This window comes from Topomyia yanbarensis, chromosome 2, assembly GCF_030247195.1.
Source record: "Topomyia yanbarensis strain Yona2022 chromosome 2, ASM3024719v1, whole genome shotgun sequence".
Lineage (NCBI taxonomy): Eukaryota > Metazoa > Arthropoda > Insecta > Diptera > Culicidae > Topomyia > Topomyia yanbarensis.
The window spans coordinates 362,713,989-362,858,167 of NC_080671.1; the positions used below are offsets into that span (position 1 = coordinate 362,713,989).

Consider the following 144,179-nt stretch of genomic DNA (forward strand, 5'->3'; position numbering starts at 1 on the left):
TATTTGTATAAGTGCGAATAATTCAAGTATACTGGATGAGTTCCTATATAACCAGTTTCATACGACCAGCTCTCTAGCAAAATATTCAATACCCTCTCATCTGATTCGAGGTATCAAACAATGATACATTCCTTCGGTTTATGCTGAAAAGGAAAACTGTTCAATATAAACATACAATTCCAAAAGTACTTTCTTCCTCTCGTCTAACATACGGGCGAACGGAATAGTTGGCTATCATCGATCGCTGCATAACCGCTTTCATCCTTCAATAAAGGATACTTTCTGAAAATATACGGGAATATAGGGAAAAAACGGAAACGCCCAACAATCTGTGCTGATTTTGCCTTACGATACGAATGAATGCATTCCTCCAGGGACGTGATTAACTAGTAAAGTACCTTTCCGTATGGCTGGGGTTGGATGAAATTGAATCGTACATGAAATGTACGGTGTGTGCTGAAATGACTTGACGGGATATCCGAAGCCGATACAGTAAAGCCACTGGAATGGATATTGAGTGACATGCGGGTTTCGGCGGTGTTATCTTATATGTGGCAAACGTCGACCCCTAGGTAAAGTGAAGCTATTCAGTGTACTGAACATTGTTGAATTTGTATACATTTTGTCAAATTTATTCCATTTGAACAAACGTATGGCGTTGCAAGTACATATATGATATATCAATGCGCACTTACATACGTTACCTATATTGCTGCAATTGGCCAGATTAAGGTCAGTTCTAGTTTTTCAATGATAATTACTCAAGAGTTTTATCGCCATAGTATTTGAGTGATCGTGCATTATGATTAAGATTTTAATGTTCAATACTTGAGTTTGACTTCCAAGACAGTAATTGAGCTAGATCAGCTAATATATTACAGTGAATCGATAGATGATACTAATCCACTGTAGCAAATCATTCTTAACCCGCCGATGCACTGTGGTCCTAATCGGTGAAAATGGGCATCGCAAATTTTAAATTTTAGCTTTTAAGAAAGTTACAGGTCAAGAAAGGCCTCTGTCTTTGGGGTTGATATATAAAATCACCTAGCAGTGACATCAAAAATTAACATTTTCAAAAAAAATTATATTCGAAAACGGAATCTTCGGTCAAGTTTAAGAAAATATCATTTTTTGCTGATGATAATAGGTGCTTTTCCTTCCTTTTATCGAAATATGAAAAATTATCGATGAAAAATCCTGAGAAATGTTACCTATTCAATAATTTTGTGAAAATTTCTACTGGTTTGAAATGTTCTACAAACATTAATACCCATATTAATACCCAGAACAGGGTATATGTAAATTATGATTGTGTATACGGCCGAAAAAAAATTTGATGATTGAGTACGATTTTCTACAATTTACATCAATCAAATTAACTACATTAGAACTAGAATAGTGATTCATTCAAAACATTCAAAAAGGGACATCAATTCGGTCCTTTTATAGCAATTTCAATCGTTTCTAGAAGTATTGCTACGCCAATTGAAATCTTAAGATGTCTTGAAACATTTTTTTACGATTTGTGTAACTTTAGAGAGCTTTGGGACCGAAATATCTCACCCGGATACTTTTATGGATAAACAACGTCTACAGCAAAATTGCTCAAAATAAGCTGTTGGATAAGATTGCAAAAGAATTTGTTTTACTAAATGTTACTAAAACTTTTTTTAATGGGAGTTAGGCATTAAGCATGAGAGAATGAACTATCCCCAATTAGAAATGAGCAAATCAAACCACTCCAATTACTCGGCTGAAGGTACTTGGTTTATCACTACAATCGTGATCCAGGCAGTAAGGATAAAAGCGCAGAGGCGGTGTGCTTATCGCAGTCTCCAATCGGCTATCGTACAAACTTAAAGCTGGCAGTCGCGATTCCAAGCAACTATGTGTACTAGAATGACAGGAAAAAAATGACCCCTATCGGCCCACCCCTGAGTCGATTTCTAGTCCCACCAGGAGTACTTGTTCCAAATTTGAAGCAAACCGGACCAATGTGCCTGAAGTTCGTATGAGATTTTTTGACAATTTACATGGAGAAAACCCACTAACTCGCATTTTTTGCCGCTTGGTGGCACTGTATGCTTCGTATTATCACTGTAGGTGAAAATAAGAAAGATAATTTAATTGTCTACAACTTTGTCGAAGACTGCTAGTGAATCTGAAAAAAACATTTTTGTGAAATAACCGTTAGATTTAGCTCAATAGTATGTTCAGAAGAATTGTAGTAAATAATAGGAGTCATGTTTTGGTTAAAAATTTTTCGTTTCACTTTGTACCGCATAGAGGGCGCCAACACTAACTTTTCAACGGAGAGAGATAGAAATTAGGTGTCTTTCACAAAGTTGTAGAACAGGCATTTTGCAATAATTCTCCCGAACATCTCGATATTCTATCTCTCTCCGTTGACAAGTTAGTATAGGCGCCCTCTATGCGGTTACAGTTGGAACTAAAATTTTCCAGCCAAAAACCCGTATGATGTGGTATAATTCTTCTGAACATACTATTGAGCTAAACCTAACGGTTATTTCACAAAAATTTATAGTTCGTGGGAATCGAGTACTGATACACAACCATGCACTGCTAGGCCCCATGGAAAACTGACTCAGACATCACTTCGTTAAAATTTTAATAACTTCTTTTAACAAAGCCGGATTGACTAACAGTCTTCGACAAAGTTGTAGACAATTAAATTATCTTTCTTATTTTCACTTACCGTTATAATACGATGCATACAGTGCCATCTAGCGGCAAAAATGCGAGTTAGTTCGTTTTCTCCATGTAAATTGTCGAAAAATCCCATACAAACTTCAGGCATGTTGGTCCGGTAGGTAGACTTGTCCGATTTGCTTCAAATTTGGTGCAAGAACTCCTGGTGGGACTAGGAATCGAATCAGGGGTGGGCCGATTGAGTTTTCAAAAATTCATTATTTTTCTGGGCAGTCTAATGTGTACATATTTGTGGTCGTGATACTTTGGGCATAGGCATACCCCTTCCGCAAGTGATATAGATACCATACAGAAGCACTTAGACTCGGCACTTTACATCGCAACTTCAATTCAACACGGTTCATCTACTGTTTGGTGATAATAATCAAACTGGACTTCTTTAAAAAAGTGCCCCCTCCGACTATGCCTTTCCAGATCCATCGGAATCAATCTCTTCTAGTAACACCTGTTTGTCCCCAGCTGATTATATATGACGAAGTGATTGATGCCATTGAATTGAATTTTTAGACTAATTTCTCTAAGCTTCTAAACTCACTGCAAGAAATCGAAGGGTAGACTTTGTTCAATCTCGCAATTGAGTAGATGTGGCAGTAGAAAATTTATATAGTACTGAAACATATTTTCAGAATACATGTTCTCTCAGCCCGTCCGCAGCCAATGCCAACATGGTCCTATCGTGGTAACGTAAACTGTAAAGATTGCGAGTAATTGCGCTTTGGCATTACACTTACCGAAGAAAACCATTACAAAACGAGCGTTCACTCAAGTTATCCACAGTAACAAAACATATACTCAGTTTCCTTATTCAAGACACGTTGCAAAAAAACCCAATCGAACCTGAAACAGTTTTGATCTTTTGTTAATGGGAAACGCAAAAATGGGCCTCCTTCCACTATGTTCCTAGCAAATGAAGCATCAAGCACTCCAAGCGGCATCTATGACATATTCTCAAAACATTTCTCGAGTGTATTTAAAAGAGATTCGGCTTACTCAACTAAGCTGGATTATGGTCTTCAGGATGTCCCTCTTGATATAATTAATTTTTGGAAATATTCGGTTCACTGACGAAGACATTCTAGTTACCATAAAACGCTAAAGTCTTCAACATCAGCAGGACTAAATGGTTTCCTTTTATTATACTGTAGGGGAGAGTGGGTACACTTGAATCCACTTTTGTTTTTTTCTTATAGCTTTTCAATGAAATAAAAATTTAAATTGCAAAATTCCCTGTCAGTAACATGAACAATTTTGAAAATTTTGTCAAAACGAGGTTTTTATAAAAACGTGTGGTAACTTGATCCCCTGCCTACTAGGGCTAAAGAAACAAAGCGCACTATGACTAATAGACACGAATGTTCAGCTAATCACCTGTCCTGACAAACTAATTAATTAGACTACCTTTTTAGATGTACGACAAACTTTAATCACAGTAGAAAGTCAACACAAGTAATTGCGGTAAATCAGTTCTGTTTAACTGGCTTTTCCAACCTTCGGTAACTTATACCATAATTTGTTCACAAAAAAAAACATTTTAGAGCAATTAATAGTGCCAAGCGCTTTATGAAAATGATGTTCTCTACTTCTCTACATTTCGAAGTGCTCTCTCAGCTAATGATAGGGATCAAATGTACCCAGTGTTATAGTCCAATCCACGATTTCAACTTCCCGGCCGTTTTGACGTTTGCTGCGGGTGGAATGACAGCTGTTGTTTTTGCTTGTTGGGCACATTTTGCACTGCAACCAACGTTTTGTTCGATTGTTTACATTTGGTTAATACGATTTGTAGTAATTCTTCGTAATTTAATAAAATTTTGTAATCTTATTAAATGCGACAATCTGCTAGTTTGCACTGAATATCAAGTCAACGAAGAGTAACTTTGGTTAGAGTTTTTATTTAGAGCATTTTGTTATTTGTGGGTGAAATCAATATTACGGTTCTTGGTACCTCTTTGTCCTCCGATGTGTAAAATCTAACAATAGCTAACCAGAAGTTTATTTATCGATTGATACATCATGGTACATCAATAAAACAAAAGTTATTAGAAACATTGATCCATGCTATGTTGTATTTCGACTATGCGAGCTATCAACATCCGTGACGACTGACTTGTTGTTGACTTTTTAACGAACTTTCGTCGTATACTGGCAATATAATAAAAAAACCGTAGTTTGGATAGCTACAATAAAAATTAAACTGGTTTGTACATACAGTCGAAGACATGATAGTAGAGGAAAATAGGTGGTTGTGAGAAAAGTAAGTTTAACCAATAAAATAGTTTCACTTGCTAGTTCTATAGTTATAGAAAACATTCGAAAATTCTTTGTTCAAGCGATCTATTCAATGCGGATGAACGAGAAAATGTCCCGACCTCACACTGCCATGGTGTTGCTTGCTCCCATTTGAATGCCATAATCTGCTCCTTGGCAAATTTGCATGCACAGTCGACGGACAGACGGATTTGAAAAAAAAATAGTTATAAATATCACTTATCGTTCAATGGATTCAAAGTTCAATGGCACCCGGTGATCGGAATCCTGAGTGGGTCCTGTATGGTTTTCAGCTACATTGCAACAATCTAAACCTTACGGGTTAAAATGATTTGACTTGATGCGAGACATTTTGGAAGATAGTGTCTCCGGAAAGTTGTGTCCAGTAAGTCAAGGTTTTCTGGATAGTGAAAAGAGAACCTCTGAATTGCCCTACCAGCTGGCAATAAACATTTCATGTACTTTCTTGACGATTTATCCCAGTTTCAAAGTTGATTGTTGCATTTGAGCTGGATGCAATACTGCATCGATTTAGGATTCCGAATCAAATTCCGAATGGTTTGATCTGGAGCTTCATAGTATTTCCCAGTAATTTATACCGAAAAATGAACCTGGTTCTAAATAGTATTCCGACACTAGGGACACTGGAGCCGGAGTGCGAGTTAGAAACAGGTAGGATTCCGGCTAAACTTTACTGGGTTGTTATCGAAACGCACTTGCTACACTTATGGGATTTTCGATTGATTGACACTGGTGTAATGGAGTGCACTGGTTTTGCACCATTTTTGCACTTTCTAGCAGAAGTGTAGAAAACTGAGTATGTTCCATTGACACTTCTGCTAGAAAGTGCAAAACCAGTGCACTCCACTACACCGGTTCACATCAACCAAAAATCCCATTAAAAGTCTTCGACGCTTTATTGCGATGGCAATGTTCAAGGAATAAAAAAATACCTAAAATACAAGCCAAACATACAATCAAATCAACGGCATTAATTCCATTTCCAAGAGTCGACTTGAATTGTTCCTTTAAGAGAAGTAAATTTGAATTTCAGAACACCAATTATTCATGTTTTCATTTACCTCTATCAATATTTAACTGATTTAATTTAGTCCCTTTATTAAGGAAGTAGTTTCTTTAGATGTGATTATATTGGGGATATCAAATCCTTTGTCAGCAAGAACTATATCAGCTGCATTCGAGAATATCGAGAAATTCGGACTTTTTTGATGGTGAACTGATCAGAGCATCGTCCCGTATAAGCAACAGATAAACACAAGCATTCCATTTGCTGCCGGGCCGATTAGAAATTTTGTAGTTTGCATAAGTTTGTAAGCGCTTTGATGATCTTTGGCTTTAGGATTCGACCGTCTCTCTGTACTAATTTCGAAAATGCCAATAATAAATAACTTTCTATCCCCATACTGTTATTTGAACGATCGAGGCGTATGCTTATCGATTGTATCTTTTGATACGATTTCGATTGCATACTTTAAGCACTCGTACATTGCGAGTACTGTTCGGTAAAAATACTTCGAAATTGTTGTAGCACACACGGAGTAATAATAATAATCAAATGAAACGTTACTTAGAAGATTTTGCAATATCATTACGAAGACTTCATTCTTTGTCATTACACAGTAAGGTTTGGCTACTTTCTACAAAATTGTAAATACGTTGAATATTTGCTAATACCAGTCATTTTTCAGCCAATAAACTGTCGTTTTAATTATCGTAGTATCGTTTCTAGAAAGTCAGCATGTTGTTGCAACCGTGCCAATTGCAAACGATATCGTTGTTTTAATAATCGACACTCGCGATTTTCATCGGAATGGACTCGGAATGATCCGTTTTTGAATTCTCTACATTTGGTGTTTCATCTGAAATGAAAACAAATCTTGTTAAACATACTCAGATTCTTGCCAGAAAATAATTACTCAAAAATAGTGACTAAATAAACTAAGGTCCGATTTCTTTACCCACGCATTATTTTTAAAAGTTCAGTGTGGATGAAGAAATCGGCACTAAATCAGTTACTTTTCATATTTCCACTGTAAGGATAAACTAGAAATTTTCATACAGGTACCACTATTTACATGAAGAAGAAAAGCGCCCGGATGCAGTTGACCGCATTGGGAATCTGTCTAAACAAATTTTTTGATAATATGGTGGAGAGTTGCGATTTTCATGCATCACGATGTACCTTTTTTCTAGTTCGATGATTTTTTCAGATCTTCGAAAAAGCCCCTAGCAGAATAATAATGTGTACTGCTCTTAGAGCTGGCATGTATTGCATTATCATGAAATCCGCTTTTTTCTATCGCTACAATCTTTTACACGAAGATTGTACATTTTCATGTTTTCAGGGACATTGTTGCTCTCAGAATCTAAACAGCTTATGTGAGAGTACCCAATCGATGTGCATCACAGTTCCGCTGCTTTACCTACAGCAGGAATTGACACAAACGAACTTCCAACGTCTTTTCAGTCGACTTACAGTTATCTACTAAACAGTCATGAGTCTTTTTAAATAAAAATCACAACTATCCAAATACAGTTTGGTAAACAAAAACAGTGATTGTCAATTTTCAAACAAAAATAAACACAACACAAGAAGAAAAACATCGAACACAGTTCCACCCGCAGCTACTGTCAAAGTTAAAACTGATGACGTCATCGTGGATTAGACTATAGGGTTCAAAGATACCTATTGTACGAGGTGACCAAAACTAATTTTTTTTGTACGTGTTGTGAAACTTTTTATCCGAAAAACTTTTTTTTTCTGGACAAAAACCCTTAGAAAGTAATCGTACTTGAAAATATTAATATATAATTAGTTCTCTGATCTCATACAATCGTTTAAAAAACTTTTAAAAAGATCTTCGAGATGGATATTAGCAAATATTTTCTAAAATATTGTACAACTTTTCCAAACCAAATGTTATACATTAGATTTGTTTTTAAAACATCATAAACTACCAAATATTTCATTTTCTTTTTATTGTGGTAACTTTTGATGTATAGATTATGAAATATGGCCAGGGAATCAAATATCCCCAAGAATCAAGTGTCCTCACTCTCCCCTAAAGATACACAAGCGTCTAATTTTCAACCAATCGCTGTCGCAATCAGTGTCCCCCGTGTTTAGAAATCATTACTCTCACGTCATAGCACAGGCAAATGGAAATCTCGTCTTCATAATAAGAATCACCAAAGAGTTTACTGATCCATATTGTGTGCGGGAACTGTATTTTTCACTTATTAGATCTATCCTGGAAGCTTCAGTAATTCTTTGGTGTTTTTATAGAAGCATTTGGAATTATTTATGGAATTTGCGTTTCGACTTCGTCGCATCAGAATCCGACACTGACTCAGTGACAGGACTAAACTAGTTCCAAAAAACAAAAATACGATTTGTATGTAGCGAAAATACGATTTGTATTAGCGAACTCATAGTCTTGCAAGATGTCTGACTAGAAAATTAGCTCTGATTAAGCTGATGAGAGTGAATGAAGTCGAAACTGGGTTTGGTTTAGCAAGCCAATGTGATATGCACTATGCTATATTTCTCTTTAGTGGAGAAAACTAAGATAAAAACTATTTTTTCTCCACAGAGGAGAAAATTATTTCAAACCACTTTTGCGAGTTAAGAATATAAAACCTATAACTAAATTAGTTATGAAATTTGCGTTTCAATTTCATCTCATTAATTTTCTCCTCAGTGGAGAAAAAATTGGTTTTATCTAAGTTTTCTCCACTAAACAGAAATATAACATACTGTATATTGAATTCGCTTGCTAAGCCAAACCATGTTTTAACTTCATTCATTTTTATCAGCATATCAGAACTTCTTCTCTTACGGGACATCACGCAGGACTGAGAGTTTGCTCAGAAACACAAATAGTTTTCGTTTTTTTGGAGCTAGCGTCAATCCGGCGCTAGCTTAGTCATGTCACTAAGTTGGCGTCGGATTCTGATGAGATGAAGTTGAAACGCAAATTCCATTACTAATTGAAATACTGGTTATACTACTATTGATACGCTTTCGTCCCCTGCCCCATAACGAATTTACACTACACTAAAATGATCGAAGTAATATCTACGGGATTATTAACCTGATAGCAACAACTGGAACACAAAATTAGTACAAAACCCGACTTTCATCCATCCAAATATTTTTTGAGACATAAATTCGTGTAAGGAGGTGCAACTGTACATGGTGAGCAACTGTTGTCAAATAAATCCTATAGTTGAACCTTTTCCCACGTATCACACCATTGATTCCCGCATATAAAACCGGAGCGAACCTTTCAATACCCACTTGAAATACATCTCAAAGCAAAGAACGCTGCTCTCATTTGCAACCCGTGGAAGTGTGATATCATTTTCCAAAGATCTTTTCTCGGTACAATTCCAACCTACTTCAGTGCCATTGTTTCACACACAAAAATCGTCGTTGATCCCTGAGGCGGTAATTGTACTATGCTGCTAATTTCGATACTTTTGACCAACCTGGAGGTATAGAGGTATTCTTGAGAATGTAATAAACTGTATCAAAATCCCAACCGAGAACATCATGGTGGCACAACGAGTGCCAATTTTCGCTGCGTGTTAGACTATTCACCACAAACTGGTAACGACGATGGAAACCTTTTGATTAATCGCATCTTGGCCCCTGCTGTGTTCTGCCAATGTTCCGAGTCCGAGACGACTAATCAGAGAAAAACAAGAAATTAATCAAGATCTCAAGCATGAGGTGCTCGATTGTACCTCAGATATAAATGGCACTTGAAAGTGTTTCTCATTGTTGTTCAGACTTTTCTTTTAATTGCAGTAGGTATAGTGTACACGCATATAATCTTGATAATTTCTGTAAAATCATTTTGTTTCCTTTATGCGTTCTGAATTGCCAGCAAGGGTGTAAGACGCGATGTAATGACGAGGATCGAGGGTTCCCACCATACAAGTGCGGTTGCGGGATAGGATAACCCCTATTTATTCCATATCCCTTCTATGGAAATACAAGGAACATTTGATGTAAGCTGCCTCGATACGTACATTTATGACGACTCAAAAGCGTATTATGAAAAACAAATGAGCATATATCCATTTGCAGTGGTCTATGAATTCGCGATTGTGTAGTTAATTGTGAATTGTGATATCACCGGCTTCAATTTTTTTGCACCCGGGTTGCGTCTGGCATTTAGCGAAACAAGGATGAAGTGCCAGGACAGCGGCATTAAGTTTTATGGTCCAACGGTTTTGGCAGTGTAACGCATCGCACTTTTATGTTTAGATTGACGCCCTAGATACTCTATATGAAGTGTTTTTTGTAAATTTTGTTTTCTGGATGTGAATTGTTTATTGTGAGCCCTTTACTCACCTCGCAGAATTAATCGAAAATATGCAGTGAATGGTGAATCATAATTCCAATTCTATGAGTGCACGTTCAGTTTTGCACTCTGCATTGACACCTTCACAGAGTTATATTCATTAAGTACAGAAGTTAATTTGATTAAAGCTCATACATGACAGTACAGTAGAACACGCAGTAGTGATTTGCCACCCTTTGTGTGCAGTCATTTTTCAGTATCGGACTTCGCAACGAATATCGTTGACGCTGAGTACCTGGCATTTCTGTCGCCAGAGAGTTGACGTCAAACAATTTTCGAATAATAGCTTATAAGTAATAGTTATGCTACCCGTGCATCAGAGGAAATTAATTCACTCCCCAGCACACGATTTGCGTGATGTGTGTTGTGGACTAGGGACAAGGTACAAGTTTATCACAAAATGCACGGTCAATGTGACGGAGGTTCGTCCCACCGTACGGACTGTTTATCAAGATATTATGTGACCACAAGCTGGCGACGCTTCTCGTACAATGAAAAATGGCGACAATCGGACTAGACATTAGCTACTCATGTATTCACAATACCTGGCAAAAGGTTCATGGAACGCCACGGACTGTCCAACGGGAGGTGTAATTATGGTTCTTTTAGCGTATTTGTTACCTCTCTCCCTACAAACGGTCGACAATTCAATGTTGGAAGTAAAATGGAAACTATGCCGCCGCGAACACTGGGGTCCGTGAAATAATGCATAACTATGAAATCCACCCGATAACGGCGAATAGCGGGAGTATGCCACCATTCGTTTGAAATTCACCCTTGTTCTTGGTCCGCTAACCCTTTTCTTTGGAATTGTTATATTTTTGCTGTATTACTCATCGGCTTTACCTTATTTTTTACTCTTTCCTATCAAACAAAACGTAATGGGCCTACATGGCTCGAAAGCTTAAAAGCATGTCAAGCTCTACTGCTCCAATCTCAGGAACGTCTCATGTGTCGGATTCAACCAGTATGTATTGTGAAGGTGCAGTATGACCATGACCATCCACTTAAAGTGCCGGCCGTCTATAATCCCAAACTCTCTGCGCAACTAATGCACAATCCAGTACTTTTTCAATTTTACTGAAGTATTTAATTTGGGGGTGGGCATAGCGTAGTTGGTAAATCGATTGCCTTGTAAGCAGATTACCTGGGTTCGATTCCCAACCCCGCACATAGGGTTAGAGATTTTTCCAAAAGAGATTTCTCTAACCCGAAAAGAGGCGAATCAGCCTAAGGTTCAAACCTCTAAAATCAAAATTTTAAAAACTTGTTTTAATCCACCTAGTGGTGCAATTGTGCCTTTCTCATTTATTTAAACTATGATTTAATGGCTGGTTATATTCAATATAACATTGTGGAAATGTGGTAGGTTGGGAGGTAAGAGGTGGAGGGGTAGATGGAGGGTTCAACACCGAACTTCATATTATACCTTCCATTTGAGACTAGGTTAGTGAAATTTGGCTCAGTCGTCACCGAAGTGGCTTTAGATCTGGAATTTGCCCGGAGCCCCGGGACTTTCGGAATTATCGATTGTGAAAAATACATTCCAATAATTTTTGATTCGCCATCAGTAATCTAGGCCTGCGAATCGAAGTAATTTGATGTTCATTTCAATAGATTTTAAGCCTATGAGTTAATTACGATTGTGCCGGTATTATATCTTTCATTTGAAATCAAGTTTGTAAACATCGGTTATGGGTTTGCTGGAAAATAGGTGTGACATTAGCTCGGGAACTTGGCGAGTTCCCAGGGGGCATCAAGATCCGTCATAGGTGACCAATGTGGTCAAAACTACTTTAATTAGTCATTAGTGATCTAGACAAATCCAAGTAATGTTGAACTTATTTGAATATGTATTACATCATTCAGATATCATAGGGTTACTAGTTTATATGGGAATTTGCTGTGTGACCACACTCATCAATCCGTAACTCCGGAACCGGAAATCCGATCAACTAAAAATTCAATTGCGTCTTATATGAGCGTTATACCGTTCATTTGAAACTGAGTTTGTGCAAATCGGTTCAGCCATCTCTGAGAAAATTGAGTGACATTATTTGACACACACACATACATACACACAGACATTTTGCGATCTCGACGAACTGAATCGAATGGGATATGACACTCGGCCCTCCGGGCCTCGGTTGGAAAATCTATTTTTGGAGTGATTGCATAGCCTTTCTTTATATGATAAAGGCAAAAAGTATTAAATTAGAATTGTGATGCGTTGATTGCTTTTACCTATACCGGGTAAATGTTCAGTGCATGCTAAGTGAAAAACTTTAAGGACAAATTGCTAATGACTAGGGTAAGAGAGTATAAGACGCCCTACCGGGGCGAAATGCCCCCTTCTATTCCCCGAACTCCTGAATTATCTGGAAAGTAAAAATGAATGATAACTGTATCATTTCATGAAATCAACATACAAAGTTGGTTTGGTATTTTTGTTATGCTACAAAACAACAATATACACAAAAGTTTCAAAAGAGCTATTTCGATGTAGTTTCCCACTATTTACATTTCTAAGAAAAGAAATGTATAGAATTCGCTCAAACTTCTAAGATTGTTTTCCGAGTCCCGGAGGGCCGAGTCTTATATACCAATCGACTCAGCTCGACGATTTGGGAAAATGTATGTGTGTGTCTCTGTGTATGTGTGTGTATGTAACGGACAAACTCTCATTCGTGTTTCTCAGCAATGGCTGAACCGATCTTATCCAAACTAATTTCAAATGAAAGGACTATCACCCAGACAGAACGCTATTAAATGGTTTTTGATTCTGGTGTTTAGTTTCCAAGATATGAATGTTTGAAGGTGCAAAAATCGCGTTTTTTGCAATTTGCTGCCGAAAATGACGACGTAACAAAACGATTTATATATTTTTGAAAAACTTATACGAATATCTTTCGAATTAACTATAGATTGTTGAAATCGGACAATTATCAAGAGAAATATTTAACATTAAATGCGAACGAAAGATTTTTATCATTTCCCATAGCCAGAAATAAGACCAAAAACATTCAATGTATTATTAGCGTCAAAACGGATAATTTTAGGTCAAAAGTATCTTCAGAGAATTGAATGCATACAATATGCCCTTTCTTTTGGTATTGTGATTTTACTGATTAATCCCCTTACGATTGAAATATTTTCATAAATTTTCTTGGAAGTGATTGTATTGAAATAATGCCTTCAGCAAATTTGTAGCTCTCACGTTTGCGAATAACTTTAACGAAGACATCAAATACATATTTCGAATCTTTTAAAAGTTATGGCTTGTTGTTTATAGATTACCCTTTGTCGCCTATTTATTGTTCAATATAATAATAATCCACTTAAATAAGCCAAATATTATTTCGATAAAACGAATTTCGTATTTCATTTTTCTATCTACAACCGCTAGAATAACCAGAGAACAATTCCAAGTTATCTAGATGGAACTTGATCACTTATCGGTGAAAAAAATTCTTTTGCGCGAACCTTCTGACTTATAACCATCGGATCGATCTGAAACATATCTCGGAAAATGAAAAGCGAAATGAATAACTCCATGCAGTGGTGTAGCCAAGAGGATGCTTTGGGGTTTAACCACACCCCCCCCCCCTCCCTCACCCAAAACAAAATAATTCGATTGAAGTTAAAAATTTATTGATGCTGACTGATTTAATTCAATATTACAATAGGAATTATCTGATCTGTACATTGATAACCTGTTGTTAACATCATGAGGACTTTTGAAAAATTGTCGGAATAGAATCCTGATATGTAACTGATCTTTTGGTCTTGATTTCACAATTGTCTAATAACATCAATATAAAATACCTGCCTGAAAACATTCCACTAGAAAATTCCAGAGTTCTGAAATCAATCATAATCCTCAGATTTCCTTTCATATTGAGCTCGCGTTTGAAGAGATGTACTGTAATAAGAGTCTTTATTTAATAGAAAGCGAAGCCGGAATTGATGCCTATGAAACATACAACTGCTCAGCAAAAAATTGCATAATTTTCAACATTTGATAAAAATGTTTTTTTATTTTGGGAATGCGTCGAGTTGAGATGAAAACGTAATATGATTAAAAACGAGGATAATAATATATAAGGTCAAGATAACATCATTTTGAAACCGCCAATTTCGGAGTTTTAGTATCTGCGATGAGTTTTACAAATGTTTAACAGCACATCATTTGATAAAATAATTTTGACGCTATATCCTCCAAGAAGTATTTATGGAGAACCTATTCACGTTAATAATCATGTCTACAATAAAGTCTTTTTTAAATGTTAGTCTCAACGAAATTCGCTAAAGACACGAACTCTACTATTTTTTGAAAATTTACTACTCTGTTACTAAAATTATTACTCTGTCACTATTTTTTGAAAAAATAATTCTGTTTAATTTAAAAACATCAAAAATTACAGTTTCGGAATCATGCCGTTTGGAAAGTAAGTTTGATTTTCACCAAACCCCCACCAAACCGAATTTCTGGCTACACGGCTGAGAAAGTTCAGTTTTCCCACCAAAATGCATTGATTGAGGAATTTAGATATTTTATTAACAGAGTATTAGCAATAATTCTTTTGTAAGTCTATTTTATGGGCAATTTTTTGGTTTTCCGTTGATTTGGTTTTGCTAGCACTGATGTTGTCCTATGCTGATTTGAGCGATTCTCTGAGTCCTGCCACTATCCCATGTAGTATGTGTTATCAAAAACATCGCGGAACATCAAGTTCTAAATATTCTCAATCGATATAATATCCGAAGAGAGTCATATGAGTTATAAGAAATGTCTCATCACACTGTTAGGTGGATTAAAAACGTTTTATGTCGGTAAAATCAAACCACTATTACTAAACTGATCAATTTTTTTAAAAACCGTGATAATTTACCAAAGATCAGGGACTGTCACAACTGAAAGAAAAAAAAAGAAAAAGAAACACAAATGTAAATAATTTTTGTGAGTGAAATTCGCCTAAACGAATAGTTTTAATTGTTTCTAGGCGATGAAGTTCATAAACAATTTGTGCACAAAGGGCCAGGTTATATTAAATATTGAAACAGACAGTAGTAAGCGCTTATGGACTAATGACATATCGTCGCTGTTGTGCTATCTTATGACAAGCGCCATTTAGCACATTTCGAGAAAAACGATTTTTAAAGTTTGAGATTGAATATCTTGAAACTTATAAATGGTAAAAACAATTCAAAGAAGACAATTAATGCTTCAATCTATTCTGCATTAAACTCTCAAATATCACGAAGTTCGGTTGACTATGTTGCAAGTTTTCACTATAAATGTAAACAAAAGTCGCACTCACACGTGTCGTAGGCGTGTATTGATGGCAAAATTTGTATGGCGTGTCATAATTGTGCATGGAAAATTTTCCATAGAAAAAAAGCATCAATTATTAACTTTTATTAATATCTTCGGCTTTATTCGGCCTAGAAACAATCGATGAGATGCATTTTGAAGGAAATTGAGCAAGCAATCTAGAAAAAATAGTAATTTTTAATTACAGTGTTGCCAAACATGAAATATTCCCAATTTAAAAGTAAAACTGCATATTTCTCGCAATACATGTATTTTTATTTTAAAAATTATTATGCCATTGTGTTCCTCAGACATTTTTACATATAACAACATCTAAAACTTCTACATTACTTAAGTGAATCCCAAGATACAGTGATTTAAAGCAAAAAACTGACAATTTCTCATCACTTTTTTCGCTATACCTCAGTAACCAAGCAAAATTTCAAAATTCTGAAAACGCCATTTTGTAGAGAATTTTCAGTTTAGTAATGTTGCATATCCCCAAAATGGCGTTTGTCATAAGATAGCACAACAGCGACGATATGGGGTTCTATATGCTTTTGCAGCAAGTCTATGTTACATCGGTTGCAATATTCATTTCTCAGATTTCCCTTCTGATTAGCATAAAATTGAAAATTTGTTGAGCTGCGAGCCACATGGCATCCGGTTTTTCTCCTCGGTTATTTACTCTGAGGGTTCTAATTGAAAGTCTGAATCTGTGAGATTGGTTTGTTGAATTTGAATTGCAAATGAAAGCATTAATATTGGAAAAATTGAAAAGCAATGGTCTTCAATGAAACATTCTTTTGATTCATTTTAACGGACTGCAAAAACGTTTCAAACATTTTCGCCCTTATATTGCGTGCGGTTAAATATATTCCCCAATACCACAATGTTGTGAATGGCCATTTCTCATGCGATCGCCGATGTACGAAAGGTGAAGTGCTATGCTTCAACTTGGCCACGGTACATCAATTATCTAAATAGTTCGGGAAAATAGACATATTCGACATAATTGATGAGCCACTGATGAAGGGTGCTACACTATTCAAGCAGCATTCCGCTGCTCGATACCGAAGCACATCTAAATGGTCCTTTCACATTAGATGGGATACCAACACATGCTGTTGTGTGATTTTGAGAATAAATTCCCTGCTTGGGTAAATTTGTAGTACTTGGGGTAACCATTGCATGAGCATTTGGTTTTACAGGACGAGACTATATTCAAAAACTCTCATTCGAAACACTGATTGCTTGGGAAAAGTGGGTGCATGCATCTTTCATAGCATTACATTCATCGGAATACTGGTAATTGAAAAATGCCACATTAATTTTCCTAATAAATCCGGTAGCCCACCTTTATTGTTAATAACTTTTGAAAGGTTTTATTGTATGTTGCTCAATACGAAATTTACAGAATCATCTTTCTGTTTTTCGTCATACACCGAATTATAATTTAAATGCAAAGTATTCGTACATCTTTCAAGATTTATAATTCGTAATGCGTAGTCATTTTAGCCTACTGCCACCACGAAAAAAAACTCTTATCCCATCCGCATTATAGCCATTACAGTGCATCCCTTAGGACAGATGTATAAACAGAGCAAAAGGGGGCACCATATCCGGAATAAAGGTGAGAGCAATTACAGTTTCGGTTTTGTGGCTCATCAAACACCACGGTCTGGAGTTGTTGAGGGTCTGCTGACCTGAACCGGCATCGGTGAAGTTCAATACACACGATGGCCGTTACGATTAAATACCGTTTTACCGCATAAGGTTCCACGTTTTATTTGGTTCGTTTATCTTTTTCACGTAGCGATACTCTTACAATCAATGGGTTCCGGTGTCCCGACTGGCTCGATTTTTAGTTATTACACACCCCACGTGGGATGTATCGGCGGGGCGTTTAATAATCGATTAATATTTTTTCTTCGGCTTCATGTTTTTTTCCGTAGGGTAATAGCTAGAATGCTACTGGACAACAGTTTTAAACAGCTGCAGCTTCACCCCGAAGAGTAGACATAAAACAAAAAGCGTTAGATCATTGCTGCCTTCCTCGGTAACCAGGGCTATTCGCAGCTGAAATAGTTCCGCGTACGTTGAACCAAATTAATTTGATGTAATTCAATATTTCTCTTCAAACACAGCCGTATAAACGGTTCCTTCCACGCATAGCAGGACTTGATAGGTTTTTCATCTGCCAGTAACGGTCCACCCTCCCTTTTATTGTGAGCCCATTTTCGTTCGGGAGCGTTGAACACACTGCACTGGAAAAGGATTACTTTGCTGCTGATCCCATGCTGACTTTTTGGATGTCACAGGAACAGTCGGATACCGACAGCTTTTAGGGCGATACCGATGCTGGTGGATGTGTATTAAAACGCTACAGGACCATTGTCATCTCGGGCTAACGGAAAAGCGTGTAAATAGGACTAATGGTTGAATTTTTATACAGACCCCGATCTACAGCTATCAAAGTTGCTGTGAAAGAAATTGTTGGCATGGTATGGTGGAGAAGAACACAAAGCACATCACCGTCCTTTTTATTCATGTTTGAAAGAATGAATGTAGGAAGTAGTTCTTTCCAAAAATGTAAGTCTTAAAACTACCCTTCGTAATTCGAGTTACTATGGACAACAAAGTTTTCTTCGTTGACTTCATACCCGAATATTTTCAGTATCGTGTTCCACTCGTGATGCAACTGAATGCGAGTGATTTTCATGTTAACAATCCGTATTATCCATATCATTCACAGATAAAAAAAATCATGTAAAATTATGCTAACTGCACATAAAGGGAACGCAACCAATAGTGTAAAATTATGTGCGTGAATAATTTTACGTTGGCCACAAATCGTGCTACACCACAAATTCGTTAGTTGGGGGTTTGCTAGTTGAGCTGTTCGTTGGTTGGGTGTTTGCTAGTTGGAACATGCCCCAACTAAAAGACACTCTTATGTCAAAACTGAAAGTCAAAAACTGATTGACGTTAGAAAGTCATCGATTTCAAGGGGCTTATTGGTTGATTTATGTGGGGACCAAGAAAAAGAGTACATTGAAATTCAATGGAATTTAATTTTATTGAATTCATATTCCGGAATGTTTATAGTGAAATAAATGTGTTTCGTCAATCTTATGTAGACTACATAGAATGGTTTTATAATATTTACTTATATACTATATATTATTTCTACGGTTTAGTTCAGATTTGATTTGTTTGCTAGACATGGAAAGGTCAATTATTACACAGTTGTCATTATAATGACGCATCATTCTATTAATGGGGCTATTTTTAGCATAGTTTGTCCTAAAAGATTTTTCTTGGAATAAATTACGAGTTCTTAGTTGTCGGCTAGGTACACAAAAATTTTATTTGCGAAAGTAATTATGCGGATTGTACACGTTGAGAAATAATGTCGTTGATAATGCAAAGCATGGCAAATTCGCGGCGTTCTGTGAGTGTTTGTATATTAATGAGCATGCAACTTGCTTTATACGATGGAAGAGGAAGTGTCGTCCAGTTTAGTTTACGAAGTGCGTACAAAATAAATTGTTTTGGACTGATTCGATGCGTTCTTTGTACAGGACAGTGTATGGGTTCCATACTGCAATATTCCAAAATTGGCCTGATGTATTGTATAAAGATTTTATTGTGTAAGGGTCTTCAAAATTGTAGGTGAAACGTTTAATAAAGCCCAGCATACTATTTGCTTTATTTATTAATGTATTATAATTTTCAACAAATGTGAGCTAGGAGTCTAAGATTACGCCTAAATCTCGCACAATTTTGCATTTTTCTACAAGTTGGTTGCCTAAGTGTATGTCTATGGGAACATTTGAAATTTTTCTGCTGAAGATTATTGAGTTGCATTTCTTTACATTAAGTTGGAGTAGATTTTTGCTACACCACGTGTAGAATATATTAATTTCGTTTTGGAATATTTCAGTGTCTTTGACATTTCTTATTTCCATGAAAAGTTTCATGTCATCTGCATATATAAGCACTTTAAGATGTTTGAGTATAAAGGTAATGTCATTTACGTACAACATAAAAAGAAGAGGCCCTAAGTGGGAACCCTGGGGTACGCCAGAGGTGACAGAAATTGGTTCCGAGAGTATATTCTGAAAGCGAACTGTTTGTTGACGTTTCGTTAAATAGGATTCGAGCCATTTCAATAGTTTATTTTCTATGCCATATTTTTGCAGTTTGAAGAGTAATAAAGGTATGTCGATACGGTCGAATGCTGTACTAAAGTCTGTGTAGAGTGTTTCCACATGGTTACCATTTTCATCAGTTATTTCTAATTATATCTGCTAGATAAACTATTTTTATTTTGATTATATCAGGTACTATTTTTATTTGATTTGTTGAAAAATTCTTCAACAAATTATAGCCTACATCAATTGCAAGCGACTGATGAATAAAAAGGTACATGCTGAATAAGTGAAATTTCTGAAATACCAATCAATTGAAATTACTATAGGCTGAAGCTCTACGTATTTGATTGATTTTTGCCTTTCTCATATACAAAGCATATACAATCACTCTGAAAAGCATTGACCTAATATCGGCCCGGAGGGCTGAGCGTCATATCCCATTCGACTCAGTTCAACGAGATCAGCAAATGTCTGTATGTGTATGCATGTGTTATCTAAACTCACTCACTTTCCTCACTTGGCTGAACCAAATTGCTCAAACTTAGTTTCAAATTAACGGTATAACGCTCACATAAGCTACTATTGAATTTTTAGTTGATCCTACTTTCGGTTCCGGAGTTACGGGTTTAAGAGTGCGACCATACAGAAATTTTTTTGCCTTTCTCATATAGAAAGGATATGCAATCACTCTAAAAATCATCAACCTAATCCCGGCATCAGACCACCACTCCATCCATCACATTTGTTACCCCCCTCTCTTAACCCCATCATTTTTATACCACCGCTATCTCACAAGGCATCCCAAATTAAGCTGGGGAGTGGTTCGTTCGATGGTTTTTCACCCTCCTCACACATCCACCCACGCATGACAAAATTAGTTAGCAGGAAGGCAACATTGGTCTAATGCTGATTAAGCTAATTAAGTATGATATTTTTTGTTTCAAGTGTTTCACTGTCGACATATAGCATCTCCAGTTCGTGGCTGGCGAGCCATTGTGTGTAGGTGCAAAGTGTTCTAAGAATGTACTAAACATTTCCACGATTAAAACGAACATAACCAGCCATGAAATCATACTTTGAAGAAATGAGAAAGGCATAATTGCACCACTAGATGGATTAAAACAGGTTTCTTTTTAGAGTTATCAATGATTATTTAAAATTGCGTCAGCCTGTGGATGTACTAAAATGCTCTCTACAAAGACTTGTTCAAATATTGACAATGAACCTATGTTTATGGTAGTTATGCCTCTGTTCAAAACTCCCCACCGTTCCGCAATGAAATATTATTACCTTAGACATGTATTCATATTTTCAAACTAATATGCTCTAGACTCCGAGGAAGAACATTTCAAAATTTGTCTGGTATAACAATGGAGAATCCGCTTCTGTTTGAGTATTTCATTGAGACAGTAGCGTAGTCTCCTCAAAACCCCCTCCAAACCAAAATTAGCTGGATTGAAGAAAAACCTTATTGATACCGACTTATTTAATTAAATTTAATGATAATAATTGTCTGTTCAATCCCACATTTGTCAAATCATATAAAAACCGGCATGAGAACTTGATTCCGGCGCTTTGAAACTAATCAAAACTGTCAAATTTCCAATAATGTTGAAGGGATGTCTCGAAATATGGACAAATGATTTCTTTCAAATGGGTAGCGAAGATGGAATAGGTCGAATTCGTATGAAATTGCATAAATTTCAGCATTTGCTGAAAATGTTATTTTTAAGAATGCGTAGAGTTGAAACGAAAACTTAATATGACTAATAACGAAAAGAATACTTTCTGAAAGTAGGAAGAAAATTATGATAGGTGGCGATTTTCGTTTACCTGTAGTAGGTCAAGTTCGATTTTCATGAGTATTTGATTTTTGGAATATTATCAACGATAAGAATATTTAAGTTCTAGGCACGGTGTCTTTGTCGAACAACTTTATTAAAAAAAAATAAAATCGGCATCTGTAAAACTTCGGGATATGAAAGAATCGACTTTTCCTTTTCATTTGAAAGTAAAATTAAAATATTCTGTAATGGGGTCTAGAACAATTTTTTATTTTAAAGTTTTTTTTATTGAAAACTTCAGTTTTTAATGAAATTAATTCGCATTTTTGGCAATTATTTGGCACTATAGACATTCAAAAAATACTAAAAGTGAAATAAGTCGGTGTAAAGTCACCCGAGAAAGTTATTAAAATTATATCAGTTTTTAGGTGTGCGCGGCATGGGATTAAGAAGTTGATTAAAAATGACAAAAAAAATGTTGGGTTTAAATGAATAGTAAATTCAAATAAATTTCAATGTATAAATAGTCCCATTCTCAGCAGAAAAATATATGTTTTCAGATTCCCCCGATCTTGGGCGAAAATGACACTTTATGAACAAGAAGGTGTGGAAAGGTGTTGACCAAATTTATTCGGTAATCTTATACCTTCTCAGGATATTAATTAATGTAGTAACGGATTTTATCATGCCTCTTTCATTTCTTTTCTCACTATAGGAGATAGCTGATATAAACTAGAATGACCCTTCTTCCTTATCCTATCCTGCCTGGTAAAATGCAATTGGCTTAAATTCAATGCTTTATATTTGTATGAACTAAAGCAGACAGTTCGAGTCATTGTAATAAACGACCGATTTTATTGCAATTTTGGGTTGAGAATCCTGTTTGTCTTTATCAACATTAAAAGAAAGATGATTGAAAGAGAAAAAAGCTTTTCGAGTTTTGGATCTATGTTTGTTATCTTTTGGGGTAGATTCATTTTATCAGAATTTCTAGATGCAGATTTTTGCTTGTCCTCAAATTTTATTTCCGAATCACTTCACATAATCTTAGAAAAAAGAACAAAACCAAGTTTCATGATTCCGGAGTCGTTACTCGTTGAACACGGATCACAACAGAATACGAACAAGAAAATATCAGGCTGAACCATACATTCAGTAAATTCTCAAAGTAATGTTAGTCTGTTTATAGAAGATTTCCCTCATAACATGGGATAAGAGCAAAGACAACATATCAAAAAGACAGAGTTGCCAGTGCAGTTCAAAATCTGGAGACATTAACAGCAACACGTCTATCGGGTAAAGGTGATATTTTCTATATCTACTTTTATAGTGAGATCGCTATCTTCGTACACTAGACAAAACCTTTATTGCTCATTTACTATTGCGATTTCTGTTTAATGTACAGCGATTCCCAAAAGTTAACAAACTTGAACATAAATCTCATCGAATTATTTTTCTATCCTTCATGAAACTGTTAAACAAGATTCTCAATCGAAATCAAATCAAATGACTGAATATCTAATCGAGTTTGATCAAATATAAAGTTAAAATTTAGGCCAAATGTATCCCACAAGATGCTAACGAGCAAAAAGGTTGATTCAAGATTACATCAAGCATGGAGTATGAATGAGTGAAGAAATAAAAAAGAAGAAACAAATATATCTTCATTAGTGCGCATAAAACGGTAGAATCTGGAATTATGTTTTTCCGCTTAAAGGTGGGACTTTGCTAGCATTCAGATTCCTCTAAGCACACTGTTAAAACAAGGCAATCCATTTTTTTAAAATGAAAATGTTTTTGGAATAAAGCTTCTTAACCAATAGGTCCCGTGCGAATCTAGAAACTTTGATGAAAATTTAATATCTTTCTCTGGCGGTTTTAGATCACAATGTAGTTTTCTACGAAGCTGTACACAATTAAATTGTAAATTGTAATATTTGAATGTCTAAAGTACTACTTAGAAGCAAAAATGTGAACCAGTTTCATTGAAAACGCATGACAAAATTAGTTAGCAGGAAGGCAACATTGGTCTAATGCTGATTAAGCTAATTAAGTATGATATTTTTTGTTTCAAGTGTTTCACTGTCGACATATAGCATCTCCAGTTCGTGGCTGGCGAGCCATTGTGTGTAGGTGCAAAGTGTTCTAAGAATGTACTAAACATTTCCACGATTAAAACGAACATAACCAGCCATGAAATCATACTTTGAAGAAATGAGAAAGGCATAATTGCACCACTAGATGGATTAAAACAGGTTTCTTTTTAGAGTTATCAATGATTATTTAAAATTGCGTCAGCCTGTGGATGTACTAAAATGCTCTCTACAAAGACTTGTTCAAATATTGACAATGAACCTATGTTTATGGTAGTTATGCCTCTGTTCAAAACTCCCCACCGTTCCGCAATGAAATATTATTACCTTAGACATGTATTCATATTTTCAAACTAATATGCTCTAGACTCCGAGGAAGAACATTTCAAAATTTGTCTGGTATAACAATGGAGAATCCGCTTCTGTTTGAGTATTTCATTGAGACAGTAGCGTAGTCTCCTCAAAACCCCCTCCAAACCAAAATTAGCTGGATTGAAGAAAAACCTTATTGATACCGACTTATTTAATTAAATTTAATGATAATAATTGTCTGTTCAATCCCACATTTGTCAAATCATATAAAAACCGGCATGAGAACTTGATTCCGGCGCTTTGAAACTAATCAAAACTGTCAAATTTCCAATAATGTTGAAGGGATGTCTCGAAATATGGACAAATGATTTCTTTCAAATGGGTAGCGAAGATGGAATAGGTCGAATTCGTATGAAATTGCATAAATTTCAGCATTTGCTGAAAATGTTATTTTTAAGAATGCGTAGAGTTGAAACGAAAACTTAATATGACTAATAACGAAAAGAATACTTTCTGAAAGTAGGAAGAAAATTATGATAGGTGGCGATTTTCGTTTACCTGTAGTAGGTCAAGTTCGATTTTCATGAGTATTTGATTTTTGGAATATTATCAACGATAAGAATATTTAAGTTCTAGGCACGGTGTCTTTGTCGAACAACTTTATTAAAAAAAAATAAAATCGGCATCTGTAAAACTTCGGGATATGAAAGAATCGACTTTTCCTTTTCATTTGAAAGTAAAATTAAAATATTCTGTAATGGGGTCTAGAACAATTTTTTATTTTAAAGTTTTTTTTATTGAAAACTTCAGTTTTTAATGAAATTAATTCGCATTTTTGGCAATTATTTGGCACTATAGACATTCAAAAAATACTAAAAGTGAAATAAGTCGGTGTAAAGTCACCCGAGAAAGTTATTAAAATTATATCAGTTTTTAGGTGTGCGCGGCATGGGATTAAGAAGTTGATTAAAAATGACAAAAAAAATGTTGGGTTTAAATGAATAGTAAATTCAAATAAATTTCAATGTATAAATAGTCCCATTCTCAGCAGAAAAATATATGTTTTCAGATTCCCCCGATCTTGGGCGAAAATGACACTTTATGAACAAGAAGGTGTGGAAAGGTGTTGACCAAATTTATTCGGTAATCTTATACCTTCTCAGGATATTAATTAATGTAGTAACGGATTTTATCATGCCTCTTTCATTTCTTTTCTCACTATAGGAGATAGCTGATATAAACTAGAATGACCCTTCTTCCTTATCCTATCCTGCCTGGTAAAATGCAATTGGCTTAAATTCAATGCTTTATATTTGTATGAACTAAAGCAGACAGTTCGAGTCATTGTAATAAACGACCGATTTTATTGCAATTTTGGGTTGAGAATCCTGTTTGTCTTTATCAACATTAAAAGAAAGATGATTGAAAGAGAAAAAAGCTTTTCGAGTTTTGGATCTATGTTTGTTATCTTTTGGGGTAGATTCATTTTATCAGAATTTCTAGATGCAGATTTTTGCTTGTCCTCAAATTTTATTTCCGAATCACTTCACATAATCTTAGAAAAAAGAACAAAACCAAGTTTCATGATTCCGGAGTCGTTACTCGTTGAACACGGATCACAACAGAATACGAACAAGAAAATATCAGGCTGAACCATACATTCAGTAAATTCTCAAAGTAATGTTAGTCTGTTTATAGAAGATTTCCCTCATAACATGGGATAAGAGCAAAGACAACATATCAAAAAGACAGAGTTGCCAGTGCAGTTCAAAATCTGGAGACATTAACAGCAACACGTCTATCGGGTAAAGGTGATATTTTCTATATCTACTTTTATAGTGAGATCGCTATCTTCGTACACTAGACAAAACCTTTATTGCTCATTTACTATTGCGATTTCTGTTTAATGTACAGCGATTCCCAAAAGTTAACAAACTTGAACATAAATCTCATCGAATTATTTTTCTATCCTTCATGAAACTGTTAAACAAGATTCTCAATCGAAATCAAATCAAATGACTGAATATCTAATCGAGTTTGATCAAATATAAAGTTAAAATTTAGGCCAAATGTATCCCACAAGATGCTAACGAGCAAAAAGGTTGATTCAAGATTACATCAAGCATGGAGTATGAATGAGTGAAGAAATAAAAAAGAAGAAACAAATATATCTTCATTAGTGCGCATAAAACGGTAGAATCTGGAATTATGTTTTTCCGCTTAAAGGTGGGACTTTGCTAGCATTCAGATTCCTCTAAGCACACTGTTAAAACAAGGCAATCCATTTTTTTAAAATGAAAATGTTTTTGGAATAAAGCTTCTTAACCAATAGGTCCCGTGCGAATCTAGAAACTTTGATGAAAATTTAATATCTTTCTCTGGCGGTTTTAGATCACAATGTAGTTTTCTACGAAGCTGTACACAATTAAATTGTAAATTGTAATATTTGAATGTCTAAAGTACTACTTAGAAGCAAAAATGTGAACCAGTTTCATTGAAAAAATCTAAGTTTCAAACAAAAATACTTTAAAAAAAAGTTTTTCTAGAGCCCCCGACAGAATATTTTATTTTACTTTCAAATGTAAGGGAAAAGCCCATTCTGTCACATGCTGAAGTTTTAGCGATGCCGATTTTTTTTCGAATTTTTATTCGAAATTTGTTCTACCAAACACACCGTGTAGGCCACACAATTTTGAAACCGTCAACTTTGGAGACTAAGCATCTTCAAAAAATTTACAACGTAGAATAATACAGCTACTGACACAAAAAATTGGCTTATATCCTCCTAGAAGAAGTCATGGAGAACTTACATTTCAAACAAATTTTGTTCGAGATTTTGTCTCAACTAAAGTTTTTGCGAGTGCTATTACAAACAACTTTATTGAAGACATGAAGGCTCCATGTATTTAGGGTACGGCAATACATTAGGATATTATTGTGCAAGAAAACCTGTAAAATAAGCTATTCTGATATTACTGTATATAAAATTCACGTTGTCGAAGGCATGAATTACTGAATTTTGAAATAAAAAGTTGTTTTTAAGAATTCAATACTAAAATTATAATATCAGAATACGCGATGTTGTATGTTATAAAACTTCTTCGAAATGTTTAAACCTTCAAATATAAGAGTTTCGGAATTATGTCATTTTAGCTGTAAGAAAAATTTTCTAACATTTATTCCACTTTAAAACGGTATATTCTTCATCTTTTAGAACAAATTATAAACCATAGTTATCTATGGTGGTTTTAAAGCCGTTCTATATTGATTCTTGTTGTTTGTAGATTATTTTACATCAAATTATAGCATTTTCAAAAGTTCATCGATTTTGAGATTTCAAAAAATATTTCATTTTGCGAATTTCAAGACGTTAAGTAGTTTTTCTGTAATTCTACGAATTTTTTACTGTTTTTGGAGTATGAAAAGTTTTCTAGGAAGGTATACCTTTCTAACAATGTAAAAATATATGAAATCAGTGAACCCCTGATAAAGATATAACTAGTTAAAGTAAAAATCGCGCAACAAAGAATCCAGGCGTTTGTGTGTGCCGTAAAAATACAATTTTAAAGGTACCTATTTAAACAAGTGATAATAGTAACCAATCGCTCAAAAAGTTATGTACTCGCTAATTCGGATCATTTTTTTATTTCTCGCGCAACCACCAAACCAAACATGCTCATATATATCAAGGTAAATAAATCTACTAAATTACTTTTGACTAGCTAGCGATTTATCGGATACCCTTCAAGCAATTTCGACTCACGAAATCGGCCAATTTTCACATTTTTGTTGCCATAATGCATTTCTCTTTATTATCTGTCAAGGATCGCCAGAATATTTCGAACAATTTCTGTATAACACGGAAAATCTATCAGAATTCAAAATGTTACGGAAGGGACCTTCATCAGGTGGCAACTAAATCATCCCCATGTATGTGAAAATGCTGTAATTATATTGTTTTGCTGACAATAACAGGAAATGGGCGTAATAGAGATTTGGAGAAGACTCATACACTCCTGCAATAGAGGGTGGTTTTTGTGGTGCTTGATAAGCGGAAATACACTTAATTGTGAACGACGCAACGTTGCGATGGAGATGCTTTTACTGTAATCATGTTTGAGGAAATGCACCGTTCTCGAAGGGGGTAATGTTCATGTCAAAAACGTTAAAATGATTTCACTCAACCGTGACCCTCTTTGGTTGTCATATTTGTATTTATATGCAAGTGCCAGGAAATCCTGAAAGGCATTGGTCCAAAGTTCAGTGCACTAAAACGTATAAAATCGAAAATCATTAAGCACAGTAGTACTAAGTGATATTACTTGTCTCGGAAATATAGAGCAAATCAGCTATCAGTTAGGATATTGTGCACATTTTAGCCAACTGCCTAGTAAATCTTAAACATCGAACCAGAGAATATACTCGCATGTTCGTGGATTCTTCGACTGTGTATGATTCGGTTAATTGTAACTGCCTTACCTGTCGTCAAAAACATTATAGTAGGACACTTATTGTTAGAATTACAGCTGACGTATTCGGATTGTGTGAAATCTAAAATAATCCCAGTGTACGTTAGTCAGTTCATACTCACTGCATTTCCCTCCGTCATCTCCCCCAAACAACACCACCCTCGATAATTTTCTATCCCAGTGCGGTGCACTTTTAGTTCCGACTAATAAATTCATTGTCTGTATAGAAAGCGAGAGGGTGGTGAATGGTTTGCCAGGAAAAAATCACTCATCCCATACCAACGTTATGCTATGGTCGTTTTTATTCTGGCAGTTTTTTACTACTCCAAAGCACACTTCAAATAAACAGTTTCACAATTTTTCTTTGGAACTGGATAATTCTAGTTCAGATACCGGCGCTGCAAGTAAACTCGGGGTAGGTCCTCGCTAAACAATAGGGAAAATAATTACATACAGTGAAACATGATGAGAGAGCGTGCTTAGATATTGGACGCCATGCTGAGATATTTTTCGTCAGTGTGCTACGGAATAGGGCACACATATAAATTGTATTATCGTGATGGAAGCTCAATTCGCTAGATTTTCCCCCGGGCACAAATCACACAATCCAGAGAGTGGGAAGCCATGGACCGGGGTGACTAAAGTTGCGTGTTTTAATTTAAACTACTCGCTGACAGTGAGTAAAAATAGAAGGGTGGGAGAGTGAATTCCACCCCGGAATCAAACGACGAAACAGACTTGTTTATAGTAGGTTGAAAATCAGTGTGTACGAGCAAAACTGCTTTCATGTCCAGAATAACTTATTGGATCGATTGTCTATCAATTTTGCTTAATTAATCTAAAACAATTTAATTTTCAATAATTCTAATAATATATCCATTGTTGTTTGTTCAATCGAGCATCCTATGGCTAACACTTGGTAAGAAAACAGATGAAGGATGTTTAGATGGAACATTGACATAAACATAAAACCTCGCAAACTCAATTGACAACACATATAATGAAGGATAAAATGATCTTTATATTGCCTGTTGAGTTTAAGACGTACAATGATGTAGCTAAAAATGGTGCATATAGAAAATTCAAGTATTTTTGACCTTAAAATGAAGAATTTCTTATCAGTTCGACTAATATTATAACGCACAAAATAACGGTATATTCCCAATTTCCCACTCACCCCAATCAGAACCACGTCCCGTCCATTTTATCCGCTGATAAACGAATAGCATCTTCACTGGAGTACATTTTGATTGATTCTCTCTAATTCATAGATGTCACTCAGGGATTCTTAGGGATTGAGCCTTGAAAGCCGAAATCCAATTTACTCGTCTGCTCATTTCGCACATTCCCTGGTAAAACTCCTACATTCCCACAGATATTTTATACGTCCTTTTCTATTTCTGCTAGGGTAAGTTGTTTCCGCAGGCAACGGAATTGTGGGTGGCAATGTAAAGCTTCTGAAAGTAGTACAGGGAAAGTAGATTTCATTGAAAAAATATGCAGGGGTATTTACTCTCAGTACTACAAAAATAGGATGGCGTGGTGCTGGAAGCGAAGCTATCAGTTAGCCCATTCCCGAAATATTTCAACAGTTTTTGTTAGCCATAATATATTATATTGAATTATATTGTATTGTATTAATATTATAATATATTATATTATATTATATTATATTATATTATATTATATTATATTATATTATATTATATTATATTATATTATATTATATTATATTATATTATATTATATTATATTATATTATATTATATTATATTATATTATATTATATTATATTATATTATATTATATTATATTATATTATATTATATTATATTATATTATATTATATTATATTATATTATATTATATTATATTATATTATATTATATTATATTATATTATATTATATTATATTATATTATATTATATTATATTATATTATATTATATTATATTATATTATATTATATTATATTATATTATATTATATTATATTATATTATATTATATTATATTATATTATATTATATTATATTATATTATATTATATTATATTATATTATATTATATTATATTATATTATATTATATTATATTATATGCATATGATTTACAGGGTGAAGAGGGTACATCAGGGCACCATTGAAGTTACAACTGGACAATGAAGTGGATTGGCAATCGGAGTGAAGGAGGAAAAGTGTTCATCGTTAAATAAACGACGGATAAATTTCTCTCCAACAGTTTAAACAATTTTACGCGCTCTTCTTCATACAAACCATCCCGTGGAAAGCGCGAAATTCGTTATTAAAACTGTTGATTCATATCGTTGGAAGTAGACTCTTTGATGCACACGGATATTGAGTAGGTGTAATTGCCTACGGTCACCAATGAGATCCCTACATACAGCAGTATGCTGAATTCAGAATGATAACGAAATTTGAGCGTACTTTATTGATTGAAGAACTCGACTGTAACTTACTCAAACAAGTCTTAATTTCGGCTAAGGAGTCTCATATGGATTAAAACTAATTATGTTATGATTACTCCGACGTTTGGATGCGAACCTTGCATCGAAACGTACTGTTAAATGGAGCCGCATGCAGAACAAGACTCAAGCTAGGATGGTGGCTATCTACATACATACATACAGTATCGTTAGCCAGAATAATCGAAGAACAACCCGTAACAGGTAGAGTGTATCGTCTAGAAAACGCTTTTAAAGCGTTTTTGTTTTGATACAGTCCTACGCCGGTGGAAATAGACTGATTATACTGCCCATAAAAGCATAAGAATACCATATTGAAAAACAGCAAACCGAGAAAAACGCTGTTCAAGATTTACATTTTCATTGAGCCAAATGGATGAGACAGCCACGTTTTGGAATGTTTTTTCGATATTTTCTAAACAAACCTGGTAATCTTATTTGTGCATTGTGACTCAGTTTTGATACAGAATACAATCCAACAGATAACTCATTTTCAACAAAAATCCATATGGAACTCTCATGCTTTTATGGGCAGTATACCTAAGCCTAAATATGAGTATAGCACCGACTAGTCAGGTGTATTTAGTGCCATTAGACACCAAGACTATGGCTCTACGGTCAAGAAGTATAATTGATCTATGTTTATGAACACTATTATCTTTTAGGTTGTTCGATCTCACTGTCATTAGAGGTATGACTATCTGTAGCATCCATTTTGCACGAAAGAATATTCGGAAGCATACCTGAAGATACCAGAACTAAGTCAAAAATAGAGTAAGCGCTCCTTAATGCGTCTAAGTCCTCTATTTGTGCTAACTTAACTGTAAACAAGGAACCCAAAAACTCCATTTCAGCCTGCCTCCATCCACCGACGACACCGGTCACGCAAAACGTTCAAAGCGTTGCGTTTGGTTCGTGTGCACTAAATTATAGAAATCTTGAGTTAACCTTGAAGCATTGTTTCACAAACTTCAAAACTACGTGTTGTGAGCCAGGATAAGCGCGTTCCTATTAGATTTCCCGCGGCACAGGAAACACAAGTGTTTATTAAATTAGGTACTATTTTATTGCGCTAGAGAAACACTTTATTAGTGACCTATTCGGTTGAGGGTTAACACTAGACCACTTGACTATATTTTCTAATCAGTTGTTCGCAAATACACATAAACATTTAAAAAATGGGACAATATAAAACTAAACTTCCTGAATTAAAACTTATCGTTTTTCAGCCGTGCTACGTTGTGCGCTTCGCTGGCAGCCCTAGCTGCTACCAAGTAACTGTTCCGACCTGCAACACTACGTTTTTAGTGATTCAAATTCTTTTAATCTGTAACTAGCACTAATTTGGGGCCAGTTAGATGACATGTTCAGCACTAAATTGGCGTCAGTTAAATACCAGATCCATCAAGTTACACCTCTTGCGCGAACGCCCAAGCATCCTGCTGGTTCCGAGGGATGCCGCGGGTGGCAAGCACAGATGTTCTGGTTTACGGACGAGGAAGAGGAATCCGTAATCTTGTCTTTTAGTTTGAGAACTTAACGCCCCATGCGATTTTTTTATCTAAAGGGACTTTGGAAGGATTTTTTTAAATTTTTTTTATTATAGAGGCTTTAACTTTAGGGTCATTCGCCTCTGAGGAATTTCTTCCAGGCAATACTAACAGTTTTCGGGTGGTAAGAATGCGGCTTAACCGCTTTATTCCTTTTTATGAAACGTTTCATCTCATCTGCATATATAAACACTTTAAGATCTTTGAGTTTATTTACGTACAAAATGAAAAGTACGCTAGAGGTGACACGTATTGGCTCAGAAAGTATATTTTGAAGGCGAACTATTGTTTTTTTTTAAATTAAATTTATTGCAATCAATTCAAATAACTTTTAACACAGCTCATGGCTTTAGCTTAACGGAGCCGTGAATCTTTGATATGTTCACAATATGTAGAAAATATAAATAAAAAACCTGTTTTAATCCACCTGGTGGTGCAATTGTGCCTTTCTCATTTGTCCAAACTACGATTCCATGGCTGGTTATGTTTAATACAGTGATGGAAATGTATATTACATATTCAGTACGATTTGCACATACATACAATGGATCGACAGGCAAGATCTTGAGATACTATGTGTCGACACTGTTAAAGTGTGAAAAAAAACACTTTTTTCGCGATTTTTTAGAACTTTGCGTGAAGCAAATTGATCAAAATTTTCATACATTATAGTGTATCAATTCAAAAACATTCTGTAATTTTTCTATACCAAAATATCGACAAACGACTCGGTGACAGAGCTTTTTCATAGAACTTCTCTTTCAAACTTTGCATACACATTCTATGTAAAAAAATATCTAACCCCTACGTTGAGTTTTTTAAATACTTCAATAAGTTAAGGTTTAAACTCATTTTAAATAAAAAAAAAAATTCTTCCAAAAAATTCCGCCTTCTTATGAGTAAACACCCCCTTAATTGGAAAATTATTTAAAAAACTCAACGTAGGGGTTAGGTATTTTTTTACATAAAATGTGTATGCAAAGTTTGAAAGAAATCGGTTAAGTAGTTTCTGAACGGCAGATAACACCGCAAATCATGTTTTTTCCTAAGACGTTCTACAAAAAGCTTCATCACCGAGTCATTTGTCGATATTTTTGCATAGAAAGATTACACATGTAAATCAATACGAATGTAAATATACAAAGATTGAATCAAAACTTTGATTGAAAATTGCGTTAAAATCAATGCACTCAGTTGGAGCATCAGAGAGTATACAATTTTACACTTTCATTCGTGTAATATTACATGTCATTCATTTTACAGCAATATGCGTGTAAAAAATACATTGAAGTGCATTGGTTTTTCGATTGAAGAAACTGTAATTTTCAATCCACATGTAGAATTATAATAAAATTTGTTCAAGAAAGCACGACAAGTCGTGTGGATTTTTGGTGGAACTTAATTTTACATTTATATTCCTGCTCCAAATATGTGCATGAAAATAAACTTAAAATTACAAAATATTTTTTTCTGTGTACTTGGAAATGTATTTCTAACGAACTGGAGTGCCTAATATATTTCACATTACGTTCAGTTTATTTTGACAAGGTATAAATATTCGGAAACCTTACACCTCAAGAAACAATTGTCCAAATAATTCCGCATCAATTGTACTTGTTTACTGTTCAGGCGTTTAACCCACGATTGTTTTAATTAAAAGTGAAATTTCTAGAAATTGAATTTCCTTAGCAACAGTTTCCTCAACGACTGAATCAAAACACTCCGCTCACAACGCCCCTTCTGTCAGAGCCAAGCTGTCACGATTTCACATTGATGTTTCACCAAGCACTACCACCCTCTTTTGGTCTGGGCTTAGCTTCGGTGTGCCCTTCACCAACCTACACCCCACCCCAACGGTGTCACATACCCTTACATTAGGCGAACACCCTTAGCACTGGTTTCCAGGAACACACTTCCCATCATCCAACGCTATGCTTCTTACTAGCAAGTATAGACACAGGGAGCACACCGCACCGCGCGGCGGCAAGTAAACCACCACGCCGCCGCCACAATGCTCTACCACCAACACTTTTCCCGTTCGTCGCTTGTCCATGATTTCGTTCGCCGGGCGTTTGTTTCGGGCGACGACTGCTTATTTATTCAATCTAAGCACCCTCTCGCTGCTGTTTCGTAGCGACCGGCAGACGGGAATTTGTTGAATGTGTACCGTAAAATGGTGCCCGCTAGAACAAATTTCGTGAAACAAAATCAACTCGTGACGGTTTTGTCGTGACTAACGACTTACCTTTTAATATACGGGCCCCCCTTTCAAAATTTACGAAGAAATGTCGTATAAGTTTTGCAACGTTAAAATCTTTTGTTGTACTGCATGAAATCAATCAATTACTTCGCCATTTTGTCGAAATTATGTTCAGAGATGTTGTATTAAAATTTGGAATATGTATAACATGCATTAATAATGAACAAAAAAATTGTTTTGAAAAATCTGTCGAAAACTACTCGGAAAAGGTGAAGTTTTCTAGCTCATTCCGGTCAGAGCCATCAATATGGTGCACCGACCGAACACTTAAATGATGAAAAGTTTTAAATATATGTTCGCTACAGATATGTTTCTATTATCATTCATATTTTGGTGCTTGTGGTGAACGAAGCATTTAATGTTCAATAACGAGATGAAAATATTTGTGAGCTATACACGGCAGGCGGATGAATCAGTTTGGTGAGTTACTTGCTACTAGCAGAGGCCACCATTTGCATTTCCCACATACGCACATTAGCTTTTATTGCGTTGCAATACGCTTCGTTATCCGAGAGGTGTTTTTGTTATGTTTATTGTATTTTTTTTTGACTTACAACAATTTTGAACACTGTGCTGGCATTCTACGCATAATTGTTCCATGTTGCTTTTTGGTCATTTTCATCAAATAGTCCTTTTGTATGTATATTTTCATTTTTTCCTTTTTTTATTTCGACTATGTTAGTCACATTTTCTTTTTTACGTTTTAACGACATTCAATTAGCTAGAGATTACTGGGTAGGGAAAGTTATGAAACTTAGAGCCATAGTACTCAAGTGAGAGCAAGGATGTGAAGTAAACAGATCGGAAAACTAGAAGTGGCAGGGTCATTAGAACAGGCTTAATAATATCGTACGGGCTTATTTTTGCCTTCTGTTAATGAGGGTCGAGCTTAGGCAGAATAACAACAGCCGGTTGTCACGGTAAAGACACATGTTAGTGAACTCGGGTGATTCGTAGTTATTCTGCCTAAGCTCGACTCTCATTAACAGAAGACAAAAATTAAGCACGTACGATATTATTAAGCCTGTTCTAATGACCCTGCCACTTCTAGTTTTCCGATCTTTTTACTTCACATCCTTGCTCTCACTTGAGTACTATGGCTCTAAGTTTCATAACTTTCCCTACCCAGTAATCTCTAGCTAATTGAATGTCTTTAAAACGTAAAAAATGCATATTTTCAGAAAACACATCCAAATCATACAGTTTGTGAGATAAATTCGTGAAAATAAACCAAGTCTGTTTGTCCCATTGCAATTTGTCCCACTAGCAAAAATCCCAAAATGGTGCACAATAAAAAAAATAATTACGTAGCGTTTAGTTAAGAAGTACATTATGCTAGATGTCGGGTACTGAAAAAATTGATGGAAAAATACAGGTTCATTAAAAAAGAGATGGCAGTGGCAATATCATTCACAGCAGTGAGAACAATCCTGTAAAGCTCTTCATCACTATCGTCTCTTGCATAACATGGCGAACGCATCTAGGATAATGAGCCTATTTTCGCAATGTTTCTATTATCACGCTCCCCATTTGAAGCCGTTGGTTAGTACAGCGTTTGCTATCTTCGCTCAACAAATTGGGTCAAATGGTAGGGCGACAATTTGGGGCACTCGATTGGAGCTTTAGTTGCGATCAAACACTAGCATTTTATCGTTTTTAGGCCATTTGTGTTATTAGATTGGTTCTTAAGAACGAAGCAAGGCTGTGGATGCCAAATTATATGCACTACATCGAGTGTAGGCAGAATAATTAATGATTTTGTGAGGTACCCTTCCAAATTCAGTAGAAATAGATACTTTACCCTATTTCCAATTTAGATGAAGCAAAAAATCTCGCGAGTAACAGAAAAACTCACGACATACACTTTTGTAAAAAAATGAGTTATGAGCATCGATTACATAGATCGTTATGGGACTGATATGCGTAGAATTTTCCGGTTTCCGTTCGATTTCTCGGCATAACAGTCCCACTTAACATTTTTCGTAAAAACTAACGTTAATTGGATCTCTATAATGAAAAACTGAACTGATTATATTGAAAACGATTGCTATGAACGAAATTCTAGACAATAAAGCTTTGTTTGTTACCCCGTTTCCTTCCAGACTGCTAATACAATTTTCATCTTCAATCGCGTTTTTCTCAGTTGACAGTTTTGCAACATGGGACAATTGGGCGTAGAACGGCAGTGTATGTTATACCGCTTTTCAGATTTCTCTGGTTCCGCTGTATCTTTGTATTCGGGTATGCTTTAATTTGGTAGTTGAATAAACGTTGTTTTACGTTAATTGAGCACTTTATTTCTTTCACTTCCTTCCCTGGTGGATAAAAGAATCAGAACAGCAAAGGAGAAAATGCTCTTCGTAATATATGTAACGTTTGACTCCAAAACCAGCAATTATTTTTTTATATAAACAGTTACAGAAAATAAACTGTATGAATCACTAAGGTGGTTCAAAGTTATGAAAGTAGTAGTAATATGATTCAAATATAATATATACTTTTAATACACTGAACCCATTTTTAAAATACAAGTTGGGAGAGTTGATTTACTTCTTCAATATATTCAAAAATATAAAAACTTTATTCAACATAGTCAGAAGGGAAATGATATAAGAAAACGAACTTTACTGAGTTATTCCAAATAATAGTCATGAGAAAAATTGTTTATAAGAATAGAGAAATTTTTCTGTTTAATGTTTTATGTTGAGAGGAGTTGTTTCAAATAAATCATTGACGTTCATGGATCTCTTTTTTAAAGGAAATTTCGGTAAGCTAATACATCCCAAGTTTAAACCTAAATACGAATAAAAGAAATTCCGATTGATAGATACAGGGCTTAACAAGCTTGCCTATAGTAGCCTATAATATCAAAAAACGATTCTACTAAAATAAATAGTTGCCTAAGATTAATTAATATTAACGAGATTAATATTTTTTTCCCATTATGTCTAATTAATGAGTACATTATTTAAGAGTAGTTTTACTCAAAAGTGAGCTAAATTATATATAATAGTAAATGTACTTATAGATTAGAAGAGAAAAATAGGTGCACATTCAGTTTTGTTTATTAAATTATATAGTTAATTCAACTGACGAAATCTTGTAGGAAACAGAATAAAATATACCTTTTGGTTGGAATTTGAACTAAATTTATTTAACTGAAATGTAGCTCTTTCATTATTCTCAACCGACTCGCCGATTTCTTGCACTAGTATACTGCCGTTATAAGCTTAATTGTCCCATGTTCTACGGGATTCCCTATATACATGGGACAATTATGCGTAGAACGGCAATATAGTTCTCAACGGTATTTAATAGCAGAGCATGACATTTTAACATGCCAACTAAAATGTAATTAAAAAGATCAACAAATATCTCCATCGTCAGTTTATTTTAATTTGATTGCTTATCGCAAGCTTTTCAGTAAACCAATCAAGCTCATTTGAAAGGAAAGTTAAAAGGTTTCAAATAAATGCAATACGATCGCTTGCATTTGAAGACGTCGTGGTTATTCTGACATTAGAAGTTCGCGTTTAATGAACGAGAAAAGGCATTCCAAACAATAGTCCAATTAATGCTATTTCTGTTAATATTGTGTTTTTACAGATTAATCAGATATTTGAGATATTTTCATTAATTTCTTTTAAGTAATTAAATTGAGATGACGTCTTCAGCAAATTTGTAGCTCTTTCTTTTGCGAATAACTTTGCTGAAGGCACGAAGCGTCTATCTTGTATGCTTTAAAAGTTATAGTATGTTATTTATTGTTCAAAATACTATTCATCCGTTATAGTATACCAGCCGAATAAAACGGAAAAGGATAATATAAGGACATATTTTGTACTTCATTTTCTATCTACCAACGCTAGAATTAACAACCAAACAATTTCAAGTGTCCTGTTTGTGTCTTGATCACAGGTTGCAAACGTTCATTGGCCAATGCATTCTGATACTTAATTTTCTAACAAAGGATGCTCGGATCGATCTGGAACATATCTCGGAAAACGAGAAGTCAAAAAAAAATAACTCCAAGTAAGTAGAAACAAAGTCATTATAAACTCGTCCACAACAAACTTCTTCAAATACTGTCTACTTGAGGATTATTTGTGAGCATATATTTTTTCTGTTGCATCAAACTACACCAAATTTTTGGTAGCTTATTGATGGATTAATTTAATGGTTTCTTCCAAGATTTGGCAAACCTTCTCCCATTCGTTCGCTTGTTTGGGTAGTTTAGGTTAAAAGGTATCCTAAAATAATAGGTAGGGGAACGTGGTCGGTTGTCGGCAGCCTTTTATCGCTGGCTCATAACATTTCTCCAACTGCATAATATAGGGACAAAAGCATACCAATGGAAAGCTATAGGCCTTAGCTAATAACTGGTGAAGGAATTTAATTTGTTCCGTTAATAGGAAAAATGTTACTGACAATTTAGTGAAATGATAATTTTTTACAAAAATGTGGTCGGTTGCCGGCACCCCAACAAAATTTAGTAAACATGGCAGAATATGAATAAAAATCACCAACTTTCAAAGAGAAAATGAAACTTACTTTACTTTTAACATTATTCCTTATCTATATTGTAACGACATATAATTAGCAAGGGACTGGAAGGTGAAGTATTTTTCAAATATTAAGAGCCATAGTATTCAAGGGAGAGCAAGGATTTGAAGTAAGAAAGTTTAGAAAAGCGTGGAGTAGGGTCAATGAACATCTGCACTAGGTACGGTGGGCCCGGACCGAAGAAGCGACTGGTACGACGGCGAATGCGAGCAGTTAGTCGAAGAGAAGAATGCAGCATGGGCGAGAATGCTGCAACACCGCACGAGGGGGAACGAGGCGCGATATAAACAGGCACGGAACAGGCAGAACTCGGTTTTCCGGACCAAAAAGCGCCAGCAGGAAGACCGAGATCGCGAAGCGATGGAGCAGCTGTACCGCGCTAAAGACACACGGAAATTCTACGAGAAGTTGAACCGCTCGCGCAGGGGCCACGTACCACAGGCCGACATGTGCAGAGATACAAACGGGAATCTTCTCACGGACCAGTGTGAGGTGATCCAGAGGTCGCGGCAGCACTACGAAGAACACCTGAACCGCGATGCAGCAGACGACGAGGATGGCACGGTAACGCACCTGGGAGCTCGCGCGGAAGACATTACCCTACCGGCTCCGGATCTCCAAGAAATCCAGGAAGAGATCAGCCGGCTCAAAAATAATAAAGCCGCTGGGGTTGACCAAATACCAAGCGAGCTACTAAAACACGGTGGCAAGCCACTGGCTAAAGCGCTGCACTGGGTGATTACCAAGATTTGGGAGGAGGAGATTTTACCGGAGGAGTGGATGGAAGGTGTCGTGTGTCCTATCTACAAAAAGGGCGACAAGCTGGATTGCTGTAATTACCGAGCAATCACCCTGCTGAACGCCGCCTACAAGGTACTCTCCCAAATACTATGCCGTCGACTATCACCAATTGCAAGAGAGTTCGTGGGGCAGTACCAGGCGGGTTTCATGAGCGAACGATCTACCACGGACCAGGTGTTCGCTCTTCGTCAAGTACTGCAGAAATGCCGCGAGTACAATGTGCCCACACATCATTTGTTCATCGACTTCAAAGCCGCATACGACACTATCGATCGAGATCAGCTATGGCAGATTATGCACGAGTACGAATTCCCGGACAAACTGACGCGATTAGTGAAGGCGACGATGGATCGGGTGATGTGCGTAGTACGTGTCTCAGGGACGCTCTCGAGTCCCTTCGAATCACGCAGAGGGTTACGACAAGGTGATGGTCTCTCGTGTCTGTTATTCAACATCGCGCTGGAAGGTGTAATAAGAAGAGCAGGGATCGACACGAGTGGTACGGTTTTCACAAAGTCCGTTCAGCTACTTGGCTTCGCCGATGAAGTTGATATTATTGCACGAAATTTTGAGAAGATGGAGGAAACCTACATCAGACTGAAAAGAGAAGCCAAGCGCGTCGGACTTGCCATCAACACGTCGAAGACAAAGTACATGATAGGAAGAGGTTCACGAGAAGAGAATGAGAACCGCCCGCTTCGAGTTTGCATCGGTGGCGACGAAATCGAGGTGGTTGAAGAGTTCGTGTACTTGGGCTCACTGGTGACCGCCGACAATGATACCAGCAGAGAGATTCGTAGACGCATCGTGGCAGGAAATCGTGCTTACTTTGGCCTCCGTAAGACACTTCGGTCGAACAGAATTCGCCGTCGTACGTCGTAGTTGCATCAGCTGCTGGGGGAGCCGCCCATCTGTCATACCGCGAAAATCGGACGACTACAGTGGGCCGGGCACGTAGCCAGAATGTCGAACAATAGCCCGGTGAAAACGGTTCTCAATTGCAATCCGACCGGTACAAGAAGACGTGGCGCGCAGCGAGCACGATGGATCGACCAGGTGGAAGACGATTTGCGGACCCTTCGCAGACTGCGTGGCTGGCGACGCGCGGCCATGGACCGAGTGGAATGGAGGAATCTTTTGTATACGGCACAGGCCACTTCGGCCTTAATCTGTTAATAAATAAATAAAAGGGTCAATGAACTTAGCTTAGAGTTTCCCGGCTACTTAGCTTTTTGTCTTCTGCAGCGCAGGAGTCAGGATCTTTTGGCATTAAATGCGAATCACCTGAGTCTGCGGCATGTCCGGACAAGCGTAAAGTCAATTTAATGACTTATGCTGTCGGAGCCGACAAAAAGTTAAGTCACGGAAAACTTCCACCCTAAGCATTGTGCGACGATGAAACTCATTGAATGAGTTAGTTTTTGCCCTCACTAATTGCCATGCCGGGGCAAAAAATTTGAAGACAAAGTTGTTTGCTAATTCAATGAAATTTTTCTTTTCCTATAAACATTATTTTTCTCAGAATTTTTTTTTCTTCCTAATATTTTAGCAAGGCATAAAGTGCAATTGATTGTTTTCTTAAAATATATAAGTCATTGCTTTGAATCCGAATTTACCTGCTAAATGAGGCAAATTTCTGTACTGCATAGATTTTCTTAAGTATTTTTTAGCAAACAAAACACTTTTTCCTGATTCCATTATCACTCATTCGTTTCATTTGAAACGCTCAGGAAGTATGCACAGCTTAGAAAAAAAATCCTCTTATCAAACTGTACATTCATTTTATAACTAGTTTTTCAATGCACCAACCAGTTACGGTACAGCAACCCTCAAATCCAAAGTTACCACCCCATCAAGTTCAGTTCCAGCAACAACGCAGTGAAAATGGACGTAAAAAGAGCTTCATCGAAGCAAGTAACACACCAACAAAAGTGTGGAAAAACAACTGCAAGTAAACTTTGATATCCCATCGATTCAGCATAGTTCCGGAGGACTTGTTCGATGCACACACCACACACTACCCCCTTGTTCGGAGTTTCATATCGTTTCACAATGCACATGCACACCCTAAACGAAACAGAATTTAGAGAACGGGAAATCAAATGTGAAGGGACGAGAATATGTACGTCGATAGGCGATCTTCATCATCCATATACGACCCGAGCCCGAACCATCATCGTCATCCAACGCGTCCCTTTTGAAGATAATGTTGGTAGCGCCAATTTAGCGAAAAGGGAGAAATCTACCGTTTGCTGGAGTTTGAATGTGATCGGGCGCACCTGGTCGAGTTTTAACGATACCCGGCCCTACGAGCAGATGGAACTGGAAATCTGGTTCACTGGTTTTCTAGAATGATGGCACGTAGCAGTAAACAGGCTTTTAAACGGATTTTGATGCACATTGGGCTTTTCGTTTGCTGTATTTTGCCTGCATTTCTTATATGGTTGGTATAATAGTCTTATGCATCCTTGTACTTAAGATCAGTTAACAAATTTGTTTTTCAAATCAGTGAACAGATCATTTCATCATTCTGAGCTCTGACTTTAGTAGATGGTTTTGCACAAAGGAAATATCCTTTAAAATATGTAATGATCTTATGTTGCTACAATAAAATTCACAATCATTCAAAATCATTATTTCAATTGCTTCATTTAGAAAAACAGATTTGCAAATAATATAGCGATGACAACAAAACGCACGGATGAAAACTTGACTAAATCATCAAAAGACCGACATAAGCAAATTAAACTGTTCCAATGTCAAGGTTATCATAAAATAGACAAACAACAAAAGCACACTTGTTACGATACGCCAAGGCAATCATTACTATTCCCCTAAATGTAAGGAACAAGGTGTAAGGTGCGTCTTTGTATATTCCCCTCCTTGTTAAACTCCTGAAGAAGTGGAAATTTCTTTACGCCAAATAGAAGAAAACCAACACCGTAAACTCGTAAAAATGGGCCCTCCCGTCCCATCTGTTGCCGGCAGGCAAACAGCTGTGATTTTAGCCTTTTAAATGCTTCGTCTTCGTTCTGAGGAGAAGTAATCGCCAACATAACTTGAGGAGGAGGTGAATACTTTTTGTATATATGTACAGCAGTGATGTATATTATGCTCCTCGAAGAAGAGCAGCTGTTTATGGTATGAAAAGGAATACAAGGTGTTGGTTGCTATTAGTTGTTGTCACAGTCTTTGGCACGTGGAGTGAAGGAATGCGCGCAATTTTGTACGAAAGGTATCAATAACCTTAGATGATACTTTTTTGTTGGAATGCATAAAGAAGTTTCTGGTGACAAATCGCATGAGCTTGACGATAGATGCGAGCACGCGCCCGAACGAGGCTAGAAGAATTTTGCTCATTTACGTAATCCCATGTGCTATCCTTAGGAGAACTGGTTTACTTATATTCGTCATAATAAATTAAAGGGACTATGGGTAAGATGGACAAGGAGGACATTTTAAGACAGACTCCTGGTTATTTTGGGTAGGTAACCTTTAAAATTCAAATGAATTTACTGTGCACACTACCATTATGAATAACCATGTTTTATGAATCTCAGTAGGTCTTGAAAACTGGACTAATTGTGAACAAAGTAATAGTTAGAGAGTACAGTACCGATTTTCTCCGGAGTACAAACCTAATATTTTCTCAAAATTCTTCTCGTATGTCGGTTATCTACTCTGTAGTGATAGGTAAGGAGCCTATGTTGGCACTATTGAGGAGAGGTCCACATTAATTTTTGAACAACTTTTAAATGAAGCAATATTATCTATAACCTTTCTCAGAATAAATTATAATTGTACTGTTTCTTAAATATTTATATATGTACTTAGAAATGTCTCTATTTTCGCCTCCTGGGCTTATCAATTTTCACCTCATCGGAAAACAATTTGGTTGAAACGCAATGCCAAATACAGGTATACCACGATTTAACATACTCACGATTTAACATACCCTCGATTTAACATATTTCGATTTAACGTAATTTTTGCCTCGTTTTAACATACATGCAAACAAATTTAATTTTTTTTCATTATCAATGTTACTAAAACGAAATGTTTAGAATCAATTTCAATTTTATACTATGATCCACTTCCAATGCTTAAAGAAACATAATTTATTTTCGTTTTTTCGCTAGATTATGTTTAAGATTCTGAGATAAAAAACATTCTTATTTTGATACCGCACAACAAAATGAATACACGAATTTGTGGTTCAAGTTATTTCCTGATAATAGTTTTATGGGTTTTTATGTGTAAGATAGATAACTGGAAAGATATGGTTGATGGAATGTATAGGGCGGTGACGAGATATTGGCGGACGGTGAGTCCCACTAATAGGCATTGGGGCTGTAGCGGTTATTACGAAACTGTTGGAAATTTGTAATGAAGTCATTACAGTTCCTCGTTGGTGGAGTGGTTAACGCACCCAACTAGAGCTTGAAAGGACGTAAGCTCAATTCATGCTTAAGATAATATCTTTTCTCAGGCTGTATTGAACAGGTGAATTTCTCAGTGCATGTGGACATTTTTCAAAAAAAAACTTCGTTATGGATCGACTCCTCTTGCAAAAAAAAATGCAAAACACGATAATTAGGAAGATTCAATGTAGGACTCCTGGTAAGCCCACGGTGTTTATTTATCAATACCGGTGCTGGTCATAACTTAATGTAAACAGAGGAAGCACACACAAGCAATGTTAGTCCGACACTGATTGTGATTATATTCTTTTTATATTACTGCGTATTCTGTATATCTGTATATATCACTCTCAACAACTGCAACGGGTAGAGAATGGTCGTTAGTAAATATTGGGATTCGAATAAACTGTACTGACATTTGCGTACGATTCAAAATTTAACTAATACGGTACTGCTAATAACACTATTCTTATAAATTATCCTGAACTCTGAGAAAATTTTGCGACGAACTTTATGATATGAATATCTGTTAGAATTGGCGAATACTTGGCATGGTTAAGATAAATATGTTGTTTATGTTCAGAAGAGCAATCTAATTGTTTAATTGTGAATGTAGCTTCTATATCACTGTTAGGTGGATACAATCAGTAATATCCTCGTAAATATTTCGTATGATGAACAAAACAAATAATTCCATTCGAAAACAAATATTTCTTTTGTGTTTCGATTTAACATAAAATTCGATTTAACGTACATGATTGAATCGGAAAATGTATGTTAAATCGAGTTATACCTGTATTTCGCTTGCGTCGATTCTAACTACGTAACAAGATCATGGACGAAAACGCATGATTTGTAAGACATATAATTATTATTTTTTCAGCCAATCAAAACAAACGTAACCATCACACTCATGAACGAACGTCATCAGCTGTTAGCAGAAGAGCACCCAGTATTGCACTTGCAAGAAATAATCAAGCGAAGGCTAACAACTGGTGATGGCTAGCTTCACACCAAACGTTGCCTTGTCCCGAGATGAGTTTTATGTTTAGATGAAAATAAAAACTCTACAATCAGCAATCAGTTGAATAACTAGAAAAAAAGATTATTTATACCTGAAATTAGTTTACCATATATTTTCAAGTTTATGTTTTAGTTTGGCCGCACTGGCGATTCCTTCTTGTGTGCTGGTCGCAAAAAGTTTGTTTCGTTTGTGGTAGTGTATCTAAAAAACATGGCGATAATGTGTGCCACCGTATTTCTGAATCACGTATTACTAGCGATTAATTAGTACTTTTGTAGTAAATTAGTGCTGTTGTAGTAAATCAATTAGAAATGGATTCTCCTGATAAAATAAAGGTATGTATCAGTGCAAGGTTTAACATATTTCTGACGCAATAGCGAGATATGAGGAAATCATTTCCAGCTCATGGCACATAGCGCCGTTACGTACTGTTTCGAATCACTACCCGTATAAATAAATACCATTCCAGAAATCTTCGGAACCATTTCCAAACTATTCGTATAATGCTCACCATATTGGGAATACTACTGATATATTTCACAATTATAATTGAACTGTTATACTACCATACCTATTTAATTACCATTTCCAATATCTTCCGTGTATCCTATATTGGAGATTTGTATACTACATTGTCCTTTGGCGCCAGACGTTAATATTGCTCTCGTGGGCTTTGTTATTCGTAAATCTGTTTACTCTGCTCCAAAAATCTGTAGTTTAAGACGGTGAAAAATCCTCGTCTAACAATATTACGGAGATAGCTCAATTAGATAAAGTGTCAGTCCATTAGTGTCAACAAAGAGCATTCTTCAGAAGATGGCGAGAGCAAAATAATATTTCATCAATCGATAGAATTGAAATGTGAAGGGGAAGAGGTTTTTGTCACCAGCCAATATTTTATTCATCGCTAAACCTAAAACATACCATTCAAGAACCATAATGGCAAAATGTATATGGAAAACAGCACATTTTGGTATGGTGACTGTTCTTAACAACCCGTTGTTTGTATGGTCGAGCATGGAAAAACCACACTGGTTATGTTCGATATTATACTAGGCAATGGTTAATCTATTATTGAACGAACCATATTGAAAATGGTTTTGAAACGATTGATTCAATGGTTGGCATATGGTACACATTTATGAGGGTATGCGAATGAGGCGAATTAGCAGATATTTCAAGAAGGTGTTTTAATTCAATTAAAAGTGGAATTTAGAGGATAGTTCTAAATAAATATGTGCACAACAAATTAAGCATATAACTTGAGCTTATTTTTGCAAACCTGTTTCAGCCATTATCCCATATGCCTGGTTCAAAAACAAGAGGTGCAAAATAGGGTCAAACTAGGCTCTACTACCATAATAGGCGCATTGCCCTATCTTCATTGTAAAAACCAGTTACTTATTGAAGGTAGACATTAAGTAGACTACGGGAAGTTCGTTAATGCAACTGCGGTTAAATATGGTATTCCAATAATTTGAAAATCTGTGGTTGGGATAATTATTGCGACACTTGAGAATAGTGGTTTTCACCCGGGGGTGAATTCAACCACCGCTAGTATATTAGACCAGCGATTCTCAACCTGGAGTCCGCGGACTCCTAGGGGGCCGTGAAGTCATTGCTGGGGGTCTGCGAAGAGGAAAATCTTTTCCGGACGGATATTGAAACTTCAAGTTTTTTTATCGTATCAGACTGAAAATAATATATTGACAGCATATAAATCGATGTTAAGCCGTGGGGGTCCGCAACCGCCCAGGGTAATTTCGAAAAGGTTCGCGACCACCCAGGATAATTTCGAAGGGGTCCGCGACGACCCAAGTTTATTTCGAAGGGGTCCGCGGACAAGGTTGAGAACCGCTGTATTAGACTATTGTAGAGGGTAAATTTTTACTTGTTATCTTAACGTTCCCGTCAGTGGTGCAAATTTTCATTTTCAAATGCCAACTTTCAGTTCAATCAAACCCAACCATGATTCAAATTCAAAGCCTCCCTCAATCATTCACTTTCAAGTTGGCGGGATTTTCATAACTGAATCGTACGTCTTCATTTCAAATTGATGCTTTTTCATTCACCAACCAAAGCTGTCATCTGCTCTGTAGAGTTCAGTTTAGGTTAAATGTCGTCATGTTATGCGTTTTCAAGCTTACATGGACAGTAAGAACTATGTTCAGAGTAGTTTTGCTTGAAAAACCTAGTCAATACCCCAGTAAAGATATATTCACAGGGTCAATGAAATTGAAAATGAATGGAAAATGATTGAGCAGGTCGGCTGTTTGAATGAATAATGGAAACGAACAACTGCGAATTGAACATAGTAGGGCATGATTTGAGAATTTTTCCTCCTTCAAGTTCAAAACAAACTGTTGAAAATTTGCAGCTCTGGTTCCCGTAGGATATTTCTCTTTATATATTGTTTCGGTGGGTCAAGAATTAAGATGCCGACTGCAAGTGTTCTGGAACAGGTTTCTAATTGACAAATTTCTTTTAATTCACCTAGTGGTGCAATTGTGCATTTTTCATTTGTCCAAACTATGATTTAATAGCTAGTCCCGTTCAATAAAACATTGTGGAAATGTCTATCACATTCTTATTACACTTGGTATATATATATATATATATATATATATATATATATATATATATATATATATATATATATATATATATATATATATATATATATATATATATATATATATATATATATATATATATATATATATATATATATATATATATATATATATATATATATATATATATATATATATATATATATATATATATATATATATATATATATATATATATATATATATATATATATATATATATATATATATATATATATATATATATATATATATATATATATATATATATATATATATATATATATATATATATATATATATATATATATATATATATATATATATATATATATATATATATATATATATATATATATATATATATATATACTGTCACGAACCTGATAAGCAACATGTCGAAGCTGACACATTTGAAACAAACAAAAACATAATATTTAATTAGCTTAATCAGCGTGAGTTATATGTTGTTTTCATTTTAACATGTTTTGAAATGCGATGTGGTACCTCGCCTATTTCGGTGGGGTGGATGCAAGGAATGCAGGTGTGATGTTGGTCTGAGAGCAGGTTTGCCACTATTTTTCGAAGAAAATCTGGCAGCTCAACTAAAAATTTCTGGCACAATCTGTCACTTGACTGCGAACTCAAATTCGTCGAAAGTAAGTATTATATCTTTCTTTTGAAATCAAGTTTGTGAAAATCGGTCAAAAATTCGCTGGGAAATTGGTGTGACCTGGAACTTGGCGAGTTCCCTGGCGGTATCAAGAACCGTCATAGGTGGCCAATGTGGTCAAAGCTACTTGATTGGGCATTAGTGATCTAGACCTGCAAATCCAAGTAGTGTTGAACGCATTTAAATATGTATTACATCACTCGGACGTTATAGAGTAACCAGTTTATATGGGAATTTGCTGTGTGATCGCGCTCTTCAACCCTCCGGAAACGGAAGTTCGATCGACTAAAATTCAATATCAGCTTATGGGAGCATTATACTATTCATTTGAAACTAAGTTTGTGCAAATCGGTTCAGCCATCTCTGAGAAAATTTAGTGGAATTATTTGAAACACACGTACACACAGACATTTAGCGATCTCGACGCAATGGCTGAATCGAATGTTATATGACACTCGGCCCTCCGGGCCTCGGTTGAATAGACGATTTTTGGATTGATTTCTGGTCATAACAAGGTTGGCAGGGTTGGCAATTTTCATATTGCTATTTCAAAATCGCACAATATTTCTTACAAGGCAGCTTAATATAGCATACCGTTGGAATGGTTTATTTTTCTTCTTCCCAAAACTGTTGAAAAATCTAAAATCTGCTGAAAAATGACAACGTAGCCAATTTTTTTGTGCCGAAGGTTCCAGAAAATGTTTTTTTTGTGCTATAAATCAAGATTTTGAGGGTATACTAAACTGTTCAAACGTGGTTTTGTATAACCCATAAAGGATCACTTGAAAAGTTCATTCAAGTTTTGTTTTTCATTGTAGCACCTCATTCTCTACTCAAGGCTAAAACAATATTATTCTGACCACAACTTCATATGTCTTGCCCAATCATATGATTTGATACAAATACCTTCAAGTAAGGGATTGCCCAATGAAGCCAATCAGAATAGTAAGCCCAGTAAATGAAGCATTACTAGTTTTAAGCTTTGAATGTTAATAATAACCCGTCCTACTAGTGACAGCGTAATAATTTTTTTAAATCACATTTTGTACTTGCTTATTACTCATTCCACTAAGTTGCCAACACATTTAGAGTTAAATACTAATAAGCCCCAACAACTAGTATTAGTAATGAATATCATTTCAATACGATTAAACTAGCCAGTATTGAACACTAAACATTTCTAACTACTCTATTGCAAGTAACCGTTAACGTAAAAATGCTTTTATATTAGCCCATTGCTGAAAACGTCTGTCGCTTTTTTTCTGTTTGCACACCATCGGCATCGGAAAGGACATTTTGATTTGATTTGGGTAGGGGTGACGGTTTATTTTCATCACTAACAGTACAACGGTTCGAAAAAACGGGCGCCTGTGGCATATCGCATGGAAAATCGCAGCCTTTGGCGTGTTGGTACTGCACTGCCTGTGAACCGTTGCATGTAGTACAGTCAGAGCCTCGGAAGGATGGATGTGAAGAAAAATATTAACTTCGCGCAAAACTCATACCGAATCGGAATAATCTGAATCCTCTGCTTCCAATCTATCCATGAACGTTTGAGTGTTGACTGTATCTATTATTATGCTATAGGTATGGCGAGACGGGGTGAAAAGTCTAGGGATACGATAATTCTATATAAAAATATGATCAATGGTAGTGAAATAAATAGCGTCACACACTGGTAAGTTGGTATGGTAGTGTGAGTACGTTTATATGGGAATTGATAAGTTGGATGGGGGAAGTTAGGTAAACTTACGCATCTGTCGAGATTTTCAGCGCCGGTGTTTCTTTTCATTTGTTCGATTTTCGGTGCAACTTGCATTTTAATATTGAAGCCCAACTCTCCCAACAATAAAAAACTATGTTTTTTTTGAGATTCTGTGTATTTCTGCAGGTTTAAGCCATTTACTGTCAGTCATCGTCATAATGTCTAATGTCTCTAGGTGTGAGTCTGTGTACCTCAATTGCACGGCCCGTATAAATACCCAGAAATCTTTGGAACTATTTCTGAACTATTCGTATCACCATATTGGAAATACTATTGACCTATTGACACATTCTTCGTCTGCTGCGATTGCGGTCATTATAATTCAACTAGTAAAATACCATATTCATTTTGTAGAATGGTATAAAATTGTATCCTGCTTTGTACTCTTGTGCCAGTCTGGTGGTTTTTGATTTTCGTATTCTGTTTACCCTATTCCAAAAACCTGTAGATAATATATTGAAAAAAAGTCATCTTACAATATTGTAACTCAGCTTAATTGGATAAAGCGACAGTCCACTAGTGTCAACAAAAAGACGGTGTATAAGACTTTCGTAAATCGTGAGAATTGAAAATGTAAAGATTGAAGAATGGGAGGATATTTTTTTCCTAATGGGATTGTTGTTTTCTCCACCATCGATATTTTAGTCATGTACGGTGACTGCTCTAGCAACCCATTGTTTGTATGTTCGAGTATGCAAGAACAATAATGGTTATGTTCGATATTATGCCAGGCAATCGTTATTCTATTGTTGATGGTACCATATAAGAAATGCGCACGCAATCCATGACATGTTTCTGGTTAGCTGACTATTTCTTGTTTACTTTTTCGTTACTTGGGTTGTCCCGACGTCAGACAAACCTCACGAGTCACTCAACATAACAATTCAAAATAGCTTAAAAAAATAAAAAAATAATCGAATATTATTCTGTCATCTTTCCTGGGCACATTGCTTTCCGTTTCTTGTGTTACTTATCTTTCTTGTTGGTGAGCAATGATCAGGCCTACCCTCCACCGCTTGCTGATCATTCCGTCTGCCGTCTCCCGCGTGTTTGCGTCCATGCCCTAGTAACAATTGAGGTTTTTTGGAAGTTTTATAACTGCTCAAAAAACTCAAATTGCACTTGTAGCGTGCTATAAAACTTAAATTGTTAGTCGTCGCTAGAGCTTGGATTTCCGCTGTGACATCTTTGATTGTGTATATGATTTATTTTGTCCATTTCCATATAGTCTCTTTCTATATTATAAATGAAGAAATATTGAAAAAGTCATGTATTACCCTATATTTCTATATCTATCTATATTAGTTTTTGAACTTTTGAAGTTTATAACGTTGAACATTTCTCAATCACTCATAACTCGGAAACGATTCGATATCAAATCATATGCAAAATATGAGCTTTTCCAGAAGCTTTAATTCACTCACAAGAGGTTTCAAGTTTCTTTGGGAATATATGGAAAATCACAAATGGAACTCAAAATGCAATAAAAATTCCAACAGTAACTAGGCATACCTCATAACTTAAAGTCGCGTAGCTTATTTCATCACGAACAGCTTTGGTGGAGGTTGCATATTGATTAGAGATTACCTGGCACAGTTATTCAATTTCCTTTTGTGAGCATGTGCGAGAAAAAAGACATTAGAATCTCTCTTTACAGTCTTCGGCAATTTTTCATATATTTTGACATACAAACTTAAAAGTCCTTCTGAGTAAACTAGAAGCAGCCGATAAAGTTCATATTTGGCATAAGGTTTATGGAGCCAATCATCTTTCGATTGAGCGGTATCCCGAAAAAAGCCAATTTATGTACCAGCCTAATGAACATTTGAGATACATTAAAAACCCGGTCCAAGCTAAGCAAAAATATTGAGCGTACCATATTCAGTAAAACATTTTAGATTCAAAGCAATTTTCTTTTCTTCTAGGGTATAGGTAAATAGCACCAGTTAGAGATACATCCACATAAGTTTATTTTGTTGCTTCCATTAATTTTCTTTCTTCCGGCAACCTTTCTTTACTTGGATGATATTTTATATCCTGTTCGCAGCCACATGGATCAAGCGTGCGAGGTTTTTCGACAGATGAAACATTTCTGTAAATGTATACCTGGCGAAAGGTGCCAAACCCGTCAACCTCTAACATCATACTGCACACGCGCCAGCTTTTCTCAATTGAACAACAGGCATCCGCAGCAAATGGGATCTAGCAAAACTGGGCAACAAGATTTATGTTCATTTTTACACCTTTTTAGGAAATCGAGGGTACCAGTTTAACTAATAGAAGCCTGCGCATGCATTCGGTGCATATGTGCACATTTCGGCTCTTCTAGCCTACGACAATGGTTGTATTTAGTATTGCCTTGTTTGACTTTGTAGATTTGTACCCCTTTTCGCTGTGCGTACCGATGAGCACGACGATTTAGACGGGAATCGGTATATATCGCTCTAGCTGGGAAACTTTCAAACGGCGAAACTAAAAGGAAAGTAAAATACAAATCGTGCAATATGCGTGTCCAATTAGGTTTCGTGAACTTCTTCGATCGGACTTATAATTGATGTTGAAAAATAACTCTGAGATATTATTCCGAATGCATGACTAAGTAGAACCATTGACCACCAGTTGGTTTCCATAATTCATGATCATAAGGGTTCTCACTGCTCAGTAGTAAACCCTCTGGGTCATTTGTTTACAAAATAAAATTGTAAGGAAACTATAGAAATCTTGAGAGCGATCAGCATTCGTCAGGCTTGGCACAATTTGTGGTCCTTGATTACGTTTGGCTTCTCGATACGTCATAGTACATATTACTTGGTTCAAATGATTAAAAAGGATTTATACTGTAATTTGCATTTTTATTTTGTTTCATTCGTATTATAGAGTTTTCGTCGCCTTCACATACAGTAATGTGATTGGGAACTAACCACGTTTGACAGAGAATTTTATACCCAACTATAAATTTCGACACTTACCTTTATATCTGCAATATCTGCAAAGTTGCATCTGTTCATAAAGTCGTGAAAAATCGTGATTTTGTAAAAAGAATCGTTTACGAAAATCGGGACCAAACTCCCGAAATCATGAATAATAATCATCCACTGAAAGCCATTTAATGAAAGAATTCAATTCATTATTTGCTAATTGGTTTTAAAAGAAAAATATTGAATATAATTAAATTTTCTTTTAATTTTGCGAGATTCTCAAATAATAATCATTGAAAATTACTTTTGATTTTGATTCAAGACGCACATCTAACCAAACGACAGCACTACCCAAGATTCACACCATACTAAAATACATCAAAGTAGAGACAGCCGGCCCCATTCTGCGCGGCGTGTGACGTGAGACGACTAATGGGGAATCTCACCTCACCCGAGTCGACTCTCAGAATCGGGTGAAAAAAGTCACGTAAAGTGAGGTGAGTTTAGTCATGTCACGCGCCGCGCAGAATAAGGCCGAGCAACTAATTTCCAACAGGTCAAAAAGTAAGCAAAATTTGGATTTTTCGTGGGCCAATGAAAAAACAGAAACAGTTTTAGGATTCAAAAGGCTTATATTTTCGTCTTCATTTACATTTTTTTTTCAAGACGAATAGAACAAAACGGCGCCCGTGGTGACGTTCCATTCCGTCTAAAGTTAGGTGCGCGTGTAATTCCAAAACTGTGTACATCATGCTGCATCAGTATCGATCACACAAAACCAATAATAAGGCTATAAAGTAAACTAAATTTATTGGAGGAATGACCAATGAGTGGGCAAAAAACTTCAAATTTGACGTAATGGTGCGATCTCAAACTTTGAGATCGATTTTCAGTCCTTTTTCCATTTTAAGGTCTCACTAGAAATAGTGAATAGAAATTTTTTGTAGATTTTATAGGTCATTCCTCCAATGAAAAAGTTTTTATTTCGAGAGATCAACAGATGAAGTCTTTAAATTGAACCGTTTTCAAATAAAATTTCACGCAGCACGGTGTCTCTGGTAGAACAATATTTAGACAAAAAATCAGTATCGCTAAAATATTCACTAATTGAATGCTTAGCTAGTCCTCTTTCATCTGAGGCTAAATTTAAAATGTTCTATCGGGGGGTTTAATTTTAATTTTATTTTTTTTTAACATTTTGATGATTATTTTTGAAAAAGGCGTTTCAATGAAACGCGTTTATCTCAAAAAATGATTTAAACTGTGAACAATTTTCAGAACATTTTAGATGAATTATTCGTGTTAAAATGTCGACACTCTGTAACAATTATATGGAATTATCGGTTTTGGACATCGCTGATTACGAATCTAACATCACTTTTTCCAAATGCAAAAGGCATTTCAGCAAAAACCGAAAGGCTTTGGGATATTTCAAAATAATGAATGATTTTGATTGGCAGTTTCTACTAAACCTATGGCTTAAAGTAATGGCGAAAATCGTCGAAACGTCTTCTGGCTTTAGTTGATTATATCATGAAATTTAAATTATATCGAATTGCTTAAAAAAGCTATTGTAGATTATTTTTGTAATGAGAAAGCCGAAAAATATATTGCCAGCTCACGAAAGCTACGAAGTTTTCATTTAACCATCAAAAATGTCCAACAGGGCCATTTTGCGAGTCAAGTTTTTATTGCTAATAATTTTTATTCCCACATCGTTCACAACATAGTTTCATAGCTACAGAGGAGCAGCAACTTAAAAATATTCTTTGAATTTCTCCAAAAAATTAAAAAGCATAGTTTTTTTTCTCGTTTTCCTCAAATTTTTAACTTTTAACATGATTAATGGGAATGTTGTAAAGAGGTTTTCATAGTGGTGACAACATTACGGGCGTTCAATAAAAATTGAGAATGATTTCAATACCTTTCTGTAATTGAAGTAAAGAGCGTATTTTTTTCTCTCCAAGAAAATCTGAGGTCCCTAGAAATGGGTGGAATGTTTCTTTTCGCTCGTGTGCTTTCAGTTCAATCGAAGATGGCGTCGAAACAGCAAGCACTCCGCAAGCGTGTTATACGGTTTTACGATACGCGTGGTCATCGTGGAAAAAAGTTTTCGGTAGGCCACTTTCGAGACGAAAACGTGCCCGTGAGTACAGTTTACCGGATCCTGGCATACCTGAGCGTGGAGCGGACCAGTGGAGATAATGACGAAGAAGCGTTGAAAAAGCTGTTCGACAACAAAGACGGAACGAGTTTGCGTGCCACTGGATGACGAAGAGCTACTGCGGGACGTCGTTTGTGCTGGACGACGAAAGTTACTTTCCGCTCTCGAAGACCCACATTCCAGGAAATGAAAGCTACTATTCCAGCGATAAGTCGGCCACACCCCTCCCCACGGAAGTAAAATATAAGTTTAAGAATAAATTTGAAAAAAAAGTTATGCTATACATCGCCATATCAGACAAAGCAATTGACCACCAGGATCCGGAATTGTATCCGGAAGATGGTCGTCAGTGCCGTCCAGCGCTCTCGTGAGAACATCGCGTCAAATTTGCGTCGTACGGCTGACCAGGGCCTCTTCTCCTATATTCATTAACGTTTTTTTGAAGAATAAATATTATGATTTTAATAAAAAAAACTGAATCTGATTAATTTTTTTTTACGTTACAAAAAATTCTCATTTTGTTTGAACACCCTTTACAATCGTGTTTTGAATATTCTATAGCAATTTCCCGTATCCCGCGAAAAAGGCAGGGTTGGGTAGCAGAATTGTAATTGTAATTGTTTATTGAGGGCTTTAACAACATGATCATTCGTCCTTAATTGAGTAGCAGAGGCTTAGGGGTAGCGTCTGATGTAAAGTGCTCAAACCGAAAGTAATTTTGTTTTACGATTTTGAAGGCAAGGCAACAATGGACCTCTTGTGTAATGTAAAGATTTATTTATACATTCATTATATAGGAAAATATTTTTTCAGTCACGCATACGAGCATCCCGAGCAAACGAAAAGCCCATAATACTCCCATGCTCATGGGGTTTGACATGGGTGTTTGAAATGGGTTCAACCCATGAAAACACCATCATCATGGTCCGGTAGATCCCATATAAAATACCATATGTTGGTGTATTTATAGGTTATTGAGACCATTTTATGGTGTCTTGATGGTTGTGAATTTTGGCATGGACCATGTTTAAGGTCTTTCCAAGGGGCTATGTGGTGTTTGAACCCATGAGTATTTGCTCGGGATTCCAAGTGTAGATGTCCAACCTTTTCCACGTTAAGGAGCCCTACGGAGGATATGATAACTCTTGATAAAATTGTCTGAAACAAGAAATGCAGTAAAATTTATGAAGCCTTGACTTGTAGTTTCTCCATGAACCAAAAAAAAAAATAGAAAAAAGTTATAATTTCGGAAAATTCGCGCACTTTTCTTCAAAATATTGCTTGTGGCACTAAAAACTGGATTCTAACCGCACTGCGCACTTCCTATTTTTCTATGAAATTCTTCTAATAGACTGGTTAGTTCGACTGGTCTGTCTATGAAAGTACCATCTCTATCACTTGAAATACATGTGTTTTGACAGCTCGCAGTTTGATCACTCGCACTTTGAAAGTGCGGAGTCCAGGTTGGTGGGAACCGCGCAATAATGTTGAGAATTTTTTTTAATCAGTTTTCCTTAGTTCATCCACTGGCTACACATATTATGCACTCTCATAAAAAAAAATCAAGTCAATCCGTTGAATAGTTTTTGAGTTATCGTGTCCGCAAATTTGGAAAATGCGGTTTCGAGTAAAACTCCGTAAAGTTGTCGATAGATTGAAATTTGCGCGTGTTACAGCAAACACGTGCGAGAAATGCATGGCTGTTTAAAACAAAAGAAGTCGCTTACAGAGCATCGTGGGAATTACCCTTGCTGTGTTAGGCGCTTCTCTGACACTGTGGATGTTTGTTTCCTCGTAAATCGTGGGATTTAAATGGTGGTCATGTCCCTAATACCCATTTCGGGGCGATTAAGTCAACGTGTTTGGTATCTTCTAGTTGCTATACGATAAGGGCTGATGATGAAATGTGTAGTGCTACGATCGAGTATGGTTACAGTAGCACAAATTAACCTTCAACATAATTGTATAGCAACTATGAATCTATCCCGCCTTGTGCAGGAAGGAAAAGCTTATATAGCTTTTTCCATACAGTAAACTTCTATGTTGGAAATTTATTTAACCCCGCCTTCGTAGCTTTCAACAAAAATGGCATCCCAAATCCACGTGAAATACCTCATGCATGTATACATGCGAATAGTGCTATTGACGCTTGTCTTATATCCGACCTCACAACCCGCGATATTTGTGCTATCACGGTAAATAAGACTGTTGACAACATAAACAAGAAATACCTCTATTATTCAGCACATTTGCCGCATAATGCACAAAGGGTTGTATCATACTGTAGCAGAAATGGGTTTCCCCTCATAATCAGTAGTGATGCAAATGCCTCCACATAATTTGGGCAGCTCAGATATCAATTTGAGAGGCACCGAATTAATGGAATACGATCAACATTTGCACGAGCTGGTAGAGAAGAGGTGTTAAATGTAATTAAATGTAATTGTCTTTGATCATTTAAACGTCAGCTCTGGGAAATCCACGATCACGTCCAATCATTGTACGTCCAATACTGTCATACGGATGCCTTGTGTGGTGGCAGAGGGGAGAGGTGATGACAGTCCAGTCAAAGCTAAACCATCTGCAAAGAATGGCGCTCATGTCGTTGACTGGTACTTTCACCACGACTCCGACTGCTGCTCTTGAGGCACTTCCAAATATCAAACCTTTACACATACACCTCAAACAAGAAGCACTATCATGTGCATACAGACTGCAGGTTACTGGGCTTTGGAACAGTAATCATGTTGATCTTGCTACCAGTCATACACGATTGTGGTCACAAATGGTTACATGGGGTGAAGATATTCTTGCTCCCAGCGATATTACACTCACTTGTAGTTTTCCTTACAGGACATTCCATGTGAAGATTCCCTCTCGAGAGGAGTGGTTGTCTGGCTATATGGAAAGACAACAACAAACGCAAGTGGTCTGTTACACTGAAGGTTCTCTGATGGAGGGACGTGCTGGTGCTAGTGTCTACTATCGTGAAATGAGATTGGAACAATCTCACTCACTAGGTAGATACTGTACTGTATTCCAAGCAGAAATCTTTGCGATTATGTGCGGGGTACAATCGGCCCTTCAACTGAGTTTGTCCGGCAGAGTTATAAACTTCTGCTCCGATAGTCAGGCTGCAATCGAGGCCCTTACCTCAGACAAATCCCGGTCCAAGCTAGTGATCGCGTGCCGAACCCAAATCGAAGAACTAAGCATTGTCAACACTATCTGCCTTGTCTGGGTGCCCGGACATTGCGGTATTACTGGAAATGAATGGGCTGATGAATTGGCCAGGGCAGGTTGAGCGATTGACTTCGTTAGTCCTGAGCCCGCGCTGCCAATTTCGACAAGTTGAATAAGGGAAAAAATACGGTCCTGGGCTTCGTCCGAGCACCGCTATTATTGGAGAAATCTACAAACGTGTCGCCAAACAAAGACGTTTCTAGAACAACCGTGCCCAGTGATTTCGAAAAATCTCCTACATTTTTCGAAGCTCCACTGCGGCATGCTGACCAGAGCTTTAATCGGCCACTGCAAACTCAATTATCACATGGCAACTATTCAGCGCGCTGAGTCCTTTTCATGTGATCTTTGTGAATTCGACTACGGAACCATATCATCTGATATGCAACTGTCCAGCGGTAGCGCGATTTCGAGTCTTCGGCCGTCCTTATATAGACGAAACCATGTTTGAACGACTGAAACTCAGAGACATATTAAAGTTTCTAATCCAATGTGGTAAAGAGCTTTAGGCTTATTTGCAAGCAAGTTGAACTATTCGTGAGTTTAACTGACCTGTTGTTTATTTTTGTTTTTGCGCTGTTATTTTTCCCACCGTTCCAGTTCTACTTCCCCGCACCTCCTTGTCCTTTCCTTCCGCTCAGGAAATGATGAAAACACACGGCAAGGCACAAATCCCCGACTACATAGGGGAACGTGCCATTTAAGCCAATATATTCTGATTCCTGGTAGGTATCGTCACATGTCGTAATCCCAAATCTACGAACTGGGACCTCTACGAAGAGGACTTGGCGATTAGGTTTCATGGGTATCCTCCAACGGTTAAATCTCCAAGTGGTTTGGATAAAACAAGCTCACTCATATTAGTAGCATACCAAGAGGTTTGTCCGCTTCGAGTTATGCGTGCTTCTAGAAGAACACCTTGGTGGAATACCAAACTTATTCCACTCAAAAAGTTATGTAGAAGAGCTTGGAATCGCAGACACAGGGACGGGTCGGTGGCATTTAAGTTGGCTCGCAAAGTGTACAGAAATGCCTTTCGATCATCTGTGCGAAGTGGTTGGAAAAGCCTCTGCACAAATGTCTCAAGTCTCGTCGAGACTAGTAGATTAAATAATTTACTTTATTATCAGTTCGATTAGAACTACTAAAGGTGAATATTCGTAACTATCTTTTCGACACTCACACGTTCCAGCCTGTATGGAGCCATCACTGATGACTTCCCCTGAGTTTTTTCGGGTAGTACTGATTCTTGGGCATTTGCTCGTGGAATTGTGACAACCAAATCGATCAAATGGGCGATTGAAAGTTTTGCTCCGTATAAGTCTTCGAGAAAGGATGGAATCATTCCAGCTCTACTTCAAAGAGGCTATGAAAAATTCAAGCATATGTTGCAATATTTACTCTTATACAAGTCTTGCAACAGGATACATTCCAATAGCTTGGTAGGAAACAACAGAAAAATTCATTGCCAAAGATGGTTACATCACTTGTGAGGAAGCAGAGCTTTAGACCGATCAGTTTGATTTCCTTTCTTCCCAACTCAGTGGAACGTTGAATCGACCACCACATTTAGGATGTTAGCCTGGGCGAGCACCCACTGCATGCAATGCATATCTTCGGTGGAAGTCTACTACCACCCTGTTACATAATGCAGTCTACGACGTTGAAAGAGCTTTTTCGCAAAAGAAATCAAGCTTAGGAGTTTTTCTTGATATTGAAGGTGCTTTTGACAAAGTGTCTTTTGAATCCATTTAGAAAGCACCAAGAGGTCATGGACGACCTTCATATATCATGCTGGTATTACTGGATACACGTAATACTAGCAACCGACATCTGCGCTCATCGTTAAGACAAGTCCTCAAAATGGAGTGCTGTCACCACTTTTATGGAACCTTGTCACCAATGGCTTGTTGAGGAAACTTATGCTGATTTCGTTTTTAGAACCGAGTCGCTCTAGGTTCGCTCTGAGCTGTCACTTTTGTAAGGATTTTGTAAATATTAGAGCGAACCTAGGGCGACTCTGTTCTAAAACCGAAATCAGCATTAGTGAGCTTGGGTTTCCGACATATGGTTTCGCCGATTAGTATATATATGATCACTCGTGATCATCGGTATTTGCACATACTTTTTGATTTGTTGCAGCAAGCCTTGCATTGTCGAGCAATGGTGTCTTCATGTTAGACTATCAGTTAATTCAAATAAAACATCAATGGTGTTTTTCGCGCAACGAAGGATTAGAACCGGAGGTCCGTTGGAGTTCTTCAACTCTGAAATCTGTGACAATTAAGTTAAGTACGTTGTGGTAATTCTTGATTCAAAACTTAATTGGACAGTTCACATCGATTTCAGAATCAAGAAAGCTTATGGGGCCTTCGGCCAATGTAGACGAGCTTTTGCCAAATTTTGGAGACTCAAACCTAAGAACCGTCAGTGGGTCTACAACACAAGCCACATATATATATTTTTGGAACTCAAATTGCTATTGAAAGCAAATAAAAAGTTATGGTATCAAAAATATCAGAAGAAATGTATAGGGAATTTGACCACACACGTAACTGAACAAGACTTTCTTCACTCAAATTCTCAGTTTACCTGAAGCGGCGCCATCATTATATTTGCCCCGCATATGAGTTTGTTATCGTTTAAAATTAACCTGTTACAATATATCACAAAAACTGCATATCGCTCATGATTGCTTATTACCATACGTAACTGAACATAAGTATAAATAATCATAGTGATACAGTAACCGTTCTATAAAATACAATGATTGTCAAACTCAACAATATACCGTCTTTTATTTCACAGATCAGAAATGCTATTATGTTTTACCTTTTAACTCCAGTTTGTCCAAAACTTTTGGCAAATGTTCCAATAGTTCTTGTTCGGTCATGTTAAATTGTTTTTTGGACCATATAATCTTTAATTCGTTAACGACTAATCCCAGCTTCTGACCTTTAGGTGCCCCCTGCTCTATCAACACATTTCCTTTGATCGGAAACCGTGGCACTTGCCACTCTTTGAGCTGCTGGTGTAAATCAACTTTACCGTAATATCGTAGCAACTCCAAAACGTATTCTTTCTTGAGCTTGGCGCTTCCCAGAGTTTGCAGGGTGAGTTGTTGGAATGGGCTAAAAAGAGAATTGAGAAAGTGTTTGATATGACAGTGCGAGAAAGTGTTTGATATTACAGTGCAAGTACTTACAGAAGTTCATTGACAGATTTATATTCGTCTCGATTTTGCACCAAGAAATAGGACAACTCACGTTCGAAAACAGTAAACTTTAATCTCAAATTCAACGTTATTGCATCTTCAGGAGTGTGTAGTAAGGCTGATAAAACTGTAATTGGCTGTATCTCATCCAAATTAATTGATTTAACGCATTTAAATGTTTTAGTAAATTCCTCAACATTGGGCTTTTCTGGAAGTCCTGCAGAAGCAAGTAAAATTTCAAACAGTGTAAAGCTACACTGCCCAATAAAGCGACAAAGTCCCAAATGGATTTTTGTTCAAAAACTTATCTGCTGGATTGTACTATGAATCAACTTTGATTCGCAATGTACAAATAAGACTACCAAGTTAGTTTAGAAAATATCAAGAAAAATTCCAATAAAGGATTCTTATGCTTTGATGGGCAGTGTACAATGCATTAACCTTACCCAAATGATTCCCTAAATCACAGTCGATCATCTGGACGGTTAAATCACATCCAAAATTTCCATTAAGAATCTTCTTCCATTCTTGCCAGATTCGCTCACCACTGATACGTGCCAAACCAGAGCTATTTTTAGCAATAATTCGAAGAGTTTCCTCGTCGTGATTGTTTGCGTCTTCCGCTATTCTTCCGTAGAACCGAAAGTAACGTAAAATCCGAAGATAGTCTTCCTTTATTCTGAGATCTGGATCTCCCACGAACGCCACTCTTCGCTTTTGAAGATCGTCATATCCGTAGAAGTAATCGTACAAAGTGCCATCAAAACCTAGTTAACTGTTTTAGTATTTATTTCGAGCGAGGGTTTAGATACGACTCACCAAGAAACATCGAATTAATAGTCAAATCACGCCTGTTGGCATCGAGTAACCAATCTTTGGTATGTACAACCTCTGCATGGCGTCCGTCTGTTATGGCATCAATCCGCAATGTGGTGATCTCGAAATTTTCCTTATCATTTATCCTTGGAGTGATAGTACCATGTTTTTCTCCGTTCATATTGATCATTCGGATGCTTTCCTTATGAAAAATATCTTTCATTTCCGTTGGTGTCGCCGGTGTTGCAATATCCACATCTTTGGGACATTTACCCATCAAAATGTCTCTACAATAGTTTGAATGGTATGTTAACTGTACGATTAAAAAATAACAATGAGAAACATACCGGACAGCACCACCGGCGATTCTAATTTCATGATTGTACTTTTTGAACAGCGCAATAAGATCTCGAAGCTCGTTGGTGAAAATGGAGTGAAACTCAGGAGTATCGATCTTCATTACCACCGGATTCGGTCGTGAGATAGCGCTGGCTTCCATTCTTCGTTGTGCAATCAATTCTGTCCACTTGGTATTGACCTGGTTGCTGAAACACTTCTGTGAATAAAATTATTCGTATTTGTCAGATACCCTAATAAATTATAAGGATATGTCAAGAAAACTTACATTTGTTTGAACACGACCAACCGGCGCAATGAGTAGTCGAACGAAAATTCGCACCTTCAGCATAGCTTGCAGGCTTACACACGTTACATACTGGACGTTTCTCGTGTTGTTTTGGTTTTTATGCTTCCGCGTACCGTTATCCCGTCAATAACAGCTGATCGATATAAATTGTGTGACATATACAGGGTAATTTATGGAAAGAGCTTAGGCAAAAATTTAAAAAAAAATTCGGGCGAGATGCCATTGATGCCAAATTGCCAACACAAATCAAGATGAGAGAAAGGTGGGAATAATTGATACTTTGAGTGTATTAGTATTATACTTGCTTTATTAAGCGCGGCGGCCGGGGCCCTTGAAGTAAACATCGTTTCTTCTCTTGGTTGAAAACCGGTTTTTGCTGAAAACTGGGTTTCGGCAAAGGAACCATCCATCTACGACATGGACAATTTGGGGGGATGTTGGATGTACGAAAAAGTCTACGCTTGTCCAAGAAAGGGGGGGGGGGGGGGGTATAGAAATAGCCCACGTGGACTTATACTTATATTTTTTTCTTATTGAGGTCATAGAACAAATTTGCATAATTGGTATAAGCGCTTGATGTTTTCCTTCAAACCACCCCCGAACTGTGCAACACTTGAAGAGCTCCTAACAGCATCACATGTCATAAAATCAGTGAAAATCTGCACCGAGTAAAACGTTGCTCCCAGAAACACTTTATCCAATCTTTTTCATCTATCTTAAAAACTATTTCAGAATCATGTTGATTTTACAACCAAAACTTCATAGTTTACTTAAAGTTGATGTTATTGTGACGAATGCAAAAAGTGACTTTTAGGCATACATTTTTGCATTTTTGATGTTTGTAACACAGACTAACAGACATAACACTCAAAAACAAAGCTTCGCCCGCTTTAACGGTCATTTTAAATATATTTGTAGTTGGGACTCTGGCCACATTTGAAATTATGGCGCCACTGACATATGAACAAGCATATGGGGGATAGACCACTAGTGAAAAATTGTTCCCAAACCTGAGGGGTAACCCACCAGTAAATGAGTGATTGGGACTGTGAATAAAAGGTGAAGCTAGTGTTCTGGAAAAATTGTCGGATCGATGTTTTTTTAGGGAATTCCCTCATAGTGTTATGTCTGTTAGTCTGTGTTTGTAACTTTCACAAATGTCTAAGAAAACCTACAAAGTTTGAATTATGTTTTTATTCGATTCTTCAGGTTACAGCCAGTATCAGAGCAGTCTAACGCATTACTTTACCTGAAATTAGAAACCCTCTTTATTATATTTATTCGATGAAAACATCGGGATAGTCCACGTGAGCATTGTGGGGAGGGGGGTTGGGGTATACATGAATTGTCTACGCTTGTTCACGCAGGGGAGGATGGGGTCAAAAAAGAAGCTTGTTTGGTCCACGTGGTATATGAAGGGTCCCTAACTGGTTACCAGCAGCCCGAAAACTGGTTTTCGCCGAACAAAGGTTTTCAGCCAGTGAAAAAATAGACTGTTAAAGACTTCGATCGTGAACCGACAAATGGGCCTATATAACAAATGTACACAAACGGAGATTTGATTAATATCTTAAAGAGGAGTAAAAATACCATAATAAATATAAAAACTCATTTATTTATAACACTTCATGAAAATTAATAAAAAACAAAAAGGCGGATCCGACTTGCAACCGTAAACAAACCGCCAGGCGGGTTACGCCTCTACATTTCTAAGGTAGTGTATACGGGCGAAATTGACAGCATCATTGTTTACAAGGTGCGTAAACAGAATCGCCCTAAACAAAAACCAAACGCTTGTTACGCCTCGGGAGAATAACAAATTTTCCCCTCCAGCGAGCACGGCGAAACCCACATTTGATTTTTGTTTTCTGGCGACACTGCAGGGCGAAATTGAGAATTCAAGAGTGCTGATTCAAATGGTCCTTAGTGACAACTGTAAACAAACTGAGTTATTTGCAGCACAGCATGTGATTACAACATAGCTAACGAATACCGAAAACCAGGATTCATTATACCCAGTATTTATCAAAATAACAAGCATTATATAAAAAGTCGCAAAGTTTTCATGATAATATTTTGAAATTTTGCACTTGAGACCTTTTAAATTGAAAGGACCTATGCGCGAAATATTTCGAAACCCCTGCAACTGTTCATAGGCGCCATGCAAAAACGACGCAAGATTCATTTCATTCTATGTTTTTCCCACTGCACATAGGTACCTAGTAAAAACGTCCTAAGCATCAAAATAAAAAAATTATTTTCTTCTGTTCATGCGACTTATTTTCGAAGTTAAATTTAGAAAGGATAATAAATTAAATGATAATTGGAAAGCTTATTTATTCTAAAGTAACATGCCATTCGTTGGTTTTAACCACTTTCAGCCAATGGTTTGTTAATATAAACTACAGTTTCCCGTAATTTTTTTTCTGCAAGACTTTTTTAAATCCAGTGCAACTATTTACTATAGTAAAGAAGAACATTCGTGTTCCGGTGCTCATTTTGTCGAAAACTTTGAAGAAATTCAATATTCGCCGTAAGAGCTACCCTTGCTGAAAAAAGTCTTATGTGCAGCGTCGTATGATTCTTGGGCCCGAAAAAAGACCTATGTGAAAGGTCCTATAATTTTCAAAAGGACGCATCATTCTAAAGCGCTTACAAACTACATTAGGACTAAACATTTCATGTTTTTAGTATTATTTACCTAAAGAGCATAGTCCTTAGACTATATTGGCATAATTGTTCCATCAAAACGCATATTTGTTCTCTAATAGGGATTTGTTTTAGGACCATGAAACTTCAGCCTCGTTTTTCTCAGTTCGAGCTCAATGTTACTTAGGACCTTTTGAATAAGTACTCTTGAATTGTCAAAACAAGACGGCGACTCGAAAATGGCCTAATCAACATTTCATAACAACACTCGGCGAAATATATTTTTTTCAATTTTATCAACGAAATCGTTATTATATAAAACATTTTAGTTATGCTTCCGAAAACTAGTATTGTTTTAATGTGTTGCAATACATTTGAAAGCGCAGTATGCAATCACTGTTAAAATACGATTTAATTTTCTGAAGCGAATTTTCAAAGCTATTTTTCTCGATTCGATATCATTGCGACTTCGGCCCTTTGGTCGAAGACGAACGGTTACTATCGTGTTCTTGTCGCCCAGTCTCACGAACACTTCTGCAGCTTCCTGGTTGAAAACAATCCCATTTGATTTTGCCGTTTTTGTTTATCCATTTCCACCAGCTAGTGATGTAGTGTTTGTGTCATGTGACGTGTACGTACGTGAGCCGTAGAAAAGTCTATACAATCAATTATACAGAGAGAATAGGGAGAGTCGAATAGTGTGAAGCCAAAATTCCTTATTGAGCAATCGTGCAATGTAAATAAACATTACTCATGCCTAAGTTGGAGGAGATAAGGCAAATACGAGGTTTGTTCCAGTACACGGAAACAGCTCCGAAATAAATACGAGCAAAAAATAACCGTAATTCCAAGAATGGATGTTGAAATTCTATGAAAAAGAAAAGTTTTCTCTTTCGTCTACTGCTATGATCGATAATTGGCAAGTGATGGTTTGTCCGGAATTTCCCATGAAAATAAATTTTGACAGAATGCCTATCGGCTACTTTTAAAATTAAACTTTTAAAATAAATTATATTGATATCAATGTAAAATCATCTGGCAACGCTGGCGACTGTCAACAATTTATAGCATATGCGGGCAATCAAAATTGATTGCCCGCATGCTATAAATTGTATTGTTGGAAAGCGGGATGGAATGATTGTCCCGCTTTTGCGAAGTGATCGTTTTTAATTTTTCTAGTCGTTTCGGCTTTCTTCGAGAACGAGCTCGCTCGCTCATCATTCAGTTTTCTGCAAGCGAGAAGAACGGTAGTGAATCATCGGAGCTCCTGTTAACGTGCATTTTTCTCTTTGCTGCTGTGACAAAGAATTGCAATTTTTGTGTACTGCTAGTAAAAAAGCGATTTTATTGGACGGTTGAATCTTTTTCGCGGTATTAAATACAACGTTAAGGTGAGTTTTCGGGAACAGCCCGTCAAGTTTGAGTAAAGTACTTCAAGGTTATACGTGCTAATTGAATGTAATTTGATGTCCATTTCGTCGTATATAGCATAAATAAAGGGTTAATTGGCTATAGGATCCACAAATTTTTATTAAAATGTTAAAATTTAGATAAATTTCGGTGTTAAAAAAAATAAAACTGCACTATTCAAGATGGCGTCTTCCGATCGAAAATTTTCCTTTGTTCCAGCTGTGTGAACAAGCAGCCAAAATGGCTGAATAAGTAACTGCTTTGTCCGTTTACTGAAATCACTCGGGGTTATCACTTTCCAATGCCAAGCGAAGGCTACATTCAATGAGTGTTGATTCACTACTTAAAATGGAATTGAGCCAACTTGTATAAAATTTGGTACATTTGGCTATTGAACGATGAATCATCACTCTCATTTCTGATATAATCGATAGTTTGTCTTAGGGGCGTTTTGTTTCGGTAGTTTTCACTTTCATCTAGTTTCAATTTAAATGTTGGAAGTCGAGCAATAGGTGGTGACTCAACACTGTTTAAAAAGGTTTGTTCTAGTGCCAAGAGATACGAAATATTGCTTGTGGTAGAGAACCAGAGTAAAACACGTAGTTTTATTTGCTGCGGAGCGAAAAGCGAATACTGGAACAAACCTATTGTGTTGCCGTTTTTGCTCGAAGCTATGCTGAGTCAAGTTCCCAACTGCTGTCAAAATGTATGAACTGACTGGTTGGAATTGAAAGTTGGTTCAAGCAGAAACGTCAAGGATGGCTTCTAGAGAAAATTTTCAATAGGACGTAAGTAACATTGAGAGCCTCTCTTTGTTTACTTTCTTTTTCGTTTATTACGACGTCATTACAACACTTTGCACTAATTTTCCAGTACATATCGAAAGCCGACGGTTTTTACTAGAATATTATGCAAAGAGTAGAGTAGTAAATGTTGAAATGGCCGAGTAATGAACAGAAGAGAAAGACCCCTTTGATGAAGAAACTTTGATGCCGTGCTTAGATAGGAATATGTAGAATCCATAGAGTTAATACATGCCAGAATTAGTCGGTATATGTGAGCTAATGAACTCTTAATGAGACCAAAAGATCGATCTTGTGTTCTATATAGTAAATATTGTGGTAATGCAGGCATTACAATTTCAATATTTCTTCAACAGGATGCAGATCTTCGTGAAGACATTAACTGGCAAAACCATCACCTTGGAGGTCGAGCCCTCTGACACCATCGAAAATGTGAAGGCCAAAATCCAGGACAAGGAGGGAATCCCCCCAGATCAACAGCGTCTCATCTTTGCTGGCAAGCAGCTCGAAGACGGCCGCACTCTTTCGGATTACAATATCCAAAAAGAATCTACCCTTCATCTGGTTCTGCGTCTGCGTGGTGGTATGCAGATCTTCGTCAAAACTTTGACTGGCAAGACTATCACCCTGGAAGTCGAGCCTTCTGACACCATCGAGAACGTTAAAGCTAAGATCCAAGATAAGGAAGGAATCCCTCCAGATCAGCAGCGTTTGATTTTTGCGGGTAAGCAGCTTGAGGACGGTCGCACTCTGTCGGATTACAATATCCAGAAGGAATCGACACTTCATTTGGTTCTGCGTCTGCGTGGTGGTATGCAAATCTTCGTCAAAACATTGACTGGCAAGACCATCACTCTAGAAGTTGAGCCTTCCGACACCATCGAGAACGTTAAAGCCAAGATCCAAGATAAGGAAGGAATCCCTCCAGATCAGCAGCGTTTGATTTTTGCGGGTAAGCAGCTTGAGGACGGTCGCACTCTGTCGGATTACAATATCCAGAAGGAATCAACTCTTCACCTGGTCCTTCGTCTGCGCGGTGGAATGCAGATCTTCGTCAAGACCTTGACGGGTAAGACCATCACCCTGGAAGTCGAGCCATCTGATACCATCGAGAACGTTAAGGCCAAGATCCAAGACAAGGAAGGTATCCCTCCAGATCAGCAGCGTTTAATTTTTGCTGGTAAGCAGCTTGAAGATGGTCGTACTTTGTCGGACTATAACATCCAGAAGGAATCCACTCTTCACCTGGTCCTTCGTCTTCGTGGTGGCATGCAAATCTTCGTCAAGACATTGACTGGCAAAACCATAACCTTGGAGGTAGAGCCTTCCGACACCATCGAGAACGTTAAAGCCAAGATCCAAGATAAGGAAGGAATCCCTCCAGATCAGCAGCGTTTGATTTTTGCGGGTAAGCAGCTTGAGGACGGTCGCACTCTGTCGGATTACAATATCCAGAAGGAATCGACACTTCATTTGGTTCTGCGTCTGCGTGGTGGTATGCAAATCTTCGTCAAGACATTGACTGGCAAGACCATCACTCTAGAAGTTGAGCCTTCCGACACCATCGAGAACGTTAAAGCCAAGATCCAAGATAAGGAAGGAATCCCTCCAGATCAGCAGCGTTTGATTTTTGCGGGTAAGCAGCTTGAGGACGGTCGCACTCTGTCGGATTACAATATCCAGAAGGAATCAACTCTTCACCTGGTTCTTCGTCTGCGCGGTGGAATGCAGATCTTCGTCAAGACTTTGACGGGTAAGACCATCACCCTGGAAGTCGAGCCATCTGATACCATCGAGAACGTTAAGGCCAAGATCCAAGACAAGGAAGGTATCCCTCCAGACCAGCAACGTTTGATTTTCGCTGGCAAGCAGCTGGAAGACGGCCGCACTTTGTCGGATTACAACATCCAGAAGGAATCTACCCTTCATCTGGTTTTGCGTCTGCGTGGTGGAATGCAGATCTTTGTCAAGACCTTAACCGGTAAGACCATAACCTTGGAGGTAGAGCCTTCCGACACCATCGAGAACGTTAAAGCCAAGATCCAGGACAAGGAAGGAATTCCTCCAGATCAACAGCGTTTAATTTTTGCTGGTAAGCAGCTTGAGGACGGCCGCACTTTGTCCGACTATAACATCCAGAAGGAATCGACTCTTCACCTGGTTCTGCGTCTTCGTGGTGGCATGCAAATCTTCGTCAAGACATTGACTGGCAAAACCATCACCCTGGAAGTCGAGCCATCGGATACCATCGAGAACGTTAAGGCCAAGATCCAGGACAAGGAAGGAATCCCTCCAGACCAGCAGCGTTTGATTTTTGCTGGTAAGCAGCTTGAAGACGGTCGTACTCTGTCAGATTATAACATCCAGAAGGAGTCTACTCTTCATCTGGTTCTACGTCTTCGCGGTGGTATGCAAATCTTCGTCAAAACATTGACTGGCAAGACTATCACCCTGGAAGTAGAGCCTTCTGATACCATCGAGAATGTTAAGGCCAAGATCCAAGACAAGGAAGGTATCCCTCCAGACCAGCAACGTTTGATTTTCGCTGGCAAGCAGCTCGAGGACGGCCGTACCTTGTCGGATTACAACATCCAGAAGGAATCTACCCTTCATCTGGTTTTGCGTCTGCGTGGTGGAATGCAGATCTTTGTCAAGACCTTAACCGGTAAGACCATAACCTTGGAGGTAGAGCCTTCCGACACCATCGAGAACGTTAAAGCCAAGATCCAGGACAAGGAAGGAATTCCTCCAGACCAGCAACGTTTGATTTTCGCTGGTAAGCAGCTCGAAGATGGCCGCACTTTGTCGGATTACAACATCCAGAAGGAATCTACCCTTCATCTGGTTTTGCGTCTGCGTGGTGGAATGCAAATCTTCGTCAAAACCTTGACTGGCAAGACCATAACCTTGGAGGTAGAGCCTTCCGACACCATCGAGAACGTTAAAGCCAAGATCCAGGACAAGGAAGGAATCCCTCCAGACCAGCAACGTTTGATTTTTGCTGGTAAGCAGCTTGAGGACGGCCGTACTTTGTCGGACTACAACATCCAGAAGGAATCTACTCTTCACCTGGTTCTTCGTCTTCGCGGTGGAAACTGAATCAAACTGTTCGCATTGTAGGTGTAGATTTGAGATAGATGCTGCTTTCCTGATGTAAAAGCTTTGTTTAATTTGGAAAATATATTTTACCTGCTGAATATTCATATAACATCCAATCGCTGCACTTCGTTTCGTAACGTCACGTTAGTAATTGAATAAGATTCGCGTTTTTAAATATCTCAGGAAAGCAGCTTCAATCTCGTGTCCAAATTGCTTTTCTCGTAGTGTGACTCAATATCAGACAGCGTTCTGAGTATCTAACATTTCGCAATTGAAACGGCTTACAAACATCTAAACGCATTGAAATTTCAAATAAAGAAAATCAAAGTAAAATGTAATCTATCAGTGTGTCGTTTATTAACATTCGAACTCAATTTAGTTTCTAATTCTTAAGTTTGGTTCGTATCTCCCTCTCCAGGAATGGTATCCGTTCAGCTTCAGGTAGGTTGAGCCACATCTGGTAGGACACAGGTACAACAGAAACGCCCAAAGCCTCAACGGTTCGAATGTACATTGCGAATCTTCCGCGGAGCCGGTTGATGTTTAAAGCATAGAAGCTTTTCGGAAGACATAAGACGACTAGCCTGAAATGACGATAAAACAATTATCGTTAACGATGAAATTGTCCCATGTGTATAGGGCTCGCACTTACGGTCGATTTCCTTCGCCGAGTAGCTCCTCTATCCGCACACGTTTACCCTCAGCTAGATCTGGATGCTTGATGACTCCCCCATTTCGGTCGAACACAATCACGTGGTCTAGAACCTGCCCATAGGCCGAAATGACGTGGGACAAAACACTACCCTCGCCACCGAAAGCGAATTCCAGCGGTTTTTGTAGCGGTAGTTTGACGTTTTCGAAATGTAGCTCCAATGCTTTATCCAGATATTTGACATCAGGCAAGGGTCCACTATACTCCGGGTATAGCAATTGTACAGCTTGAGCTAGTTCCAGAAGCTGCAAGTGATCCACAATGCTGTTCCGTGTCATGCTCTTTTCCAGAGTGGAAGGTTCCAGGTAATGCTTGAGCAACTGTTCGTTGAATATGTCCAACGAGAGAAGTTCCAAATTGTAACGGATCCACGGAATGGAATTGTTAGATATAGTAGAATGGCGTTGGATTTCCAACTTTATGGCGTCCCAGTTGGGAGGCTTATAGTTTGCCGTGGAAAAAGCTGCAACAATGGTGATTATGCCAGATTTTGGAATGCTCGATAGACTGTGGGCATTTAGGGCTATGTAGTCTAGCAGTGGTACGTGCAAATAACTAATTTTATTCAACTTTTTTTGAAAAAATAACGCATTCATAAGGCCGAGATCATTTTCGACAATAAATTGTGAGCAACGTTTGAGGAAAGCTTCGTTGTAAAACATCGGATTTTTGTCCAAATTTTTTTCGACTAGCTTCTTCACAATGAAGTCGATGGTTTTGAAACTGATTTCATTGATGCCTCGGGTCAACACTTCGAATACATTATCAAGCAATTTCGCATGTATTGCTTCAATATTCTCAAGTTTAGTCATCGCGATTAGAATATCAGAGGCTTGTTGACTGCTTAGCTTAGTGCCGTGGATTGTAAGTGCACTGATTACATTAGTAATACAACGATTCGACACTTTGTGTTGCGCAATAAATCCCATTAAGTCTACCAATTGCTGAACGTTCTCGTGGTCCATTTTGTAGGATATTTGAATTTCCAATAGCATTGGCAGGGCCAGTTGTAAGGCTTCAATCAACGGACTTCGTGCCATTTTCTTGAAAATGAAATCCAAAAACACGATGTGTTCCAGTGTTACATCGTTGATTTGGTATCTTAGCAGATTCAGCAAAACAGACATGATTTCACTGCTGGAATGAACTCCGAAATAGGTCAGTATCTTGAGACTCTCCGTGATGTCGTTTATTATAAATGATCGGGATTCGTACTTGAGCGCTTTACAGAGCTCTGCAAAGCGTGAATGGTTCAGAACGTCCTTGCATTCAATGCTGGATTTGCCTTGTTTGTGCAGTTCGAAAAGTGTTTTTAATGCTGGTAGCGTAACTGTTTGTCGGTTGATATCTCGCTTGTTAAGGGCCGGCATGAATTCCAGAACTTCTTTGGCATCAGAAGCATTCTTAAGAATATTAAGATAGCTTTCAGTTTGTGGATGACTCGTTCCGAGCGGTTGCAATTCTTTGCTAGTTATGGGGTGTACTGAAGTTTGATTACTGACTATCCCTACATATCTGAGCGAAATTAAAGTTTTTGCGGTTTTCGAAAGGATTCCTCGCAACATACCGAAATTATTTTTTTGTTTTGAGCAACGTGAAATCAAGCACTATTAAAAAGTAATTGCACCAATCACACCAGTATTGAACAATCCTAAAAATTAATAATAGTCGAGCATGTCGATGTCACATAACCAATGGTAAACATAAAAAACGAGCATAAAATATCCGTCAAAACATTAACATGACAAAACCAAAGACGCTGGAATAATACATAAAGACACTCGGAGAGAATAAAAGCAGATGCCAGCAAAGTTCTCTCGGAAACTTTACTGAACTGGAATTCTGGTTGGTGCTAGCCAGGCGCAGATCCTAGGGGCAGATCACTCTAGGAATGTATAACAAACTTGCATCAACTTAGAAAAAATGCATTTAATTTCCATTTTTGCATCAACTTTACACTCCCTCGCAGAAAAGATTATTTAACAATCGTCCGAAAAAACAGCCCTACATTCAACGAAACATCGCACAAAGTGGATCAGCGTAGGACGATTGTCAAGTAATCTTTTCTGCGAGGGAGTGCAAAGTTGATGAAAAATGGAAATTAAATGCATTTTTTCTAAGTTGATGCAAATTTGTTATACATTCCTAGAGTTATCTGCCCCTAGTGCTAGCCTGTGCTAGCTAGTATTCGGCTCACTGGAGCCGGAATACTAACTATTGAATTAGGCCGGCTGAACTTTACTGGGTAATAGACACTTTCATAAGGGATGAATTGAAATGGAGAAAAATTAGTTAGCCCTAAATATTCAACATGACGCAGTGCCTAGGGGCAGATCATTTGTGATGCATTTTTAAAAATCGGCTAAATTAAATGCATTTCTTTCCATCAAAATAGAAATTGTATTTTGCGTTGCGTGTAAGACGTCAAAACCATACAAAAAATTAGCCCTACATTCAACAAAACGTGAATCAGCGTAGGACGTTTGTTAAACAAACTTTTCTGCGAGAGAGTGCAAAGTTGCTGCAAAAATGGAAATTAAATGCATTTTTTCTAATTTGATGCAAATTTGTTATACATTTCTAGAGTGATCTGCCCCTAGCGCAGTGCCAAAAGTCGCACTTAATAAGTTACTTAAAATACCATTAAGTACAGCCACAGATAACAGACGTTTAGGCTCGATTTGAATCGTGTGTAAATACCCGCTACTGAAATTCCGAATAAATCAGACGTCTGAAACACGTTTGGCAAACGTTTGTAGATGACGCAGTGATCGATAGAAGGCAGTTAGAGTGCAGCTGTCAAACACGTGTAGCAAACAGTTGCGCAGATGGCAATAGTGAAACACGGATTTCCAACGTTTATCGATTTGAAAGTTTACACAGGTTTTTGAAGAAATTTTGTTCTAGCCCAAACGTCCGTTATCTGTGGTACAGCCAATATTTAAAAAAAGTACGTGTCAAATTTATTGTAATTTAATTACAGAAAAGATTTGAAGTATAGCGCGTTTGTATGTATAGGTAAAATTATTTTATGACAATTTTTATGTTTGTTTTATGTTTATTTATTAAGAGCATGTCCAGCAGTTTTTCAGTTCTAGACTCAAAATTTTGACAGTTCTATAATGTAAAACTGAACATTTCAAAACTAGAACTTGCTGTCCCTAGCAGCGGATGTTCTATTCAGTTTAAAATTCATGTCTCGCCATGCCTTCAGCGTTACGGCATATGAACTGTCAAATTGGCAGAACATTTTCAAAAGACATTTTTTAAGAAAACTGACCATTTGCGTATAAAAAAATTAAAGAATGTGGAAGAAAATTAATTTTCTTCAAGAAAGAAAATAGAGCTACTGTAGTGTATTTTTAAAGAGAGCTACTGTAGTATATTTTCAAATTTTTCTTTCAGAACCGGTATAAAAAACACGTAGAAAGTGGTATATGCTACAAATGAAAACATATGCAACTTGCCACTGGCTGGCGCTTCGATCGGCCAGCAATCGCTAAACGGAACTGCGAACTTGGATACAATGGTGACTAGACTGCCCAGAAAAATAATGAATTTTTGAAAACACAATCGGCCCACCCCTGAGTCTATTCCTAGTCCCACCAGGAGTACTTGCTCCAAATTTGAAGCAAATCGAACAAGTCTAGCTACCGGACCAACGTGCTTGAAGTTTGTATGGGATTTTTCGACAATTTACATGGAGAAAACCCTCTTGCTCACATTTTCGCCGCTAGGTGGCACTGTATACATCAGATTATCACCAAAAGTGAAACTTAAGAAGATAATTCTATTGTCTACAACTTTGTTGAAGACTGCAAAGCGATCCGACTCCAATAGGAAAAGTTATTAAACTTTTAACGAAGTGATGTCTGAGTCAGTTTTGCATGGGGCCTAGCAGTGCATGGTAGTGTATCAGTACTAGGTTCTAACACACTAAACATTTTTGTGGATTAATGGTTAGATTTAGCTGAATAGTATGTTCGGAAGAATTGTAGTACATAATACGAGTTATGTTTTGGTTAGAAAATTTTAGTTCAATCTGTGACCGCATAGATGGCGCCATCACTAACTTTTCAACGGAGAGAAATAGAATATCGAAATGTTTGGAAGAATTACTGCAATATTCTTGTTCTACAACTTTGTAGAAGACACCTAATTTCTATCTCTCTTCGTTGAAAAGTTAGTGTTGGCGCCATCTATGCGGTCAAATGTGGAACTATAATTTTCTAACCAAAACATAACTCGTATTATGTACTACAATTCTTCCGAACATACTATTCAGCTAGATCTAACCATTATTCCATAAAAATGTTTAGTTTGTTAGAACCTAGTACTGATACACTACCATGCACTGCTAGGCCCCATGCAAAACTGACTCAGACATCACTTCGTTAAAAGTTTAATAACTTTTCCTATTGGAGTCGGATCGCTTTGCAGTCTTCAACAAAGTTGTAGATAATAAAATTATCTTCTTAAGTTTCACTTTTGGTGATAATCTGATGTATACAGTGCCACCTAGCGGCGTAAATGTGAGCAAGAGGGTTTTCTCCATATAAATTGTCGAAAAATCCCATGCAAACTTCAAGCACGTTGGTCCGGTAGCTAGACTTGTTCGATTTGGCTCATATTTGGAGCAGACACTCCTGGTGGGGCTAGGAATCGACTCAGGGGTGGGCCGATGGGGGTCATTTTTTTTCTGTCACTCTAATGGTGACTCACGCATGCAAACCTGTATGCGATGGTTTCAACGTATTTTTATTTAAATGTTTACACAGGTTTTTCGGGTTCTCTGTGCTTAAAGTAACTAATTAAGTGCGACATTTGGCACTGCGTCGTATTGAACATTTAGTGCTTGCCCCTCGTAGACATAGAGAACAGACATGCAAGCTAGACCAACTTTCTTGAAAAACCTGTGTAAACATTTGAATGAAAATAGGTTGAAAAGCATCATCGCATACAGGTTCGCATGCATGAATCACCATTGTATCCAAGTTTGTACGCGATGCCCGTATAGCGTTAGCTGGTCGATCGTGGCGCCGACTAGAGGCAAGTTGCTATTTGCTAGTGACATTTAAAAACGAGGTTTATTTCTTACACACATTATAAACTTACTTGTATGTCAGTTCTCAGTGGCGTAGATATGAAAAACACATAAGTTTACACCTTATCTTGTTTACGCTATTAATCTGTAGATGTTGTAGTACGTTATTGAGCTTTGCAGAAAATTGCCAATCAATTCAATCAGAATTTTAAATTATAAGTTAACCCATAGAAACTCATCCCGATTTTCCCACCGACTAAATCGATTTGCGTCGGCACAATCGGCCGACTATGCCACCAATTAATCGGTCGATTGTTGCACCGAATCTTATGGGGGTTTAACATGGACGTCTACCGACGCGACAACCGATTAGATATGACCGACGAAATCTGTTAAAATCGGTCTATTTCAACCAATTAAATCGATCGATCAGTTGGTACTTTAAAACTGGAACCAGATCTAGGGGCAGATCACTCTAAGAATGAATAACAAATTTGCATCAAATTAGAAAAAATGCATTTATGCAAATGCATTTCCATTTTTGCATCAGATTGCCACTCCCTCGCAGAAAAGTTTGTTTAACAAACGTCCTACGCTGATCCACTTTGTTCGACGTTTTGTTAAATGTAGGGCTAGTTTTTCTGTAGGGTTTTGACGTCTTACACGCAACGCAAACCACATTGCAGGCAACGCAAAAACATTGCACGCAACGCAAAATACATTATGAATTTCTATTTTAATGGAAATAAATGCATTTAATTTCGCTGATTTTTAAAAATGCATCACAAGTGATCTGCCCTTAGAACCAGATTCACACAGATTAAATCTGGCGATTAATATGGTGACGAAAATTGTTCACCGACGAAACCCAACTTAGTCGGTTAATTAATTTGTCGATCACGGAGCACCCGATTTCGTCGGTCGACTGGGAAATTTATGAACTGTCAAATTTTCTATGGGGTAATTTCATAAACAAATCACGGAGTGTTGTTCTTCTCGACTATGAATGCGCCCTAAAAACAGATGAAACGCGTATGATGGGCTTCTGTAATTTAGGATGATAACTAAAAGTGCCGTCGTTTGTCTTTTTCAAGTGCAAGCAATTAAATTACGTTATGTTCAGCGTTCGAAAATCACACACATTCATTCAGATGCTGACATGAAACCTTTTGATTTTTAATACATCGGATGATTGCCATTCGAAATCGTCGATATCCAGTTTATAGGTTGTTCATATGACAAATCACGCGCTATATTGTAACCTTTTTGTTCAGTATACTGATTCCATTCAGGATTCCGAATCAAATTGGGTCATTAACCCATATGCTGTTTTTGATCTTTTCCGATGCAACTGACTTTTAGATACGTAATCGAACTTTTTTTCCACTTATTTGGCGCAAAATAGCAAAAATTATTTTATAAAATTGAATTATCACGGCCACACCTTCCCTTGAACTGCCTTGATCTTTCCTTTTTGCTGGGATAACTGTCAAAAATGCTAACCAACGTGCCTGAATTTGCTGTCAATGAAGATCGATAGTGTCAAACTAGGACATGTTCACATTTTTTTAGAAAATCAATGAAAAATCTTTCTGAAGTTTTAAAGGTTGAACATATATATATATATATATATATATATATATATATATATATATATATATATATATATATATATATATATATATATATATATATATATATATATATATATATATATATATATATATATATATATATATATATATATATATATATATATATATATATATATATATATATATATATATATATATATATATATATATATATATATATATATATATATATATATATATATATATATATATATATATATATATATATATATATATATATATATATATATATATATATATATATATATATATATATATATATATATATATATATATATACCATACATTTAGAAAGCTGAGCTCTATCGGTTTATGAAATAAAAGGATAATTTTATTCTTCATTCTCGAATAGAAAGGTACAGTAACGAAACCATGATTTTTCATACATTTTTTTTCTCGAAAATAATAAAATTTAATGTGAATTTACTGTATCAGTTTTTGGCTGAACAGTAAAATTGAGTCACATGAAATTTTATTGTAAATCTACTGCGAGAAATCTGCGCCGAACAATGTTGAAACAGTAATAACCATAATTTTTATTGTTTTATGATTGTTTGTTGAGTAAATGGTACTGTAAAATTCTATTCGGGTTTTAATGACCTAATTCCAAGAGGGTGACATGACGTCATATTAGCGTAATCAACATAAGAACTTTGTTGGTAACAAAATTAACGAATTTTGTTCCAAATTCGAACTAGGAGCACTTTAGTTTGCATCAAATCAATGAAATTGTGTATTGTTTTCTTTTGTTTGCTGCTACTGTTGTTTGTTGATGACATTTTAAGTGATTTTGACGTTATCAGCTGACCCCCATCGATCGGTGGAAAAAAACGATGTTGCCTATTGCCAAACTCTGTATGTAGAGATAGAAATGTCAATTGCCTGCCTAATTCCGAAAGGTTTGACTGGGTTGTGTTTGGAGTAACTATCTCGCCTTTTCAGTACAGAGCATAGACTTTTCTACGGTTCATGTACGTACACGGGACATGACACAAATACTCCCAACAAACATTTCGTGGTTTTATAAACGTTTTAACAGTTGCTTTATTCAGCTCTAGCTGAACATTGGAAGTATACGTGTAATCATATATCGTTTATTCCACCCTTAAACATCCGGGATTTGGAGAATTTATTCAGCTTGTCTGATTAAGACACATGAAAGATCAATTCTTCAGCACGTATACAGCCTGAAGAAAACCACAGTTCAGCTTTATCAATAAACCTTTTCGTTACCGCTATTCAGCTGAGAGAAGGAAAATTGTTAAAAAAGACATTTATTTCAAGTTACACACGCCATCAATCTCTTTGGAAGCCATATTCTTTTATTAGTGTTACATTACAGTTAGAGAAAAATTGTATTACCTTGTTGGATATCATATCACGTACCTGGATCCGAACCAGCAACCTGTTGAATACTAAGCACTTACCTTACTGTCTGCACCAATCTTGCATACATCGAATGCTTACGATTTCACCGATGTACCGACAAGTCTAGACTGCTGAATAGAGTCTGTACAAAGGCTACAGTAGCCTTCTATAGATTTGAGTGAACCTAGTTGGCTTGGGTTCGAATCCCAACCTACGATAATTTTTTTATTTCAATTTTTTTTTTAATAATTTTTAGAACATTCGGGAATTTTAAATTAGATAATTTATTTATTTCAAAAATGATGATTATAGTCGTTTTTGTTTCCAAGGTGAGGATTTATGGTTGTCACGAAACATTTAGATAAATAAAAATGGGTGTTATATGAAAGTGGTGGTAACTGAATGATGGATTGAAGTCATTTATAATTCTAAGGTGGCAATCTCCTCAATTTATTTACCACTCCCTGCCAAATGATTTTCTTTCCATTGTAATTTTTTTTGGTAAGCGGAAGTCGCTATTCGAATTCAATAGTTTATTTATATCAATTAAGTTCGCCAGCGTGAATAATCATTTCATTGTACCTTTGTTTGCAAGTCGATGGATAGAAAAAATCATGGTAACAATGCTGGTGTCTAAAATTTATAGCAACGTTGGAACAAAAAGTTTCTCTTGTGTTTAATATGAGAATATTAATGTTTCACAAGTAAACATACCGTTTCGAATTAAAAGGTAAATTTACATAAACGAGAGCGCGTGTGATTTGCTAAGCTCGTACATTGAAAAACTGTAAATCGTGTATTTCCCGTAGTGAAAACACAGTAGATATAAAAAACTAAATAACTTTATTCATTTATTGATCTATTGCTCCTTAACTGTAATATATGCAAAACATCTCAATTAGAATATACCGAAATAATAAAAAAATCCTTCACTTAATAGTAAAAAAAATATTGTGTGTATTGGGACTCGAACCCAGGTCGGTTGCCATTCCTTAAGATTTGCTAATCGTGCCAATTTTTGTAGTAGTTACAATTACCTTTGTTAAACACATAATTCAGCTAAAAGTCAAAGGTGGTATAACGGCAAATGCAAAGGTAGAAACAACCTCTTGAAGACATGTAGTGCAGCTTAATGATTAAAGGTAATACTATTGGTAACAGCATCGGTTATTCAACTCGCAATTCAGTCTAATTAAGATGGTTGAATAATAACTTTAATATTGTCGCTATTACATTTATTAGCAGTATAGTTCAGCCTAGTTGGAACTGGCGAATACTGGATTTTAAATAGGCTGAATAAACTGTTAATGTTTAAATAGTTCAGCGAAAGTTTTATTCAGCTTACATAACCTTTAATCTGCTTTAAATCAACACGTAGTCTTATAGTTCAGCTCCTAATGTTTGTTGGGCTAACATCACTAGCTGGTGGAAAATAATAAACAAAGACGATCAAAGCAAATGGGATTGTAGTAGTCGTAGTAGTAGTAGTTAGTCGAAACCAGAAACACACATATCACTTATTTATCACATGCAAAAACATATAAATATTTTCCATAATACTTTTCACATAAATGTTACATGTTTCACACATAGAATATTTTGTTGCTGATTTAATTAAAACCAGCGTTGACTGCATGTATATATTAAGTGATTTTCGGTTACTTCCTACCGGAATGTCACGTAGTTTATAGTTTGAAAACATATAATTTTTAAGTGAATTTCAAATGAATTTTAGCTGCTTTAGAAATAGCATTTAAATGCTTTTCATGTGTATATCAGAAGAGAGGAGGTCGGAGAATAGAAATGCAGTCATTGATTTGAATTAAAATTTTAATAATCAATAGCATAACTACATACTCTGAAATGAAGCTGCTACATGTAATTTCAGCCACGCCTGAATTGTGTTGAATAGATCGACGATTTCTCGTGGTTTCCGTTGGTTCCAAAAATGCTGGTTTTTCCAATTTCGTATTCTGAAATGTAACTTAGTTTTAATCGCTCCGTTCTTTGTATATGTAATAGATTAAATTTACTTTTAAATACCTTCAGTAAACCGTTCGTGAGTCTCCTTTAGTAATTAAGTTTCTTTATGAGGGAAGCCATATTAAATCTGTTTGCTTTTTTGCACAACGGATATTCACGTAATACTTACGTTGTTTACATATAACTCAAAGTATATGACAATTACATCGAATGTATGCGCTTCATACTAGAAAGTTAATGTATTCTTATTTGAAACCCATCTTTGTAGGTATGAATGTTAATTGCTGCATATGAATCTAATGTGATTGGTTATTTTTCATATTTATGTGCTTTTTGACTTGAAATGTAGGTGACTATTTGGCTCAGTGCAGTAAAATTCAAAATTATAGTAGTTACTTCAACCATAGAATAAAGATTAAGTCAAATAGACAAGTTAAATCACCATGAGTGCTTCTCCGAGTTACATGGTAGTTTCAATCATTATCTGGTAATTTTAAAATGATTCACGATAAATTTATCTTTTAAAAATGGTAATTTATACCATTACTGCGTTGTTGGAAATACTATGTGGTTGTTTTCAGTGTGTGAATGTTATTTTGTTTCTAATAAATTGACAGGTTTTGCCAACACTGTTAAAATGTCGGACGTAATGACTTTTCATTATGACTGGGAGTATCAATAGCGTTGAGTTAGTTGAATTATGAAGTAACTTTTTTTAATAGTGACTAAATTTTTTAATAGTGACTAAAATAAGAGAACAATTGTTGTTTTAACTATTTGGATTGCGATTTTTGTATCGCCATAAAGTTACAAGTTATAAACTAATTATTTTTCGTTCGAGAGTGGACCAGTGAGTGCAAAATAGTTTTGACTGAAGAAATTTTCATTGTTATGTGCTAGGTTCCAGACTGCTCCGAACATAACATAAGACGGACAGCTATAGTGCGAGGTTGTGCCACTCAAGCAGAACGATTTTGTGTTGTAATACGGTCACGGAGTGTCCGTTACTCCCAGTTGGAACATCATTTACGGAACTGAAGAATTTGTAGAACAAGTAATATTAAAGGTTCGCGTTTATTGGTAGCAAAGTAGCCAGATTAATCGGAGCTATGGACGATGAAAGCAGTGAAAGTTTGGACCTCAGTCGGACCAGACGCAATGAGCGCATCGAGAAACTTGGATTCCGTCCTCAGAAGGAATTGTTCTGCAACAAATTTCTTCCGTACGCGGACAGGTTGGACGATGAGTCGCAGGTACTATTGGAAAACATCAAGAATAATCTTGGAAAGGCTGCAGCCATGCGAGAAATCACCCCTGGAGTGTCGATTTATGTTACTCGCTTGTCGAAGTAAGTATAGTAATGACTCGTAAGAACCGACAGTTGCATACTTGAATGATGTTCATTTTGATTTGTCTGAATCCCAGGTACATCAAGCTGTATGGAATGAAGTTTTCCAAAGGGGATCACATAAAATTTGTCAAGTTGTTGTTAGAGTTGATCTGTATCCCAAATTTGGAGCCGGATAAGGTGAACAAATTTTGCTACGCACTTACAACTTTATTAAGGTAAGCAGAAAGTACAAGAGAATAAACAACACAATCAGATAGGTATTTGTAGGAAATTAGTATTCGCAATTCAAAATTCTTCCACTGCTTTCGATATACAAACAAGATTAAAGCTGCTATCTACTGTGTAACAAGAATAATACCCATTCGAATTGTAAACTTCCATATTTTCAGAAAACCAGAATGGTTGAGTCCGGAAGACATACAGATAGATTGGCGCCCACTGTACAAGTTGAGCAATCTTATTCTAAACAAAAATTGCAGCAAAGGAGACCTTTATCGATGTTTTGCGTAAGTATTTCTGGTACTTTCCTATAATATCGACCGACGCTAACAGCTCAACGGCACATTCTCAGGAAGAACAGAAACTCCACCGCCGCTACTACCACACAGTCACCTATGGCTCGACTACTTAGCCTGGCGAAGGATATGGGATACAACGTATCCTCATTCCTGACCGAGGTCGGAGGTGGTCTTGAAGACCAAGAAACACTGTAATGTTTATATTAGACCATAGATCTACTGTCTATAATCGCAAGTCAGTCCCATGTTCTATGGGATTTCCTATCCACCTATTGATTTGCGATTGTAGGCAGTCTACCGGTGGATTGGCTCAATCGTTTCATCTGTGTGGTGGCCATTGCTAGTTGCTAACATTTTTTAAGCGTGACATGGTGCGGTGTGGGTTTTGTTCTTTGTTTTTTGTCATTGCCAAATGTGTAGTCTAAATACATATCACTGGTTCATGAAACTTATTGGTGTGAAAACGATCATTATAGTGAACACTGATCATTTTAAGTTACTAGATAGTTTAATATGATATTACATGTTTATCCTTTTTCAGCTCTCTCGAAACAAATCTTCAATTCGTCATTCAATATTGTGCGCCGTAAGTATAGAATGCAATAAGTTATCATTTTCTAAACGAAGTTATTAATTGTTTTAATGACAAACAAGGTTCAAATAATTCGCATTTGGTTTGGCGTAGACGGTTAAAGTGTAGTTTATGTAAAACATTTTTGTGACTTCGAGAGTTTACTCCTATGTTACAATCGAAGACATGATTTGATGGTGTATGAAGATGCACATGCTGGACTAAAGGAGACAGAGCAACGGTCCAACATCCATTCTCGTTAATGATATTATTAATTTGCCGAAGAGTAGCGCAGCTGTACAGAACTCATAGGGCATTATTAATATGCGCGGATTTTTCGATATCCAATCGTAGAAATCCATTACTTGCCGGAAACCATGTTGAATGTTGATGTTGCCCAGAATAATAACATCATCACTCGGGAAGGCAATCGGCCCTTACAACAGTCCAACTTTGAAGGATATGAATTTCAAATTTGCTATGGTCAGTAGGGGAATTATAGTTAAAACCGACACCAGCGTGTCTGTTTTACCCTAAACAAAGAGTCGGTTTTACCCCAACAGCGAATATTTTTTCTTAAAAAACAGTAAAGAATATTGAATACTTCAAACTCGTCTTCAATACACCCAGTTGATCATAAGAAAGGCCGATAATAATAGTTACTGAAAAAAGTGGTCATTTGAATTTGAAAAACTTTTGTTCGGTTAAAACCTTAAAATCTACCAACAAAATCTTACATCCAGACGAGTATAAACGCTTCTGTCGGATGTTTTGTATATTTTTACTCCAATTTGTCTTCAAATGCTCTACATAATCGTACTAATAATGAAGTTATATTAGGAAATGAACCAAAAAGAGGTCTAATCGACAGTGAAACATTGGGAATAGATTATAGCATATTGAGAATTGCGCAGTAAAATTTATCCGCATGAACGATGAGGTTATAAGAAGAATGCCCCCTTAAACCGAAAAGATGCGATCAACTCCGGTAAGTTTTACAATGCTGTAGCTCTGGCCAATACCTGGACAGCGAATATAGATGTTTTGGAACGCCAAGGTGACGTTATATAGCCGGAATCATTGGTGTACAAGATGGGATGAATTTACGTGTATATGTCACCGAGCGAAATGGCCGACGAATTTTTAACAGTGTGGTCAAACTGTATGACGGTAAACTGAACATAGAAACTACAACACTTAAAGATAGGAATGTCGACGATCTGCCAGCAGTTGGCAGCTGGAACATTCGGAGATGTTGCCAGAAAGAAAACCGGGACACTTTAAATAATGAGCTGGTAAAATAAATTTGCACATAGTTTGTCTTCCAGAAGTAACGGTAGAGGCATCTATGTTAGTGAGTAAAGACTATAGTTGGCACATATTAAAAAAATATATATATTAAGAGGATTAGCGCTACTCATACGTAAAGGGACATATATAGTAGTGGATATGCTAGAAGGTCACATGGAAAACATACGGATAAGCGAACTAACAATACCGTGCAAAGGAGCATGGACAAAGTTATTTATAAAAAAATATACATGCCCATATAGACCTGGACAATCTAACTCAGGCAGAACGAGGGCTTATTGGAACATGACAAATGTAATCCTAAGAGAGAACAGCTATTTATTTTCATTCAGCGACATGAGTTGGTACTGAGAAAATAAGTTGAGATGGCAACTTGGGAAGCTGGTGATAAGGCATTACAAATAGATCACATTATGATGCTAAAGAACTCTTACTTATTTCTAAGGAAGCAGAATGCTAATTGGATATAAACTGTCGACACTGATCATAAACTACCATAATTACTAACAGGAAATTTAAAAATCGAAACATTTGAGTGCCTTACCGAACAGACTGTATCATGATACAAATAACTACCAGATATAAAGTCATGGGTGCGTTTCGACTTCGTCTCATTAGAAACCGAAATCCATAAAACTAAAACACACTTTGTATTTCAATCGACCGACTGGTCAAACGTGATGTCCCGTCCGAGCAGAAGTTCTGTTTACGCCGATAAGACACAGTGAAGGCGAAACTTGTCTTGGATTAGCAGGCCTATGCGAAAGCACTATGCTATATTTCCCCCTAAGGACCAAATTGTTTACCCAATTTTTTCTCCTTAGGGGAAATATAGTATAAGACTACCAGATAGATTGGAATGTCTCTCTACTGTCTATTGAATGATATAGAACAAATTACCAAAAAGGTTTGAGTAATATTTTAATCGATGTGGAGAACGGAAGCATGTCTGAAACATGACCTGCAATCAGCTTGAAATATAAACAGGCTGCAAAGAATAGTATTTCCAAGATGCATAAAGTCCCTCTGTCTCCTCAGCGGAGGAAAGCGGTAAAATATCTGGAAATTGCCTTATCGAACAAAAAGAAATCCTTTTAATCAAAAAGCTGGACGAATGCTAAACGCTTGAAATGAAAATTTTCGTTGATTAAACGTAATAAAAGATGGGACGGAGCAACGCGCGTTTTTCGAGAATCTCAGTAAGTGTAAACTAGGGGAGAGAATCAATAGAGCACACAAATGCCTGAAAAAATCACGAACGAAATATCTTGTTAATAAACAACCTAATATCAGCAAGAGAGACTGCAACGGGAACGATAATGAAGAACAATTTTTGCCGCCAAAGCTACCGGATCCCGGAATATGTGAGCAACTAGCGATGGAAGAAATCGATTTTATATTAACAGATAGCAAAAATGAAAAGTCAGCAGGCCTAGATAACCTTCAAAAGAAGTTGCTAAAGTACTTAGGTCTTGGAGTAACACAAGAACTGAATACAAACCATGAAACGAGTGTAGAATGAGATTGTCTTCGAAATGGAAACGATCTCTATTCACTATCCCAAAAGTTCCATTCCCCAAAACCGTAAACGATTACAGAAGAACTTGCCTGAATAGTGTTGGATGTAAAGTGCATGCATCCTGGTTGTCAAACCAACTTATCCAAAGTACGCAACCTATAGGTAAGATAGGAAAATTTTCGGAAAGGCAATGAAGTAATAGCTACAATAACCCCATGAACAATTTCACTAATCGTTTGCAACACAGGTTCTCATCAAGCCGCATTCTTGCAAGGACGATCGACCATGGACCATATATTTGTAACCAAGCGTATACTTGAAGAGAAATGGAAAGCAGGAGATAATCTCCTGGTGATGGCTTCAGATCTTGGCAAAGCATTCGATAGGGTGTCGTTAAAAAACCTTCCAGAGATTTTAATAAGGAAAGGGGCCTCTAAAATTTATCTGCAAGGATCATAGAATGCGTACGCGAAGAATCATTCGAAACTATGGAATGGCCAAAGATCTATTCGACCTCCTCATCGAACAAGTCTTAAGGGAAGTGAGGGAAGAGTTTAAAGGACTCTTTGTGATGGACCAAACGAGCAGGATACGTTTCCTTATAATACTTGTCTATGCGGATGACATTATAAGCGGCCACGAAAGTGCAACTAGGCACGATCATTCCCGTATTGATCAAGCACGTGAATAACACAAACCTAACGATCAACACAGATAAAACCAAATTGCTGGTTAGAAAACCAAAAGTTAGCGCTCCCTCAACATCGGAGGCATACAGTATGCAATTTGCCTTGAATTGGCTATCTTGGAGCAATAATAACTGATAAACTATGCCGATCAATGACTATGAAATCGAGATGTAGGAAGGAAGTTAAGGTGTCTAAAACGGTGATACGATTTGCAAAAAAAATAAACCAACCCGTATGACGCTATAGTAGCCCCGACTGTGATATATGGAACACAAGTTTCAGTAATAACAAAACGGTCACACCAGTCCTTAAGACAATACGAACGGCAAAAAGATGACGAGTTAGCTAAATGCTGCTTAAACCTAGACGACAAACCACCCAATTGTCAAATATTAGGCGGAAGAACCATCACCAAGAAAATACGGGCATTACAAATGCGGTACTGGAGCCATATCATGTGGATGGAGGATAACTACTGTAAGTAGGGGTTTGCCCACTACTCGGGTTCTTGTTTGCCCGGTGAACCCTTCTTTTCAGGGCGGCCTAGGTGCTCCTACCGGAATTTCGGATTTTCGTATAATAACAAACAAAAAGAGAAAAAAAAACAAATAAATTCTAACTTTACCGTTTATTCTCCCGAAACTCTCCTCTGCTGGTCGTTCCTTACGGTCTGCTGCTGATGGCGGCGGGAAGGCGACGGTTTTTTTCCGACCGGCCGGGAACACAACGGCCGCGTTCTCCTTCTGGTGTCGTTGGCTGCTCCGGCAGCGGTCCTTGGCTTTTAGCTAGGGAGGTGAGCTTGGCTCCTTTGTTGGAACCTCCCTAGCGACGTTGGCGACGAATCGCCGGATCGTCTACTCGCCGTAAACGATCCCGGAAGTTACCGCAGTAAACTTCCCAGGGGGAACCTTTGTCCGCCCTGCTTCGTTCTCCTTGGCAATTAACTGTGGAGGAGAGCTTGGCTCGTTCGACTGATCCTCCACAGTGAGAACGGCACTGGTGTCACTTGGGTCCTTTTTATTTAGCCGGGGAAGCGAGTAGCTCCTTAGCGATTAGCTTCCCGACTCGGCGACCCTACACCAGGACTTTTTGTATGCCCGGACCACACACCGATACACTGACGGATTTCACTTACCGTCACACGCGCGCACTGAACTTTTGTTACGGTGGCGGGAAACTGTCCCGAAAAAAGGAATAAATTTGGAACGTCTGTTCCTGGCTGTGGTCCGTCACTTTCTGTTCACTCTAACACGATGGCCGCCTTCCGCACTCGACTATCACAAACCGCCAACCGCCTTGTCGCACAGCTGTCAACGATGAGCAGCATAACCAGTACACACGAATTTTTGCAAGAGGAGAGCGGTGCCCTACCTAAGCCCTATGTTACTAATTCACAAACATAAAACAAAAGTTATCTAACCTATCTGTACGAATAAAACCGTTCACAAACGCGAAAATGAACAAACATTTACAACTAAATGTGAACGGTACCGAACAGCGGTGAGCATAATTTTACGTAAACAATACACTCTACGGAGTGTATACGCAAAAAAAAGGGTATATTTCCACCCAGTGCAAAATTGTTACCCTGGCGGGTTACACTACATCTTGAAATTGGCGGCAAAATACACCAAAAGATACAAAAAGCGAGGAAGGCCGCCGCTTGCGTGGTCGGATATAATCAAACAATATCTTGAGATTCAGTGATCTTGGTCTTGGACCAATAACGAGTTATGGAATCAGGAAAACACTCGATAAATTTTTGGTTGAGCTACTACAACCTGCCGGATGCCATTTATATCTTTCATCTGAACCCAAGAATATAAATAAAACTAAATGAAAAATATAGGTATAAATAATAAATAATATCAAAAAACGGCATAAAAAAGAAATAAAGTAGAACGTTGAATTCTAGGTTATAAACCTACTAATCCATAATGTGTAACTTTTCTTCAAGTCTTTATAAGAAAACTAATTTATTTCGAAAAATTCCTAACTGGTTAATGAAATACCTGCATAATTTATGAGATGTGTGTGTCACTAGCATAACTGATAAAAAAATATATTTTTTCTTTCGAGAGGAATTCCATTAGAAACCGGCCTACCACAAAATATGACCATCGTCGATTCGAACGAAACTTGGAAGTTGTGTTCGGTTTATTAATCTCCATTATTTTCTTTGACAATTGCAATAATTTTTTATGCAAGAGCAATTTTTCAAAAGGGCGTAAACATTTCTACTTGCATTAATTTAAATTTTTTTTGTTCGATTACTGTATTTTATATATCAAAACTTTCTGATAACGAGTTTAATTAATATTTATGTGCAAAAAAAATACGCTGAAAAAAATGTGTCATTTTTCATAAAAACAAAAATTTGTGTTAAAAATTTAAATTGCAAAAAAACTCCATTTTTTCTATTTTTTATATTTTGTAAAGAGAAAAGAAACATTTTGAATGTGATTGTATGATGGAGAACTTATCGGTAAAAAAGTTTTTCCAACAATAACTTGTAACCCGTCAGGGTAACAATTTAGCACTAGGTGGAAATATACCTATTTGTGCGTATTCTCTCCGTAGAGTGTATTGTTATTGCAACATAACTCACCGCTGCTCATTATGCTCGTTCATGTTTTTGATGTAAATTTCGTTTAAATAATAGTCCATAAACGTTGTTATTAGTCCAGATAGGTGTAGTAATTTTTGTTGTGTATTTGTAAATAAATAGCATAGGGTTTAGTTAGGTTACCGCTCTCCTTTCGCTGCAAAAGTGGTCTGACTATGCTGTGCTATAGCGATGACAGCTATGCGGCGGTGCGTTTTTTTGGTGTTGGTTGTGGTGGAGTGCGGAAGGCGGCCATCGTAATGTCAGAAAGTGACGAACCACGGCGATAGACAGACGTCCGCCAGATTACGTGTTTTGTTTTCGGGACAGTTTCCCGCCACGATAGGGAAGTGCGCGAGTGCGACGGTAAAATCACCCGTTGAGATTGCCGGCCCGTGGTTCGGGCACAGTGAAAATTACGGTGTCGGTTCGCCAACAGGGGTATGCTAACAGTTAAGGAGTTATTCGCTTCCCCGGCTAAATAATAAGGAACCGTGACATCGACCGTTCTCGCTATAGAGGATAAGTCGAACGAGCCTAGCTCTCCTCTATAGCTAGTAGCCAAGAAGAACGAAGCAGGGCGGACAAAGGTTCCCCCTGGGAAGTACACTGCGGTGACTTCCGGGATCGTTTACGGCGAGTAAACGGTCCGGCGATTTATCGCCAACGTCGCTAGGGAGGTTCCAACAAAGGAGCCAAGCTCACCTCCCTAGCTAAACGCCAAGGACCGCTGCCGGAGCAGCCAACGTAAAACGGGAGAACTCGGCCGTTGTAGTCCCGGCCGGTCGGATGAAACCGTCGCCTTCCTGCCAGCATCAGCAGTATCGGATCAGTTGTGACCACGAACAGCCACAAGGGAGAGTAGGTGAATAAAATCGATAAGTTTAGTAATTTGTTTGTTTACCTTTTTTGTTATCTTACGAAAATCCGAAATTCCGGTAGAGGCACCTAGGCCGCCCTGAAAAGAAGCGTACGCGGGGCAAACAAGAACCCGAGTAGCGGGCAAACCCCTACTTACAAACTTTATATATGTTTTAAAATTTCATACTAAGTACATTACAGAATATAATTCTAAGTATCATTTCAAATCAAAATGTATTTAACAAAAATCTTCCAAAATGTAATACTTTTCGACATATTTGGAATTTTGTTCCAGCGAAACAGTTAATTCGCATGATTATGCCCTTTTTAAAAGTTATTCGCGTTACCCCATCATAAAATGTCAAAAATCTACTTTTTATCGTTTCAAAGACACACAAGAAACTTTTTCAGTGTATTTGGATCATGGAGAAGCTTTCAATAAAAAAGTTTTCTAAACAACAACTTCTGACTTATTTTTATAATTTATACTGTTTGCAGTCAAAAACGCAATTTTTTTTTGAATATGATTCTAAACGCAATTTTAAAAATGTGTTTGTCTAATGTAGTGGTTCTCAAGATATTTTAAATTTTGTTTCAACAACACAATTCTTTTGTTTTATTACGACCTTTTCAGACGTTATTCGTGTTTCTCCATCAACAACAATAGGTTTTTCAAAAGGCCCATATCACTTCCTGTAACTTCTCTGTTGATATCAAGGCGATATTATATCCCATTTGAAAGCTACATGAAAACAACCAAAATATGATCGAACTATTTTGGTTCATCATAAGACCCTATGGTTGAATAGTATTTTGATTGTTTTCGTATAGCTTTCAAATGGTTTACAATATCACCTTGATGTCAAAGAGAAAGTTACAGGAAATGCAATGGGCCTTTTGAACAACTAATTGTTGTTGCTGGAGAAACGCAAATAACTTCTGCAAAGGTCGTAATAAAACAAAAGTAATGTGTTGTTAAAACAAAATTTGAAATATCTCGAGAAATACTACATTTCAGAAAATTTTTGTTGTGAGCATTTTGATTTAAAATAGCATTAAGAATCATATTCACAAAAGAAAATTGTATTTTTGACTGCAAATAGTATGAATTATAAAAATATGTCAAAAGTTGTTGTTAGGAAAACTTTTTTATTGAAAGCTTCTCTATGATCCAAATACACTGAAAAAGTTTCTTTTACATCTTTAAAACGATAAACATTAGATTTTCGATATTTTATGATGGGTAACGCGAATAACTTTTAAAAATGGCATTATTCGCGAATAACTTTTAAAAATGGCAACGTTCCGAATATCTCGAAAACTATCGCATTTTAGAAGATTTTTGTTAAATACATTTTGATTGAAAAAGATACTTAGAATTATATTCTGTAATAAAATTACAGTTTTGTATGTCAATTAGTATGAAATCTTAAAACATGTATAAAATTATTGTTAGAAAAACTTTTTTACTGATAAGTTCTCCATCATACAATCACATTTAAAATATTTCGTTTCTCTTTAGGTTTTTGTTGACAAAATATAAAAAAATAGAAAAAAATGAGTTTTTTTGCAATTTAAATTTTTAACATAAATTTTTGTTTTGTGAAAAATGACATTTTTGTCAACGCATATTTTTTTTACATATATATTCGTTCCATAAAACACATTTTCAGAAAGTTTTGCTGTATAAAATACAGCAATCAAACAAAAAACTGAAATTATGCACGTAGAAATGCTTACGCCCTTTTAAAAAATTGCTCTTGAGTCAAAATAATCTTACTGATTGTAATATTTAGTCTTCCATTCCGATGAAACGTGTAAAGTTTCATAGGAATTTAAGATGGTCGGTCAGGATTTTAAATATTTTCGGATGGATCTTCGTGGAATTCCTCTTGAATTGTATATCATTTTTATCATAGCTAATCACTGTGGCTTTGGAAATTTATTTGTGCTAATGAAATAAAATAGGTTTTAGATTAAATGCTACTCGATCGATCAGCGTGGATTTCCTAGCGACTGGTGATAACGTAAAGGTGGAAGGTTATAGAATTATAAAACCATCTCATTTGTTCAAGTGGGCACTGCGCGTTCAAGCATGGCATGGCAAAAGTTGTCACGAGCCAAACTTCGTAATCGACAACGAAACTATTCGTTGTATGGTTTCAACTTTTCACATCCGTTGTACCACATGTGGACAATCGTTCAACAGAAAGTCGAACGACGAAAAAAAAAGTTTACAAAAATCAGTTGTGTGGGGAACCGTTTGCTATGGGTCCACGTTTAGGCAAAGCGAGGAGCTTTTTAATACAGCAAACATTCCATTTATGAAGAAGTCTACATACTACAGAGAAGAAGCGCGATTGGATGAGACGTTACTAAATGCAGTGAACAAGTCGACCAACGAGGCAACGGATATCGAAAAACGTTTGTGCTTTGCGGAAGGAGAAGTGGACGATGATGGTTTCGCATGCACCAGTGCGAAGATGGATGAAAGTTGGCCGAAGCGATCAAACGGATCTCGCTTCGATTCGCCATCCGGCTGTGTTGCGATAATCAGCGAAAAAACTGGAAAAGTGCTGCACGTTGGAGTTAGAAACAAATACTGCACAATATGCGACAAGTACAAAAAAGGTACTAAGCATACCTGCTTCAAGAACTTCGAGGGAACAGCTGGCACCATGGAAGCGGATATTTTGATCGAAGAATTTCGTAAACTGCTAGCAGCAAAACTGAAAGTGACGATACCAATAGATGACGGTGATTCGAAATTAATTGCAAGGCTGAAGGACAATATATCATATGGACCACAGATACAAAAGCAACAATGCGTTAATCATAATATGAAAAATGTCACCAGGAGAATGGAAAAGGTTTTGTAAACAAATATATGAAATAATTGGAAAAATAGAGAAAATTCATCTATATGGAAACAATCATCATGATCAGTTTAGATGAACATGCACCAAAAATACGTGTGCACATTATTATTTCGGATCAGCGTTTCTCAACCGTTTCGTACGAGATATTCTTGTTTCTTACACAGTTGCGTTTCGGCTTCGCCTCATCAGAAACCGACACTAACTTTTTGTTGGAGTAGATTAGCGCCGGCTTGACGCAAATCCTTTAAAACTAAAACACACTTTGTGTTTCAATCGAACGACTGATCAAACGTGATGTCCCGTCCGAGCAGAAGTTTTGTTTACGCCAATAAGACACAGTGAAGGCGAAACTTGTCTTGGATTAGCAGGCCTATGCGAAAGAACTATGCTATATTTAACCTACTGATTTTGGTGTTTACCAAATTTTCCTCCTTCGGGTGAAATATAGCATAGTACTTGGATTGTTGCAAAGCCGTACATTATTGTATGTTAATATATATTTTTCCGTTTTTTACGAAGGAATGCTAGAAATTCTATTATTTGTAGTGGACCTGCAGCAATTGTCCCTAAGGGTCCACCGACCCCAGGTTGAAAATCGTTTTTCTGGATTTAAAAAAATCAAGATTTACAACATCGAAGAATCAGATGTCTCAAAGCATGAAGTATACAGTTAGGCCAATTGTCTTATACCAAATAGGCAATAACCATATAATTTATTATACCTTACTGATTATAGGTTCAGTCAACAATCAGTAAACACACAACGCCACATTATTCAACGTCGGTGACGGATCGATATTCCGCCCGAACCGCACTGACATTAGGAGGCTAAACCGAACATCTAAATCGACATCTCATATGAGGTCATCGTCAGATATGAGATGTAGGGAGCTCCATACGTATTACCTAAAGGTACAATATCATTCTGTACGGATGGTTCTAAATAGGTTGAGCTAACCGGCTCGGGAGTCTATGGACCAAGAATAAAATAAGCGATATCTATGGAAAAGAGGCTTACAGTTTTTCACGCAGAGGTACACTGAACCAAGAAATCTCGTAAAAATTATTAGAAAAATCACATAGATCAACTCTTATGACAATCGCATTCATACTATGTGTATCCATTGAAAATATATATACAATATGCACGTGCTCGTTTGTAAGAAGCGAAACTATAGACATGCAAAAATCGCAATCTTCTCGGACAGTCAAGCAGCACCGTTGGTAATATGACCGTCGAAATGTGAGTACAAACTTGTTTGGGAGTGCATCACATCTTTGAAACATCTGACAACTCAGAATAAAGTAGTGATATTCTAACGATTGATAACGAAGTAGCTGACGAATTAGTCACGTGTGGTTCATCAAACACGTTTGTTGAACCAGAACCATTTCTAGGCATATCTACCTGTGCCATCAAAATATAGCCCTTGGCTTTTTCGCATAAGCGAGACCATCCGGGTTTGGTGGCCGCCGACTCGCCGTCGGAAGCGGCGGCCCCTTGCAAGCGGAGCGGAACGATGTCGGACAGCATCAAAGTTAAAGCGCCTAATAACAGAGAATTTAATGTACATTTCAAGTTATGCCAAACGACCATTATGCCAAATGAAATGCAAACGAAAGCATGTGTCAGCTGCTGTTATGCCAAATGAACATGATGGTTTCACTTTTTTAACAGGGTACGAAGCAGACGTGCTGTTCTGTTTTGATTTTTCGTTGTGTTTTAGTTGTGTGAATAACTCATCAAATTACCGTTGTAGTCGAAAATATTTGTTCACGTTGCCAATCTCCTGCATAGTTTTGTGTTGGTTTGTGTATTTGAAAAACAAAAGATTTTCTGTAGTGATTCTTCGTTTATCTCGTGAATTTACATCACTGTGGATTCACCCACTTAATTTTACACCCAACGCAGGCGACTGGCGAAAAGTGCTTCCCACACGTCAAAAAGGCGGATAGAAAGTAGCAATGAATTCTGCTTGTAAAACATGTGACTCTCCTGTTAATGGGATCGAGAAAATTACATTTCGTGGCAATTGTGGATCGGTTTTTCACCGCACTTGCAAGCCTGGTATGCAGCGATCTGCTCTGGACTTGTTCTCTTGATTTAATAAGAACTTGTACTGGCTGTGCGACAATAGTGCTTGCAGTTTCAACAAGTGGATGGAGCAAACCGATTCCGCTGCTTCCATCCTGGACACTAAAAAAATTAAAGGGTTGTGTACAGGACACGACCACGGTAACATTAAAAATGTAGCTTTTTTCAAGAGCGTGCAAATGAATTTTATCTATCACACATGTCGACTCACGTTCTTGTTCACTCGCCTGTTTTCATATGTTACAATTTGCTATATACCCTCCCCATCAAAACATAATTTATTGAAGGTCTTTTAACGGTAATCTATTAATTAATCAAGTATCTCACTAGGTGATTGGCATTATTTGGCTGATCCATCTAGTAAAAATAGGCTGGTATGTCCAGAAAATATATTCAAAAGAAAAGTTCCATATTGAGAGCTGTGATGAGGAAGCCCACGCCCGCCAACGGAAATATACAGATTCTCCATGAAATATGAAATTTCATTTTCCATTTAAATTTTCAATAATGTACTAATGAACTTAAGTAAACAATCTTAAGTTTATGTATTTCTTGATCGATTAGTGGTGGAAAAAATGAAATTATTTGATAAATTACATTGTTATGCAACGTTCGCACTACCACTTAAAACGGGTTTTTATGCTATCTTGGTGACATTTTTCTTGCTAATTATTAAAACGTGTTATAACTCTGTAGTGTAAACATTGTATTATTAAACCAATTCTGCAGCGTTTTATGTTATATAGGTGTTTTATGTGGTAATAGGACTGACATAATTATATCTTCAGTACAGCGGTTTGTTTCATAATTTAAAACAGATTTATTTTAAAATTTAAATTAGTATTCCCAACCGTTCTATTTGTTGTACACTTTAAAACGCAATTAGAACTGTGTTTTCAATACATAGGGTAGGACAGATATTCTGACTGGATAAACTGGGAAAACAATTTTAAGTCCAGTAACGCTTAAGACATGGCTTGAATTTGAATCGAAAAAGAACACCCGCTTAAACTGCTGCTGGGACGGTAAGTTCTGTTTTAAAACTTTCCGTTGTGTGCAGTACGAAACAAAAGTGCTTGAAATTAGAAAGCAAAAGTTTTGCTGGGAATGTGATTGTTTCCGATGCAATTACACTCAGATTTTTTACGCAGGGGATACAGGCCGTGTAAATGAAAACCGCGTAAATTTAAAAAACGCGTTGATGAAAACCGCGTAAATTTCAAAATCCGCCTAAAAAAAACCCTGAGTGTACTCTCCTATATAAAATACTACGCTGCTGAACAGTGCAATAACTACAGTAGCACGTTGTCAGATGCCTTACTGATAATAAACATATAACCGAAATATGAAATCCAATAGGCTCTTTACCCTACGCAGCTACAAAGCGCCGTAAACATGGATTAACAAGTTACAACGCACACGCATGCATAAAAATATATTTTTTTCAAACGCAACACTCTTAAGCAGCACACACCGTATTTAATTAAATCCAAACCACCCGGCCCACCCACTTTGCAAATCATTCTGTGACACCGTGCTGGTTACCCGAAAAATCCGCACACGGCCACCGCTGCCGAAAATGCATAGCGTCTACCGCTTATTGTAGTGCACAAACGCTGCAACCATGATCTTACCCTACCTCTATTACCTTACCTCTATTTATAAACTAACCGTATATGGTTTAGTCACTTAGGTGTGAGTGTGTGCAAATGCCAACGTTACCAAAAATCGATAGCGCTTATTGCATCGCCCGGAGACGATGTTGCTCGTATGGGATAAGAGCAACAACTGATTTAAACGGACATGCGTTGCTTCTATTTATGACTTTTCGTGTTTCATTGAGCAACTAAGCTGCCCTCTTTTGACGACTGTGTCTGAGAAATCTGCCTCACCTCTTGCCAATTTCCAAAAGTCTACTTTTATTGGGGAGATATTAAATTATTACCAATATTTAAGTTAGGTGTTTCTGAATCGGTTGGTGTATGAATGATTAAAATCCATCTAGTAATATCGGAGTTATAAGCGTGCAAACCTTACATAGTTTCGTTACATGGGAGATAGTTTAGATTTTAGAATGACACCTAGCCCCAGATAGTGGAGTAAGACATTTTTAATGTCAAAATTGTGCAAGGCAGTAGATAATCTGAACGTAGTCGTGTTTAATCTCTTCACGCGCATTGAGACACATTTTCCGGCTAATTCTGGTTCTGTAGCACAAAGGGGGCTGTCTACCTACTCCAAAAAGAAGTCGCAAAAATTACGCTAAAATTCGCGCCACTGCAATCGCTGTCTGTGATACTCGAGAAAATCAGCGGGAAATCAGAACAGTCGCTGATGGGCGGGAACAGTTCTTGGTCCATAGACTCTCGCCTTGATCCGAGCCATACAGTGGATGATATCGTCGCCATGACCCAAGAATGCCTGGTAATAAGCAATACATCCAAAGCAATCTTGTTGGTTAAGAAGGATGCTGATCTGACAAAGCTCAATTTTGTTTCCTTCCGAGTCGAGCTTCCGAGTGAACTGAAGGACGTGGCACTCAGAGCGTCTACTTGGCCAACTAGAGTGCTGGTTCGCGAATTTAACTTCGCCCAGCAGAGACAGGATAGATTTCGTCAATAGGCTACGTCGGACTCCGGGATGCACCGCCGCTTGTACTATGGAAGCCCTCGATCCCCCGCCACAGTCCAGCTACTGCAGTCAACGTTCACCAGTCGTCCCGGTCCTGTGTGCGGGAGTGGAAAAAGGGTGTTCCAAGCTTCATACTGCGGCAAGTATCCTATTTCGAAACCTTCTAGCACCGAAATGTTCTTTGATTCTAGCTCACCGTCAATTGCCCAAAGTTCCTATCGGTATCAGATGCCACCTTTCATGTCAGCGTTCCGTTTTGATATCATCGTTTTCCAGTCAGGTGTTCGGTACTGGATATGATGTGTTTCGTTGCGACCGGAACCGTAGAAATAGCCGTAAATCTACTGGATGTCGTGCATTAGTAGCAGTTAATCGCAGCTTGAAGGCACGAGTTGCTGAGAAGACTTGCTGGGATTGCCTCGAACAGGTCTGGACTATAATCGAGCTTGGCGACCGTAAGTTGTACTTGTGTGCGTTGTACGTCCCACCCGATCGAGTCCGTAACATCGAATATGTTGACGCGCACTGCAGCTCAGTTTTTACTATCCTAGAAGACGCTAAATCGGTTGATGAGATCATCGTACTAGGAGATTTCAATCTCCCCAGCATTTCGTGGAGATCTTCTTTACCCGGATTCCGATCACTCCGTTCTGCACTCAGGGCCACTTAGGCTTCTTGACAGCTACAGCTCAGCCACGATACTACAAATTAATCCTATTGCCAACGAGAATAACCGCCACCTTGATCTTTGTTTTGTCAGCGATCAGGTTTTTGTTACATCAGTAGTGATGGCTCCCTCTCCTCTAGTGAAACCAGTAGCACTTCACCCACCCAACAATGATCACCACGATCGATCGCACCCTGGCGCACGATTACAATGTTCCTCCGGTCCTCGTCTCATACGACTTCCACAAAGTTGATCATCGCAGTATCGCAGACCTCTTCTCCACTCTCGATTGGCTAAATATTCTGGACCCCGAAGATATTGATACGGCAGTTCAAACATTTTACAACATTTTGGGTTATGTTATTGAAACGCACGTCCCGAAGATAGTTCATCATCAACAAATCGGCCCTCCTTGGCAAACGAGTACGATGCGACGGCTGAAGTCCATTAAGAGAGCTGCTCTGCGAAGGTTTACCAAGTATTGCACAATTTCGATATCAGCAAAACATTCAGCGTAATATCAAGTCGCACCCAAAACGTTTCTGGAAATATGTGAATGAGCAGCGCCAGGAATCCGGACTGCCGTCGTCAATGACTTTCAACGGCTGCACAGCTACCACATCCCAAGATATGTGCAGACTTTTTTCGGAGAAATTCGCGAATGTGTTCACAGATGAGGCCTTAATAGTAGATCAAATTGAAGTCACTGTTAGTCAAGTTCCGGTTGTGCGCCAAACTCTAAGTGCTATAGATGTCAATGAAACGATGATTACTAGAGCTTGTTCTTGGTTAAAATCGTCTTCCAATCAGGAACCCGATAGGTTCCCTTCAGTACTTTTGAAAAGGCACATCGACGTTTTAGCGACTCCACTTCTTCGCATCTTTAGAGCATCTATTGCTAGTGGCAACTTTCCATCCTGCTGGAAGTCCGCAAATTTGTTCCCAGTGCTGTCTCGAAGTTGTTCGAGCTGGTGATTATGGAACATCTTCAGCCTCACTGCAAGCAGTACCTAAGTGACGATCAACGTGGTTTCACGTCTGGGCGTTCCACAACGACTAACCTACTTTGCCTAACATCCTACATAACAGAGACTATGGAACGTCGCGCTCAAACCGATGTTATCTATACAGACCTATCTGCCGCATTTGATAAAGTAGACCATGACATAACAATCGCTAAAATGGAGAAATTTGGAGTTAACGGTTAATCTGTTGCAGTTGTTTCAATCCTATCTTTCAGGTCGAGAAAAAGTGGTTGTCATAGGAGATTGTCAGGCACCCACATTTACTTCTACGTCAGGAGTACCCCAGGGAAGTTACTTGGGACCACTGATGTTTCTGCTTTACTTCAACGACGTTCATCTAGTTCTAAAAATTCCACATTTGTCCTTCGCAGACGATCTCAAGATGTTTCTTCTCATCCGCTCTACTGAAGATTGTAGATTACTCCGACAGCTTGAAAACTTCGCTGTTTGGTGTAACATGAACCGTATGTGTGTAAATCCAAAGAAGTGCTCGGTGATATCGTTCTCATGAAAAAAGGAACCGGTTTGTTTTAGCTACCATCTACTGGATACGGAAATTGAACGCGTAATCAGGTGAAGGACCTAGGAAACTTACGTTTAAACAGCACGTCTCCTCTACAGTTAGCAAAGCATGTCGAATGTTGGGATGCATCTTCCGGATAGCGAAAATTTTTTCGGACATTTATTGTCTCAAAGCACTGTACTGCTCTTTGTCGCGGTCAATCCTGGAGTACTGCTGCGAAGTTTGGAGCCCAAACTATAACAACGGTGTTGAGAGAACCGAGTCCGTGCAATGACGCTTTTTACGTTTTGCGCTTCGTAGGTTACCGTGGAGAGATCCCGTCCGTCTGCCAAGTTACGAAAGCCGGTGCCAGCTGATTAATTTGGAAGGCCTGCTTGTTCGAAGGAATACAGCAAGGTCTTTGTTTGTTGCTGATACTTTGCGAAGTCATCTTGATTGCCCAGCCATCTTGGAGCAAATTAACATAAATGTCGCACCTCGAACAACGCGTAACAACCTCATGCTCCCATTGCCATTTCGACGCACTAATTATAGCATGCACGGGGCCATTATTGGCCTACTAAAGATCTCCAACCGAGTCGCATCAGCTTTTGACTTTAATTTGTCTCGCCCAACGCTACGTCTACGATTTTACAGAGCCTACAACGAACCCGTTCATTTCGGTTGATTCCTTCATTGTTGTTTTTTTTCACTGTATTATTATTATTCTTAACAATATTTTCAACGATTTGACTGTTAGCAATAAGTTTAGCATTAAGACATCATTGGATTGGAAATGCTTGTTGCTGTATATATGGCAAATACAAATACAAATGCCAAACGAACTTGTGCCAAACGAACTTATGCCAAACGAACTTATGCCAAACGAACTTATGCCAAACGAACTTATGCCAAACGAACTTATGCCAAACGAACTTATGCCAAACGAACTTATGCCAAACGAACTTATGCCAAACGAACTTATGCCAAACGAACTTATGCCAAACGAACTTATGCCAAACGAACTTATGCCAAACGAACTTATGCCAAACGAACTTATGCCAAACGAACTTATGCCAAACGAACTTATGCCAAACGAACTTATGCCAAACGAACTTATGCCAAACGAACTTATGCCAAACGAACTTATGCCAAACGAACTTATGCCAAACGAACTTATGCCAAACGAACTTATGCCAAACGAACTTATGCCAAACGAACTTATGCCAAACGAACTTATGCCAAACGAACTTATGCCAAACGAACTTATGCCAAACGAACTTATGCCAAACGAACTTATGCCAAACGAACTTATGCCAAACGAACTTATGCCAAACAAACTTATGCCAACGAACTTATGCCAAACGAACTTATGCCAATCGAACTTATGCCAAACGAACATATGCCAAACGAACTTATGCCAAACGAACTTATGCCAAACGAACTTATGCCAAACGAACTTATGCCAAACGAACTTATGCCAAACGAACTTATGCCAAACGAACTTATGCCAAACGAACTTATGCCAAACGAACTTATGCCAAACGAACTTATGCCAAACGAACTTATGCCAAACGAACTTATGCCAAACGAACTTATGCCAAACGAACTTATGCCAAACGAACTTGCGCCAAACGATGTGTTCCTGAGACAAACTACTAAACGACTGGCGTAACGTAGCAGGCGTTCGACAAGCTAAGAAATTTACACATCCAGATACAACGAGAGCCAAAAATTAATGGATCTGAAACGAAAAGACTTACGTATAATCACAGGTTTATTCACAGGACATTGTTCGCCAGGCATGACCTGACAAAAATGTTAGTCAAAAGTCAAGATGACATTTGTCGATTCTGTAACTACGAGCCCGAAACTATACTGCGATAGCCATATTAAAACGCCTCGCGAGGTATGGCATATCTGTCCCAAACGGATCCTCAGCTACATTGACAACGTACTACCCGTTTGGGACGACACAAGTGGACAAACAAACAACTGATACAATTCGATAACATAATGATTTTTATTAGAACAATCGAAGCTGATGATTGAAAAACACGAACACGTCAAAAAATCTGGATTTCAGCTCACATCGCCCTCACCAATATGCACTAGTTTGACCATAATCAAACCGTAATAAGAATCGACTCTGGTGGTGCTTCAAATGTGTATGATCCAAGACTATTTTTTGATCCGCAACCCAGTCTAGCATATGCCCTCTGCATTATTGTCAATTCAGTAACTACTTAACATGTTATCTGCCTATTTTAATCGTAAATGGAACGAAAACTACGCCAAATTTATGTGTTAAATATTGTTTATTTAAAATATTTGATCCAAAATCAGAAACATATGCTAATTTTCATATCATTGTACAGGTACTTCCCCCGCTCCTCAACGCAGGAAATCCTCGACGAGCTGCTGCCGAAACTACAACCGTTGGACACGGGCAAGGTTATCGATACGTTTGGTATGTTGCACATATTTCTCAGTTGCGAGCATGATTACGATCTGTGGTTCGACAAGTTCATGAACATTTGGAACGCCTACCACAATCCACCGTGGGGAATCGATATGATGACGATTTTTGCAACTGTCGGCTTCAAGAACATCGGCTACATCGACTGGGAGGCCCACATTCCGACGATGTTCGCCCGGATCTTGCGGTCGATTGATTTTCCCGTCAGTTATAAAAGCACAAAAAGTTCGAAACTTCAAAATCTGTCACCGCAATCGATCGCTATCTGGATTGTATCGGTTCTTGGACCACGGAGCTCAGCGCAGCAGTATTTGAGTAAATTTATGGCTACTATCGAGTCCTACCTGCATCCGGCCAACATGGGCAAGTGGGTATCGATGCTGGGAGAAATTTTAGTTCAGCTGCCCAAGTACTTCTTCGATCGGTTGATCTTAGAGCGGTACAGAAAGCATCCCTATAGACGACCCATTCCAGAAAGCCACAAACTTACGGAGGACTGTATCACTGCTTTCGTAGAGTGTATGAAACCGGTTGCTTTCCAGGCGATGTATTCAAGGATGAATCCACAGGACGTGGGAAAAATTTTCCAACATTTAGCAGATCTTCGACCTGTGTTAATCATTCCGACAATTATCGATCGAGTATACGCTAGCTTGGATTCCCTTACGGAGCCGCACAAAATGACTGCCGCACTTCAGAGTCTCATCGGTGTTTCTAGAGCACTGGTTTCCGGTCACCTTGGCTATACAGAGGGAAGGAATCACGTTATTCCGATATTTTTCGCTACACTTCCAGGGATCGATCCGAACGATTTTAAGAAAACCTCTATCACATTCCACTTTTTGACATCGATCTCGTTCTTGATTCCGATCGTTGACTGCTCGAAAGCTGGACAATACCACGAACTCACGGAGGACGAACGAATGTTGTGCGAGCAGACGGCAGATTTCGAAAATTTTGCACTGCAGTACATGGATCGTATATTTCTGCTGATCGAAAGCAGCTCAGTGGATAACGTGCGGATGGAGCAGTCGGATTCAGATTCGATGCGATCGAAAATGGAATCGATTTCGGAGGCACTAGTTCAAGCATGTACACATGGAATTTTGGGTCAGTGCTCACGGGATATACTTAATTCGACTTCTAGAAAGTTGATCGATTTTATTAAGACGCGTCTCTTGGAACCGAAGGTTGCGGGTCAGCTGGTGGGCTGTTTAGTAAGGGTGTTTGCTCGAATTCATGGAAAAGAAGTATTGCGTTCGTTGGTACCTTACGTGGTGCAGACGATTGAGCGTTACATGGAAGATCATGAAGATATTGCGGAGGTAGAGAAGCAGAACGATGAGATGTTGTATTATTTGCTGCTACTTACTAATATGATGCGCGGGGATCCCAGTGAGGTTGTAAAATACGTCGATGATATACTGCCTATTTTAGATAAAATTTTAAAGTTTAAATGCAAACAAGCCAACAAGTACGGATTTACTCTGTTGGCTAATCTTATGAGCAATCTGTCCACGATGCAAACGTTGGACGTGAAAAATAGTCCGCTTAGTTTTGAAAAGCCAATTTCGGAATTTTTACCCATCAAAAGCTGGGGAGAGAAAATGTCACCAGATGGAAAAATAGATTGGTGTTTTCCGGATCAAGTGTCATTGAAGGTGTGCGAGAAGTTGATGCACCGTTATTTGATTCCAATTTTGGATAACTTCCAAAAGTACTGCTCGGATGAGATGGAAATAAGTCGAGACGATATCAATCGGGATGTGACCGTCATTCAATCGTTGATAAGATGCTCGAACTTTTTACCCAATTGGGACGACGAGGAACCGTTGACATTATTCGAAACATGCTTGGACCGAACGGAAATGAGATGGAATGTAACAAGGGGGTTTGATGATTTGAGCATCAAGATGCCTGATGGAGGAAACGTTAGGAAAGCTGTGATACGATCCATGAGTGCACTCCAGCGAAAGATTCAGGAGAAGTCGGAAGATGATATAAAGTCATTGAAAGCTATTCTCATGATATACGACAAAATATTTATGCGGAAGCATTCGAATAGTGCATTCGACAACCAGGTCAAAACATTCAATAACACCAAAAAGTTCCAGACTTACAGATTAACCAGGTATAAGCGGGACGTTCGAGCGGTGGTTGCTACCAGAGTAATAATGCAGCAAGACTGTCGCGATGAAATGGATCAGCCATTGTTTTCCGCCACACACCTTGAAGTCATGATGAATCTCCTGGAATTGTCAACCTCTCACTATAGCAGCGTTCGAGCAACAGCCCAAAGCAAGCTTTTCACCATGCTTTCAACATTCTCGTATAGCTATAAACTTTTGGCAGATAAAATAGAAGAACATCTACGACTGGATTCCAACGAACATCACGAGCAGTTCAAAGGTATCCTCTTTGTTCTAGTATCGAATCGGCGGTCTCGATTGGTCATCAAACACGATTGGGAGTTTCTCAGCCGAACGTGGGTTACTCTACTACAATCAAAACTGTCGGAAAAACCGTCAGTAGTTAAGCTATTGGACGCCATTACAGACGTTATCAATAACGAATTTCCGACTACAACCACAGAGTTGGAAGTTTCTGATGCTTGCGTCGAGTATGGTTTAGCTTTAAGAACCCGAACAGACACGTTAGAATTGGAAGCTGGTCGACAAGCCAGGCTAGCCAAAAACAAAAGGAACTTGCAAATGTATAACGGACTAATCACTCAAATCTTAGCCACAGTCCAGAATGATAAACTCCACTGGAGATACCATTATATGGCCTCTTCAATGTTGTACAATCTGGTGCATCCATTGACAAACTTTCCGGCTGAGGTAGCACAGTTTGCTGTAAACAATTTGATTCACGATTCGTTGGAGGAACGAAAAATGGCTATTTGTTTGTTGATTCATATACTTAGACAGCAAAAACGCGAACACGCAAAAATCGAAATAAATCCATACGAAATAGCTGGTCTTCAAGAGAAGACACCATCCAATGGATCCAGTGTTCTACCGGGTTACAGGGACGACAACATGTGGCTCCAGTACGATTTAGAAAAAGTACCAAAAAATCAAGAGGAGTGGGACCAGCCGCGTTACATGTACAAAACGGATGGGTTCTTTGGATGGAGCAACAATTTTACTGTTTACGCACCCAGCCAGGATCAGCCAAAACTGGACCGTTCCCTGGAAGAGATGAACGAGTGTGAAAAGATTATTTTTCAGTTCTTCAATGTACAAGAAAATGTGGACAAACTGATCAAATTCTGGTCTTTGGAAGAGAAGAAAGGACGAGACAAATTTAACCGAAATCGATTTTGTCTCCTCAAAGGACTAGCCAACACATTTGGGGACTTATTTTTTAGCAAGTTTATTCAGCACCTCCGGCCACTTATTGACGACAAAGCTTCGGAAAGCAGCCATCGATGTGCTGCTGAGATAATGGCTGGAATAATGAGAGGAGCAAAGCATTGGCCGTTCGATAAAACTGCCAAAATGTATGGGGAATTAGTTCCTTTGATTCGGTTGGCGTTGAACAATGTCACGGTGGATACGGACGTGTATTGGGGTACCTGTTTTGCGACAGCTGCGGAGAACATGGATCCCTCTAAGCAGTATTGGTTGCATGAGATCCTGCTGGAAGATCCCCTTCAAGAAACGACTAGCTTTATCGACTGCAATCGACTTTATTGTCTACAGGGAGCTTTCAATCAACACGTCTGGAGAATGACGAGTGTTGCCAAAAGGTTACTCGAGTATCTTCGGCCGTATCTGAATCATTCGTTCCAGAACGTACGAGAACGATTAGGTAGTACTCTGATCAATATTTTTGAAGCCGATTTGCGGTTCGACGGCGTACGAAGTTTGGGGCTGTCGCCGAAGATAAAGGATATGATCATGTACGTGAAGCCGAGGCTGGCTGTGCTGCTGGACGAAGAGCATTCTCCTATCGTTGTTGATAAAATGGAAGTGGAAGGAGATTCTGGACAGGAGACCAGCAGTACAAAGCAGAAAGATAGCGAGTACGAAGTAGCTGTACGATTGTTCAAAACTGGTGAGTTAAAAAAAGTGTTCTAACACCAAAAACATTCGAGAATCTTTTTTCAGGATTCCGAGGTTTCGTCCAAAATTTTATTTACAATTCTGTCATGCCTATTGCATTTTACAGTATAGCTTTTTTTTCGTTTTCAACAGTCGCGCAGTGGCTTACTTGCACCATCAACCGTTGCTCGAATGGTAACGAAATTGAGTTCTTTGAGCTGCTGCCGATTGCCTGTCGATTGGAGCGTAACGAGCAGGACCAAGAGCTAGCGGAAATCTGCACCATGTTTCTGGCTATGATTTCACAGGCTCTCACATTGGAACCCTGCATGGAGGCTGCGTTGGCCAAGATTGACGAAATCTCTAAAATGTCTTCCTGGTCGGCTCGACGAGCGGTCATCGATGTACTACAGGTTTTGGTGTTCTACAATATGACAATAATTTTAAGCAAGGATCAATGGAAAGCGAAAATCCAGGAAATCGTTCTACGCTTGCTGGAGGACAATGTGGTGGAGGTTAGAGAAAAGGCTGCGGAGGTACTTTGCGGTCTTCTGCACTGCTCATTTTTGACAGCTACCGACGAGCTATTGGATTTGTTTAAAAACAAGTGTCGAACAAAGATGATCAAAGCCAGGAGGCTGAAGGTTACCCCGAGCTGTTCAAACGAAGTCAGCAAGAATGATGGGTTCGTAATGATTCATCAAATGCGTGTCATTGCAAATATGATGAACTTGTTTATTTTGCAGAGTGGAAGCGAATGCGGTGCGATCTCGTCATTCCGGCGTTCTCGGATTATGTGCCTTTATATCAGCGTATCCGTATGAAGTGCCCGAATTTGTTCCGAATGTGTTTGAACATTTGGGCGCACATCTGAATGATCCGCAGCCAATTCCAGTAAGTTGCAATTAGTAGATCAATGTAAATATAAAATAAAAAATCGAATGCGTTTGTTGCAGGCCACGATACGTAAAACGATGGGAGATTTTAAACGTACACATCACGACAACTGGGAAGTTCATCAGCTCAAATTTACCGAAGATCAACTGGCTGTGCTGAGCGATTTAACAATTCCACCCTCGTATTATGCTTAAAATGAGTTTTTATTATATTAAGGGAAAGACATTACGAAAAATCGGTGAAAGTAAATATTAGTATATTGTTTGCCAGATATAGTTTATTTTTTAAAGTGTTTTATTTGATTTGTTTTCTACAACGCTGCTATATAGACGTGCCACATTAGTCTACAAGTGGTTGTAATCAAATGTACATTTTTTCTTTAAATTAAGAATAAAGTTTTAAACATGTGTTGGAATTGAGTTTTGCATATTTTTGGATGCGTGAATGGTAGAGGGTCCTGTTGTCTAAATCTTTCTGGACTAATCTTAAAGCATTTTCGTTTCTGTTAGTGCATTGCCCCGATTTAGTCGATGTTACACTCATTCAAACTTGTGTGTAATCAATCCATCGCTATTTTGCAGTGAAAACGAATACGCTATTATGTTATAGATATTCAACGTATAGAGAAAACATCAAACAATTTACAACAGGCATTCGAGCTCGCAGTACTAGACAAACCAATCATTTATTATACTCCAGAGTATCCACGAACCTTGGTCAAAGACGCATTTCTTTCATCGGACCTAAGTTATTCAACCAGCTTCCTACTGATGTAAAGCAAATAACATGTCGCACTCGTTTCCAAGCAAAATTGAAACTAATTTTAAAAAATAAAATAGGAGAATTTTTAATATAAACTTCGTTCACCACCAATCGAGCTTATTCCTTTAGCTATAATTGGTTAACTTTTTTTTTAATAAAAACAATTGATAAATGCATTTTTTCTAGCAATAAGTAATAAATAAATTTAAATTATTATAAGCTTCCTGCAAAGCTACGATGGGACCCTTAAAAGGATTCTTTTCCGCTGGGTACTCGCCGTAGCTTCTTGTCAAATTTTGTGTTTTGTCGGTCTCGTATTGTTTTTTTTGTTCTCAGCGTTTCCGCGATTCGTAACTTTGTTTTGTTGTGCTGACCTTTTTTTGTACGCTGAGAACTGATGTGTCCACTACCAGGGGGCTCCGTTTGTGAGCTTTTTGGTGTGGGGGTAAGAGGAGGGCTATTTAAAAAAAATTGATTTTAATTTTAAGTGTTCCGAATCATGACCGCATGTGTTTTAGATTTCCAGGTCATTCGATCTTGGGCCACAAATCTGACACCCATGCGCTTCTTTCTCGATTGCACACATCCGGTAATTGCGGGGTTTGCTGCGCAGTTGGTCTCTCTTCCGCCATTCGCGCTAAATGCTCCATCCACTGTAGTCTACCGTGTTAAATTAGCTATCCGATGGCGGCATGTTTGTATACAACTCGTGGTTCATGCATCTGCACCGATCTTTATTTTCTACTGTGCCGCCGAGTATTGAACTTAGAAATCTTCTCTCGAACACACTGAGCACTCGATGGTTTGCTTCCTTTAACACCTTTGCTTCATTAGGCGTTAAAGAGTAACATGGAGCATCAACGATTTGTATACAGCAAGTTATTTTCGCGTTTGTAGACTAAGGAGCTTTAACTGATTGCGCGAATATGGAAGCATACATTTGTCTGCGGCCTTCGCCAAAATCATTATATCGCAATAGCGAAGCTGGCCATACTCGGTATTCATGGACAACTTTTGCGCTGGTTTCGTTCCTATATCGATGGAAGGCAACTCCAAACCAGCATTAAAGACTGTTTATCTAGCCCATTCTTCGCTACATCCAGCATCCCACAAGGAAGCCATCTCGGTCCAGTAATATTTCTCCTCTACTTTAAAGACGTCAATATCAAATTACAAGGACCCCGCCTTTCTTTCGCCGACATGAATTTTTTCGGCAAGTACGAGATAAAACCGATGCCTAGTTTCTTCAGAGTGAACTGGAAAGCTTTTGTACGCGGTGTGATCTAAACAGAATGGTTTTAAACCCGAGTAAATGCTCAATCGTTACGTTCACACGGAAACGCCATTCGATTCTGCTTAGCTACCCTTCTTTGACTCGAGACGCAATAACTCAAGGGGTTTCCAACAAGCCTACATAGTGATACTTGATCAAGAATTACTTTGATTTTCCGAAATAATTCAGTAATCCATTGATTTTATTGGTAATAATTAAAAATCAAGGCAATTTTCTTTATTCTTAAAATAATTCGTGTCATCAACCATGGATACGATGTAATCAATTAATCATAAAGTAATCGTAAAGTAATTTGAAACTACGATTTTTCATTCTTGTTTTCATTTTTAAAATATTTTTTAGTTATTCTATATATGAAATTCACAAGACATTTTACTTGAGGCTTAATAAGACTCGCCTATACTTCAATTTCAGTCGGAACCTGTATTTCAGAGTATATCAGGCCACAAACTCGAGTGTACTAACTATCGAGGCATAACGATCCTCAATGCCATCTACAAGGTGCTCTCTCGTGTTCTATTTAGCAGAATGCACTGGCTGCAGCCTTTTACAAAGCGGGTTTCAAGTGTGCAAAAGTGGTTTATAAATATCGTGGGCATAAAGGGGTTAATGATAAACTGGGTTATATGATAATCTTCTCACAAACAGGATTGTGCCTACTTTTTGACATCTTACAGGGTCATTCTGATATACATTCCCATTTGTGTTTTTTGATTTCGAAACATATTTTATTTTGGGCGCAAGGGACCGTTGTCACATAAAAATAATTGATCAAAAAAAGGTGGAAACTTGGAATCGACCTGCACAGATTTGAACCAATTTTGGAGTAATCATCCGTGGCTAATATATAGAAATATAATATTTTGCGTCAATTGAAACACTCTTCGGCTCATTGGAACCCCCCCCCCCCCCGTTTTGGCAAATTGCCTTGATTTTCTTTTGATTTTCTATTTACATTAAAATCATACCGCAATATGTTTTTAGAATAAAATTGTTCGAGGAGTTTAGAAAAAATATAAGTTTTTAGCGGTAGTGCTGCCAACTATGCTATTATTCCAGGTAAAAATTAAAAGTTCATTTTTCTCACGTTGCAAATCTTTTTTATTTAAAAAAAAAATAATTTCATCGTGTTCCTCAAAGGTTTTTGCATAAAAACCACTTATAATCTGAATATAATTTGAACCAATCCCGAGATACACCGTGAAGAAAAATAACTAGCATTTTACCATGTATAATTCCAATTTTATCGACAAATATTGAGAAAATCTTCAAATGGACATAAAACTCTACACTGATCTGCTAGAGGCAAAACAAAAACGTAGTTTTTTGTCATTTCCCGTGTATTTCACGATAAATGATGTGTGAACTCAGTATACTATAGTTGGATTTTTGTCCTTGCGCCCGTGGTACCCTTGGCTCACATTATATTGAGATTATAAGTGTTTTTAGTAAAAATGTCCCAGGAACACAATGAAATTAAAATATTCAGATTTAAAATATATGTATTGCGAGAAAAATGAACTTTAATTTGTTAACTGAAAAAACTGCATAGTTGGCTGCACTGCCGCTAAAAACTAATATTTTTTTCTAGACGTCTTGAACAATTTCCTTCAAAAAGTGACTCGCGGTTTAATTTTAGAGTAAATAGAACCTAAGATATAATCAAAAGAAAATCAAAGGTTTTATCAATTTGTCAAAACGGGAGTGTTCCCATGGCCCGAGGGGTGGTTAGATTGGCACAAAATTGGGATTGAGATGTATTAGCCTTAGATGAATAATTTCTCTTAAATTGGTTCAAATCCGTTAAGGTCGATTACGCGTGCCTTGATCACATCGCGCGTGATGACCTTTATATTTTATAGCCTAATGTTTTTAACTCGTGGTGAGCCCGATACGTAATAATATCTTTAATATTTTTATTTAGTAAAAAGTTGTAAAGTGACGTTTTGGGTACACCTCCACAATATTTTTCAAAATGTAATTTAAATGCATTTGATAAAACATTTATTTTCATTTTTCACACGACTTTTCATCCAATTTTTATCTATTGAGTCGTTTTAATTAAGTTCCAGGAAAAATCTAATCCGTGAATTTCGATCATTGCTAGACTTATGTCAACTGAAGGAGAAACGTTTGCATGCCTCATGCTGCTTTTAACGACTCATCGTCAAAAAGACCCTTGAAAACTTCACAGTGTGTTTAAAAATACAAAATTTAGCAGTTGACTTGTCTTGTTAGGGGACTACAGGGCAAAATATTGAATCTTTTAGTTACATTCTACAAACATTTCTACTCCATTTCAAATTTCAATGTATTGCATTATTAAAATACGATGTATTTAGATTTTCAAACTATTATTATTTTTTTCAAGATAATTACAGCTCTTGATAATACATTTGGAAACGTTGCGTTGATCCCAATATAAACAAACGGTAGCACATTAAATGTTGTGCTTTGACGCAAATGAAGTATTTATTTAAGTTCGTCCGTGGCGATTCTTTTTTTATTCTGACTGTTTATTTTAATTGACACGTTTACGTTAATTGTTTTACAATTTAATTATAATTCAATGGAAAGTTTCAAACTAGGAATATTGATGATATACAAATTTCTTAAGACCTAAGCACAACTTGAGTGTTACTAAGACTAAGAGAGGCATTTGGAAACCTCTTTGATAACTTTGAATACGTTTTAGTATTTTTAACAAGAAAAATTCTTTGATTTTATAATTAAAACTAGGCGACAACACTTCACAGTATTTTGTAGGCGAGCAAAATATTATTTGGAAAAACAAAGACAAAGAAATCGTTCAGCTGAGATCTGGAACCACGATACTCGTCGCATGACCAGACAACATGTTTGATGCCGTGATAATCGTCACCACAAGCTCAAACATCGTTCTTCACAACCCCAATATGCCAGGAATGCGAATCCAATGCATAATGATTTGCCATTAGCCGGGGTATCAAACGGTTTAATTCACAACCCATATCCATCCCATTGAAACAGGGCTTCGTCGACACTTTTGGGATAATAGAATGTAGCCGCCTTCCTAAGTCTGTACTGCTCCACGAGATTTGCTATCTTTCAGGTGTCCGCTGACGAGGGAAAAACGCAAAAATTGTTAAAGTTAATTCGTAAAAAGCACTTGCGATCACCTTTGCGCCTTCTGGTTATTCGGAATGGTATAAGGGTGGTACGAATTTTCAGATAAAGTACTTGGGAGTTTCCATGTTTCTCTAGAAAATACGAGGAGTGCTTTTCACGCTTCATGGAACAGAAGGCCTCTTTAGAACTCAGACTACCTGTAACTTTGAAGTAACGGTCCATGGACAGGATTTCAATGATCTCAAGGATATACCAAATTGCTGCTAATTCCAAGACATAAACGGAAGCATTTCATAGAAAGCGGCAAAATTTTGACTCAATATACCGAAATCAGAGGATTCGTCGAATTATGATACGTCACAACAGCTCACCATATTGTTGTTTTTTTGTTGGAGACGAACCATTGCGACCAGTGTTTAGATCTATTGTGGAACCATATTCTTGCTATTGCACCGGAAAAATTGGTCATATGATCTAGCGGAACTTGAATGTATAAATATATTTGAATAACAATAAATTTGCTAAACTTGCTTAGTTTCCGCTTAAAATAATCGAATAATCTTAAGTAATTCCAACAGGAACTCTCTTCAATTCCAAGTAATCCACTGTAATCGAGGAATTTTACAGTAAACGAGTAATCAATTATTACTCAGATTTTTGGAGGAATAATCTTAATAACTATAAAGTAATCAAGGTAATCTTTTTCGAGAGTGACATGTAATCAATACTGTTGGAAACCCCTTGCAATAACTCTCTTCTGCGAGCACCACACACGAGAACCAACTATGGTCGCCAGAGCGCTGTTACCGGACTTCAGCGTATTGTTAACAGTATGGCGACGGCTTTTGACCTGACGAGGAATTCGATAAAAGCTAAAATATTTTATATCCTGAAATGTAATTAGTTTAAGCAACACATATAACAAATAAACAAAAGCCCTATTTTCAACCGCAAAACGCATTATCACATGTCGCTAGTGATTCAAGATATATGAAATCCTCAAAAACCTTGTATCAATCTCTACCTCGGAATCAACGCTGTTTCGAATGCCTGGCGCTCTACCAGCTATCCTGTTTTGTCTTGTCTGAATTTATATTCAATCCAATTCTCACTGCCCCTTTTTAAAAGGCATGAACTGCTCTGCGCTTAATGACAATGATGTCGAGATCGTCTACAAAGCCATGTTACATCTCGTTATGATGGTTTCGTTCGTTTGCATATTAGACCTTCGTATCAAGCCTTTGAGGACGATGTATCTATTTGTATTTGTATAATACATAAGCGCATCGCCCTGCATTATTTCATCTATCGTTAGAATGCCGCTTTGAACGAACCAAAAGCAATAAGCACTCACACCGCTCGTGCTAGGTAACCTTCGTGCTCGAGCTGTAGGATTCGAAGAGCTAACACGATGAGCTAGCACAACGAGTTAACACGATGATCTAGCACCATGAGTTAGCTCGGTAAGCTGGCACGAGTAACCTCGGTGAGCTAGCTTAGTGAGTTAGCACGAGTTAACTCAGTGGCTGGAACGGTAAGCTTGTCCGATGAGCTAGTACGGTGCAGTAGTGTAAGCTATGGAGCGAAAGAATAGGACAAAGCAAGAAATATGCTAATAATTCATTTTTTGGTTTTTGACTTAAGTGCCAATACCTTATTTAGGACTGGTGGTACCCAACGGGGAAAAACGATCGAAAATGGTGACTGAAGCTAAGCAATCATGTGAAAAAATCCCCTCATAGGCGAGATTCAAACTCACAACCTTTGAGACTCCGGTCCAATGCACTAAACCTTATGCTATCCCTGGGTATGATGACATCCCAGAAAGAACATATGATTATTCCACTGGCGACGATGATCGTACCCTGCCTGCAAAGCGAGAATCACACATAAAGGCAGCTGACCGCCCCAACACATTTGATCGATTTAATTTAATTTAAATTTAATTTCGTCTGATGTCTAATTTTTAGTTCATTATTGTCTATCTCGAGATAATCTAGCATTTCGTCGAGTTCTTGCTATATGGGATACACACGAGTGCGATCGAAACAAAAACAAACGTCAAAACGTCAACTCGCACTGATGCAAACTAGATGGGCGCGTAACTCAACGCACGGCCCGGTGGCGCATGGCTGAAAAGTCGCAATGTGGATTTAAGAAAAGATTCGCAATACCCATCGTGCTTCGGTCAGCTAATGAAGACTGTCATTGACCCTGAAATCGACAGTCTTCATTAGCTAGAATTTATGAGCCAGTGTACAGGAATAGGTCACTGAGCAGCACCGTTATTGTGCATGCCTGCTTATAAGAAGCATTGAGGTTTATTATGCCTCGATAGTTCATATACTTGAGTTTGTGGCCCTTCTTGAGACTACCACGAACCTGACGAGTAACATGTTGACGATGACGTCCTTGGAACAAAAAATATAATATTTAAGTTATGAGTTTTAATATTTTATATGAGTTAAATGTTGTCTTAGTGTTAACATATTTTGGAATGCAGTGGGAGGAGAAAGGGATTATAACTGTAAAAGGAGTATTTGAGAGAGGCCTAGTTGGTGAAAATGGGTTCAGTCATCACCGAACCCGATGTGACTTTAATTCAGGAATATGCTCGGTACCTTGTTTCGGTTTAAATTCCTATATAACCGTAGTAACTCCGAAATTAAAAGTCAGATCAATGGGTGGGTTGTACTTATCATTTGAAACCAAGTTTGTCAAAAATTTGCTGAGAAATAGGTGTGACATTATCTTACGAATTTTGTTAGTTCCCCGAGAGTATCAAGAACCGTCATAGGTGTTTATTTTTTTTGTTTTTATTATAGAGGTTTTAACCTTAGGGTCATTCACCTCTTTGTCGGGTTAGAAAAATCTCTTTACAAAAATCTCTAACGCGGGGTTGGGAATTGACCCCAGGTGAGCTACGTACAAGCCAATCGATTTACCAACTACGCTATCTCCACCCCCCTAAAAGTTGGCCAATATGGCCAAAGCTACTTTAATGGGTCTTAAGTGATCTAGGCCTTCTAATCCAAGTAATATTAAGGTGAAGATATGTGGAAGCCTTGTTGCTAGGCACCGACGCGCTTGTTTACATTGAGAAAAATGGTATTCGAAGTGAAAATTCAAACGCACAAATAAGATTTTTCGGACATTTTCCTTCGGTCATCTGCACATTGGCAGAAAATTTGAAGTTTAGTTAGTAAACGATTAAAGTTTCGCGGGTGTTTTTTCAGTAGTGCGTGATTAAAATGCATTTGAAAAAGTGTTCTGAAAACGGGAAGAAGAAAAATAAAAGCGTTTTGAAAAGAAACCCCAAGTGAAGAGGGATGATACTTTCGCACAAAATAAGAGCTATAGATGGAATTCCGTCCAAAACTCGGGTTTATTGTATAGGAAAATGGTCTAGCTTCCTCAAGTAGCAGTTTCGTGGTACACCGGCAAGGTTAGTGCATTGAAAAACGTATTTTTATATTTGCTCATGTCAGATACATGGATAGGCAGGGGAGAGCGGTGTGTGCGGCGTAGAAGCTATATTGTGGCTCGCATGTATAATGTCCTTAAATCCGTTTCAGTATGTATTGCATCATTTGGACATGGGGCAGTTTATATGAGTGTTTGCTATGTGGCTGCAGTCTTCAACCCGTAATTCCGGAACCGGAAGTAGGGCCAACAAAACATATAATAGCAGCTTATGGGAGCGTTAGAACCGTTCATTTGAAACTAAGTTTGTGCAAATCGGCTCAGCCATCTCTGAGAAACTGCGTGGTTTTATTTGACACACACGTGCACCCACCGACATTTTGCGGTCTTGACGAATTGAATCGAATAGTATGTGAAACTTGGCCCTCTGGGACTCGATTGGCAGGGCAATTTTTGAAGTGATTTCCTAATATGTATATTTGAAAGCCAAAAATCATTTATATTTCCAAGCCAAAATAATTTCCTATTGGTATTGCAGAGTAGCTTTGCTTCGTAATGACGTATTTGATAGGTGGATTGATTTGAGATATCAACTAATGAAAGCAGTACTGTAGGTTGTTGTAGCTCCGCCAAACGGTTGACTGCTCATCATTTTTAGTTTGGCTGTGTAAATATTTTTTCGTAATAGATGTTCAAGATCATGGTAAGCATGTTTGGATATATTCAAGAAGATGCTGTTCGCATAACACTTTAACAATAATAGTATTTTTTCAGCAACAATTATTAGCTGACAATTAGCTAAAATATATACTTTCAAAATCTGGATGGATCCGATTTTTTCAGATTTAGACGAATCTGAAGCTGACAAGTTCATACAAGTAACAAATAGTGTTATAACTAGTGTATTAGGAAAAAATTAATGGTGGAAAATAACTCATTTGCTCCTTTTATAAACTGGCTCTCCAGAAATGTACGGAAGCAAGTAGAACAAAATCTAATATGATATTTACTTATTCGAGATGTTTGCAACACACAAAGAACATCAATTTGAATGTGATCAAATGGTGTGACTAGATCGCTATAGACGTGTGTTACCAACGATCGATTTCTCAGAGAGTACAATGAGACAAGAATGTATTTATAGAACATTGTTGTCATGTTTGTTACTATTTCAAGCAAGGTACCTTCAATGCACATATCTACATTATAGAGAGAACGATACCATTACATTGTACGATTGATAGATTACAGTGAAGACCCGATTTTGTCAGCTTTTTGACCCGATTTTGTCAGCCTCATATGAAAATTGATAGTTGGTAGTTTGATGGGCTGTAGCAGACGAACCAATTTGGATTCGAATAAAATTTTTCTTCAGCATATTATTCTTATCTTAGAGATCCTAAATATGAAAAATCCAAATTTTAATTTTATTTAAAATTTTGCGCTATCTAGGGACCAAGGATGCAAAATGCCTACCTTTTCTGCGGCTGTAATTTTTCTGCCTACATTCTCATTTCTCTTTCGTCGCTGCTGTCGTTCGCTATTGCAGGACGCCTAGCGCTGTACGGCAGTCTGTAAGCAAAGCAGTAACATGACAAAGAAATACATACTGCCCCCAGTACAGCCACCAGACGCGAGCGATACAGCTTCTCTTTCCATATTTTACACTTTTTAATATTTTTAATCTATTCAATATTTTCAATGAAAAACGACAAAAATAAATGGGGTTCGTTTGCGCCACGACCGGCATCAACGCTTTCGTGTGCGGGCCTCTCCCTTTGACTACGCAGAGAAAAGTGTACAAAGCGAGAGAACAAACTTTACTACGCGACACTCTCACCGAGCAGTCGGAGTACAGCAGCAAAACAAAAATGTATTCTACTGCTCTACGGGAAAATGTACTCGGTTTGGCTACCGTTCTGGCAAGAGCTGTAGTGATGCGTCGCTGTAGCGGGCTGTACGGCTTGTGCAAATGTAAATATACCGAAAAACTGTAGTTTACCAGTACCTTTGGCATCCCTGCTAGGGGCTAAAGAAGAATATTTTAAGAGAATCAGTTTGTTTAAAAGAAAGAAAAATATATGTCCCGATTTTCTCAATGTTTTCGTTTTAATAGCCTAAAATTCACCAAAGGGCTGTTAAAAACGGATCTTCACTGTATTAGAATTGTCTGCTAATTAACATGAGGGCCTATGCTACAGAATTTGCGAAGTTAAATGCCGATGAAGTACTATCTCTGATAGTCGACACTAAGCTAATAAGGCATCAATACATAATTAGAAAATAAATTGTGGAAAGGCGTCTTTTAATATTTAGCTAGATTGTAAAAGAAGCGCTTTTTTCTAAGTGATAAGATGATAAGTGTTATACCTAAATCGAAAACACAGCTAAGAAATCAATCGAATTGAGGCTAGCCTAAACACACAATTAATAAAATCGTCAATTAAAACCAACAAACGATACCGTGTTGATAGCCGAAAGTTATGTCGATAGATTCTATCATCTAATATAAAATTTGTAGTAAAAAAAGTTACAGTTCACTAAAGTACATTGAAATCTAATCCGCAAGAACCGAATTGACGATAATGAAATCGGATAGTTTGTATATGTTCTCATTCGTATTTATCACCAACTATTGGCAAAACTTATATCATAAAATGTGTGACAAAATCAATATATCACTATAAGATGAATTGATCCGATCTTTTCGATATCAAATTGAGCTCAGCGACTCCATATTCACTTATAATATATGGCTATGGGACGAAATTCTCTAAAAAGTGTATATGGCGAATGAAGAGAATATAGCTCAAAGGGGTGGGAGGGGCGGTGGTTGATGTAGAAAGAGATGGCCATTTGAGAATTGGTTTATGAAAATCGGTTATGTCATCACCGAGTAATCGATGTGACTAATTCTGGAATACATCCAGAACCCGAAAATTCCGGAACTCTCGATAGTGGACATTATATTCAAAGCATCTTTGATTGGCCATTATTGATCTAGACTTGCAAATAGAAATGATGCGATCTAGACTTGCGAATAGAAATGGATTTTTAGCATTTGAAGTATTACGTTTGTACCGGTTTATATGGGGCCGCAATAACCAACCTGCAACTCCGGAACCAAATGTCAGATATGAATGAAATTCAATGGCTGGACTGCCATTGTATCTTTCATTTCAAACCAAGTTTATAAAAATCGGTCAAGAATTCCCTGAGAAAAAGGTGTAAACTTGGAAAGTACCCGGGATCATCAAGAACCTTAATAGGTGGCCAATGTGGTCAAAGCTGCTTAGAGTGATCATTAGTGACTTATAGACCCGCAAATCCGAGTTATGTTGCATCTTTTTTAATATGTATTACACCATTTGGACATCATGGTGTTACCATTTTATATGGGAAATTGCTGGGTTACCGCACTCTTCAACCCGTAAATCCGGTACCGGAAGTCTTATGGGAGCGTTATACCTTTCATTTGAAGTCAAGTCAGCGATTCGGATCAGCCATCTCTGAGACAAGTGAGTGAGGTTTGAAAACGCGGTTTTAGAGTGATTGCGTATCCTTCCTATATGAGAAACGCAAAAACGAAAAAAAATGAAGCACATAGAAAAATAGTGAAGCAAGGAGAATAAAAGTTTCAGAAATGTTTAAGTGAAGTTGCAATTGTGTGACTACGAAAGCAGTCAACGATTAATTTAAAAAGAGACAAACAGGGCCTTTCGGTGTACCCTTGAAAATCTCCAGAACGCACAGTGGATCCACTCCATACAAAAGCTGGACAAAATCTCAAAAGTAGTTTAAAATGTCTGAAAATATCATCTAAGGGTAATTTTGGTGCGCTGAACTCGATTTTGATTGAATTAGGATGCTAAAATGAAAATTAGACAACCTAGGCTGGTTCTAAAAGTTTTTTTTTTAAATTTCGAAAAAGTGAATTATTAACTTTTCAAAACAGATGCTCTGATAACTGTAAGAATGTAGAAACACGAACCATAGTTGCAAGACGGATAAGGAATACTTATATTTGAATCAAGGAAATCGCCTCAAACCCTGAGATTACAAGCAGCATTCAGAAAAAGAAATCCACCGGTGAATAATAATTCAAAACTTCACGAAATAAAAAAAACCATGCATCTCCATTAAAAAACTAATTTTACAAATTACCAATTATCAACCTTCGGGGCAAAATGGTGCAAGACGACACTATGATTTTTGAAAACTCGATAAAATTCTACGTCAGTTGTACTAGATGAGACCCTTCAACACGCTTTTACCGATAAAGAGATGACACTCTGAATGTAAATAAGTCCGCGTTAAAGACCATAGTTATATGGATTTCATTGGCAACTTTTTAAATACTCATTATTTCTCAAATCGAAATACACCATTGTATTTCTGAGATGATTTTCTATTGAAATTATCATTGTAGTACATATTAAGGGGTTAGGGATGATCCATAAATGACGTAGCATTTTTTTTTAGTGATTTTTAACACCCCCCTCCCCCATCGTAGCATTTCGTCACAAAATTCAATATACCCCCCCTGATAATTACGTAGCTTGACGGTAACCCTCACCCGGGTAAGATTGTCGTGACATCAGGTCAACCCCTATTCCCCTTTAAAAAAGCTACGTAGCATGACATGACCCCTTACCCCCCCCCCCCCCCTGTCGTAACACATCATCACAAAATACAAAACTCCCCCCTCCACCATATAATGCTACGTCATTTATGGATGGTCCTTTATATATGTTGAGGTCGGCCAAAAAATCGATTTTTTTTATTCTATCGTAAAGCTCAGGTTCTTAAGAATGTTACCTCCAATTTTCATAGAGATCGGAGCAGTGGACCCAAAGTTATAGCGTTTTTCATCTTGCTCTCTTAAGGAGGTGTTGCTTATACTTGAAACTTTAAACGCGATTATCTCGAAATCATGTTTCCCAAAAGCGTGACTACGATAGCCGGAAAAGTTTTCAACCGATCTCAAAACTTTTTTTTGACTTGTTCGTAATTTAACTGCCGTGTCCTTGAACGATTCCATTTTTTCGTCAAAATTTTCGTATTATTGTATGATTTTTTTAATATTTTTTTCAGGTGAAAATAGTGATTTTTTTGGAAAAATCGTCCCCGTTTCCAAAAAGAAGAAATTTTGTTTTTAACCGATCGTTCAAGAACACCACAGGTACATATACTAATGATTTTTTTAGTTTGTTTCTGTTGAGCTGTTGGACTGGAATCGTAGTCACGGCAAACCTCTTTGAAAAAAAACGCGTTTTGCGGAAATTGCTATAGCTTCGACAATTGTTAATATTTTTTATTTTCTCAAGTGGATTTTGCAAATTGGACATTGTACTACGCTAAACGTATAACAAGTATTTCATAAAAATATGGCTACATAACTTTAGAAAAATTCAAACTATTCCCTTTCTTCCCGCGTCTCAACATATATAATAGACCGGCAAAAATTTTGACTTTTTTGCGGAACACTGTTAAATTTAGCGGTAATTGGATTCAAATACCACTTGTCAAATATGAGATTTTTTCGCAAACTCTAATTTACTCACAATAATTTTCAAGTTTGTATGTGAAAATATATGAAAAAAAGGCAATTGAAACAATAAATTCAGTACAAAATTCCACTATTATCTTGTGCATCCCAAAATCTGCAGAAATATAGCTTAAGGTGTAAGGATCAACATTGCCGAAGGCTGCAAATTGAACCGATTTTTCAGTATGAAGATCTTCTCATATAAAGTTATGCCTCTCTTTCTCGCACATGCTTAGAATAGGAAATTTCAAAAAATGGGTTGGTCTTCAAAGTTAAATAACTTTGTCAGGGAACCTCCAATCAATATGCGATCTTCAACAAAACTATTCGTTATAAAATAAACTATGCGACCGTTAGTTCTGAGGTATGCAGATTTACTATGAAAATTTTTATTGGAATTTAAGTTTTTATTTCCGAGATTCCATATATATTATTTTATTTATTTATTACATATTACTATAGAAACTTGGAACCTCTTGTAAGTGAACTAGAGCTATCGGAAAAAGCTCATATTTTGCATATGATTTTTGCATCCAATTACCAGTTCCAAAAAAGGTCAAAATTGTTGCCGGTCTAATATAACCCCTTAAAGCGAGATGAATTATAATGAACAAAAGCTTTTTGTCACTCAAATTCTTGCAGATTTCCAAGACCTTGCACGGTTCAAAAAAAAAATGTGGCACTTACATTTATCAATCGATTGACTTAAAAATTTGGCGAATACTGCTTTATGTATGGCACATTTAGGAAAAAATATAAAAGGTTAAAAATTAACAATAAATTTTGGGGGTTTTGTCCGGCCCGGCCCCACTGTGGAGCGTGCTAGACCGCAGTAGTGTTACGACCCGCAAATTGCTATAAAACGCGCGGTATAGTTGCGAGTAGCCTAAGAAAGTGGAAGGAAAAGGGTAACGAATACGAAAACCGAATAAAAGTGACATCGATATCCGGAATAAAGTGGGTTTTACTTGGAGGTCAAACAGGTGTTTTCTTGACGGTAGCTCACGTTCGCAAGACTTCCATGAGAAGTGTAGCGTCTCATAAGTGCTGGGAGTAACAACCCTATCAGTTACACACATCAACACATTTCCTGAAATAACCTCCGTACTCTTTCGAATTTTATGCTGAAAATTATCACAAATGCTTTTAGAGAGATTTCCTGTAGATTGAGCGAAAAATATCGGTTTTCTTTTCTATTTAAAGTGGAAACCCCCTTAAGGGAATATGCGTTGACTCGGTAGCCGAAAACAACTTTTCGACTAGACTATCTCACCAGCACATCAGAATTTCGGGTCTTCCCGATACAACAAGTTTCTAGCTTGCGACCAAGACAGTATGCTATGCTACTGATGAGACAAAGTGGAAACACAAAATGCGACGTTGTATAACCATGTCAAGTTTTTTGTTATTTATTTCGATTATAGAGGTTTTAACCTTAAGGTCATTCGCCTCATCGGGTTAGAAAAATCTCTTATGAAAAATTTCTAACCCTATGTGCGAGGTCGGGACTCGAACCCAGGTGCGCTGCGTACAAGGCAGTCTATTTACCAACTACGCCCACCCCTTCCCCCATGTTAAGTTAAATTTACATAGTCAGGAACCGAAAGGTACATCAGATGACAAGGAATGTCGAAGATAACATTAAAAACTTAAATAAATTGAAATAGAGGTTTTATTAGAATTTGCTTACACTTCATCCATGACTCTTTTGTGTCTTTTTTGTTACAACTTTACAAATCAAATTTACTCTTTCGTTTTGCTTTATTTCCTGTTTTGTCAGTTTGAAATTCATACAATATTTCTAATAATATCATAGAGGGATAGCTATTCGAACTAACTGAGGGCAATTCTATGAATTGGTTATTTTAACCCACATACTTCGCTTGCGTTTGCATGTTTCTGCTTGCTTGATTCTATGTTAATTTACTATATATATTCAATGTAACTCTCGAGTAAAGTTAGAGGAAACGGGTGACTTAATGATAACAGAACGTAAACATAACTGGGTGTGCTATATATCATATCGTTTTATTCTCATTTTTTTTGATTTTGATCGTTTACTTTAAGTGTAGAGAGATACGAATATATAATATATATACGTTTTCAATAGAATGTTTGAACTAAGTGTTTCAACTAAGATACGGTTCGTGATCACATTTTCGATGGAAAGAGCGATATAAAAATTTAAATTACTTTGTCACTATGTTGGTTGTATCACATGATAAACTGATAAATGATCTGGAAATCATCGACGTCGTACAGGGCCAGCAGGACAAACAAGACGTAAAGTAACTCCAGCGACGTGAACAGCAGGAAACATCGACGTCATGCATTCGTGTCAGCACTACGTGGCTGACGTTGGACACACTGTCCTTTTTCACACATGCTCATACCTTTCAGCAGATTGTTATTCTTATTATTGTTGTTACTACTAATCCTATTGATACCACCGGACATGCTGATTCCGCCTCCACCTCCTCCGCCGTACTCGTGATGATTGTGCAAGATTCCGCCGCCATGTCCAGTTGGCGACTTGTAGTTGTTGTTCACATTATACGTTGTGACAATATGATTTCCGCCGTTTATGATGCCACCTCCGCTACCGTGGCCATGGCTGTGCCCATTTCCACTGCCGGGGTTGTAGTTTTGGTAGCCTTCGTACAAGTTGTAATGGTCGTGGTAGCTATGCGCCGAATTGTGGTCAGACAGTTGATTCCCATCGATGAAATTCAGCGAAGAAAACAACATTGGAAAGACATAGAAAATTATGAACATTACGGCGTAGACGATAAACTGTATCACCATGCATGTCCATATAAGATTGACCTAAACGGAAAGTATAATGTTTTAGAAAATAGTCAAAACATATACATTATCAAAGATCATACTTTACTCTTCCTACTGTGCTTCGTTACGTTCACGAAGGGCACAAAGGCCAACGTCAGTCCGATGCCGAAGAGCAAACCGGCTATCAGTCCGGTAAAGTTTTGCTGCCAGGGCAGTGTTCCTAACCCGAATAATGTACACCCGATAACTAGTAATTTTATCATAGCTACGTGCGGTTTCTTTAAGCATTTCCAGTGGCACAGTACAAGCTGAACCATTAGCGATGAGAGGACTCCAGCCAGCGATGGCAGTGGACCAACCTGTAATATGAATGAATCTCGTTGAATCAAAGTATTGTGAGTTATCACTGGTCTTACTTCAGCTTTGTATGGTACAAAGATGGCACTCGTCAGGTTTCCTGCGATTCCTGATCCAATGTAGAGGATTGCCATCCTCAATGGTCCAATAAGCCGCTCTAGATCTGACATCAGCAAGTGCTGAAAGGCAACTGTGATTGCTAGATGTATTATGCCTGCGTGTAGACAAAGCGACGTGAAGAGACGGTAAAACTGATCCGGATAGTTGCTGGCGATGAACGGAAACATTCCGCAAACGTCGTTCAAACAGGACACCTGAAGAATATTCAATATATTTTAACCTTAAAATTGCAATCATTCACGACGAGTCAAACCTGTGAACAAAGCGATGCCTCTTCGTGGAAGTACCCGTTAACGAAATCACAATATTCCCTGGTAGTGATGCGACACTCTCCGTAGATGCCAATACAGCACGGATGACCAATCACTTCGCAAATCATGTGCTCAGCGGTATGATCCTTGAAACGGAACCGTTGCGATAATTGATTATTCTTGCGACAAATTGGCCACTTTGTAATGTCATCCGGCCATTCGTGTGGTGCAATCGAAGCTGGAGCATCACAGTACTTCGGATCAAGACCGCAAACACTACCAGAAATACGTCCACCGGGACCGGACTCACCAGGAGACCACTTCTTCCAGGTGGCGATCGTTTTCTGAAAGTTTTAAAAATAGTTAGCACATACTTTCAATGCAAATAATCGCTACATACGGTTGGCCAAAGTCCACGCATCGAACAATCGGCTTGTGAACTTTGCACACATCCCGAGTCATCGTTACGAATGCAACAGGCCGTCTCTCGCTCTTGTTTTCTTGTTTTCACAATAACCTCCGATATTCGAGAGTCTCGACGCATACACGCTCCATATTTAGCGCCCAGATGAACAATGTCGATATTTTTAAATCCTATCCACACGTTGCGGGTTTCTTGGTGATGAACCTAAAAGAAAATGGCGTTTACTTGAAATGCTCTCAGCAAGTAGCACACCATCAACCAATACCTGTTGTAAGCTCAGACTGGTTACCAGCACCTGAGCCGTCTTGTACTCCATGCCAACTCCAATCGGCCCGAAGCCATAGCAGATTAACGATATAACAAGTACCAGAACCTGTACCGTATTGATCCAGTACGTAAAAAATGGTCTGTAATCATAACGATCGTCCAAGACATTCGGTCTAAGTAGTTTAATTTTATGTCCTATTGGCCTCATTGAGTTATCGAGCACTCCGTCCAGGATGTGTGAAGATATTCGTTGTCCAAGAGTACCACTGGCACCATCCCGAGCCTGCAGATGAAGTTCGGAAGACCTCGTACGCCACCCGTTGATGATACCACTACCGGCTGTACCGCCCAGTCCCCGATCGTTCTCCGATACGAACAGTTGACGAGAGTTGTCTACAACTTGTCCTGGGATGACTTGTTGAGTGGGCGGAGCAACCGGTGTATCAAAGAATGCTTCTTCATCTTGAATTGGCTGCAGTCCATCGCATAGCTCATTATCATCGTTGGTAAGCTCGACGTGGGCCGGAGCAAAGCTGCGTGACCACTGTTTCTGTTTACGGAACCTTTTTCTAGTGATACTCTGAACAACAAAAGACACACCATTCCAGATAACAGTTGGGACCGAGGGCTTCCGTTCAGCTTTGATCATGTATGTATCCGAGCTGTTGTCGTATGAGTGGTGAGGGTTCGCTCGTTGCCGTCGACTTTGCTCTGTGTCACGTTCGTCTTGGCTTTGAGCTGGCAGTATATCGGGTCTGTCGACTGGAACCGCATTTTCTTCCACTGCATGGTTGTTCGCATTTCCGTTGCGATAAGCAAAGTCATACTCATCTTTCAACTGACCGAACCGTCGAAAAGCAAAACGTTTCTGACGGTCTTCCCACTTGAGCCGCTCGTAGTCCTCGTTTAAATTGTCTACCCCGAAGAATTTTGCTGTTTCGTGCTTCATGTATTCCTTGATACGCTGTTTTCGAGACATATTTGGACCAGTTGGACGATAGATTTGTTGTGCATTACGTTGCAGTGTAGATGCTGGCGATTCGCTCACCGGTGGCGAATGTGTCGGCATGGATGGCCCCGGGAGCGATACTGGTGCAACAGGTGCAGACATTTGCTGTGGTTGTGATGGCTGTGCAGGTTGCTGTTGCATTTGAGGTGCTTGCTGTGGGATCATTTGTTGCGGTGGTACAGTTTGTACTGCTGGTGGCGGTGGTGGTTGCATTTGTTGCTGTGCTGCTGGCTGTTGTAGAATGTTCTGCTGCTGATACTGGATTAATATTGAACGACTGTTACTACTGGTCATGATGCTCTGTTCGGAGGAGTTTGCTGACGGGTGCTGAGACTGCTGCTGATGCTGTTTGGCTTGATTTCTTGGGATAGTTGATATATCCCGTGCTTCGAGACTACCGTAGTTATCTATCGCTATTTGTGGCTGAGACTGAGTTGCGGTAAGAGCGTTTGAAGAAACATGTGACGGTTGCTGAAAGTGATGCTGTAGCTGTTGTGTTTGTGATTGATGATGATTGTGCGACAGGTGTTGTACACTGTTGGGTGATGGAGCTGTGGTCTTTGGCGTGGATATGGATGCTGCTGGACTTAATGGTGATTGACGACCGGTCGACTCGGTTGCCGATGTGAATGGCAAAGGTTGTGGACTTATCGGGCCACTAGTCTGTGTTGTTTGGTGAACTCCAGTTGTTCTACGTAACGTATTGCAATGCAAACATGATGCGCTCCCGTTCGGTTCACTCATAACACTGACTGGAGTGGAAACTCGACATGACGGTTGATCTAGAAAATCGGCACTGGGAGTTCGAGCTATGAGATATTCGTTGCTCTGACGGGAATGCCGACCGGAACTAATGGCCTGTGAAGACAGGGCCGAATTTGGTACGGAATAACTCGCGGTCAGGGAAGATGAACATTTTGTAGGTCGAACACGTGGCGGTGTGGCATAATGATCGGAAGTATCGAAGCCCTGCGGTGGAGAAATGGTCTGTTCGTTTGGGCAGGATTTGACACGGAAACGATATGGCAGAGTATTGGTGAGGTGACTGCCTCTTTGTTGTGCTGTGGTTACTGCTGTTTGGGTTAGAATTGCTGTCATGAGTTGGGTCTGTGGCTGATAAGTTGGCTCCTGTGGCGGTGGAGTTGGAACGTAACGTTTGACTGGGGTGTGCACGTTGGAATTGAGATATCCATAACTTTCTGCGGCAGCGAGTGGATTAGTGGTGCTGAGAAAATGGGCAGGGGGAGGGATGAAGCGTTCACATTGTGGTGACATGTCACGATAGTTTTCGGTCAAACTATGGCGGTACCTGAAAATGTATAGAAAAATAATTGGTTTTTTTTGGGTAGAATTGATATAATGTTATCATTAAGATGAGAATTTTTTGAGGGCAGCACTCATATTACAACAATACGATTCTCAATGGCAAGTGGCGGAAAATGACTCTCGATCTTTGTCAATAAAATCGCTATTTATATTTACCAGGTTACATTTAAAATTTTAGGTTTTTAATTTTTTTGTATATTCAGTAGTACGCATACGATATTATGTATAGGATCAGGCATTGTAATTCTCTCTCACTCACGCGAGAAGAGGCTTATCCGATGTCCAACTTTTCCGAGATAAGATGAGTCGCAATATTCTCCGTCTCCACAAATAGCGTGAGAATAAATTTTCCGGATAAAGTTTATTTGATTTTTTCCTTCTCACCGGAGAAGGTGATAATATTTTAATTTCGTTGAAATCAATGAAAGCGTCAAAATATAAACTTAATTTCAAAGGAAAGCGGCAAAGAAGTACGACAGACTTGTTTTTTCGTGTTTTGGAAAAGAGACAGCAAGCCAGCGAGCACAAAAAGGATACCATGATAAACTCATTCGCTCATTCTCCGGCGGTTTTCTTTATCCGGAGAAATAACACGTTGTATTTATCCGGAGAAGTTGTGTGAGTGTCAATAACTTTTCGTGTGAAAATGTGAGTTTTTATTGTCGCAGTAGCAAATTATCCGGACTCATTTACTCATATGAGCGATAAATGCAATGCCTGTATAGGATCAAAAAAGAAACAAGGCTACATTAACAGATCAACTAGGGTGATGAGCTTATTTTCACCATACTAAGCAAGGTGCCTCACTAATTCGGTAATTTCTTGCCTTACAATCAATGGAATGCGTAAAAATTGACATCAACCGCTTTGTTTCGTTGCTAAGAACCAATATAATAACACAAATGCGTTGAAAACAGTAAAATTCTTGTGTTTGAGTACAATGAAAACTCGAATCGAGTGCCCCTATTTTTGCACTACCATTTGACTCAATGCGTTGAACAAAGATGGCAGACACTGCTCTAACGAACGGCTTCAAATGGGTAGGGTGATAATAGAAACATGGCGCAAATAGGCTCATCACCCTATCATCCCTAAATGTTATTCTAGGTGAAAATGTGTGATTTGCTAGCAGATTCACAATTGCATAAATCATCAATCCAGGATATAAGCCACTGTTTCCACGGAGTACCTAGCAGTCATTTAGCTGATGCTTCACTTGGTATCAACATAGTTTACTTTTTATTGTGTTTAATAACACTGTGAAACAATATAAAAAAATGGGAGCAGAGCGAAAAAACGCGAAAGTTTGGGGTCCAAAAAAACCCTCAGTGATGAAATTTTTGAAATAATGACGGGACTACACAGTTTAAAACTAAAGTTTTGCGAAAATAAAAAAATAACATCTTTCGGGTGAAAATGAATATAGAGATATCTTTACAAAAAATATTCGGTCAACTCAAGCGGGGTTCAAGTGCTACATTTCGGCGAAACATATTGAATATGCCAAAAATATCTAAGTAGGTCTACATCCAACCCGCGCATTACATTTGACACAGCCTATCACCGTGCAAACAAGCAAATCGCACATGGTGTCAACGCTGACTGGCCAATCGATAGGCATATTGACGGATTCTGCTTTGAGTGAAAACAAGAACATGTTTGACCATCGAATTTTCCCAACAAACTTGGTTTGGGAGCAGAAAAAATTCAAATGATGGCAGGAATTTAGGGTTTCAACTAAATGATTGTGAAGAAATTTACGGAAAAAAATGGAAAAACCTGTTTTAATCCATATAGTGGTGTAATTGTGTATTTCTCATTTATCCAATAGCTGGTTATGTTCAATATAATTGTGAAAGTGTCTATTTCACTCTTGTTATACTTGGCACATATTTACAAGGGCATGACTGTCACGAACCTGATGAGCAACATGTCGACGATGGCACAGTTGGAACAAAAAATAGAATATTCAAGTAGATAAATCAGCATGAGTTAAATGTTGTCTTCGTGCTAACATATTTTGGAATGCAGTGGGGGGATTATAAGTATAATGGAGCAGTGGCGGATCCAGGAGTAGGGTCCGGAAAATTTTCAACTTGAGAAATTTTAAATTAGTTTGATTTTTAAATTAGTTCTAAACTCAAAATATTTTCAAACCAAATTTGTTCGCCAAGACTGATTTTCATTCAATGAGGTTTTTATGTATTACGTGGATCCGCGCCTGAAAAAGGAATGTGAAGGTGATGGTTGGTGAAAATCACCTAATAATCACTGTGACTTCAATTCTCGAATAAGCCTAGTGCCCGGGACTGCCGGAGACATCCATACTGGACAATATATTCAAAGAATCATTAAGTGGCCATCAGTGATTTAGACCTGCAAAGCGAAATAATTCGATGTCCATTTTAATAGATTTTTAACCTTTGAAATATTACGATTGTGCCGGTTTATATGGAAAATTCCTATGTAACCATAGTAGCAAACCTGTAACTCCTGAACCAAAAGTCAGATCTGAATGAAATTCAATAGCAGTCAATATGAGTAATGTATTTATCATTTAAATGCAAGTATGTAAAAATCAGTCAAGATAAATAGGTATGACAATATTTTAGGAACACAGCAGTCCCCAGGGGTATCAAGCAGAGTTAAAAATAATCGAAGCTCTTTTTTGACGACTGAAAATGAACCTGTTGCGACTCGCGGTGAATAGAAAAAATATTCATTGAACTATCCATCTTATTCATTCAGTTGAATATCGTTCAATATATTCATTACACTAATTATCTAGGAAAATGTTTTCAAATGTTGATAAAGCATATGAAACAACAATCATCTTTGCTTGCATTGTGCCAGGGCCTACTTTGATGCGTTTGATTCGTTGCTGCACGGTCGCTTCGTGTAATAATCGGAGCCGAATAAAAATCTGCATGGATGAATGGGCGGTTTGATCGTTTGACGTTTTCAGCTGCGAACTGAATATTGAAAATGAATGCGGCTGAATATGATCAATTTTCATTCAATGAATTTGAATATTTTTAACTCTGGTATCAAGACCCGTCATAGGCAGCCAATATGGTCAAAACTACTCTGAATGGTCTTTAGTGATCTAGGCCCGCTAATCGAAGTAATGTTACATCCGTTTTAATCATTTGGATATCTTGGTGGTGCAAATTTATATGGGAATTTGATGTGTGACCGCACTCTTCAGTTCGTAACTCTGGAATCGGAAGTAGGATCAATTAAAAATTCATTAGCTGCTTATAGGAGTGTTAGATCCGTACATTTGTGCAAATCGGTTTGAGAAAATTGAGTGCCATTTTTTAACATACATTAGATCTCAACGTACTTTTACATGCTGATATTTTGCGATCTCGACCAATTGATTCGAATGGTATATGACACATGGCCCTCCAGGTTTCGGTTGAAAAGTGGATTTGCATAGTATATAAGAAAGACAAAAATTATTTATATTTCACAGGTCAAACTACTGACATTGTAGAGTAAATTTGCTTCGTAATAACGTATTTGATAGGTCGATTGATTTGAAAATAATCAAGAGCCTATCAGCCAATGACAGTAATCAATTTTTTTTTGGTTGTGGCTTCGTCAAACGATCGCATGCTCATAATTTTTGTTTTAGTTGTATAAAGTGTGTTTAAATGTTTTTTCGTTGTAGATCTTCAGGAACAGGGTAAGATAGAAAAGTTCTGTTGATTTGGGTGCATACTATGTATTTTTATGAACATGGCATAGTGGTCCAGATCAGGGAAAAGCTGGCCAAAAGTCAATATCTCGCGAGTGTTGCATTTTAGGCTGGTGGTGCCTTCAGGAAAGTTTCTCCAAATAAGCAGCCCCTACTTTTGCCATTGACAGATCAATGATTAATCGTCCTATAAGTGAGATTCAAATATTTCATATTCAAAATAGGCATCTTCAACAAAGTGTTACAAAATATCATCACAATAAATTTTGCTGTAGACATCAAGTGTGCTTTTCTTGAACTGATTGAAATATCAAATGTTTTTACAGAAAAACTCTATGCAGCGGTTTTTACTTAATAACTATTTTTCTTTAACATTCACATGTTTGAAATGTTCTATAAAGGTGTTCCACATTATAATATGCAAAAAACCTCTTAACATTTTAGTATACTAGATCGTGAATCTGACAAGTTATTATTTGTTTTCCGACAAAATCGATTACTTTAGAATTGATTAAGGGTGTTTTATTAGAAAAATTTAACATTTCATGCAGAAATATGCAGAATCGCGAATTATATGTGAAAAACATCAAAAATCGAATCGTTTTCGATGAAACCATATGATTGTGAGTTAATTTCTTTATTATACAATATTTGAACATATAATGCTTTGAAGTAGTGTAAACAACAGAGTGACTTAAATCACAAAAAATACTTTCAAAACCTTTTTGTTGAATCCAGTGATATCTGCTACTACGGAAACATTATCAAAGAATTTGCCGTCGTTGGTAGGTCAACTACCTGGCTTGACTACATCGATGATCAATCTCAAACCCTTCTTTAGTTTTTTTCTAGATTGTTTCTTTTCCCTCTTTATTTAATTGTTGGCTTATGTTCCATTTCACCAGTTCATGCTAATAAGAATCATCCCATGATAACTCCAGAAAGCGTATTCGCATTTGAGGAACTGATATTTCATACTTAAATGTAGAAACATTCATTGATCGCAACATCACTTTATCTACAGCTAGTCTACAACGGTACTCGGACGACCTGTTTTATTAATGTTTCGTAGCTGCAGTAGCACTATAGCTGTCAATCGTACAGAGCTATCATCTGTAGACTCAGAGGTAAACGATTTTAAAACGCCCACTACTGCCATTCTTTCTTACTTGTGCAGCACCTCAAATTCCATCCCATTTGTTCTATCATATATTCCTTCCCTTTCCAAATATTCCGTGGTTTTCTTTGCGTCGAAATCTACTAAATCCGGTTCCTTAATTTCTGCACTCCTTCCAGATACCGCGATAGCTTCTGATGGTGGGTACGCTTTTTCATGGCCTCTAGTATCACATTATAAATAGGGAAATTGACCGCATGGTGCGCTTTCCTATAAATCTCATCAAATTAGATTAATTTTAACTAAGATCGGCTTCAATCACTAACGAAACGCCCTCCTCGGTAGTCAGCTTGATTGGCAATGAATGCTTTTTTGCTTTCTTTTAAGCCTCCATTTTAAGAATTTTCAGCGATAAATAGAAGGAGCTTTGCTGCAGACTCATTGCCATCAGCTATGAACTGCATAGACGCTACATGTAGTACGTTTATACCACTATGCTGATCACTGAGCATCTCTGTTTTCCACCGCTTATTGCGAGCTGACGAACCCTCGAAAGTCACAATTTCCTGTGACATTTGTCCCAATACTCATACTGTTGTTCAGGTAAATTGAATAGGTGTTAGACCAATGCTTTTAGAAATAATATTCAAAACAAACCACAAAATAGGGAAACTCGAATTCGAATATAATGAATGATAAAATCCGTCGAATTTGTTACATTTGATGCACAAATGCCACAATAACGTTCACATCTCGACCGAAAGCTGATTTATAACGAATAATTGCAATGCGTCGTCTCTGACAAAGTAACGTCATCAATCAAACTTTTTCAAAGATAAACAAACCTGCTATTTTTTACTTCTGACGCACATGTTGCAAACCAAGACTTCGATCGCACAAAATTGCAATTTTGAATTGCAAAAGAATGCACAAAAAAGCAACGCCTACTATATAGCAATACTTTCTGTTCTTCGTCATAATAATGCATTTTAGGACGAATTGTTTTAGGGGTTTCCAAGAAAAAAAGTTTTTCATATAAAATTCGCGTGTCTGCATATTTCTGCATGAAATGTTAATTTCTTCTTATAAAACACACTTAATCAATTCTAGTAATCGATTTTGTCGTGGGATATGGTGGGGAATAGAAGTTATTCGTAATTTTGTGGCTAAAATATATATCGGGTGCACTAAAATGTTTGAGATTTTTTGAGTATTATAGTATGGAACAATTTTGTAAAATATTTCAAACATGTGAATGTCAAAGAAAAACAGTATGAATATGAAAGAACAAACATTGCTTTACTAGGTATATGCAACACTATTTGTAAATAAAAGTAACGTGTTATCAAAATTATATGCATTTTTGTTGAGTATGCCAAATGGCTTCCACTCCATGGGGATAGTTGAATCATGGACTATCATAAAAACACGTATAACCGTAGGAAAGTTCGTTCATTCTGTCTTTGGACAAACAAATTATTTTGTTTGTATGTTTGTAGTAAAAAATCCCTACCACAAATTAATTGTTTTTGTTTTTAGAATTTTTGTGTTCTTTCCTTTCTTTCATCGTGTTTTTCTTTGATCAATTTCATTTATGGCAAGTCGGTAGTGATGCTACTTCTTTCTCGTCTTTTTTTTGCTAATTTCCAGACTCACGTAGTTGAGTCTTTGGGAATCTGCGCAAATTTTTGGTGATTAACCTGGTAGAATCCTGTACTTTCTGCCTGCTGATGGAACATAATAGGTATATTCAGTGAGATCTCAGACTGATTTGATTCGTAGCCTCTAAAAGAAGTTTCTACACTGTTCAATCCAAATCTTATTTCTAAACAATTAAAAAGATAAGCAGTTAAATTCTGTCTCTTTTGTCCAAAATCAGCTTCCAATTACGTTTCTCGTCTTTTTTAAGTTTATGACGTAACGACTTAAAGTATGGTACGAGATATTGTGTATTTCACCTGCTCGATGTACCCTATGTCTCTTCTCAAGATTGTAAATTAGCGCAAACTTCATAGTAACACTCATAGTCAAGCCTGTTTGCGTTTAGCGTTTATAGTTGCATGTTATTTTGACAACGCTTAACAAGAAATTACAAAAATCCGAACCTAAAAGTGGTTTATGTATCCCTATATGCCATAAGCAAATTTGAATTAATGTTAAGCTGGCAGGAAATATTTACTTTTGCAAATTTCTTCATATAAATAACATATTTTGCACCTACTTCCAATAACGAAAAGCTTTATGATGTTTAGTCTCACAGAAGGGACACCACAAACTTTTTCCAAAAAAAAAAAAACGCCAGTTCTCAATTGAGGCAACTTTTATTCTACAATAACTTTGATTATCTGTAAAAGTGACAATAAACATTTGACGCTATCGCAAGTGCGTGTGAGGTTAGCTTACCGACAGAGCTACCAAAACGCATAAGGTTTGCAGTAAAATTGGTAGAATGTGACGTAATATCCTTAGTGGTTCGCCAATCCCCGTGGTTCATGTTTCCCCACTCTCTCCCGGAGTTTTTCTGTAAAAAACTTTGATATTTCAATCAGCTCAAGAAATGAACACTTGGTGTCTTCAGCAAAGCTTCTTGGGGTGATACTCGCTAAAACTGCCGAAGATGCTGATCTTCAATATGAAACATTTGAAAAAATAAAATGCGGATCTCACTTCTAGCGCGATTAATCATAGATCGGTCAATGGCTTTGGATGGATGCATGGATGTTCATTTGGAGAAACTTTCCTGAAGACACCACCAACCTAAAATGCAACACTCGCGAGATATTGGCTTTTGGTCAAATCTCTGTGCGTGGTAGACATTTGAATCTTTCGTTATTTATAAAAGAAATTTTGTGTATTGTAATACTCAATTCACGAAATAACTACTTTTTACGCGATTCTTTCAATGAGCATAATTTGGTTTTTATTAGACTACACTGAAAATATTCCACACGATAAAACCATACGAAATGAAACATTTCTTTCATGTTCGCTTTCATGCTAAAAAGTAAATCAAATGATTTTTCTTTGAATTTCACATGGAAATCCATTGGAATGCATTTCATATGGTGTTTCAAATTATATTTAAACAAATTTGTAAAAGTCTACGTAGACTTTGATATTTTGTTGTTCTCGTGTTAATTAGTAAATGGGATTTTAAGAGATTTGTGTATAACATACTAGTCGATTCAGTTTGATGGATTTATGCAGAAACTTCGACGCTAGTACACTATCGAGGAACCCGAGCAAAGTCCAACATCAAAATTACAGCAAATAGACAACATATTTTGATATTAAGCATCAAATTGAAATCTTATTTTAATATCAGTTTAAACTTTTTCAGATATGACATCATATTTTGATCTCATTTTGATGTGCTTACATTTTTAGAAAAAAATGTTTGTTTCTATTTCTTTGACAAACATCAAATTGATTACTTATTTTGTTATCAATGAATTATTTCACCATCTCAATTAGTTTTCAATTTGCTTTCACTGATAGCATAAATAGTTTTCTGTTTGATGTCATAGTGCAATTTTTTTGCTTTCGATTTTGATCTTTTAACCGTTAAAACGACCAAAATGATAACAATCTGAGCAATCATTCCCTACTACATCACAACATCAAGTTTAGTTCTCAATTTGATATCAGACTCGGCTCGGGAAACTACTCTTTAGGCAACCACTTAGCCCAGAACCTACGTAATTTTTGAACAACATAACATACCGACACGTTGTTGTTTTTGCATATATTTAGATATACTTTTGATATCATGAATAAATTCTAGGAATAACATAAAATGACAACTCTAAAGAGGATCTTCCAAAATTCCTCTGCGCGGAAAATTTTAACTGTGAAATACCTGTAGTCGTGACGAATTATAATCTGAGACACCACTAGTTAGCAGATATACATTGACCATTAAATGCATGAAACATTAAAAGTTCAAAACTGGTCAAAGTTTAGCATACAAACCACCATGTTAAAAGAAAAGCTGGATTTTTAACAATAAGTGGATTGATTTTTTTAACTTTATTAATTTTGGTGGTTCAAGCAGTAGTATAGTTAAACTTGTGATGTGTGTGATGTGATAAGAAGCCACCATCAGTTCAATGTTTTACTAATGAATGCGGTAGACTTACAGTAGATCCGAAGTAGTTTATCGTGAGACTTTCACATTATCGCTGTTACTGAAGGGAAATCAAAAGGGGGGGGGGGTTGGGCGGGTCCGTAAGCAGAGACACTTCCGTGTACCTTGAAACCCGGTGAAAAGAATCCCTTCCAACAATAATTTTCCAGTCAAAAGACAAAAATAAATCGGTATACATGCTTTACGCACCTGATGATTTGTTTTGAGAATGGTGCATCAAACTCTTATATGACCTTCTGAAGAAAACAAGGTTCCTTCAAGTGACATGGGCTAGCTATCCACTTTCCCTCGTCCAGTCTTCAATTTGTATGATATCCTGGTGCTCCCAATCCCTTCCAGTTTTCAAATGTTTTATAATCTAATGATAATTGAATATAACATTTAATAAATTCGTCGAACAACGTATCGCAAATAATGAATCTAACAAATAAATAAATATAATAAATATAATAATATAATAATATAATTATAACAAAATACATATAGTTAAAATGATGAATGCAACGAATATAACATATATGTTTTAATAGTGACATGTGGTAAACGTAATATATATAAATTGTAAAATAAAGAATATAATAAATGTAAATAATATCATAAATGAAATGCACACAATAATCAATATTTGAAATATAATGAACATGGATAATATTCGAAATATAAATTTAAGTTGCCAGTTTTAAAAAAATATCGTATTTTCCAATTTTTGCTCAAATGTACTAAAAAGTATATTATTTTCTATGGTTCAATCCGAACATTTATTGGCGGTCGTTCCATTTATGCAAAGATTGCTGCGATTAGAGAATGATATTTGAAAGTGGTGTTCGCCCAAGCCAAGATCCCGGATGTAGCGGTCGATTGAGCGTTCCACTGATTTGACAACGAAGGAGGCCAGACTGATCGGTCTAAAGCTCTTTGCCTCCTCATAGATACTGCGGTTACTTTTGATAAAGATTTTTACAATCATTTCCCGCACGTTAATGGAATGTATCCTGTTGCCAGAAAACAAGTAAAAACATTTGCTTTGTCTGAAAAGTTCATATCTTTTTTTCTCGGAGACTTGTACAGAGCAAAGCGCCTCTTTTTCGATTCCTTTTTCACAATTCTACCAGCATATGCCCTAGAATCAGAACAACCTGCAAAGAACTCAGGGACAGTCGTCGGTGATGGTTCAGCATAGCCTGGACAGTGTGTGTCAAAAAGAAAGTTGAGTGCTACATCTTCGTCAGACGAGTATTCACCAATAGCAGTTCTAATTGAACTGACATGCAAGTCTTTCGATTTCGAAGGTAATTTATTTAATCTATTGGCCCCTTTGAGACATGAGACATGAGGCTTTCCCAACCACTTCGCTCAGAGGATCGAAGGAAATTTCTATACACTTTGCAAGCCAACTTAAATACCTCTAGGGGTTCCTCTAGAAGCACGCATAACTCGAAGCAGGCAAGGCTCTTGGTATGCTACTGCTACGAGCGAGTTTGTTTTTATCAACGGCCTTATTCAAGTCACTTGATTAGGGATCGCGATATATGACGCTATCTAGCGAGACGATTAAATGATCAAAGACGATGTAGTTATGATCATATTACGACGGTTCGAGCTCGTTCGTTACGAGCCAGTTTGTCAACTCGTGTGTAACACCGTCGGAGCAGAGAGTTTCATTTAACTAATAGTTACATTCTCTATCAGATCGAGCAAATGTTAGTCGATTTCCTACATTGTGTATATGCAGATTTAAACTACTTAAGTATTCCATCAATTCGGTGCCTCTCAAATTGATATATGAGCTGCATCACTGCCGATTATAAGTGTAAACCTATATCTATCACAGTATGATACAACGCTTTTGAAATTATCCGAATGTGGTGATTAATAATGTCGCACAATAATGCAACAAATGTGCCGAACAAGAGGCGTATTTCCTGTTTATGTTATCAACAGTCATATTGACTGAAACAGCACAAATATCGCGAGCTGTGAGGTTGAATAAAAGACATGCACGGTGCATGTCGCAAGACGGGTTTGAGAATGGGTCGAAGATGGTCCTCCTTCCTAATGAAACCAGATTTCTGGAATACTCCAAGGTATGGCCAATTCGGCTACAAAACCTTCAAAGTGAAATCCAGTGTGCTTGTTTTGCAAAATCATGAAATTTGACATGACATGTCGTTCTTGCAGGTGAAACAAGGTTCCAAGAATATCACGGGGTGTGGCCAATTCGGCCAAAAGAACTTCAAAACGGCAACCCAGAGGGCGGTCAAGAATCCAAAGTACTCAAAATGACTGACTTCACTTTTGAAGCATCAAATAACCTGACTACCGTATTTTCAAGGGTTACATTGTTCCGGAAACGAAATGTTCCCATTCAGAAACATCCGTGGGTGTTCCCGGAACAGATCTGATGGATTAGTAAGTACTGGTTATCAAGTGCTAGAGATCTTAACAAAACGTATGTATTCAAAATGTTGTCAATTTGTCTGGAATTGGTCAAATGGCATCAATTTGAATTTATCTCTCCATCTTTTTTGTTAAAAAACGAGTACTCGTGAAGATTGCAAAATTGATTAGTAACTCATTTTAGTATCAGAACTGTTCATGTTTGTATATTCAACTAAAACATATTCAAAATGCCGGCAATGTTATTTGCAGTAGTTCAAGCTTACTACCAAATAACTCAATTACGGCAACCTATTCAGTAGCGTAATGAATATACAAGGGTGGCAATGGTTGTAATTGTTGGTCTATTATATGAGCCGTAATAAATGAATATATCGGAGTGCTGATTCCCATTACCTGCTGTTCGACGGGCTCATAGTCCTCTGTTGAAGCGCGTAATGTCGCTCGGGATAGTGGTGTGCCGAGGGCGACGGCGATGGCATCCCCATGACATAGTGGTCATTGCTGGGTGCCGGCGATGGGGGTTGCAAACAGCTGCTGTCATCAATGACGTACCGCTCGTTGTGGATAATCCGGTTACTGAGTGTTCCATACTGGAGGTCGGGTACGTAGCGTTGGCCGGAGTGGTTGCTAATGATACTGCCGCTTCCTACCGAGATGTTATCGGCCATGCCAAGTCCATCATGAAAATTTACTGCCTGCGGTACCAGCTGTTGCTGATAATGGCTGGGACCAAATGATGACCGACGGCTGCCACGAGTGAGGGTAGAGTTACTCCCATTTGGACCACCCGATTGAACGGCTTGTCCCTGACCCTGATGATGTGCCGCCAGTGCATTGGATGATAACGCAGCTGATAGCTTCGCTTGGTGGTGCTGTTGTTGCTGTTGGTTGCCATGTCGATGGTGTTGCTGTTGCGAATGATGGTGAGAATTGCTGTATTCAGAGCAATCCTCCATAGAAGACATATCCTTATTGTCTAGGTGAATGAAACTCGCCGAACCGCTAGTAACGCCCACATATCGATAGTTTCCTCACGCAACTGCTCTCTTCTGTTAGTCAGAATTCGCGAACAAACCGAAATTAGCAATCACTATGCCGATGAAGATTAGAAATATCGATTACCCGCGGAAGGAATATTTTAATAATTATCAAAATTTATACCCCCGATAAGCGCTGTTTTAACGCTTTTAACTTCACTTCTTTCTTCTTTACCAGCACACTTTCGTCTTTTATTTTCAAGGAAGCAGAAAAAGATTTTGAAGCAATAAGCCTCTGATGTTAACTACACATTTCCACCTTCACTGCACGCATAGCCATTAATCCTTTCTTCCATCTATGTGTGGTAAGCGAAGCACACCACCATTGCTGATGTTTCTCCTTCAAACTTGACGAGGTTTGACTGCTGGAATTTTCATCCTTCCGAGCGGATATTTTCATTAATCAGGGAAAATCCGTAAAAAGTCATTCTTTCTTTCTTTGCACCTTACTGGACGTCACCTCTTTGCCCATTGCTAAGCGAATCAGCAAATTTGGTTCAACCCCACGGTGCATGAGATTGTTCGAAGAAAAAGGAATCCTTCAAGTTGAAGAGGGTGATGATCAGCACAAAAACGAAAAACTTGCAAAAGAGATTCCTTTGCAGTGTAGTGTGCTGGGGCGAATCACTACTTTTCTTTTTCCACTTCTCACGCCATTTTGCAGGTTTTGTAAATTATTTTGCACGACAGATTGTAACACTAAAGTTCTTCGCTAAGTAGTCGGAAGTCAGAGAACGAAAATTAACTACTTGGAAATTGATTTATTTTTCGGACAAAAATTTCCCTTGTTTCTGCCTTCCGTTTTCCGAATGGTGGAAAATAAAACTTTCAACGTCACATACTTGATTTTCCCTACGGTGCGATTGTGTGCGTGCTGTGTTGTGAAAATGGAGAGCTTTTCCGACCATCCGCTCTCGTTTGGGTTGTTGGGTGTATGACTGTCAGGGTTGTAGTGCTGGATTTATTCAAACGTGTGAAAAAGAAGACGGTCAAAGAACCTAGTGATGATTTTTTGGTAGACAATAGTTTTAGATTTTCAGAATACTTCAAATGCCAGATATACTACTAAGTAATCTGATTAGTGGTCGAAGTGCTAAAGTTTCCTCCCACAGAAAAACTAGGAAGTATACATATATAACTTGACGATTATAAATTAACGAAACAAAACTGTCGAAGGGCAATACAATTTTTAAATTGTCTATTTTACTAAAAATATCGCATAAGTTTATTTCATTTCTTTAAGTTTTGAGATATTTTATTGTAAATATGCAATAATGAAAGAGGGAGAAACGGTGCACCCCTATTCTGTACAAGTAAACCAGTATGCGAAAAGAGTGAGTGGATAGCGGATGGAACATAAATTGAATTTCGAATGTTTTCGTTTTGGCGTTTATGTGTATGGAATACTCAACCTTACTAGTGGGAGAAAGGGGGATACACTGAACTGAAATTGCAGGCTAGTGCGCATGGTCAAAATTCTGACATATGAAGGATACTGGGATGATTTTGACAGATGATGGCGGTTTTTCACCATGCATGCATGGTGAATATAATGCGAGGCAAAGTTTGAAAAGCTACAACCAGTGTTCCGAAAGCTCTACGAATCTACAAATGATGGGCTGCTATTGACTCTTAGCAACCACCTGTTCAGCAGTTCCAGCTGTTGAAGGTACGTTATGGTTGGCTCAGCATGTGCAGAATATTTGTTCGAGTTTTTTGCTTTGTAAGAAACTAGTCCTTATTTTGACAACTGGAAATTCCAGAGAGGCGCTGCCCCTATTCGACTAGGCTTTGGTACAAGTTATTTGCATTTAGTTTTTTGCTATGTAACACGTTATTTAACCAAGTAAAGGAATCTAATTAAATTTGGTAATAAAAGGTATTTCAAATTTTTGCTAGCAATAAGCAAAGTATTGTTTCTATTAGGGTACCACAGTTTTGGTACCGAAATACCTATACTGTATTAAAATAAATACCGGTATTTTCAGTACCATGAAAAACTTTTGATAAATATGATTCTATTTGACATTTCAAACCTAGAGCTAAAGTTT

The 144,179-nt window shown here is 37.6% G+C and overlaps 5 protein-coding genes across 6 annotated transcripts; 2 read left to right on the plus strand and 3 right to left on the minus strand.

Moving 5' to 3' along the window:
* Positions 1–61,770: 61,770 nt before the first annotated feature.
* On the minus strand, positions 61,771–63,803 carry LOC131684420 (CCA tRNA nucleotidyltransferase 1, mitochondrial-like). 2 transcript variants are annotated; one of them, XM_058967276.1, is made up of 6 exons: positions 63,656–63,803; positions 63,378–63,586; positions 63,034–63,317; positions 62,661–62,981; positions 62,206–62,431; positions 61,771–62,131 (listed from the first exon to the last, which is right to left on the minus strand). In XM_058967276.1, the coding sequence occupies exons 1-6, from the start codon at positions 63,716–63,718 to the stop codon at positions 61,822–61,824; spliced, it is 1,413 nt and encodes a 470-aa protein (XP_058823259.1). In that variant the 5' UTR covers positions 63,719–63,803; the 3' UTR covers positions 61,771–61,821. The 2 variants fall into 2 exon arrangements, with proteins under 2 accessions (XP_058823259.1, XP_058823260.1); XM_058967277.1 differs by having other exon boundaries at positions 63,378–63,583; positions 63,656–63,798.
* Positions 63,804–67,530: 3,727 nt separating this feature from the next.
* LOC131684418 (polyubiquitin-C-like) lies at positions 67,531–71,975 on the plus strand. Its single transcript, XM_058967274.1, has 2 exons — positions 67,531–67,716; positions 68,895–71,975. The coding sequence occupies exon 2, from the start codon at positions 68,896–68,898 to the stop codon at positions 71,635–71,637; it is 2,742 nt and encodes a 913-aa protein (XP_058823257.1). The 5' UTR covers positions 67,531–67,716; position 68,895; the 3' UTR covers positions 71,638–71,975.
* On the minus strand, positions 71,966–74,040 carry LOC131684419 (uncharacterized). Its single transcript, XM_058967275.1, has 2 exons — positions 72,290–74,040; positions 71,966–72,221 (listed from the first exon to the last, which is right to left on the minus strand). Exons 1-2 carry the CDS (start codon positions 73,912–73,914, stop codon positions 72,020–72,022), a joined length of 1,827 nt encoding a protein of 608 aa, XP_058823258.1. The 5' UTR covers positions 73,915–74,040; the 3' UTR covers positions 71,966–72,019.
* Positions 74,041–83,035: 8,995 nt separating this feature from the next.
* On the plus strand, positions 83,036–109,455 carry LOC131684421 (proteasome activator complex subunit 4A-like). Its single transcript, XM_058967278.1, has 8 exons — positions 83,036–83,747; positions 83,825–83,965; positions 84,140–84,256; positions 84,810–84,854; positions 104,002–108,164; positions 108,305–108,836; positions 108,898–109,045; positions 109,108–109,455. Exons 1-8 carry the CDS (start codon positions 83,509–83,511, stop codon positions 109,240–109,242), a joined length of 5,520 nt encoding a protein of 1,839 aa, XP_058823261.1. The 5' UTR covers positions 83,036–83,508; the 3' UTR covers positions 109,243–109,455.
* A 15,382-nt stretch (positions 109,456–124,837) lies between these two features.
* On the minus strand, positions 124,838–142,974 carry LOC131684422 (inactive rhomboid protein 1-like). Its single transcript, XM_058967279.1, has 7 exons — positions 141,485–142,974; positions 127,388–129,707; positions 127,099–127,326; positions 126,701–127,042; positions 126,387–126,641; positions 126,072–126,329; positions 124,838–126,009 (listed from the first exon to the last, which is right to left on the minus strand). The coding sequence occupies exons 1-7, from the start codon at positions 142,054–142,056 to the stop codon at positions 125,509–125,511; spliced, it is 4,476 nt and encodes a 1,491-aa protein (XP_058823262.1). The 5' UTR covers positions 142,057–142,974; the 3' UTR covers positions 124,838–125,508.
* Positions 142,975–144,179: the final 1,205 nt, after the last annotated feature.

Coding starts and splice junctions, on each gene's coding strand:
- LOC131684422 (XM_058967279.1), bottom strand. CDS start 142,056: ATGTCTTCTATGGAGGATTGCTCTGAATACAGCAATTCTCACCATCAT. Junction 129,708..141,484: donor ATGAGCCCGTCGAACAGCAG/GTAATGGGAATC, acceptor ATACATTTTCAG/GTACCGCCATAGTTTGACCG. Junction 127,043..127,098: donor TGCGTGGACTTTGGCCAACC/GTATGTAGCGAT, acceptor TAAAACTTTCAG/AAAACGATCGCCACCTGGAA.
- LOC131684419 (XM_058967275.1), bottom strand. CDS start 73,914: ATGTTGCGAGGAATCCTTTCGAAAACCGCAAAAACTTTAATTTCGCTC. Junction 72,222..72,289: donor CTCGGCGAAGGAAATCGACC/GTAAGTGCGAGC, acceptor TCGTCATTTCAG/GCTAGTCGTCTTATGTCTTC.
- LOC131684421 (XM_058967278.1), top strand. CDS start 83,509: ATGGACGATGAAAGCAGTGAAAGTTTGGACCTCAGTCGGACCAGACGC. Junction 84,257..84,809: donor GACCTTTATCGATGTTTTGC/GTAAGTATTTCT, acceptor ATCCTTTTTCAG/CTCTCTCGAAACAAATCTTC. Junction 108,165..108,304: donor TGTACGATTGTTCAAAACTG/GTGAGTTAAAAA, acceptor CGTTTTCAACAG/TCGCGCAGTGGCTTACTTGC.
- LOC131684420 (XM_058967276.1), bottom strand. CDS start 63,718: ATGCTGAAGGTGCGAATTTTCGTTCGACTACTCATTGCGCCGGTTGGT. Junction 62,982..63,033: donor TATTAATTCGATGTTTCTTG/GTGAGTCGTATC, acceptor ACAGTTAACTAG/GTTTTGATGGCACTTTGTAC. Junction 62,432..62,660: donor TGATTTAGGGAATCATTTGG/GTAAGGTTAATG, acceptor TTGCTTCTGCAG/GACTTCCAGAAAAGCCCAAT.
- LOC131684418 (XM_058967274.1), top strand. CDS start 68,896: ATGCAGATCTTCGTGAAGACATTAACTGGCAAAACCATCACCTTGGAG.